Source organism: Chionomys nivalis, chromosome 7 (genome assembly GCF_950005125.1).
Source record: "Chionomys nivalis chromosome 7, mChiNiv1.1, whole genome shotgun sequence".
Lineage (NCBI taxonomy): Eukaryota > Metazoa > Chordata > Mammalia > Rodentia > Cricetidae > Chionomys > Chionomys nivalis.
In genome coordinates, this window is record NC_080092.1 from 75259757 (window position 1) to 75369715 (window position 109959).

The 109959-nt window shown below is 46.3% G+C and overlaps 2 protein-coding genes across 3 annotated transcripts; one reads left to right on the plus strand and one right to left on the minus strand.

Annotated features, from left to right (window-relative positions):
* The first annotated feature begins 34186 nt into the window (after positions 1-34186).
* On the plus strand, positions 34187-41527 carry Tac4 (tachykinin precursor 4). Its single transcript, XM_057776655.1, has 5 exons — positions 34187-34301; positions 37459-37539; positions 38994-39026; positions 40016-40075; positions 41333-41527. Exons 1-5 carry the CDS (start codon positions 34187-34189, stop codon positions 41488-41490), a joined length of 447 nt encoding a protein of 148 aa, XP_057632638.1. The 3' UTR covers positions 41491-41527.
* A 6992-nt stretch (positions 41528-48519) lies between these two features.
* On the minus strand, positions 48520-85790 carry Kat7 (lysine acetyltransferase 7). 2 transcript variants are annotated; one of them, XM_057774438.1, is made up of 15 exons: positions 85610-85790; positions 80762-80909; positions 78131-78307; positions 74765-75004; positions 69990-70072; positions 66922-67011; positions 64898-64996; positions 64141-64251; positions 62088-62279; positions 59071-59160; positions 58729-58869; positions 56193-56286; positions 52555-52701; positions 51776-51882; positions 48520-51029 (listed from the first exon to the last, which is right to left on the minus strand). In XM_057774438.1, the coding sequence occupies exons 1-15, from the start codon at positions 85622-85624 to the stop codon at positions 50928-50930; spliced, it is 1836 nt and encodes a 611-aa protein (XP_057630421.1). In that variant the 5' UTR covers positions 85625-85790; the 3' UTR covers positions 48520-50927. The 2 variants fall into 2 exon arrangements, with proteins under 2 accessions (XP_057630421.1, XP_057630422.1); XM_057774439.1 differs by lacking the exon at positions 66922-67011 and having other exon boundaries at positions 48522-51029.
* Between the last annotated feature and the right edge of the window lie 24169 nt (positions 85791-109959).

A 109959-nucleotide genomic window follows, 5' to 3' on the forward strand; every position in this document is an offset into this window, starting at 1 on the left:
GTTGGGAATGGGAGGAGGGTGGGGCAAGAGAAGGCCCAGAGAGGCACAGCTCTATCCTGTAACGAATATGGCTTGTCAGGATTGAGGGTTAAGGGGTGTGTGTGTGTGTGTGTATGTGTGTGTGTTCAATCAGCTTCAGAAACGGGACAGATGTAAGTCAGGCCCCCTTCTCCCAGCCTAAGGGGGAAGATGTCTTTCTCGTGAGTAGGCAGACTTCAAAGTTAGAAATTAAGAAGGACTTCCCTGATGGACAAATTCATCATTCCCACACAGCACCGCTGTGGGACACTGCGCTACCTCCCTTGTGGATCTTTGTTACTTCTCAGGGCCCTAAGAAAAAGCCTGGCCTCTAGGACTACCTGTATAGGAAAAGAGAACCAGGGAAGACCATTCACTCCCCGAACTGGCCCACTTGTCTTCTGAGAACTTCCATTGTTTCCTGGCCCCTTCCCCTGAACAGGTACTTCCCCACCCCCCACTTCCTCCCCAGGCCACAGCAGAAACCTGGCCATGGAATGGGGGGTTGTAGTGGACCATCCACATCCCTCAGGCTACTTCAGCTCCACCAGGGTCCTCTCCAGGAACCAGCTGAGTCCTTCCCAGGCAGAGAAAAGACCAGATAAGCTCCCACTGAAGGGATGGAGTTAGAATTTTCCAAACACAGGCATGGGACCCCACTACTTTAGACAGGGAACAGCTCCCCAGGAACCTGCGTGTTCCCTGTATTCTGTACCAGTACCCCCTGGTAGATATCTACCGCCAAGTTCAGCACACTTCTAAGATATGTAGGAAGCTCTTTGTGGCACCAGGCCATTGAGCTGCTAGCCTGGTGGGTTGGGGACCTTAGATACTATTTCCCAAGGCCAGCTATCTAGCCCCATGGGCAGATAGGCAGAGACCTTTGCAAGCTTTGACTGTAGTTACACTGTGAGAAGGGGGAAAAGTCCCCCTGAAGTTACTGAGTGTGAAGACCCTTCCGTTTGTTAAAAAAAAAAAAAAAAACTATTTGTTTATTTTTGAGACAGGGTTTCTCTGTGTAATAGTCCTGGCTGTTCTAGAACTCTCTTTGTAGAGAGACTGACCTGGAACTCAAGGGATCTGCCTGCCTCTGCCTCCCAAGTACTGGGATTAAAAAGCCTGCACCGCCACCACCACCCAGCAAAAGCAAGTGTTCTTGAGCACTGAGACATTTCTCCAGTCCCCTTGGGTGTGCTTCTAACAGTGACTTTCCTCAGGCTACCCTCCCAGAGCCAGTGTGTCCGCCTCAAGACCACCACATAGTGCAGCCTGCGTTCAGACCGTCTCCACTCCGAGGACATGGACAGTGGTCAAGGGCAAAGAGCAGGAGCAAAACTATAGCCACTCAGAGGAGGGGGATGGGCATTGTGCTGAAGCTCTGGGCTCAATGGGTTTTAACAGAGTAGAGCCCCAACCCTATGAACTGGGTAAACTCCAAAGGGTTAATGTTGACCCCGCCCCCATCCTTAGTCCCAAGCACCTTGGTATCCTGAGCTACTTGGTGAGTGTAGAGACAGACAGATGTATAGGCAGTGACATCCCTAACCTGAAGCCTCACACTGGGGCAGGTGGTAGAACCAGCCAGTGACAAAGGCCACTAAGGAGGGAGGGGACAGCTGGGTTCTTTCTCAAGCTCTGCCTGTCCTCCCTCAGGCATTGGCAGAAGTTGCTGTCCCCTCAAACCTGAGAGAAATCTGTGTATAAATCTGGCAAGTGCTTTACAATGCCCAGTCCTGGCTGAGAGGACTTGGTATTCCTCACAAACACTGGGACCTGGGAAGCAGGAAGCATCCCTAGTTCCAAAACCCAGAACTCTCAGAAAATAAGCCAGTACTCATTTTCCTGAGTTTCCTGGGTCCTTTCCGGAACTTTCTCCCCTTTCTGTAAGAATTGTCCTCTAAGTAGAGGACTGATCCTCTATTCCCAGCATATACCCTACCAATCTGCAAGGACAGAGGATCTATCCCAGACCTCAGCCAGCAATCACCCCAAAGACGAGGAACCAGATCTGGGGATCTGGGAAGACAATTGCTCAGCTTCCCTTCCATGGGATTTGGGTTAAACCAGAGAAAGAAATCTCGGATCTTCTTGTCCTGGAGCTGTATCTCTAAGGGAGAAGACAGTATCTATCTCCTCTGGAGGTTGTAAGGAATCTAATGTCCATTCTGCCGGCCCTGCTGTCCTGCCAGCCAGGCAGAGCATGCTCACACTAGTGTGAGGAAGCCAGCAGACTCTCTGTCCCAGTGGCTCAGATGCCCACTGATGAGAGAGGCCAAACTAGTCAGAATACAGCCACACAACAGCAGGCTCTGTGGCCCTGTGGGGGAGCTGGCATTGTGTGCACAGGCCCAGCTCTGGAGTTAGGAACAATTCGCCAAGATAAAAAATAGGTCTGTAAGTGTTTTTGTAATATTTAGAAAGATCTGAAAGGAAGCACAACTGTGAATTCCTTGGGCAGAGGCAGGACTCTGGGAATGTCTCGAGCCCTGCTGACTTCTGTTTGAAGCTTGTGATAGGCATGGAGCACCAGTGCGACTGTGCTCTCAGTGACAGAACAGCCCCTCCTCCCAAGCCCCCTCCTCAGGTCTCTAGACAAGCACTCACCACTGAGTCGTAGCCCTAGACTTTTCCACTTAATTTTAATTTTAAAAACACACATGAGTATCTGCCCGTTTGTATTTAAGTGTCCCACGTGTACGCAGTGCCCACAGAGGTCAGAAGAGGGCATCAGATCCCCTAGAATTTGAGTTCCAGATTGTTGTGAGTTGCCATATGGGTGCTGGGAACTGAACCTGGGTCCTCTGTAAGAGTATTAAGTGCTCTTAACCACTGAGTTATCTTTCCAACACTTTTTTTAAAAAAAGTTATTAATTAGCCGGATTGTGGTACATGTTTTTAATCCCAGCACTCAGGAGGTAGAGGCAGGCAGAACTGAGTCAGAGACCAGCCTGGTCTAGAGTGAGTTCCAGAACAGCCAGGTCTCCAAAAACAAAACAACAACAACAAAATTATTGATTAAAAACTTAGGTGTATGGGTGTTTTGTTCACAAGTATCTCTGTGTACTGTGTGCTTACAGTGTCCATAAAGGCCAAAAGGGGTGTTGATCCCCTTAACTGGCATAGAAGGTTGTAAGTCTCTATGTGAGTACTGGGAATTGAACCTAGGTCCTCTGGAAAAGCAGGCAGTGCTCTTAACCACTGTGCCATTTCTCCAACCCTTTTTTGAATATGTTGAAGCGGAATCTAGCCTACTAACTTGTCCAGGCTGACCCGGCACTCATTCTGAAGCCCAAGTAGGCCTTGAACTCATGATTCTTCCACCCCAGCCTCTGAGCAACTGAGCCACCAGCCCCAGTCCATAACTTCTTAAATGAAATCATCGCTTCGGTCTTCTCAGGCCCTGGGGAACTGAACTCAAAGCCTTCCACTGAGCTACACCCTATGTCCCAAAACATTTTGTTAAAACAAATATTATTTAGGGGTAGATGGGAGGAGCTGAGGCAGGTCAGGGGAGATCTTGCCTGATTCTTAAAGCAACAGGAAGGAAGGAATGACTTCTGGGACATTCTTCTTGCCTCATGGATAGGGGAGTGTGTGTGTGTGTGTGTGTGTGTGTGTGTGTGTACCCTTGCAGAGCTGTCCCCAACCGCTTATTGGTCATTGCTGCCTTCAATGGCAGCCCGACCTTATCCTCCTCCTCCTCCCGGTCTTTCTTCACTACCCCAAGAAAGGCTCTCTCTGCCCAGGACTCTCAGGGACAGGAAGAGGGCAGGGAACAGGGTCCTTCACCCAACCTTGCCTTAACTGCTCAGATACGCACGGTTTCCTTTTAGTATTTTTTTTTCCTAAGTGGGATTTCCTTGGATAGCCCTCCGAGGGGTAAATCTAACCGATTTGGGGAAAGAGCGGAGCAGGGCCTTGCCCAGGGTCACACAGCCTCTTTTCCTCCTCCTTGGGACCCCATACAAGCCAGAGTCGGCATCGGAGCCTCCCAGCTCTGAAGACTCAATTCTCTCTTTCTAAGAAGGCTCTCTCCCTCTTCTGCAGATCTGAGGCAGGCCACCTGGCCTCTATGTGCCTCATATCTTGGAGAGACGCTTATGACAGTCAGCACACTAACAACAAAAGGATCAAATGAGTTGTCTGTGAAAATACTTCGTAGGGGTGGCCGTTTCTCTTTTCTTAAGTGCGAGCAGCCGCTGCGGGGTGGCAGCACAGGAGGACCAGAAAAAGGTCGAGAGAAGGTGAGGACCCGCTGCGGCGGCGTCCGGGGGATGGGAGGGTCGGGGGACACAGACCGTGGATCAACCGCAGCCGTCGAGCGGCACCCAGAGGCCAGAGTGGAAACTGCATGCGGTCCGCCAGGGGGCGGGGCGACTCAGAGGGCAGGGCCGGGGTGGGGTGGGGCCTAGTCTTTACCTGCTTCTAGGCCTGGGACACCATAACTGGGCCCCTGCAGGACAAGGCAGCATGACCTGAGGTGCCAAGATTGGGCTAACTCCAGCCTTCAAGGGACAGAGGTGAAGTTCAGAGAACCATCCAACCAACCCAGAAGTTGAAGAGGCCACTTGGCCCAGGTCCCTGCCTCCCAGCTCCTTCTCATAGAAGGCATCATATTTGCTTTCTGTGAAAATCTACCTGGAGCACAGTGTCCAGCCTCACCCCTTCCTCACTTCCATCCCAAGGTCACTTTCCCAGGTCTAACCCTCTCCGAGGAGCACCCCCACTGCAGGCAGCCTCAAATGCCCCTCCCTCTGCTCAGCTGGGGGAGGGAAACCACTGCCTTAGTCACGCCAGATAATCACCTCTGGTCACTCACTGTCTGGCCTCTTCCTCCAAGTCACTCAGAGTATCTCTTAGACATTATCTCACCATGCAGGCTGGGTGGGTGGGTGGGTGGCAGGGAGGGAGGGAGGGGGAAGCAGAATGCAGAACCAGCGTTTAGCTGGGAGAAACTGAGGCCAGAAGGGAGCAACACACCCATCCACCTGCCCTGCTTCCTAATGTAAACCAAGAAGATGACGTTCGATCACGGTCACAAGTGAGGTGGAGGGCAGACAGCAGGAAGAACTTTCTAGAGGACTGTGAATGGCTGCAGGGGTCTTTGGAGGAACAACGAGGGCCCAGCGTTTATGTGCCAAGCATCGTGTGAGGGCCTAACAGGAACCCATCCTTAGGAAGGCGGACGCTACCATCATCCTTGTTCCACGGATGAGGAAACTGAAGACACAGTTGCCCAAGATCAGCCGGGGAGACGCTGGGACCCCAGCCTAGGATCCTAGCTCCTTGGGGCTGCCTTCTGGTGAAGCAGAGAAGCGATGAATCTGAGACAGGTGCATACCTATGTTGACCTCCTATATGATGACCCTTAAGAGCTGACTGGGTGGCCTTCAAGTGTCCCTTAAAGATACTGGTATAGTCCTCCCCAAGCCAAACAAGCCCCCTCTCATCCGCACAGAAGGGCCTCACTGTGAAGCTTTTCTCTACCCATGTCTTCTGCCGGTTATCTCAGGTAGCTCGGGATAGCCTTACACTCACTATGTAGCCAAGGATATCCCAGAATGCCTGCTCTTCCTGCCCCTACCTCATGGTGGGTGAGCACCACTACGGACAGCTTTTCCCAGGGTTTAATGTGACCTGTGAATTACGTCTTATACAGAAAACCCCTGCATACATACACTGTCATGTGCCACCCAGCAGGCCGACCCGGCAAAGTCTGCAGAAACGACTACACGAACACCCACCCAGCTGGAATCGAGGTCATGTCCAGCTGTGACCTGCCATGCTTCCTGTTTGTGGACCCAAATCCTTTCTCTGCCAGTGTAGCCCAAGATTTGGTAGCGTGAGAGAAGCTGCTACAGCCCGCACCTCTGGTAGCCGTGTGGAGGACAGCATAGTTGCTTTCACAGACGCACGGCTTGATGGGACACTGGATGCCATACCACACAGCTCTGCTCAGCCGGGATGGGAAAACAGATGTCCCGCGTCTGGAACGCCGTCATCACCCAGAGTTTGCCCTCACTACAGCTACCCGTGAGGAGATGTCCAAACTGTGTCTCAGTGTTGGGAGCCGGGCTTGCTCAGGTGGCTGGCCTGGGAAATCCTCCTCACTCGGCCCTCCTCCACTGCTGTCCTGATGATGTGGTTAGAACAGCACTTTTCAGTGTGTCTTCAAAGGGAGCCCCGGACTGCGTGTAGGAGGGAGGGTGAGGGGGTTAGTCTGAGTTGAGGTGGTGGGCAGGGACTCGGGGATCCCACAGCTTAGCCCTGAGGAGAGGGAGATGCACCAGGACCCAAGGGAATCCAAGAGCGTGAGTAACGTAGCTCTGTCCCAGGAACTAGAGGGATGGAGACTTCGTCCTCTATCCCAACACACACATAAATGCTGGGCCATGATGGTGGAGACTAACGTGCCCCCCACCCTCTTGGGACGTGGACATTAGGCTGTGAGCAGAGGACAACAGTCCTGCTGTCCCCTCTCCAACTCTGTCATCTTGTCTTGAACCCATAGCAATGCCAGAAAACTCTGCCACTAGCTACCCCTAGAACGTCCCGTCAGCTGTGGGTCTGGTGGGAAGTCTTATCTGGTGTCTGCCCTTGACCCTGCTTGCTGCAGTCACACCTTCTTGTGAAACCTTGCCTCTGGGCAGAGCTCTGTGGGAATTGTGTGCTGATTTTCCACCAGGCTCTCTGGTAGCTATTCTTTTGCACCCTTCCTGGGGGGACTCTACCGAGGACCCTCTCCCAACCCTGCTCCTATGGGGGCTTCTCAGCCTACCTGGTTATTCTGCCTGCAAATGGGGATTTGAACCAATCAAACAGCGGACTGAATGGCAGGCAAGGTATACAGGCCTGGTATCTCCGGGTCCCGCTCTCCATCCTGAGCGCCCTTCCTTCTTGAATCATGAGAGGTGACATAAAGGAGGGCTCCTGTGGGAATGACCAGCTTGTCAGGGTCACTCCTGGAGCAGACTGAAGATGCCCCTGGTGCAGACGCTTGGTCTAACAGCAACCCTGATGTCCACAGCATACTCTACGGCAAAGCATGACGGCGGGGGCCCAATACACGCACATCTGGTACGGTGGCGCGTGCCTGTAACTCCAGCACTCAGGAGGAGGCTCAGGAAAATGGCCACCAGAGGGTCATCGGGGCCCTGAAGATATGAAGGCAGTGAAGACAGGCAGTATGGAAGGTCACTTTAGGCATAGCAGTTGTAAATAACTCTCTTTATATTTAAAAAAAAGAGAAAACTTTTTTTTTTTGAGTCAGGGTCTCACATTGCCTAAGCTAGCCTCGATTTTCCTCTATAATTGAAATGACTTTGAACTCCTAATCTCTTGTGTCCACGTCCCGAGTGCTGGGGTTGCAGGCATGTTCCACTACACTCAGTTCACGCAGTGTGAGGGACAGAGCCCAGGGTTTGGTGCAGGCTAGCAGGCGCTCCACGGACTGGGTTCCATCCCCACCCTTAGTTCCCTGCTTTAACGTGTGTGTGCCAAACCATGATATCACAGACATTATGGCTCTGAAGTATCTATTTCCTTATCATATGTCACAAACATCCACGAAGCAGTTTCTATGCCTGGGTACCTTCTGGCCACTTTCCAAATCACGCTATGAGGCAAGTGCTATTAGCCCATTTCATAGGTGAGGAAACAGAGGCATGGGGACTTGGGGATGGGCCCAAGTCACACCTCTCATAAGTGGCAGAGCTTAGCTTTCAGTGTGGAATAATATCAAATCTGTTGGCACCAAGAAAGTCTCGGGAGCAAAAATGGTGATGGGTGTTCCCACGGATGGTTTGTGGGAGGCACAGAATTTAGGGGACATCCCTGGAACTTTCCATGGGTCTCTTTCCCTGGATTATTGTTAGTGAGGATTCACCTAAAGGGAAAAGAACATTTTCCATGTCCCTAGGAAGAGCTACTCCCTTGCCCTGGTCCAGTCTCTACCGACGTGAAAAGGCAAAGGTCCGTTGGTAAAATCACTTGTGAAGCCCCTCCTCCATGCCTTCTGAGGGCACCACCCATAGCCTCCACCGGGCTCCTCCCTGCCCCACCACTGTCTCTAAGAACTGTACCCTGACAGAAACCACAGGCCATCCGTCTTACGCCTAGATTGTGGGGTGAGAGTCACTCAGAGCCTCTGTGCCTGGGTACTGAGCTAGAACAAGAGCCAAAGGGAAGATACGCGGGTGGTGACACACACCTACAAGCTCATCACTCGGGAAGCTAAGGCGGCAGGATCGCTCAGGTACAAGGCCTGCCTGGGTTAGTGTAGCAGAACCCTGTCTCCAGGTGAACTGGCAGGGAGCAGGGAGATGGCTCAGAAGCCAAAGACACTTTCTGTCAAGTCTGGCAACCTGTGTCTGATCCCTAGGACCCGTATGGTGGATGGGGAGAACCAATTCCTGCAAGTGTCCTCTAACCTACACACACACACACACAATGCAGCACCACAAAGCCCCCTGCCCCAATAGGTAAATAGAAAGACAGACAGACAGATAGATAGACAGATGGACAGACAGACAGACAGACAGATGGACAGGCAGACAGACAGATAGATGGATAATAATAAAAATGGTAAGAGGGAGGGAGGGAGGGGAAAAGGGATGGCAAAGACTGCCAATTACTTTGCTCCAGTCAAGTCTCAACCTGTTGTCCCTTGACTCTCAGGCCTGGACTCCCCCTCTAGGTTAAAGGGACACAATCTTCTGCTCTTTGGGTTCAGTGCCCCTTGCTTCTGGCTGGCTCCAGGGCCCTTGCTGCTGATTCTCCGTGGGGTTGGAAAGTATTTGGAGCTCAGGTCAACTGTGTTGCACAGAGAGACCCCCAGCCTCTCCTAAGCAAGCAAGACTAGGGCTCTGGAGACAGATGTCTTTGTCCTCCACCTGGGCTAGGGCCGCTTCCTTGCTGTCTGCCAGGCCTTATCCCTCCCCTCATCTCCTGCCTTTAGGTCCTTGTCCCAGGCTGCCCCTCGCCAGCCCTCTCTCTTCTCGTCCTAGGCTGCCCGATGCTGCTGCCAGTCCCCAGGCTGCATCCTCATGCTGAGCATGAATCTCTCTGGCTGCATCCTCAGCCATACTCAGGCTCAAAAAAGCAAGAAGATGCAGTAGTCCACTGGGTCACATTGCTTCTTCCGGCTTTTCTATGTGGCCTCCTTTGGATGCATGTCCCTTCTGCTCAAGAGGCTTCTGTGCAAACTCTAGGAAGAGTGACAATCAGGAGGCAGAAGTGACCTTTGGGCAGCATGCAAGCAATGCAGGTCCCTGTGAGCTCAGGCCACAGGCTGTGTCCTTACTTAAGGCAGGGTCACTTGGTCCTCACGGAGGGAAGGGGAGAGTGGAGGCAGCCTGTATTCTAAACACCACACACTATTGCCACGCATCGCTAGTGTCTCGGGCTCACGAACTCTCTCCTCCAAGCAAACCTGGGAGAAGACACTATTTCTAGTCCCTTTGTACGGAGCGGAGAATGAGGCACAGAGAGGTTTAGTAACTTTCCTAAGATCACATAGTCAGATATTGATGGCAAGATTTAAACTTAGTCAGTCTGGCTCTTAGCTCCCTCTGTGTAATTTTTCTGCTTAGAAAGAAGCTCCACACCTGAGATCAAGCTGAGGCTTGCTCCTCCTCAGACATTCAAAGCCCTTCCCAGGCTGCCAGCTTCCCTCCAGCACTTTTATGCCTACTTCTTCTATGCCCTACTGGGCACCTGACTGTTTGGCTCTCGTCTCTGCTAGCCCTAGCAGAGAGACCTTGCGACCTTGGCTTAGTTATTCCACCTCCCTGAGTTTCAGCTCCTCATCCCCAAAACCGGGGGAATTACTGATGCCTGCTATTAAGTAGACTTAATGAGATCACCTGGATAAAGTGCCTACTACATATGCCTGGCACACAGTAAAGGTCAGTACACAGCAGAACAAGGGAAGGAGAGAGACTTCGGAGATGGCAAGTGGAAGTTTGGGTGGTTTAGTGGGCCAGGAAGGGGTCTCTTGCCAGGGACTAGAGTGCAGAGGAATGTGCTCCAGAGTGGCTGGCCCAGTGAGGAGTCATGTTGACACTTGAGTTCCTGGGGTGGCTGGAACTAGATCAAAGGGTTCCCACTTGCCATGGAGAGGCATCTCTGTCTGGGGCCAGCTCCCAGCATCCCCTAGAGTCAGGGTGCTGCCCACAAGTCACTGGGAGAAAAGGGTAGCTACCTGGTGGGACTTCCTACAGGGAACGCTGAGCCTGCAGAGGTCTGGGGCTGAGATCTGAGTCTGGTTCCTACTGTTCATTCTTCACTGGCCCCAGTCCCTTGGTCTGAAGCAGACACAGCTGTCCTGGGTGGGTCTGGGAGACCAAATCATCCTGGGAATTTGATGAAGAATAAAGGCACGGTGGTGAGGTGGGAGCTGGGTATAGGACCTGGGCTGAGGTGTGAAAAGCCATGCAGTCCTTACCCTGAGCCTCAAGGTTGCTACTCTGGTGTCGCTGGCTGCTGATCCATCTCAGTGCCTCACTGAGAAACTCCAAATGGCCATGGTGCCTGGTGTCTGTCTTTCAATACAAACTGAAAAGGATTCCAAAAACTCAAGCCGTCACCTGAGACACAATTGTGTCTGTCAGTTCCAAGCACAGTTTCCAGCGCCATGGCTCCGCAGAATGACAACAACCTCCCCCCACCCTCGAGGGGGGAAACCAGCCTGCTTTGGGCCCTGCAGCTCCTTGACCTTCCACCAAGGAGGGAACGGGGTGGGAATCTGTCACCAGGGTTTTTCTCTAGATCTGCCCATGCTTGGTCGCCCCATCATCTCCCCCCTCCTTGAAGCAGGAACCAAGCAATGCCTAGGCTGTGACCCTCTGAATAGAGGGAGTACCTGGAGTCTGTCTCCACCCACTGGCCTTATTTTAGAGGCTATAGGCAGCCTTGAGTGCACCCTGGGTGAGTCACTGAGACCCCAAGTTTCTGTCCTCTGAACCCTCCCACCATAGCAGCCCTCTAGTGCTGGACCAGGGACAACCCAGGAGTTCTTTCCACTGCATTTCACTCCTTCCCCACCCAGCCCTCTTATCCCCACCTCTGAGGAGGCTGGGGTGTGCCTATGATTTCTGAGGTCTAGGAAGGCGAACAGTGAATTGTCATTTGAATTGGAATCAGGAGACTGTTTAGGAAGAGGGGCTTTGCTGGGGAAAGGAGGTCACTGCAGGCAGACTTTGAGGGCCACACTCAGCTTCTGTTTGGCTTCTCTGTATCCTGATCCACCCCTGTGTCAACAGCCTCAGCCACACACTGCTGCTGCCAGGAGCGGCGCTCTGCCGCTCTGCCTGAGTCTTCTCTCCATTAAATGTCCCTGTCTGTCATTCTGTCACAGTGACACAAACGTAATTAACACAGGGCCCAGGGGGAGGAGGTGGGCCAAAATGGGGGCCCTAGCTGCCCCCCACCCTCTGTTCTGAGGACCATACCGGCTTTTCACAGGCCGAGTGACAGACATGCATGAATCCTGGGACTCAGGAGCAGGAGGGTCGTAAGTTCAAGGTTCTCCTCAGTTACCGAGGGAATCTGAGGACAGCCTGAGCAGCACAGTGATTTCCAAGTCAGCCAGAGGCAGTGTGAGACCCAGGCTCACACAATGAGATGAAGGCTTCAGGGAGAGCTCACCAGGAAAAGACACCTGCTTGCCAACTCAGGAGACTTGAGTTCCGTCCCACACGGTGGAAGAAGAAAACACACCGTCTAAGCTGCACATGTATGCTGTAGCATACATGTGCCACCCTCATGAAATAAATACATGTGAAAAAAAATAATTAGCTGGAGACATGGCTCGGCCTGGAAAACACTTGTGTGCATGCCTGGCAACCCGAGTTCAAGTCCTCCCACCCCAGTCGGAAGGAGACAACCGACTCCTCAAAGTTCTCCTCTGACAGTCATGCGTTCTCCATGACTTGTGTACCCACATCCGCACACACAATAATAAATAAATAAATACATTTAAAAATACAACAAAAGAAAGGGCTGAACGTTTTGGAGGAGCACCACGGATGTCCCTTTACGTGTTCCTTGAACTTCCAAATAGTAAGTCTCCCCAAAACATTAGTGGGACACCAAGGCAGAAAGCGAAAACTGGCAGGGAATGCGTTCACAGAGCCTGGGCTTCAGAGTCTGGAGAGACCCCTTGTCTGAAATAAGGACCAGAGGTCCACAAGCCTGGTTTTAGGGGGACAGATTGGGCTGTTCTTACGCTCTTCAGGCAGTGGCCCAGGTCTTGGCTCAAGACTGATCCTTCTCCTTCCCTCTTGTTAGTCTTTCTTCCTTTCACTTGTTCTCTTGTGGGAGAAGGCGGCAGGGGGCAGGGGGCTGTACTGAGACAGGGTCTTGTTGTTTGTCCAAGCTGGCCCTAAATTCACAATCCTCCTGCCTCCAACTCCTGAGTACTATAGAATGACAGGAGACCCAGCTCCGTACTCTGTCCTGTCCAGCTCAGAAGCACCTCTTTATCTTAAGGTGTATGTGCCTAGCTCTCCGGAAGACCAGGGTACCTAACCTCTCTCATCAGACTGAGGGGTTCAGTCCTCAGCTCAGAGTAGGGTTCTCCAGAGAAAGTGCTCTGTGTCCCCACAAGCCAGCCTCCCCCAAAGGATGGCAGCAGGAACAGGAGCTGGCCAGTGTCGGAGCCCATCCCACCCTCCAGCAGAGCTGTGCTTGGACAAGTCTGTCTGGAATGAGCAAGCCAACCTCAGCCCAAATCCCTGATTTCTAAAGGCAAAAAAACCTCCTTCACTCCTCCAGCCTCCTCCCCAGCCAAGAACCTCAGACCACAGGCCCCGCCACGCTGGCAGAGCCAGGGAAGCAAGCCAAAGTTGCTGAGGAGGGGAGAGGGTCCAGCGGGTCTTAGAAGGTAGACCGACCCTTGCAGGGAAGGCCCAGGACCCAGAGCAGCAGGAACTGCTGCGGGCCACAGGGAGGATGAGGACCTCAACCCACAGAGCGCTACTCAGGTCCAAATGACAGCTCTGGCCTGGGAGTGGTGTGGGGAAAGGAAGGCAGATGAAGCCCTTTCCTTCAACTCCTCTGCTTCCAGAGAGCCTGGAGGAACCCTGGGGCACTCCTGAGTCTACACTTGACCTGGGCTGGGGTGGGCTGGGGGGTGTCCCTCATTTCCTGGTAGTAAAGAGAACAAGAGTGGCTTCAGGAATGGGGAGGGGGGCTCACGGAACTTCATACATCAGGTGCAGAAAGGGAAGGAGAAGGAGAGAAAAGAAGGGAGAGGGAAAGAGTGCTGAGAGAACAGGAAAGCCTTGGGTGAGCACGCGTGCTCACGGAGCTCATGCTGAGAGGACGGGAAAGCCTTGGGTGAGCACGCGTGCTCACGGAGCTCATGCTGAGAGGACGGGAAAGCCTTGGGTGAGCACGCGTGCTCACGGAGCTCACTCTGAGAGGACGGGAAAGCCTTGGGTGAGCACGCGTGCTCACGGAGCTCACTCTGAGAGGACAGGAAAGCCTTGGGTGAGTACGTGTGTTCATGGAGCTCACGCTGAGAGGACGGGAAGGCCTTGGGTGAGCACGCGTGCTCACGGAGCTCACGCTGAGAGGACTGGAAAGCCTTGGGTGAGTACGTGTGTTCATGGAGCTCACACTGAGAGGACGGGAAGGCCTTGGGTGAGCACGCGTGCTCACGGAGCTCACGCTGAGAGGACGGGAAGGCCTTGGGTGAGTACGTGTGTTCATGGAGCTCACGCTGAGAGGACGGGAAGGCCTTGGGTGAGCACGTGTGCTCATGGAGCTCACGCTGAAACACCCCATGCACACAACATTCCACAGTCACCTCTACAGGGTCTTTTTTTTTTTTTTTTTTAAGATAAGGTGTCAAGATGAAGCTTAGCTGGCCTCAGATTTTCTATATAACCTTGAACTTCTGATCCCCCTGCCTCCATTTCCCAAATATGAGTGTGTACCAGCTTGCCAGGTTTTTTTTTCTTTCTGTTTTTCTTTCCTTTCTTTTCTTTTTGCTTTTTTTTTTGTTTGTTTGTTTGTTTCGAGACAGGATTTTTCTGTGTAACTGGCTGTCCTGGAACTTGCTTTGTAGACCAGGCTGGCCTTGAACACACTGAGATCCGCCTGCCTCTGCCTTCCAAGTGCTGAGATTAAAGGTGTGCGCAACCCCCCCACACAGCTGTTTGCCAGGTTTCTGTGACTCTGGGGTTTCAATTCAGGGCTTTGTCCGTGGTAGGTCTTCACTCTACAACTGAGTGGTTAGGTCCCCATCCCCATCCCAATCCTCTCACCGTTGGAGGCAGAATCCAGTCACACCCACAGGCAGGACTACTCAGGACTCGGCCATTGATACAGTTGCCTTCACTCACCCCCATCCACGCACACAACCGCCCTCCTGCATACATGTCTCACCATAAACCCTCTCTTCTGTATACACAGTACACATATATACATCCATGATACACGGCATACACGGTACACATGCAGAGCCTGCCCACGGTCATCTTGCTCATGGACACAGAGCCCACGTCCCTCATAATGCACTCATACACACACACTTATCTGTGGATGGCGGGTCTAGCCCTGTTTGCCCAGCTCTATCTAGCTTTTTGTCCAAAGCATCCCTGTACACCCCCAGCCAGGTCTTCTCTCGGAAGTCCCTTCTGTAGCTCCTCATCTTTTCAGTTCCCATCCACTCAGCAGATGTCCGCTATGCCACTTAGGACCTGCAAAAGCTACCTGGAACTGAGCGCCAGTGAATGAGGTCCTATCTTGAGTCTTGACTTCTGGGAGCCCTAAGTCCCCAGACCACCCAGCCTGCCCTCCCTATAGCGGAGGGGCCACGTGGAGCAGTGTGTGAGCCTGTTCCCAACCTCAGTGTATTCATCTGTAGCAAGGGCCAATCATATCACACTCATGATGCACACACCGAGGTTCCCCTGCGACCAAGAGGAACACTGCCACCTGGAAAACATGGTATCCAGCCTCCACCCTACCCTCAGTGTCCTGGGGAAACAGGAACTCAGGGTAGCCATCCAGAATTGGTCCCCGATCTAGACAGAGGACCAGGAACAGAGCCGGAAACAGAGAGGAGCCCGTGGGGGGAAAACAGAGCCCCAGAAGAGCAAAGGAAGGGGAGCACTGCTGGTGGAGGCCTGCTGAGCTCAGGGAAGCTCTAATTACAGCAGGCAGGCAGGCGGGCAGGGCAGCAGGGCTGGCAGCCTGTTTGAAGTCTGTGGCGAGAGAAGCATCAAAGAGCCAGGAGGCAGGGGAGATGAAGGAGGGACCACACCGTCTGCCTGCTAGCCAAGCCAGCCCTCTCCCACCCAGATGCTCACATAGTCAGAACCGAGCCACCTGGTCAGACACAGGGCCACGGGCTTCCAGGAGCGTGGCAAACTGTTGTTCGGACCATGTTGTTGCTCCTCTCACGGTCCCTGTAGCAACCGTCTCCCCACCTCCCAGGAAGTGTGTCCTTGGCATCTCTCAGCCCCATATTTGGGGTCCTCAGGTGGGCTCTGATCCACTCAGCTTTGACACCCTGGAACCTGTCCCCATGATTCTCTTTCCCTCAAATCCCAAACCTTCAAGCTTTGGGGATTTCCAAAGAATGCCCAGGTGAGAATGCCAGTACTCTGGGTGACAAAAGAACATCCCAAGATGGCTCCAAGCAGCCTCCTGCTACAGGTCAGCACGTTGGCCCCAGTGCATGAACGCAACAGATGGCTTTTCCAAGAATGTGGTCACTCCCTTCACTACACTGAGCCCCAGGGTTCCGCATCCCTCCAAGCCAGAAGGGGCTCCTAGGCGGCTCACCCCCAAATCATGCTGCTTCTGCTCAGCATGTCACTCTGGGGGGGTCTCCCACTTGGCACATTTCCTTGTTCCCAGGTCTTATCCTCTAGAGGTCTCCAGGACATCTTCCTGATACGTTCTTCCAGCTCCCCAGCAGGAGCTGAAAAAGAATGACTTCAGAAATGACAGGTGGCATGAAGCAGAAGTGTCAGGTGATACAGACAGAAATCCCAGCCTCCTGGTTTCTACATGAGGACCACCGCGCACACTTGTTAACTTTAGCTGCCGTCTTGTCCTCTTTCTCTACAGTTTTTCTTCCTCCTCCTCTTCTGTCTCCTCTTCCCCTTCTTCTCCTCCTCTTCTCTCTCTCTTCCTCTTCTTCCTCCTCTTCTTTCTCCCCATTCTTCCTCATCTTCTTCTTTTGAGATGGGGGTTCATGTAGTCCAGGTCATCTCAAATGCGCTTGTATGGAGAATGACCTTGAACTTCTGCTTTCTCCCAATCACTGGGACTACATACTATCCTCAGTCTGTGCAGTGCTGGAGAGCCCGCCAAGAGCCTCACGTATGCTAAGCAAGTCCACTACCTACCAACTGAGCTACGCCCGCAGCCCACATTCCTTAACTGCTTCGTCTGTGAGGCGGATAGGCACTCACTAGCTCTACTGCAAAAGGACACTGTGAAAGCTAAATATGGCCATATGCAGAAGGTGCCTGGCTTCCAGCAGGTTCTCAGGACATGATGGTGCATATACAGACAGAGGACCAACAGGCTGCCAAGGGAGCTATTTCCAGAAGAGAGCCGAAGAGACCCTTCCCTGTGGAGAGGCCCAGCACTCCAGCAGGGCAGACAAAGTGTTCACTTAGCACAAGGCAAGCCTCCTGCACCGGGTGCCACGCCCCATCTCCAGCCCCTCCATGCCTCGCCTCAGCTTCCATTGGCCTCCCCTTGTGAACACTCCCTGCTGTCAGGCCACTTTGCCGCTGTCTTGTCATTGTCCCCACCAATCAGCCGGCACTGGACCAGCCTCTTTCCCCTGGTCCACATGCTCGTGGGGCAATTCCTTCTCCCTGCTCTGGAACTGCACCTGTTCTGCCTGCACTTTCACCCTCTGAGGTCATGTGCTGTCCTCACAGGGAAGGAGGTGGGTCAGGACGAGGGGAGAGTGAGTCAGAGCAGAACCCCGAGCAAGCCAGTCCCACCTGGACAACTTCACACGCACGTGTTCAGACCCCCATAGCTCACAAGGGCGGGGACTAGGAGTGACCTTGGTTGCGATGGAACCAGCCGTCATATTTCCCACACCACAGTCTCTCCTCCACAGGCTAGATGATTGGGCGCCAACAAAAATCAAGGTTGTAAGTGAGGTATGGGGGCACCTGCCTGATATCCCAGGGGCTTGGAGGTGGTGGAAACAGGAGGTTCAGGAATTCCAGACCATCCTCAGCTACGTAGGTTGCTGGAAGTTAGAGATCGCCACGTGCTACTTGAGACAATGACTCAAAAGGCCAAAGCCAAACAACAAAACCAACAAAGGTCATGAAAAATTCATGCCCGGTGTGTTATATGGAGCCTACTGTCTGAAGGCTCTGCCCCGTCGGCTTGCTCTCTCACCCATCTGCGGTTTTCTTTTTTCTGTACATCTATCTGTCCATCCACCTAATGATCCATCCGTTCTTCCATTCACCCCTATATCCATGACTTAATGACCCAGCCAGACTTCAAACACCCTGCTCCCCTCCCACTCCGTCTTACATATCCATCCGCTGACCTACTTACCCACATGCCTAGCCTGAGCAGCCTCCCCCACACCCTACCCACTTCCATTTGCTCACCTACCCACTCATTCCTCTATGTCCACTTGCCTTTATTGAACACTTCGTACATCCCAGACACTGGACTGGATCCCCAACCTCTGGCCTCCCCCCATCATTGGGCTGTCCCAGCTTCCTTATTGATAGTAGCACATTGCCTGGGAGAAGGTAACCATTTCCTCCACAGCTCCATGGAAAACCAAACAGAAGGAGACAGAGTGCATCTGGGGCAGGGGCCAAACCTTACAGTAGCATTTAATAGAAGAGAAAGATATGAAGGGCCTTTTTTATTTAAATTTTTTTATTTGTTTATTTTGAATGTGTATAATTTGCCTGTATATATGTCTATACACCACGTGCCTACCTAGTGCCCTCAGAGGCCAGAAGAAGGCATTGGATCTCCTGGAACTAAAGTTGCAGATGGTTGTGAGCCATCATGTGGGTGCTGAGAATCAAACCTGGGTCCTCTGGAAGAGCACCAAGTACTCCTAACCACTTAGTCATCTCTCCAGTCCCTGGGGTTTGGTCTTAAGAAGGAAGGCAATCCCAGCCCACTAAGCAGGATGGAAGGTTTCCATGGATACTCCTAAAGTATGGGATGGACAATGAGAACTGTCCATGGAATGGCCCTTAGTTATTTAAAGACGAGGTGTGGCTCAGGGAGGGGCAGGCATCTCTCCCAGCTCCCCCTGGCTTGTCCCCATTCCAGCTTCATCCCAAGAATACAGGAGTGGAGGGAACAGGGCCTCAGGAGGTAAGGGCCAGGTGACATGGATTACGAGACATCTGAAGTGAGGTCCTGGGTCACAGGGTAGGTGTGGTTGCTCAGACTCTCAAGTCAGTTAAGACTTTGGTTAAATCTCTTAATGCTCAGAGTCTTGCTTTAAACATGTGTGAAACGGAAGCCTCTGCTGCAGAAATCGCACATATACATCTCTAGTTTTGCACAATACAAAGAAGGTTCTAAAACTTAAGGTCTAAAAAGTCATGGAGACTCTTACTTCAACCATCACCTTAGCGATGGAGGACAAACCACAGGGAGCACCCCAGAAAGATCAGATATAATGCCACCCCTAATGCCAATCCCAAAGAATACCCACTGTCACCCCAACGCTACCCCTAATATTGCTCCCAGTGCCAACCGATGCCATTTCCAATGTCATCTCCAATGCTCTCCCGAGCACCCCCTGGAGCTGCACCCCTCTAGAGAGTTCCCCTCTCACTGCTCACAGCCAATCCTGCCTACGCCCACAAAGACAAGAAAATGAGGGAGGGTTCTAAGCTGCCATGAACAGTAGGGAAGGGGCACCAGTGAGATCATGGGAGGCTTGAAACCATGGATATCTACTGAAGTGGCTGCGGAATGTAGCTCAGTTAGCTGAGTGCTTACTTAGCATGCAGAGCCCCAGTTGGGTTCCATCCCCAGTACCACATAAACTGGGTGTGAATATGCACCCTTGTAACCCCAGCACTGGGAGCTGAAAGCAGGACAATCAGAAATTCAAAAGCACTTTGGGATATACAAGTTTGAGGCCAGTCTGGACTACATGAGACCCTCCCTGTCTCAAGACAAAAAGCGCACGCTTGGGGTGGGCAGCAGATACCAAATGAGACCACCCCTAAACTGCCAAGCACCAAGGAGAAACTAAAGCGAGACCTAACCCAGGTCAGGCATCTCACAACAGCCTGCAAAACACACACAAATACACACACACATACACAGAGACACACACACAAATACACACTAATGTAGAAGCCGTGGCAAGGGCACCACCTCTGGGCTTGAGGTGTTGGTGCCAGCTGGGTGGGCTGGCATGAGATGGGGAGAGGGCGGCGCGGGGAGCTAATCCCCCCAGCGTCTCCCAGACGCCCACAGAGACCAGGGTGAGCTCTTTGTCTGCTAGGGGAGACGACAGAGGGCGGCGGGCAGGCGGGCAGGCAGCCGGCTCCTCTTTCTCTCCCAGCCTCCGCCCCAGGGCAGGTAGAAGCCTGCCTTGTGGAGGATGGGTTGGAGGGAGGTGGGGGGGGGGTGAAAGGATTAGAGGAAAGACAGAAGCTTCCAGCTAGTAGGGTTCCCTCTCACAGACCCACGGGTCTGTGGCTTTGGGGTGGGGGGCCCCGGAAGGGCAATGGGGCATGAACCTCAGTTGGGATCAGGCCTTGTGTGTAGTGGGAAGGTGTAGGTGGCTACTAGGACACTACAGACACATATCCAGTCATACTCAGAGTCAACACACCACACACCACACACACACACACACACACACTGACTCTAAACCAACCAGCATGTGTTTATAGTCTCACAGAGGCAAGGACTCATCTGGCCTCTGTCACCACACTCCCCAGGAACCCCTCAGAAACACACAGTGGAGTTACCACGTGGAGCAATGCCACAGTCACCTGTGGGTGTCACCTCACACCCAGCAACACAGACCTCCACAGCAACAGTGCTGCAGCCCGGAGCCCACATAGCTCCATGATGCCCAGGGGAGCAGAAAGGGTGTACAGGGAAACCCAGCACCTTCCAGAGTCAACATAGGCTGCACACTATGACCTCTTTCTGCTGTCTATATATGCCTACTCCCCACCCTCTCACCCTCTGCAAATGTGATCATCAAACATATCAGTGAGTCTCTTAAGGAAAAATTGAAAGGGGCTGGGATGTCGCTCAGGCAGCAGAGTGCTTGATACGGACTAAGCCTTGGGTTTGCCCCAGCACTGTGTAAACTGAGCACAGTGGCACACGCCTGCGACACTGACATGCGTGAAGGGGAGGCAGGAGGCCAACCTTGGCTATGTGAGAGTCAAAAATAATAAATAGGACTTGGAAAGATGCTTCTGTAAGAGTACTTCCTGCTCTTCCAAAAGACCTGTGTTTGTAGCTTGGCAGTGATGGTGCACACCTTTAATCTCAGCACTCAGGAGGCAGAGGCAAGTGGATCTCTGTGAGTTCGAGGCCAGCCTGGGCTACAGAGTGAGTTCCAAGCTCCAAAGCTACACAGAGAAACCCTGTTTTGAGAGAGAAAAAAAATCTTCATTTGATTCCCAGCACCCATGTTGGGCAGCTCCTAAATCCCTGTAGCTCCAGCTCCATAGGATCTGATGCTCTCTTCTGGTCTTCTTAGGCAGTGCACTCATATGTGCACATACAAACACACACACACACACATATGCACACACTTTAAAATAAAATAAAAAAATTAAAAATAAGTAAATCTTTTAAAAAGTCTTAAAAAAAAAAAAGAATAAAAAGGATACCCCTTCCTGCGTCCCAAGCTCTATTGTCTGCCTTCCCCTTCTGATGAAGGATGGATCCTGCTGCTTTGGCCAGGACTAAACACAGAGGATAAGGCTTCCCTAGGGAAGCACTAAGCCAGGTTGTACCTGGGCTGCAAGAACACGCAGCAGGGGCAGATGTTGCTCTAAGACTGTCGGTAGCCCTCAACCTTGGGACAGAGTCTCACCGTCGCAATCAACTTCAGTGGCCCCAGCTGACACCCACATCTGTCACCACCTCCTAGTGTCTCCCTGCCCTGAAGCCTGTCCGCCCTCCAGCCAGGAGCCCAGCTGTGGCAAGCAGAGTCCCACTGTGGCCGGCGTCTCCAAGGATGAAAGATCTCTGGCTCCTCAAGAAACCAGGGCTAAATATACCCCTTGCCTGCTTTCTGGAGCCTAACTGGAACCAGCTGGGCAAGACTCACCCTTCCTCCTACAGGACAGGCCTTGGGCCATCCCTGGACAGCCAAGCAGGCCACGCCATGCCTAATAGCCCCAGACCCAGGGACCTGAGTATGTAAATAGACCAGGAAGAAACCTATGTCTGGATGCCATTCCTCCAACCCCATCAAAGACAAGGATGAGAGAGTAAGCTGTGTGAAACCAAGCCCAGCCATGGCGATGAAATACTTGAGAACCTCGGTTTCCCTATCTATAAAATAAGGATAAAATAATCTTGACCTCAGAATGCGGTCAACAGTAAATTAATACAGGCAAAGGGCTAGGACAGCACCTAGCACATGGTAAGTGTTCAACAAACGCTGGTTGTAGGCGCTGGGAGAGGGGGCAGGGAATGAAGCGCTTGTGGCATGAACACGAGGGCCTGATCTCCAGCACCCACACAAAGCTGGGTGTGGCAGCATGCTCTTGTTTTCCCAACGCTGGGAGGCTGATACAGGAGAATCTCGGGGGCTGGTCTGAGCAATCGGTGAGTTAGGTAGACAGCTAGAGGATAGAAGTGTTAGCTTTGCAAGCTGAGACCTGAATTTGACCCCAAGAACCCACTGTGGAAAGAGAAAACTGACTCCAAAAGCTGTCCTGTGACCTGCACACACTGTGGCACAAATATACCTGCACCCGACATGTACATCACACACACACACACACAAAACAACAACAACAACAAAACCCATAGTAAGAATGAACTTAAAAATAAATTTTTTTTTTTTTGGTTTTTCGAGACAGGGTTTCTCTGTGGTTTTTGGAGCCGGTCCTGGAGCTGGCTCTTGTAGACCAGGCTGGTCTCGAACTCACAGAGATCCACCTGCCTCTGCCTCCCAAGTGCTGGGATTAAAGGCGTGCGCCACCACCGCCCGGCCTTAAAAATAATTTTTAAAGGACCAAATGGGCCAGGCATGGTCGTGCTCACCTTCGATTCCAGCCCTCAGAAGACATAGGCAGGTAGCTCTCTGTAAGTCTGAAGCCAGCCTGTCTACAGAATGACATCCACCCAGGGTTACATAGTGAGACTATGTGTTGCTGTTGTTTTCTTTAAAAAAATTTTTTCTTTCGAAAGGTGGGAATGAATAGAGGAAGAAGTTGACCTCTGACCTCCACATGGGCATACATCAACATGCACACATAAGAAACAATAATGGTTATTATGAATGGTTTGTCGTCTTCCTTGCAAGGCCACCGTCGCAAAGATAAAGGGTACCCAATCTTAGACTCAAAGACTGCCCAGGGTTAAATGTGCAGACCTGCAGGGGTGCAAGCAGAGGGATGGGCCATTATGGCGCAGATCAGCGAGGGGCTCCGTGAGCCAAGACACGCCTCCTCCCCCAGCCCTGCTCTGGCCACGTCTTGAGCTCCCTGGACCAGGACTCCGCCCACCTGTGGTCTGCACTGTGGCTGGAACTCCCACGCCTCAGCTTACTTTAGCGGCTCCAGGCCGCGGCCCCAGGACAGCCCACTCTCAAGCCTAGTCCAGAGGCCTGAAATAGGAAGGAAGAGGGACCTAAAAATAGTCTTAATTACAGAGGGACCCTGGATGGGGGATGGCGGCTACTCTCCGGCTCCTCCTGGGCACTGCCACAGCCTGTCCAGGATACAGTTCAGGCCCAGGGAAGGACTCCACCCTTGCCCTCTGGCCCCTGGCCCACAGCGGCCTCCCAGTGGGACAGAGAATGAGGGGTGAGGGTGGGGTGAGCAGGGAGCCCAGACTGACTGCAGGGCTGTGGCAGCCAAGCCTCCTGGGTCCCCATACCCCATACGTACAAGTGGACAGCTCCTGGCAGGGTGCTTCAGGGGATACTGCCCTCACCTGGCCACCTTCCTCTTGCACTGTCCTGATGCCTGCCTCCTCCAGGGAGCCTCCTACACATATTCCCCTAGCTCAGCTGTCAAACCAGCAGGGAGGCCTAAGCAGATTTGCCAGCACCAGCTACAGAGACGGACAGGGCCAGGAGAAACGCTGGAGGACACCCAGGTTTCTGAATCTGCAACAGCTAGTACAGGATGGTCACAGCCCATCTCGAGGCAGAGTTTTTTAAGTTTTAATAATTGATTTATTTTTATTCTACTGTACTGGTGCTTTGCCTGCATGCATGTCTGTGTGAGGGTGTCAGATCTTGGAGTTATAGACAGTTGTGAGCTGCCATGGGGTGTTGGGTATCGAACCTGGTTTCTCTGGAAGAGCAACCAGTGCTCTTGAACACTGAGCCATCTCTCCAGTCCCAGATTTGAAGAAAACCCAACAGTCAGAGGAAGGGTGCTGGCAGAGACTTGTGTATGAGAGAGAGAGTGGCCTGATCTGGGGACCCCCTGACACTCAGAAATCCCCAGCATTTTGGAACCCACAAAGCTTAGATTTAAGTCCCTTCCACGACACAGGTACTGCCCCATCGTCATCTCTCTGAGTTTTGGTTCTTTAGTAAATACCTGAGAAGGATGAGCTGTGGGGAATATGCACTCCGACCCCTTGGCAGGAATCATCTGAAGGAGTCTGGGAGTGGGGAGCTCCTGTCTTCAGTGGTGACCTGACCAGGTGTCTGAAGCTTCAAAGAGGCACTGGGCAGGGTGGGGGTGTGCTGAGGGGTTAAGAAAGGTGTGTACTCGAGGCCAGGCTGATCTACAGAGCGAGTTCCAGGGATGCACAGAGAAAATCTGTCTCAAAAAACAAAACAAACACACAAAAAAAGTATGTACTGCAACTTGATATACCGTGGCTGGGTGATATCCATGGGAGACACGCCCTTTTCTGAAGAGAAACAGAGGATATGAGGGGCTGGGAGGAGAAGAGGGAGTGGAAATGTTGTTTGGGGTGTAAAAACAAAACAAAAAGAATGTTGCTTATAGCCAGCGGTGGTGGCGCACGCCTTTAATCGCAGCACTCTAGAGGCAGAGGCAGGTGGATCGCTGAGTGCAAGGCCAGCCTGGTCTACAGAGCTAATTAGAGGACAGCCAAAGCTACACAGAGAAATCTTATCTTGGGGGCAGGCGTTGGGGGGGGGTGGCAGTATAGAGTGTTCTTCTGGGGTCAGGTGCTCAAGTGCCAACAATGAGAGAACACACCATGATATGCTGGTGCCATCTGGTGGCCAGAAATGGTAATAGCAGTCACCTAGACAGGGAGCGTGAGGGATCTGTAAAGTAGAAGCCCAGAAAAGCAGAAAGGAATCAGGAAAGGGAGATGACCCTGGGACCCGAAGGGAGAACAACAGTCCGTGCCATATTGCGGTGAACCAGGTAAGCTGGAGCAATAGGCCATGAATATTTTCCTACGATATGTCAGGGACTCCCAGAGGCCACAAGAGGCCCACAGCGTGCAGGTGCAGGCACATGCAGGCGAAATAAGCTATCGCTCCGTGGTGACCATCAGTCCAAGGTTGGGCTTCATGTATTTTCAGCTGTCGAGCCTTAACCTCTTCAGGAGCCCTGGTCATCTTCCAGTCCTCAGAAGATTGCCTGTGGACACTTCCATGGATATGTGAAATCAAAGGTTCACCCGCAGCAAGAGCCCAGTACGCACTGATACCCAGTACACAACAATGTGTCATGTCGGGGTACCCACAATAGGCACCTGGGTGGAGTGAGTGTCTTGGGGGAGCCCTCACTTCATTCCGTTCTCTGCTTCCTCACGGGGTGGGAGGTGGAAGGTGAAGTTGTTTACCACCTCTGCTCCGGGCAGTGGAGATGAGCTCAGACTGGCCCTGTGCCTTCCACGGGCAGGGCCAGGCCTGAGTCATGGGGGTCAGATGACTGCTGAGGCTAAATGGGTCCTGTCCTGCAGCCCCCGGGAGCCACTGCATTCCCCGCCCTTCCAAAGTAGTCAGGCACCTCTGGGTCAGAGAGAGAAAGAGAGGGTGGAGATGATACAAGGTTCCAGCCACCATTGGCTCCTCCTCTGGTCAGAAGACATCAGGGAAGTCCATACTGCTCCATCCTTCTCCAGCCAGGCTCGCTCCCCCGCGTGCCCTTCTTAGGAATGTTCTTAGCCTCCAGGGACAGCCTAGCTTAAGCCGATGCCCTTCTAGGACGCCACAAACTCCTGCAGTCACATGCCCCGTACTTCTGACAAACTTCTGGGCATGCAACTTCTCCTTGGGCCTTGGTCCGCTATACTGTAAACCAGGGAAAGGTTCAAGCCCTCCAGTTGATCTCTGCCCTTGACCTCCAGCTCCTGCTCCGGGGGTCACAGCAGAGGAAATCTGAGAAAAGTCCTTAGCTCTGCTCCTAGGAAGATACAGGGACCTCAGGGATCTCTGCTTCTCAGAGACCCAAGTCCTGGCTCACTTGGGACAGGCTGACTAACAAGGTCAGCCTCAGACACTTACCAAGGTCATATTCTCAACATGTTTTGTCCTTCAAAGTCTGTCTCGGCATCATGGAGCATTTGGTTTCCATTAAAAAACATCCTTCTGGGGCTGGAGAGATAGCTCAGTGGTGAAGACACTGTTGCTCTTCCAGAGAGGACCCAAGTTCAATTCCCAGCACCCACAGAAATCCTCATGCCTCAGGTTCCTGAGTGCTGGGATTAACACTCAGCTCTGAAAATAAGTTCTTTTTTTCTACATTATTTATTTTTATGTGCATTGGTGTTTTGCCCGTGTGTGTGTGTGTGTGTGTGTGTGTGTGAGGGTGTTAGATCCCCTGGAACTAGAGTTACAGTTGTGAGCTGTCATGTGGGTGCTAGGATTGAACCCATGCTCTTCACAAGAGCGCCCAGTGCTATTACCCACTGAGCCATCTCTCCAGCCCCTAAAAATAAATTGTTAAAGTGGTGTGGTGGCGCACGCCTTTGATCTCAGCACTCTAGAGGCAGAGGCAGACGGATCTCTATGAATTCGAGGCCAGCCTGGTCTACAGAGTAAGTTCCAGGACAACCAGGCCTACCTCAAAAAAAAATAAATTAAAAATAAATTCTTATTGGATAGAAAAGCTTCTCACTTTTTGCTGCTCTGTAAAAGCTGCAGATTCTGTGGGACCCCTTTCCCTAAGGCCCCAAATCACAGGGTCCACTCCCCTATTGGCCTAGAACATGTAGCCAGTGGTGTTTGTGGCCTTCTGTCTGCTTGTTTGGAAACATGTGGGCTTCATTGTTCCACAGCAGGGCTTTTGGCTCAGGGTCAGCATGGAGCCCTCATATGTCCCCTCCTTCCCACCATGCAACCCACAGGGTTTGCACATGTCCAAACACAGAGGCAGCTCCAGTCCAGGGCTTGCCACTAGACTCACAGGCAAGGCCACCCTCCCCACCCCTAGGCATGGCTGTCCTTTTCCATACAGAGTGCCCCAAAGGTCCTCTGATCCTAAAGCTCCAGGATACTACAATACAGAAACAGCAAAACTGTATATTTCATAAAACTGATAGCTGAAGACTTGGGAGACTAGGCCCAGGGTACCCATCCATGCCCTCTGCTCCCCAGCCCCAAGCTGGCACCAACTGCTTCCCACCACACACTTGGCAATACCCACTTCCTCTTGGCCTCCCCCGAGTTTTGCTTTTCCCCCATACTCCACCCCCGTCAGCCTCCTGCTTCAAGCCCTGACAATGCCTCTGCACCCCCATCCGCTCCTCTGATCTTCTACCCTGGCAGCCCCTCTACCCAGCTTGGCACAGCATCCTTCACCCTGCTGCCTGCCAAGACCGAGCATCACCCGCTCTCCATGCCCAGGCACTGGGACTTGGCTGTAGCCTCCCCAAATCTTCAAGCCTCAACACTGTTCTTACCCATCAGCCCCTAGGTGCTGGAGACTCAGTGACTCCTGCAGAATTCAGCATGGTCATCCCCTGCCTCTGGGTTAACTACCCCTCCAGCTGCACTGGCTAGTGAGGTCACGGAAACAAATCATCCTCTCCCCTCCCATTCCTGCTCATTGCTGGGGATTGAACCCACAGCCTCAGGCATGCCAGGCAAGCACTCCACTCCAGCCATGCTTGAAGCTCTCCTCCGTGATCCTCAGACTTCCACTGCAGCCTTCTTTTCCAGAATTTACTCATTGCATAAGGCACAGAAAAGTGTGCAAAACCAAAATCCCACTTCAGTTTAAAACACCAGAACATGGGCCGGTAAAATGACTCTGCTTGTTGCCAACTGTGATGTCCTGAGTTCAGTTTCTGGGACCCATATGATGGAGGGCGAGAACCAACTCCCGTAGTTGTCCTCCAACCACACACGCTGTGACATGGGCACACCTCCGTCCCATGAACACACATACAAATAATGAATGTAGAAATTAAAAGAAAATAGAAACCAACCCCTTTCAGAGAAAAACGAGGCGAGCCTGTGTCCCTTCCAGATCCCTTCTCCCTCCCGCTCTCCTTCCCATAGGTAAAGTGCTTCCTAGACTGGATTCTTTCATGGCATGTGTCCATTTACAAGTGGACATGTTTTCATGTTATTAAACAGATGCAATCACATGAGAGGCACCCTACCATGCCCCCTCTTCTTCTCAGCTTTACCTCACTGCTGTATGGACTCTAGTTGATCCATTTCGCTGATTTGTGGTATTTCACAGTCTTCATCTTCAGCCCATTCATTCGCTCCCATTTCTTTTGGGTATCCCCTGCCCCAGCCCAACCATGTCAGAGGACAGCCTCAGGGGTCAGCTCTCATCTTGCACCCCGACAGGACATGCTAGGCTATCTGCCCTTGAACTTCTCTAGTAATTCTCCGGCTCTGACTCCCATCTCACGAGGGACTGCAGATTCACGCCATCCTCTCTGGTTTGTGTGCGGGTTCTTGGTATTTGCACTCAGGTCCTCAAACTGAGCCACTCCCCCAGCCCTTCGGGGGGGATTTCTTGGTGCTCCCTAACAGCCTCGTGTACTGGCCTCACTTCACTCCACACCTTGCTCCCCCCGGAAGGTCCCAGGCATTTCAAACTGTCAAACTGTCCAGAATAGCACTCAAGCCTCCTATTGCCCCGAGACATTTACTTTCAGCATCCCAGTGCCTCCCATTTCCTTTCCTCCGACCTCAAACCCAGGACACCCACTGCTGTCACTGAGCTCAGCCCTCTCTTTTCTGGCTCAGGACTGACCTCACCAGCCCCACCCCAGGTCATCCCTGGGCTATTCCAGTGACCTGTCTCCACCCCACCTCGTATGCATGCACATACTCTGGACAGAATCCCACTACACCTGCTGAAGAGCCATGCATGGCCCAGGTGGACCGGAAGCCCCAGAGAGGCTCAGTCGGGCACAGTAGGACATGCCTATTATCCTAGCACTAAAGAGACAGAAACAGAAAGACTGAGTTCAAGACCAGCCTGGTCTACAGAGGTGAGACTGTCTCAAAAATCAACAGGAATCGGGAGAGATAGATGCCCTAGCAGTTAAGAGCATTGGTTGCTCTTCCAAAGGACAATGACTGCATTCCCGGCAGTCACATGGTGGCTCACAACCTTCTTTAACTCCAGTCCCAGGGCATCTGATGCCTGTTCCGGCTTCTATGTGCACCAAGCATACAAGTGCTGCTCAGACATATACATAGGCAAAACACCTATATGGGAAAAGTAAACTTAAAAATTAAAAAAAATAAGAAAAGAAATTTTGCACCGGGCAGTGGTGGCACATACCTTTAATCCCAATAGTCGGGAGGCAGAGGCAGGCCAGTGAGTTTGAGGCCAGTCTGTTCTACAGAGCGAGTTCCAGGACGGGAACCAAAGCTACACGGAGAAATCCTATCTAAAAAAAACAGAAACAAAAAAAAAAGAAAGAAAAGAAAGAAAAGGGGCTGGAGAGATGGCTCAAAGGTTAAGAGCACTGGCTGCTCTTCCAGAGGTCCTGAGTTCAGTTCCCAGCAACCACATGGTGGCTCACAACCACCTGTACTGAGATCTGGCGCCCTCCTCTGGCACGTGGGCATACATCAAGACAGAATGTTGCACACATAATAAATAAATTTTTTTAAAAAAAAAAGAAAGAAAAGAAAATTTTGAAGTCTCTAAGGGCTGAGTGGAGATGGGATGTGAACTGAGCCTTGGCTGTCTGCATCTGTAGAGTCGGAACTTCAGGAACAGGGATCAGGCCCACTAGGAGAGGCAGAGACTAGGTCCCAGCCCCAAGCCTAGCAGGCCCAGAAAACTGAGAGCATCCTGACTTTCATTTCCACGTCCACTTCTGTCATACAACAGGCCAGAAACGGCTTGGGATTCTCTCCCAACCCCCAGCTCTCCCCATCTATCCCAAGTTCACCTCAGACCATAGAAGGGTTGGGCAGACTCAGGAAGGGCCTAGGAGGGCATGGGAGGCCCCTCAGCTCCAGCTGCCTGCCCCCCACTTGTGGTGGCTTAGGTGTCTGGGTAGGGGTCTTGCAAGGACAGCCCCAGGTCCCCTTGAGTTCAGTCCTGCTCCCACTGTTTCCACTCCAGAGTCTTTTTAGTCGAGGACAACAGGCTGTTCTGCAGATGGTGGGAGCTGGAGGCTCCATTTGGTAGACCAGGGACAATGCATTATAAACATTTTCAATTCGTAGTTCACTCTCCTCCAGCACTCAGACCGGGCTCCAGGAAAGGGCGGATTTTAAACAGAGCAGCTCTCTCCTCACTAATGGGGTCAGAGGAGAGGGTTTCAGGCTTGCAGCCACCGGGAGAGATGAGCACTTTGGAGAGGTTAGGTTCCTCAGTTCTCCTTGAGGCAAGGGGCAGTGCTAGAACCCAGAACTCCTGACACCTGGCTCCACCAGCCTCCCTGGGCCCACCCTTTAAGAGCTAGGGTGCTGACTTCACCCAGGGAGACCCAGTCTGATGGCAGGCACCTAGTCGCCATCCTTAAGAAACAACGGGATGGTGAAACATCCGGGAATGCCCCGGTGACTTTCCTTAATCTGGGCTTTCCCAGGGAATGTAGATGGATGTTGTCGTTTAATTGCATTATTAACAGCGGTAATTGCTGCCATTTATTATATGCTGACAGCGAGCGAAACATGCTGCACAGTTCTTGTGTTATCTCTGTAGCCGCGTAACCCTCTCTCTCTCTCTCTCTCTCTCTCTCTCTCTGTCACAGGAAGGGAAGTTCAAAACAGTTGAGTATCTTATCTAAGGTCACCACCCATGGTTAAGTGACCAGGTCATAATTTGAACCTTAGCCCGCTACTCTGACTCCCCCACCCTGGTGTTCCGTATTCCTGACGGTGTCTCACTTTAGAGGGATGCACGTGAGGAGGCCTTGTAGAGGTGACAGTAAAGGGAAGGCGCCAAGAGAAGGCCCCAGGCTCCTGCACCCTTGAGCCTGTGTCTTTGATGGTGAAGGAAGGGCTGGTGAAAAGGGTGGTGGAGAACAGGGGTCCCCTTGTAATCATTCTCAAAATTCTGATCTGGGGGCTGGAGAGACGCTGATTGTTCTTCCAAAGGATCCTGGCTCCATTTCCAGAACTCACACTGTGGCTCACAGCGCCCTCCACAGGCAGGGAACACATGTAGTACAGAGACACATGGAGATAAAACACTCATACACACAAAAGGTTGAAAGAACTAAAAACAAAATAACAACAACAACAAAACTCTGATCTGCTAGCAGGAGACTTGGCAACACATGAGGCACTTTCTAGAACCTTCCAGAGATGGGGGGAGGCGGAGGTGGAGGCTGACAGGTCTAACAGAACTACAGATGCCAAGAGCAGGAGAGATTTAGGTTAAATTCCCCAAGTGTGGGCAGATATCTGCCCACCCCAATTCTGGGCACAAGGGCCAGGCATCTGCTCCATCTCCCAGTGTGGAGATGTTCTGGCCGGTGTGGCTGCTCTTCTGCAGATGCCCTGATATGTCAAGTGAATCCATCGTCAACGAAGGGGAGCAGTAAGGTAACAGAGTGAGGGAGAGAAGTGGGTCCAAGCTGTTGCAATGGAGGGGTACAAGCACAGGGTTTATATTTGATGTTCCCCAGGTCTGGACTCCGAGGTGACCTGAGCCACTTTCCTCCCCGCCAACGGAGGAAACCCCTTGTCTCTCTATGTAAACGACAGGTCGTTAGAGGCCAGCATGCAGCTCCTGACTCTCTGCACTCTAGGAGAGGCCGTGAGTCTGTCTGAAGCGTCCACGCGGAGGCGCTAGAAGGGCGTAGGAAGGACGGAAGCAGGGTCCTGTGGCGTCCCCAGATAGTTCCCAAACAGCACGCCTTCTCCGCAGCCGAGACCTCTCACCCGAGTCCCCAACCCCTCCATCCTCCATTCCGATTCCTTGGTCCAGGAGGTGAACGTTATAATTGAATGCAGATCCAGGTTCAAATCCCGACTCTGCCACCCATGGCGCCTGGCCTCCTGGAACAGCCTGTGCAACGGGCCCGCGACCCCCCCTCCTCTGGCCGAGTGGGCGCTTGGAAGCGTCGGCTTCCTACCCGCAGCTCGCCCGCGGAATCTAGTGTTTCCCTTTTCTTCCTCGTTTTTTTTTTTTTTTTTTTTTTTTTTTTTTTGCTTGCATCTTTTTCTTCTCGGCTCCGCAATCCTGGCCAAACCGCAGCCTTTAGCAATCCTTCGCGCCCACCCGGCGCCCAGCGAGCCTCACCGCTGCCGCAACCCGCCCCGCGGCCACAGCGCCGCCCCGGACCGGGCCGCCCACACGCGGTTGTTCTGGTCCTGAACTTGCCCGCATCGGTCGGTGAGCGCTGCTGCCGGCTTCAGTCGATAGGGGGCGCTGGCCAGCTCGCCCGGTCCTGGGCGCTGCCTAGCTCGGCCGGTGGAGGGCGCTGCCCGCCCGAGCATGCGGACCTCTGTGGGTGGTAGGGAGTCCCAACCTGCCGGAGCCCCGCCTACCCCAAACGGCCGGGGCCCCGCCCACACTGCGTTTTCCCCAGTCTCTAACCCTGCCATTCCCGCGTGCGTTTCTCCTCCGGTGGCCTTGTTCTGCTCCTGGCTTCAGCGCCCCAGCCCAGCCACCTCCCGGGACTCAACATTGCAGCGAAGGAGACTCATGGGCCACGGCTTCACCCGGGTGGCCGAGGACACCGGGCGGGGCTGCGAACCCGGTCGCCGGGCCTTTCAGCCCAGCCTGACCGCAAACCTAGGGCGACGCTGCAAATAGTCGCGGTTTCCAGCTGGTGCCCTGCCTCCCTCTCTGCCTTCCGGACCTTTGGGGTTTCCTCTCTCTTCTCTCCGCCCTCTCATCTGCCCGATGCCTCCCGCCTGGTCCACACAGTGCGCCCACCACATCCTGCCCCAGGCATGGTGGTTCCTTCGCCAGTGAGGTGGGGAGCCTCAAGACCAGTCAAGACCAGTGCTGAGGCCCGGGCTTCCTCTGTGCCTGCGAGCACTTTACCCACTCATTCATGAATTACTTGCCCCACCCTAAAAGGTTTGCAGACGGGGAAAGTGGGCTCAGAAACTCGTCCCGGGCTAAGGTCAATCTGTCTGTGCCTGCAGTGGGAAGGCCACCTCCCACATCCAGAGACCTGTGCTGAGATTTCTAGGACAGCCTGCAGGCCCTAATGGCACTGAAATCCAGGGTTCTCCTTTAGATCAAGCCTGACCTGCCTGTTTCCACGTCTGTAAAAGGAAGAGGGGGAAGTGGTACCTGTGAGGAAGAATTTGTTAAGGAAGATGGTGGAAAGGCCAAAACCAGAGGGTGGAGATGTTGGGAGTCTTGCCCATGGGAATGCTGAGTAAAAGATAAGAGATGGGGTCAGGCACAGTATCTTCATCATCTTCCCATCCAGTCTCAATAATAGTAATAATAATAGTTAGCCGGGCATAGTGGCACATGCCTTAAATCGCAGCACTTGGGAGGCACAGGCAGGTGGATCTCTGATTTCAAGACCAGCCAGTCTACAGAGAGAGTTCAAGGACAGCCAGGGCTACACAGAGAAATTCTTATCTCAAGGAAAAGTAACAATAACAGTAGTTAACGGACATTAAATATTGACTATTCCACACTGTGCTGAATGTTCCACATGCATTATCTCATTTATCCGCAGCCTAGTGTTACCCAGGAGGGTCCTAAGGTTTAGAGGGGTTACATAATAGCCAGAAGTCACAAAGCTCTTCAACTAAGATCCTACAAGTGGATCCTGGGTCTCTGACCACAGGCCCCTTGTTCTAGACTGAGAGATAACGGGTGGGTGGATGGATGGTCGGTCAAGCAGAGCGAGGAGTTTAACAGAGAGGGACTAAGCATATTCAGAAGCTTGGAGTTTGTGGAAAGAAAAGTGACAGGGAGGCACACAGGGGCTACAAGCAGAGCAGACAAGCGTGGTGCAGTGTTAGAAGGTCATTTTGGCAAGAGTGAGAAACCAGAGGCTCATTAGCTGACGTTTGGTGTCAGAGGCCATTTTCTGGCAAATCTCAGTTCCCACTTGCAAGTAGCCTTGCTTCTTTAACGTCTGGCATCTCCCAGGGCAAGCAGAGTGTTCTGCACACACATGGGGGTTGTGGGTGGGGAGAGTGCAGAGGGAGAAGAGATGGGGTGGAAGTGGTTGGTGCCAGTGACATCCTGGCACCATACACGCTTTCTTTCCATTCCCAACAATAGAGATACGCCCCTGGGCCCCTGGGGCCTGTCCCTGACAAACCATAATCTCCAGGCCCCACGTACTGTGCCATTGTGCACCTGTCGCAGGAGGGAACTCAGCCAACGGTAAGGCTGGTATTGCATCAGTGTTAAGCCTGGGGATCAAATGTTTGGGGGTGGCTATGGGGAGGTCTAGGATCTTGATGGTGTTGGCTCAATCAGCCAGGGAGAGAAGCTGTTAGTGAAGTGGCCCAAAGATGGGATTAGTCACAGGAAGGAAGCAGAGGAGCTGGAAGGCCTGGAGAACAAGGGAGGATTTCCCACCCACACTGGAGTGGCCCAGTGGGGATTGCTGAAGGAGGAGGCATCAGGCTGAGAGGGGCTCCTGGACTTCCTGGACAGAGCAGCACTGGCTCGCCATGTTGCCCCTCGTTGCCCTGTTTCTCCTGATCGGGCAGTCAGTGTGCACTACAACAGGGGACAGAGAGGATCTGACCCTCAGCACAGAAGCAGAGTCGTGGATGACCATGAACCTGAAGGTACCCAGGGTGGAGGGCTGGGAGATCCCTTCTGAGGCTGCCAGAATAGCTGAGTGTACCCCGAACCCTGAATGGTAGGCTAGTCAACTTCCCTGAGGGGGAAAAGTCAAGGCCACGAGCCCTGATCTGTCCAACATCAGAGACACATTCAGCTCAGAAATATGACAGCAATAATGTGTGCCGTGTGTATAGAAACATGTAGTTAACACCTGCTCTCTTCCTCATACTGTCCTGACTGTCTGTATCATGTTTCAACTTCATGGCCAGGCTACCATTGTTATTCCCATTTCACAGATGAGAAAACTAAGGTACAGAGGGCAAAGAGCTTGTCTAAGATGCACTGCTTCAAAAGTACTGATTCCGCCTTAGCTAGGTGCTGACCATATCTAAGCATCGAGAATTTCTTTTCACGGCACCAACTGGAGCAGGATCACTAGTTGGTCTCACACAAAGGGGCACTTTTGTCCCCTGAAAGCACTGGTGTTTGACTATGGTAGTGTCTACCAAACTGGTGAGCACTGTCACTGGAAAGAATCTAAAAGTTGGAGCCCCAGCCTGCTCTGAGATCCAGTACCGCCGACCTAGGTGAAGACCCTGTCCTGGGAGCTCCCGACCCCTGACCAAGGAACCAGGAGGGTAACTGGGGCCTGTCTCCCCGCAGTCCCAGGATGGAAAGGACACTCAGCTGAAGTTGGCTTATGCTGCTGGGCTATGTGAGGTTCCTGGACACTAATGGAATTGGGGATTAGGGATGTGGCTCAGGTAAAGGGCTTGTTTAGTATACATGAAACCGTGGGTTCAATCCTCTCGAGGCAGGAGGATCAGAAGTTCAGGGTCATTCTAGGCTCCATAGGGAGTTCAAGGGCAGCCTAGGGAGAAGAGGAAGCTTCAATAATGGGACCCCAGGAAAAACCATGCAGAGAGAGCCCTGCTGAGGGGTCCTCTCTAGTTTGACTAGGGAAATGTGGGCAGTGGGAGAGGACAGCAGGCCTGGAGACCTGGGTTCAAGTCCAGCTTCTCCACTGACTCCTGCTACCCTCAACCTCAGTTTCCTTGCCTGCGAGATGGAGGGAGAGAGAAAATAAAATAACCCCTAGTTCATCCTGGAGCTGTCATTTTTTTTTTTTTTTTTGAGTCTACGACAGACAGGCAATGTATGGAAAGTCCTGTTGGATCATAGAGAACACTGGGCACAGCCACATAGGGGTGTCATCATTTTCACACGGCATTGGAGCTTTGGTTTTCACCTGCAGTCAATTAGCTCATCCTGCAGAGGTGACTCTTGTCCCCTCCTCTCTCCTGTAGTACCTCTCTGCCTCCCAAGAAGAGGAGAGGCTAGGCTAGGCTAGACGACCAGAAATCTCGACAGACTGACCGCGGGTTGCTAAGTGTGACAACAAATGCGATGACCTTATAGCTCCCAGTTCTGAGCGTGCCCTGCCTGCAGTCACCGTGGGGCTTCCTGGGTAAAACAGAATGGGCCTCCCAATGCTTCCCCTCCCCTAGCAGAAACCTGGTGGATAGAAGGGTCTCTGCTCTGTTTATTTCACAAAAGCCCACTCTTTCCAGTCTGAGCTTGAAGCATGTCCTTTATTAAGGCAAAGTGGTTTTCGTGAGCTTTTCAAAGATGGGCCTAAATCTCCAAAGAGACTTTCCTCTGGTTTCTGGCTAGGCTGGGCGACTCCAGCTGGCGACAGCTGTCCCAGCCACTGACAGCTCAGGGAAGAGACAGATTGGAAGACTGAATTAGGCCAAGGTTTAGAAAACAATCTATCACAAAAACAGTGTGACACGCCCCAAACAGCTCGTGGGTCTTCTCTGACTCCCAACAGGATCCCTGGAGTCCTGAGATCTGCAGCAGCTCTGAGTCACTGAGCTGTTCCCAGGCCCCATCTCCCAGCCTAGGGCCTCGAGGCTGTGGCCTGTCTTCAGCCTTGTTGGACAAGGTGGTTCCCACCTGTCTCAGTTCAGAGATGGTCAGAGAAAAAGGTGCTCCCTCAAGAGATTCAAGGTCACAGAGGGAATGGGGCAGGGAGAGAACTCAGGGCTACAGCTGCTGGGAAGGATATTTGCCAATTGGGCTAGGCTAGGGGATTAAAATGTCTTTCTTTAGGGCAATAACTCCACCCAGACCCCATGGAGGACTCCTCCCAGGATGCCCGGCTCTGGGGAGGGTAAATCTGGGACAATGCAGGAGAGAACAGCTATTAGCCCTGGTTGCCCTGCTGTGTTAAGGGGCAGCCACTTCTGGTCCTTGTTGACATTTCTCAAGACTTTTGATCCTGCTTCAGCTTCTCCTGTTACCCTGATTAAGGTTACTAGAAACCTCAGTTTCCACGCATAAGTAAAATGGACCGGGGAAGTCACTTTTTTGTTTGTTTGAGTCAGGGTTTCTCTGTATAGAAGCCCTGGCTGTCCTCAAATTAGCTCTGTAGACCAGGCTGGCCTTCAACTCACAGAGATCCCCCTGTCTCTGCCTACTGAGTGCTGGGATGAAAGGCGTGGGCCACAACCCAGCTACGTGTTCTTTTGAGATAGTCTTACTATGTATTACTATGTATCCCTAGCTGACCTGGAACCACATGTGGATTAGTCTAACCTCTGATTTGTAGCACTCCTGCTTCTGCCTTTGTGTGTGTGGTGGTGGTAGTGTTTTGGCTATGTGGCTCAGATTGACCTTGTACTCATAATACTCCTGCCTCAGCCACTCAAGTGTGGGGTTTCCATGACATGCCACCATGCCCAGCTCCAGTCTTAATGGTAGTTTATTTATATTAAAATTTTGATCTGAGTGTTTGGGAGCCTGCCCTTTGAATCAGATGGCTTTGGTTCTGACTCTTCTCAATTATTTTTGGACATAGCATTTCATCTCTATGTACCTGGATGTCTTCATCTATAAAATGCTGACAGCAATAATATTGGGCTGTTTTCACGAGGTTTGGGTGAGAATTAGTGAGCTACCAAATGAAAGTACTTAGGACAGTACCAAGAACATAGCAGGTGAAATTTTGCATCATCCTTAATACAATGTTGGGGGTAAAATATGCAAAAGAGCCTGGTGTCGGGCTGTTGTTGAGCTGGTTATGGCCCCGTCTCCTCATCAGCTCCACACTCTAATGCTAACTCTCTGCTTCTCCAGGGACTCCCTGTTGCCAGCATTGAACTCCAGCTTCAGGAGTTGAAGAGAAGCAGAACTCGCCAGTTCTACGGTCTGATGGGGAAGCGGGTGGAAGGTGAGTGACAAAGGCAGAGGGCGTGGTTCTGAATGCCTTCTGCAACACCAGGTAGAGGATGCCCATGGGATGGTGAGGTACACTGTGCCTACCAGTCATCATCCCAGCAGGATGCTTTGGGGGGGTGCCAATGGCAACAGGTCCAGCACACGAGCAGTGGGGCTGACGCTTTACACCCAGGTTCTGTACCTGGGAGATGGGGCATGCTGGGAAATGAACAGCAGCATCTAGACGTGAGCTAGGCAGGTTTTCCAGCAGTTCAAGCCGTTATTGTGTACCTGAGGGTACTGGGAACAAGGAAGCTGTCCCGGGAGACAAGTCATCCTGGGCAAAGCTCAGTTTCTCTTGGTTTGCGGTCTTCAACACTGTCGTCCTGAGTAGTCACGCTCTGTGTTGGCATTTTTGCTGTCCGTTTGGAGACATCCATCAAAGTAGGAAAGGTGGGCACTTTTTTTCCCCCAGACAGTTTTTCTGTGTAGCTTTGGCTGTCCTGGAACTTACTCTGTAGACCAGGCTGGCCTCAAACTCATAGAGATCCGTCTGCCTCTGCCTCTGCCTCCTGAGTGCTGGGATCAAAGGCATGCACCACCAACATCTGGTGTACACTTTTGAGCAATAGTTTCACATCAGAAAACCTCAAGTTTGTATGAGAATGTCACATGAGCCGAGATGTATGCACTACAGGGTTCACTGCCAAGTTGTTCATAACAGCAAGGGTTTGCAAAACTTAAGACCACCAGTGGGGAAAAGGTCAGAATATGACCATAAATAGGACACAGTGGCATATGCCTGTAATCCCAGCACGCAGTGGGTAGACACAAGATGGTTAGAAGTTCAAGGTCATTTTTGGCTACATAGTGAGCAGCTTAGAGACTACATGAGACCCTGTCTCAAAAAACCAGGGTAGGGGGAGGGTCAGGGAGATGGCTCAGTCAGTAAAGTGCCTGCCACACAAGCATGAGAGCCTGAATTTAGCACTCAACACCCACAGAGAATCTAGACAGCACATCTGTAATCCTAGCACTGAGACAGTAAAGACAGGATGATATTTGGGACTTGCTGGCCAGCTAATCAAACCAAATTGGTTCAGTGGGAGGCCCTGCCTCAAAAAACATAATGGACATTGAATCAGGAAGACAAAGACTTTTTTTTTTTTTATTTTTTTGCCCTTGAGCACAGTGGAACCTCAACATGGCCAGGTCACTATGGCAACAATACCCCCTCATGCCCAGCAGGTGACTAAGGTTCTGATAGTACTTATCCCAAGGATGCCTCCCAGCTGGTGTCAAATCCCAGTGATGCTGATGTATGCAGGCTCTGCTGCCTCCGGTGGGCACAATCCCACTGTCACACAGGGACAATGGGGATGACCAGCGTTCCCGTGAAGAGCCCCTCACACCTCTCACCAAGCCACCAGGGAAGCAGTTCAGTCTTCAGCCCCTTTCTCCTTCCAGGAATACGTCCGATCCAGCCAAGGGAAGGAATGGGTGAGTGCTGCCCTGGTCTACCCTCAGCATGCTCCCTGGGGTGTGGCGGGGCACACAGTGTTAGCCATTAGCCACCCTGGAATAAGCAGTGAAGCTCTGGCTGGGGGCATGCCTGGTTGGCACTGCTGTCTCATCGGGGGGCTGCTGGGACTTGACCAGAAGATGGATTTTCTGGTTATTTTCCCAGAGTGTGGGATATGCACGCCCAGGGAGTGCCTGCAGAGGTAGGAGACAGGGCCAGAGCTTTAGAATGACCAGAGTTAAGAAAATGAATCAACCAGGAAGAGCTCAGAGATTCAACCCTTGCCCTTGTTAGAACTGCAAATCCAGGTTAAGCCCTTCCACAGAAAGGGGATCACAAGAGGCGTCAGATGTGGTGGCTCACACCTGTAATCCCAGCACTTGGGAGGCTGAGGCAGAGGGATGACAAGGTATAGGCCAGCCCGGACTATAAAGCAAGAACCCCTCTCAAATGCAACTAAGCAACACAGGTAACACCAACTTGTTCCCACAACTCCTGAATGCTGCGTGGATCAGGCACACCCGCTTCGTGCCCCTTGGGGTCGTTACTGGTTTCAGCTGCCCCATCCTTAACAGCTGATGCGGGACTGCCCCTCCTGAGCAGGGAGCTCGTCTCTACGGCCTGGGGATGGTGGACTCAGTGGCACACTGCACTGTGCAGTCCTGGTGTGTCACATGGCTGTTGTTTCCAGCCTGGAAATTCCCCACAGGAAGCCCCAGGGTTTCGGTCACTCCACACCCTTAATACTTAGCCTAGTCTCTATACGTGGAAATATCAGTAAAAGGACGAGCAAGAGGAGGGATTCGATGAGTAAAGCCATGGATGGAGGGATCCAGGGCATTTCTTTACCTGCCCTGAGTGAGGATGGCTGCCTTTGCAAACAAAGCCCAGCTCTGCCCTGCCTGTCCTTACCCCATGCCCTAGGCAACCTTCCTTTACTGCCCCTCCTTTCTCTACCTCTCACCAGGTTATCAGCTGGGACGAATAATGCAGGACCTCCTTGGCGCGAGAGGCTTCTCCATAGAAGGTAGGAGAGAGCATCTGAAGGGTGACAAGGGCATCATGGGAAAACAGCCAGGCGCTCTGCTGCCATCATATAGGACAGGCTCCCATACCATTCTATCCAGCAGAAGGGTCCAGAGAAGGCAGGAGCTGAGGTGCAAGGGATGGGAGAGGCTCCTGCTGGTCTTCTGAGTATTTGTGTCTGCCATATCATGTGTGTGGTCAGAGGTCAACCTGCAAGAGTTGGTTTTCTTCTTTCATCATGTACTGGAGACCCAACTCAGGTGGTCACACATGGTGATGGGTCCCTTCACAGGCTGAGCCATTTTGCCAGCCCTGATAATCTTGGAGTTGTCTTTCCCAGCCCATGTCCTCTAGGTTCCGTGGAGCCACAGAATACAATGTTCTGCAGACATTTCCTGCCTTTCCTGTCTGTAAAGTCCTAGTTGTTGATCCCTAGGCCAGGAATTTGGTCTTAAAGAGATTTTTTAAAAAAAATATTTATTTATTATTCTGTCTGTGTATAAGCCTACAGGCCAGAAGAGGGCACCAGACCCCATTACAGATGGTTGTGAGCCACCATGTGGTTGCTGGGGATTGAACTCAGGACCTCTAGGAAGAGAGGCAATGCTCTTAACCTCTGAACCATCTCTCCAGACCTTAAAGAGATTTCTTAGTCAACAACTGTTATTAAGTGAGCAGTCCTATGGAGGAGGGGGGACGACACCCTAAGCAGCTAACATTCTGCCCCCCACCCCGAGCAAGAGCTGTACCCTCAAATGGTCCCTGAAGCCAGGCATGAAGATAAACAATTCAGGCTGGGGGAGGAGCAGAGCCAGTGAGCCATTACAAAGCAGTGGATCCACAGTGATCAGATGCAGGTCACATGATGAACTCCATGCGGTGTTTCAGTGTTGTACCTGACTTCTGGCTCCTCCCTAGCTTTCCTTATAGAACACTGGCTATTGGGAAGGCCAGAATGAACTCTTTCCCCCTGAGATTTTTTTCAGGGGATGAGTCTTTCAGAGGGTCTTTGGAACTTGCCCTAGTATCAAGTTGAAATGAATGTTGTACATCATGGGGAGAGCTGGTTGCTTAGAGGCATCATTTTCCAGGGACAGAAAGTAATTTGTCCTTAGCCACAGTGAACTAGTAACAAAACCAGTTTTCCATGTCCCCAGGAAAATCTTTTGGGCTTTAGGATACCATTCCCCTTTCTGTGGAGGATGACCAAGGGCTGGCTGGAGATGTGGCAGATGAACCTGTAATTTCACTGCTCTAGGAGCCTGCAGACAGGAGACACACCACGAGAGTGCAGAGCCTGGAGCAGTGGCCAGGGAAGGCCTCCAGAGTCAAACAGGAAGACCAGACCCTCTCAATCACCAGCAACGTGTAGCACTCTCCCTGGACACGGAAGAGGATGACCAGGGTTTAGAGTGAGCCCCAAAGGACGCTTCCCAAATGATGCCATGCCCACCTCTCCCTGAACGTTACAGCTGAAGCGCCTCAGGCCAACAGTCCAGTGTCTTCTGTTCTTAACTTGGGCACTCATGCCAGGCCCGCATTGAGCCCTGCATTTCTTCTAGGCCTCTTGGCACCAGGTAGCAATGGCACACAAAGCAGTGCTGCCTCACAGGCTGCAGTGGCCCAGCTCTCCCTTGCACCCAGGCTTGTGGCGGCGCAAATGAATGCAGACAGATTATATAGATATATACAGCTTTAATAAGGAAATAAACTTACAGGACCACAGGTTCCCGCGGAGCATTGGAAAAGCGGAGCAAAAGAAAAGGGCTGCTGGGCTCACGCCCGGCAGATTTATCCGTAAACATTAGCCCGAGGCGAACACGCCCCCAATGGGTGGGGCTATGTCCCTACACAGGCTCTCGTGTCTGTGTATTACAGGGTAAGATTCACACCCTGTAACTCATGCCCAACAGTGGGGCTCCATAAAAGTGAGCAGTGCAGAAGAACGTAAATAAATTAATCCCACACTAACTCAGAATGAAGTATAATAAGGGGTTCTTTATTTAAGGGGGACTCACAGATCACAGTCCTCTGCACAAACGGGGAACAGGAACTGAATCCAGCATCCAGGCGAGAGGAGAGAGCTCAGGAGCACCTTTTTGGTACTCAAGTCCACGCCCAACCTGCCACGGCCTCTCCAAGGCCACAGCTGAAGGAGGTTCCTCAGCACCTCCCCTTTTTGTCTAAATAAGAGTTCCAAACCCAATACAAAACTATACATAACAGGCATCAAATATAAAAATTAGAATTACAACCAAAATAAACAATATTAAGCAAGAAACATATGTTTTAATAATTATTTTATCCTAAGAGTCTAAGTCTCGCGTTAGAAATGGTTTGGCTAAGTCATTAGAGGAAAGTAACTACGACCTCATCGAAGACCTGAGAAGGGAAATAAGATTACTTGAGTAAGCAGGAAGTAAAATCAAGCAGTTTCCAAAATGTGCAGTAAATGACAGAGACAACTGGCTACCTGGGCAATCACCCAAATCTCATTTGCAACGTTGGAGCAACCAACTTTGGCTAAGGCCTAGAGTAATTGACAGACCATTTTCAGAGGCAGGAAAATTTCCAAAACCATCTTACCCTGTCTTGGCAAGGTTTGGCTTTTTTTCTTGTATTTTGCTTGTCTGGTCTGGACACCGTGCATTTTGTCAGTGGTCGAGGCATGGGCAGTTCCTTGCCCAAAGGCCAGTTTTGCCAAGCAGAAAACAAGCTCCAAGTGGAGTATGTTCAGTGCTCAATGTTCTCTTGGGAATAGATTGGTGCTGCCAGGAGCAATCATGTCTTATGCCAACAGAACCCTAAGTTATTTAAATGCCATATTCTACAGTTCTGGGATAAAAGGTAGACTAGTATGAGCTTACTCACAGAGCAGTAACAAGTAGCTTTCTTGGCCAGGTAGGGCAGAGGGCAGGATGTCAGAAGAGCAGAGCAAAATTACACAGCCCAGGTCCACCCTCAGGTGGGAAAAGAACTTGGGGCCGGGCTAAGAACTGCAACAGAACCAAGAGAGTTCCTGATGGGGTGGGCATTGCATGCATTTGGGTATAAGAGGGAGTAGGGTCAGAGGCCTTCTTCTCCTTGGATTCCTGATATTCCTGGCTTGATGATATGACTGAGTGGGTTTAAGGCATTTCTTGCCAAGACCAGCAACTCGAATTCAATCCTCGGGACCCACAAGGTGGAAGAGTAAACGCTTCCAAGTAGTCCTTTGACTTCTACGTGTGTGAGATAGCATATGTGTACCAACACACAGACACAAAATAAAGCTAAAAAAGATTTAAAAAAACAAAAACAAAGTCACCCTCTTCAACTTAGTCCTGATTGCAGTTTGGTCGCAGGTCATCAATCTTTTTGTATAAGGTGGTCCTTCAACTGCTTGGCTTTTACAATTAGCTGTCCCCATTTGTATGCCAGGGTAGAGCTCAAGAAAAACAGAACAGCACCAACCTCAGAGCCCCAATCTAGTGGGGGAAACACTTTGCCTATGACAGAGGACCCTGAGATGTTTAATGACGTCAGAAGCTAGGTATAGTGGTATTTATCTGCAGTCTCAGCCCACAGGAGGCTGAGGCTTGAGCTCAGGAATTCAGCCTGAACAACATGCTGAGACTCTATCTGGGGAAAGAAAATGTCCCAGTGAGGTGACTCACTTATCTCAGTGAGTAGACCGCTTACTACCAAATCTGACGCAATCTCCAAAACCCACTTGATGAAGAGAAGTAACTCTCAAAACATATCCTCTGATCACTACATGTGATGTAGTAGTCACACATGTGTACACAGAAAATAGTTAATTTTTATTTTTCTTTTCTTTTGGCTTTTTGAGACATAGTTTCTCTGTGCAGTGTTGGCTGTCCAGGAACTCACGTTGTAGACCAGGCTGACCTTAAACTCAGAGATCCACCTGCTTTTGCCTCCCAAATGCTGGGATTAAAGGCTTGTGCCACCATACCCAGGTTAGCAAACTTAATTTTTTTTTTTAAAGATTTATTTATTTATTATGTATACAACATTCTGCCTCGATGTATGCCCACACGCCAGAGGAGGGCGCCAGATCTCAGCACAGATGGTTGTGAGCCACCATGTGGTCGCTGCGAATTGAACTCAGGACCTCTGGAAGAGCAGTCAGTGCTCTTAACCTCTGAGCCATCTCTCCAGCCCAGCAAACTTAATTTTTAAAAAGTCCCTTATAATGAAATCCAAGGGCAAACACTGAAAATAAGATTGATAAGGGATGGGGCCAGCTCAGCCAGCACAGTACTTTCCATGTAAGCATGAAGACCGCAGTTTGATCCCCAGAATAATAAAATAATAATAGTAGTAATAATAATAGCCAGATGATGGTGATGCATACCTTTAATCCCAGTATTCGGGAGGCAGGTGGATCTCTGTGAGCTCAAGGCCAGCCTGATCTACAGAGTAAGTTTCGGGACAACCAGAACTGTCTCAAAAAACCAACCAACCAAATATGACAAACAATAGGAAAAAGAAACAGAGCATGGTAGAGTGTTTTTTTGTTTTTGTTTTCAAGACAGGATTTCTCTGCGTAGCTTTGGAGCCTGTTCTGGCACTCACTCTGTAGACCAAGCTGGCCTCGAACTCAGAGATCACCTGCCTCTGCCTCCCGAGTGCTGGAATTAAAGGCATGTGCCACTGCCCAGCACTTTGAGAAAGTGGGAGCTCTGTGGGGTCCCTGAGCTGCTTTCCCACCCCTCCATGTGCTGACAAAAAAAAAGAAGAAGAAAAGAGAAAAAAATCATTATAATCATGGTGCTGGGGACAGAGGACAGAGATAGGTGAGCTCTATGCAAATGAGAGATCTGGTCTCAAAAACACAAGTGTTTAGCACCTGAGAAACAATACCCTCTCATGTTGTGCATACACATGCAAGTACGTAAGTACACACAGGAACATACATGATAGGGCTGAACTAGAAATATATTGGAATTACATGGGCAGGGTTAACAGCAAAGGAAGCTCATTCACTTACTGAACCACAAAAATATGTTCATCTTGTGTCCCTCATTCCAAGAGGAAATGGTTATCTTTCCGGGGGCACTTGTTCCCCTCCATGTGTGACGTTGAGTGGCAGCAAGGTACACTGAACAGGAAGGGAAATTAAGCATTTGAATGTCTGGGCGGTGACAGCAGACGACACTGGAGAGGTGATCAAATTAATTAAGACTACCACTAAGGAAGTCTTCACTTTTTTTTTTTCTCATTTTTTTTTCCTAAAACAGGGCAGCTAGGATGGCCTTTAATCTGCAATCCTCCCAAGTTCAGCCACCCCAGGCTAGGATTACAGCTCGGTACACTGTGCCCAGCCAGCCTGCTTTCACTAGACCTATAGTAAATCTGTTCTAAAACTTCCTGTTTACCGTTAAGACTCAAGCCAGCTCCACATGGAGATGAATATCGAGTGGGGGACAGTATGGACTTCTTCCCTGGAGTCTGTCCTTACAGCGGAATTTTCCGGTAGATATACTTCATCTGCTCACTTCCCAATCTAAGCATCCCAGGTGCCTTGGAAGACTCGATGGCTTTTGGGAAAGAGCTGAGATGTCCCCACTCTGAAAGCCCACTTCTGTGCATGTTACCCCAAGCTCCTGATCTCTACAAACAACACTGTCTCCATTCAAGTAATTTCTAGTGAGTAGCCAAGCCAATTGCTCTGTAAAGGTTTCTAATTGGGAACCATCATTTGGCTGTCTCAGTGTCCTCTTCTTCCCATTCCCACTGTTAAGTGGTGAGATAATGTTGGTGCTCTAAGTACTGAGCTCGTCTCTCAGTAAGGTGGGATTTCTCAAAGTACAGGATCTAATGCCAGCTCAATGGCAGTACTGGTAAGTGTTTGGAGAGTATCTGAAAGGATTAACATCCCCTGCTTCTAACAGGCTTGTCTCCAGGGAGCTACACAGTACAGGTAACAGAAATAGTGGTCATCCCAAGAAGAAAGTTAGAGTTCTGAAAGTCATATCTCAAGTGAGTGTGGCCCAGCATTCCAAGCTGGAGGCAGGAAGATTAGGAATTCAAAGCCAGACTCTGAATTCCTGAGTTAGGTTGGGAGTGACATCTTCAACCCCACATTTGAGTTTTTGGTGCTGTCAGCAGGAGTACCCCAGTTCTGTCTAGTCTCTTCATACACTGCAGGTCAACTTCTGCTTCTGGTCTACAATCACCAAACCATCATCCCAAAATCCCAAATCTGACACACACTCAAGGGAAGTGAACCACTCACAAGGCCCCCATGCACACAGGGATGAAGCAGCATCTAGCACGCTCTAGACTGAGATAAGAGAACAAGTCTCGGCCGGGCAGTGGTGGCGCACGCCTTTAATCCCAGCACTTGGGAGGCAGAGGTAGGCGGATCTCTGTGAGTTCGAGACCAGCCTGGTCTACAAGAGCTAGTTCCAGGACAGGCTCCAAAGCCACAGAGAAACCCTATCTCGAAAAACCAAAAAAAAAAAAAAAAAAAAAAAAAAAAGAGAACAAGTCTCCAACAACTTGTGACAGAGTTAAGTCCAAGGTAAGCTGTTTGCAGAAACAACCCCTACTGGAACGTGACTTGTAGAGAATAGAGATGCTTATCACTCACAAGGAACACTTGGGAGGCGACACCATGGAGCCAAAGTGGTCAACAGTCCAGGTTATTTTCTCTATTCTCAGGCTCAAGTAAACAAAGCCAGGTGTCTGAACATGTACCTGAAGGCACACACTGAACAGGAGGGGAGGGGCAAACTGATGCTTCACCCGGGGGGGCATTTTCCTCACTGCTGAACCTTGTTTCTGGTTTAGTGACATTCATTGGCATTGCTTAAGATAACCACAAAGGAAGTGAGCAATTTACACTGCCCCCCTCAGTCTGCGAGAGGCAGTCATTTGCAAGCTTGTGGCCAAAAGTCCTGAGTAAAAGCAGCTGAGATCCCATTCCTAGCACATCACATCCTATTATTTAGCAAAGGTGTTCTCATCTTCTATTCTCAAGACACACACCCTGTGAGTCCAGCAGCCAGTAAACCAGTCCTTCCTCTATACTTCACCACTCACCAGAATCGGTTCTTTGCATTCAAGCACATCCCGAGAACGAGTTCAGAGTCCTGAGTAAGAGTTGAGCAGCCAGAATGTTTCCTGCTAAACCACGAAGATTCTCAAATCAGGCTTCACTAACCCCGTGTCTGGGAAGGGACTTGAAAGGCAATTTCCTCAACTGTAAATAAATGTGTGCATTTCTGCATAAGTGTACACATACACACATGCACACACGCACCCCTAATGTATTTATCAACTTCCCAAAGGCCATAAACAAACAGAAGATCATGGCTTGGAGCCCTCCTGCTTGACCCTGCTGTAAGAACAGTCACTCTAACTAATCATTTGTCTTGGCAACTGCTCTTCCTCTTAAGAGCAGGAAGGTCTAGGGCTACTCTTGTAAGGCAACCAAATGATCATTCCCACTGGTTTCTTGTTCCAGAAGCAATGGGTGCTGCAAGCAAACTGTGATCAATTTTTATCTATAACTAGATCTAGACCTAACTGTGGGTCATGACTCTTTTGGGGGTCAAATGACCCTTTTACCAGGGTTGCATATTAGATATTCTGCATATCAGATACTGACATTACAATTCATAACAGTATCAAAATCAGTTATGAAGTAGCAACAAAAATAGTTTTATGGTTGGGGGTCACAATATGAGGAACTGTATTAAAGGATTGCAACATTAGGAAAGTTGAGAACCACTGATCTAGACCAATCAGCCTGACGGACAACTACATTTCAGCATACCTAATCCCAGCCAAGGCCAAGTAGGAAGCACCATTATGCTCTACAAAGCATATACTACACTGCTAAAAATGTCTTTGCAGGACCCAATAATCCCAGGAGAAATGGGAAAATAGGCATCAGGTGACCAGACCTCATCACGGCATGCCTTTTGGAGGCAAGAGATACAAGGCTCTCATTCAATATCTGAAAGTTCTCAGCAAATTAATGAGTATCCTTTCAATGAAGCCTCTAGAAAAATGGCTGTTTCTTTTTTCTTTTCCTTGTGGTTTTTCAAGACAGGGTTTCTCTGTAGCTTTGGAGCCTGTCCTGGAACTCACTCTTGTAGACCAGGCTAGCCTCGAACTCACAGAGATCTGCCTGCCTCTGCCTCCCAAGTGCTGGGAATAAAGGTGTGTGCCATCACTGCCCCGCAACATGGCTGTTTCTAATAAGTGTATCTACCTAGCAGTAGATACCTAGAAAGAGAGGATGATTACACACTAGGGAACTGAAGCTGAAGAAGGCAATGGTAGAGGCAGTACAGATTCTCACCTGGGACAGAGCACAGTGAACATTCTGGCTTCCTGGCTCCAGACTTCCTCCTGTACAACCAGTGTGAGCAAGCAGCATGCAGCTAATGCAAGGACCTGGGAAATAAGCACACAGGATGCTGCCCCAAATAGTCATCCGCTGTGTCAGACCCAGAAACAACTAACTGTAGACAATTCTCCAGATTTCTTCTACAGGTTGGAAAGCCAAGTGGGTTGTAAATGGGTAGTGTCAAACTTTAGTGGTGATGACTAGTCTAGAAACAGGATCAGGACCACACAACCTTTCTCTCTTAGTACTCATTTCTCATGGTCCACATTAACAATCTTCAAAGTGTGAAAGAACAAAATTTCCCTCTGCTGTGAATGTTTATAACTCAAAGACTTGAACAAACCTTTTCTAAGATGAATAGAAGGGGAAGCTATTTTTCTCCATTGCATTTCCCAACTGCAGTAGGAGGGCCTGCCAGTGAGCAAAACCACCCCAGCAAACATAGCTCCTCTTCTACCATACAGATAGATGGCAGTGCCCAACCTCCCTATTCCTGACCAAGCAAACACAAGCAAAATGCAACTATTCCCAGAAGCACAGTCTGAGTTGGGCAATGATTAGAGAGACATGGTTTACGTGGCTCACTGCTCACTTGGAGAGAAAGGAACACACTTGTTTCTGCCTCCTATAAGCATGTATGGTACCTCCACCTACCTTAACTCCCCACTTGTTCCACCCCCCAAACCAGAGGCAGAAGAATCAAAGAATGTTATACTAGCTAGTCACTGTTGTGCATAACTAGTTCCTGGAGCCAAAGGGAGGCAGATTCAATTTGTCCTACCAATTAATGAGTTCAGAGTCAACACTCTGTCAACAATCTGTTTCACATGGGGAAATCAATCCAGTTACAAACCCCACTCCTAACCCTTCACGGAGCCATTAACCACGGATCAATCATACCATTTCCACACATAAACAAGCCTCAGATTACTCAGACATGAGCAGAGAACATGCTTTATTGAGTAGATAAAGAAGAGCACATTCTACCACATGTGGGGAAGGGTCAGCATCTGTAAAAGGCCTTTATCCCTTAAGAAAAATCCCCAGTGAACAGCATTTGGATAAATGTTAACAGTGACACTGAAACTGGAGGGGAGCCGCCACTGAACATGCTTAAGATCAGCTCCCTCCAACCCACAGTGGATATTAGTAGTGTACAGAGATGACAAGAGAAAGGCACAAATGACCAGAGTTAGGATTGTGGTGAGGGTGCCACGTGAAGACAGCAGTGCTGCAGGAGACCAAGTTGGGAAGGGTGGCATGTCAGACATCAAAAGCTGCCCCCAAGATAGCAGGTTATATAATGGGACAGGGAGAAATTAGAGGGAACATTTCTTCCTTCACTTAACACCACCAAAAATAGGAAACCAGAGAACAGGATGATGGTGGCAAGTTCTAAAAGGGCAACGAAGTTCTTGGAGGGACAGAAGCACTTCAGCCTGTTGCAGGGGGAGGCACTGTTGAAGGGAAGCAAACCGTAGCAGTGTGGCCACTCTGTCTTGCTGAGTCATGGGCTGAGAAACAGAACTCATTTTCAACCACTTTCCACTTCTCCCAGGAAGCTCTGGACAAAATCAGTGCAACTTACGTGGAAGTATATCTGCCCTACACCAGACTGGCAAAGGCAGGTGGAAATATCTGCAGTGTGATTAATCAACTACCATGTGGCATGAAAGAAAACTGTTAAAATACTAGGCAACTGCCAACATAAAAGAGGGCAGAAAATAAAGAGGGGGTACTTTCTGCTGTGAAAAAAGAATTACCCATTTCCTTCCAGTAAGATACTGCCCCAGTGCCCGTGAGTGAACACAAAGAAAAATATGGAATCACCGCCTCTTCCTCTTCACCTGTCTCATTCAGATGGACCAGCTGCTGTGATCCCCTGGGAAACGTTTTAGGAATACCTAGCTCAGGCCAGTCTGATCCTGACCAAAGGCAAGTCATTTGACAAAAATGGAAAAATAAGTAACAGTGAGATGAAATCCAGGATGAATGGACCCCTCCCAGGAGATAGACATATACTCATAAGTGCTGCCTCTTCCCCGCCCCTTCACAAAGAATGTGTAAGGAATAACTGGAAAGGGCCCTTCGGTTGCAACCATGTTTGGAGGTCTGGTAACCAGGCAGGAAAAAGCACTAGCACAAAGTTTAGGACACAACAAACCTCACGGGGCTAACGAATATGAGGGAACCAGTGACTGGACAGGTACAGTACCATAACACAACTCCTGGGTCAGTGCTATGAGGATCTGTACTTGAGCCTAATACAGATCCGTCCAGGCAACCTCACTGAGGCCGAAACAACAGTTCCTCAGAACCAGTGTCTGCAGTGTACACGAAGGTCGGAGCCAGGACAGTCCTGAGGGGGTGGCCTTCCCAAAGGATACTGTACTTGCCAATCACAAGAGCAACAGAAATGACAGACAGATCCCTAGGGTACGGATTCCTACTGCTGGGGCTCGCTGGCTCAGAATGACAGGTCACTTTAAGTGCCCTTGGGAGGGGTCCATTTTAAGCAGCTTGGATCCATGGTTTTATTGGAGTTGGACCTTTTGGCCTCTTTGGCTATCCATTCATCTATCAGGTCCTATGAAGAAAAAAGGAGCAATTATCACATATATGGAACTAACACACTTTAAAAGATTCCAAAATGGCCAGCAACAGATTCTCCCAGGTTCCAATAATCTATAAAAGGTAAAACATAATATTATCTTTGGATTTGCAAACTGCTTTCCTCCCTAATCTATTTCTTCCTATTCTGCCTTCAATGAGAGCTGAAAACCATTCATTTATGCTTATTACATGTAAGTAACTAAAAATGCAAAATGGGGCCGGGCGGTGGTGGCGCACGCCTTTAATCCCAGCACTCGGGAGGCAGAGGCAGGCGGATCTCTGTGTGTTCGAGGCCAGCCTGGTCTACAAAGGGAGTTCCAGGACAGGCTCCAAAGCTACAGAGAAACCCTGTCTCAAAAAACCCAAAAAAAAAAAAAAAAAAAAAAAAGGGATGAGCTGAGGTGGCATTTAACAAAATAATCCCAAACCACTTATGAGAATCTTAGAACTCATGAGAACGCTCATGGATGGGCAGAAATGTTATGCCACTCAAAGCTGCTTAACTTGTCAGCCAGATCTCACAGAGCTTACCAAAAGCTCTGATAAGGACAAGGGAGGAGATAAGCTTAGAAACAAAGGCCACGTGGACCTCGCTGCCAGCTGGAACAAGGCTAGAAGCTTCCAGTCACACCCTTTAAGGGAAGTCAACTGTGGGTAGTGCAACCCCACCGAGCTCTGCTAAGTTCTAAGGACACCACCCGCAGCTGAGGGAACTCTCACCTGTCTCTTCAAAACTAGGTGCTTGCCTTTCCAGTACTTGAGCATCTGAAGGGCTTGAAGAGTGCTGACGATGTCCACGGGATTCACAGCTGTTTCCTGGCTGATTTCTGTACAGAGCAGCTACTGAGATCCCAGCTGAAGCATAGAACCCACACCCATGCCTCCCAAGGCCCCCTTTCATTTTCATGGAGTTTCCAGAGCACAAATCTGAGGTACTTAGGCTACCTGATCAGAATGTTTGACCAGCCAAAGTTAACTACCAAAAACAGATTTAATGGTAAGACACTACTCTGAGATCCTCAGAAATCAAACTGGAATCCTAAATTCTTCCTGCATAAGAGCCAGATGTCTTTCCTAAAATTCCAATGTTTCAAAATACTTGAAGTCTTTCTTCTTGATTTTTAAAAGAAATGACATATATTCACAGGTGTATGAATATATTTTATGTATATGGGCATTTGGCCTGAGTGTACGTCTGTGTATGTGTGTGCTAAAACTGGAGTTACATATAGTTGTGGGCTGCAATATGGGTACTAAGAATTGAACCCGATTCCTCCAGAAGAGCAGCCAGTGCCCTTAACTGATAAGCCATCTCTCCAGGTCCTCTTCTTGGTTTTTACGTGAACTGAATGTTAATAACTCCAGATGGGAGAAACCACTTTACAACCATTCCAGGACCCAACATTCTGGAAGCTTCAGCCCTGTAGTGAGGGTCTCTGCAATGCTCTCTAATCATAGATTAAACAGAACGGGGACCACTGTCACCAAGCGTGACCTACCTTTGATGGAAATCTCCTTGCCCTGAAAGTTGTGCAGGTACCGGAGCAGTACTTCCTTCCAGTAGCTTCGGTAGCTTATGAGCCCCAGGTCCGACAGGGGGCGCTCTGGAGAGCCGACTTTCTCTTCCACTTTGGAAAGTAAGTAACCTGCCAAACACAGACTTGGTTTTCATTCCTTTTATTTAGGGAGGGGGACTTAAAAAATTATGTCTACTTATTTTGTGTGCATGCTGATGTGGAAATCAAAGAACAACTTGCAGGAATCAGTTCTCGCCTTCTACTGTGTAGGTATTGTGAACTGAACTCAGATCCTTAAGCTTGGCAGTAAATGCCATTACTCACTGAGCTGTCTCACCAGTCCTTGGGTGAGGCAGCTTTTTTGAGACAAGGTCTCAATATGATGCTGATTGGCCTGTGACATACTATATATAGACCAGGCTGGCCTTGAACCTGCAGTGAAATCTTCCCCATTGTTTCTGCCTCCACAGTCTTGGGAAGCCCAGTCAGATTTTTTCACGTAACACTAAACCTTGTCCTAACAGCAAAAAACTGCAAACACAGAAAACTTTGCAGTACCAGAGAGCCAGCTATTCAGCAGAGATGTTCTGTGTGGCTGGTGAAGACATACTGGCTTTGTATAAACAAGAGTGGAGGAAATGTGTACTTACAGTCTAACTAAATGTCTTATAACTGGCACTTATAGAGACAACCCTGGAAGCCATCACAAGGAGCTTTAATAGCAATGGTTCTGTAGGTGTTTGCTAAGAACAGAGATGGAAGTCGCTTCATTACAAAACACAACAATCATTTCTTTTTAAAGTTAAACCAGGCTGACAGTATGATAATCCTCAGGAGTGTTAGCATTATGTGTACAATCCACCATGTCTAGTCTAAAATATTTTCCTTGGGGCTGGAGAAATGGCTTTACGGTTAAGAGCGCTGACTGCTCTTCTAGACTACTCAGATTGAATTCCCAGAACCCACATGGCAGCTCACAACTGTCTGTGACTCTACTTCCAGGGCACTGGAAGCCCTCACACAGATATATATGCAGGCAAAACACCAATGTACCTAAAATATGGCCAGGTGGTGGTGGCATACGCCTTTAATCACAGCACCCAGGAGGCAGAGGCAGGCAGATCTTGTTAGTTCAAGGGCATCCTAGTCTACAGAGTGAGTTCCAGGACAGCCAGAACTGTCACACATAGAAACCCTTCCTCAAAATAATCAAACTAACTAAATATTAATTTAAAAAAAATTTTAGCCAGGCGGGTGGTGGCGCATGCTTTTAATCCCAGCACTCGGGAGGTAGAGGTAAGGGATCTCTGTGAGTTCAAGGCCAGTCTGGTCTACAAGAGCTAGTTCCAGGACAGACTCCAAAAGCTACAGAGAAACCGTCTTGAAAAAACAAAACCAAAAACAAACAAAAAAACAAAAAAATATTTAGGGACTAGGAAAATGGCTCAGCAGATAAAGTACTTTTTTTTTTTTTAATTTTAAAGAGTTATTTATTTTGTTTACAGTGTTCTGTCTGCATGTGTGCCCTCAGGCCAGAAGAGGGCACCAGATCTCATTACAGATGGCTGTGAGCCACCATGTGGTTGCTGGGAATTGAACTCAGGGCCTCTGGAAGAGCAGCCAGGGCTCTTAACCTCTGAGCCATCTTTCCTGCCCCGATAAAGTACTTTCCATGTAAGCATAAAAACAAGAGTCTGAGCCGGGTGGTGGTGGCGCATGCCTTTAATCCCAGCACTCGGGAGGCAGAGGCAGGAGGATCTCTGTGAGTTCGAGACCAGCCTGGTCTACAAGAGCTAGTTCCAGGACAGGCTCCAAAACCACAGAGAAACCCTGTCTCGAAAAACAAAAACAAAAAAACCCAAGAGTCTGGATCCAAAGAACTCTCAAAAAAGTAGGCAAGACATGGTGGCTGCCAGTAACCTCAGCTTTCTGGAGGCATAGATGGGCATGCCGGCGATCTAGACTAGTCAAAGTAAACTGAGTTCTCAGTTTAGTGACAGATGTTCTGTCAATAAATAAATCAAAAATGGAGGAGACACTATACTATCAACTTCTGATTGTCAATATGAACATACACACAGGCATATCAGATAATACTCATGACCAAAAATAGACTTAAAAACATTTCTTTTTATTTTATGTGTATGGTGTCTGCCTACATGTATGAATTTATGTATGTACACAATGTGTGGAGGCCAGAAGAGGGCATCTGATCCCCTGAAACTAGAATTACAGTTGGCTCTGAGTGCCATGTGGGTTCTAGAAACTGAACCTGGGCTCTCTGCAAGAGCAGTCAGTGCTCTTACCCACTCACTGAGCCATTTCTCCAGCCAAGCCTCCACTCTTCCTGTGACTAAAATTCAATACATGGATGCTGATAGTACACAGCTGATTCTCGTTGGCACAGTGGTTATGCAGACTTAGAAATACTGAATCACTGCTCACAGGAGTGAAGTTTGTTTCTTGAGCGCCTCTGGCCAGAGCCATCAAATTTTTTTTTTTTTTTTTTGTGGTTTTTCGAGACAGGGTTTCTCTGTGGTTTTGGAGCCTGTCCTGGAACTAGCTCTTGTAGACCAGGCTGGTCTCGAACTCACAGAGATCCGCCTACCTCTGCCTCCCAAGTGCTGGGATTAAAGGCGTGCGCCACCACCGCCCGGCAGCCATCAAATTTTTTATGTCCAATGTTCTTTTCTTCTTTAAAACATATATTTTTAAAAAAAATCTATTTTTAGTTTATGTACACTGGTGTGCATGTATGTCTGTGTGAGGATGTCAGATCCTGGAGTTACAGACAGTTGTGAGCCGCCATGTGGGTGCTTGGAGCTGAACTCGGGTCCTCTAGGAGAACAGCCAGTTCTCTTAACCACTGAGCCATTTCTCCAGCCCCCTGTTTAAAAACATCTTACAACACATTCTGTTGATTCAAAGGCTCAACCCATAGTACTATAATTCATGTCTGTAGAGAGCGTGTCTAACACATGCATTTATCAGTCTTCCTGGGCTAAAGACCATCACTTCAGCACAATGCTTACAGCCATTTTAAATTGACAGTTTAATGGAGGCACTTTGTCATCAAGCTGACTGATCTTAGTTCAAACCCAGGACCCACATGGAGGAAGAAGACTCTTGCAAGTTGTCCTCTGATCTCCACATGTACCCTCCAAACCAACAAATGTAATAAAATCCCTACCCCCCCCCCATTAACATTAGTGGGTTAGACAAATTCAAAAAAAACCCGATACCCATGATTAATGAAGAGTGTATAAAACCCAAAGCCTGAATCAGTACATGGATTACTTCCACAAGTGCTTACATAAGTGAAATCCCTAGCATCAAAGGACAACTTTAAGCCTTAGGCATGCATATGTGCTGTTTCAGTCTCAAATGCGATAATCCTGCAGAGTTTACTTTATTATTCTCTGCATCTCCTACTGAGTCAGTAGCAACTTCAGGTTCTGTATTCATTGGCAAATGTTCGTATTCCCCCAATCTGTCCATTCATTAACTAGCTGTCAGGACACTTCTACTACATGGGGGGAATTATCAAGAGCACATATCAAAGTGCCCGACGACCCCAGGGTCCCAGCCGTGAAGAGCTGATGTTCAGCAGCATCACTTACTGAAATCAATGAGCATTTTGCCATAGCCCTGTCTCATATACTGAGGCATGGTGAGGATACAGGACACATTGTAGTTGAGAAATGAATTCTTCTCCTAAAATCAAAAACAGACAAGCAGATCATGAGACATTGAGACCAAAAGTTTCACTACAATCATCCCCATCCTAGATTAAGAAATAAGACTATAAGGCCTTGTAAATCAAAATACTGTTAGTCTGAGGATGTGACAGCTGTTACCACACCATGATGCCAAAGCTATCAACCTAAGGATCTCTCAAGCTCAGACCTCCAGCGCCAATTTAAGGAGATAACTCCAAGAGCACACCAAAGCCAAGAGTGCTGGGATGGCATACTAGGAGCCCTCTCTAAGAAGCACTGTTTCAGAAGACAGCTTGCCCGTCAGAAAGACAGGAAACCAAACCAAATTCTCCTGGAAGGTAAAAAGACAACCAAATCACACAATACCTGATTCTGTTTTTAAATGTCCAGAATAAGTCAATTTGTAGGAGAAGTGCCAGGACGGGGAAAGAGGAAATAGGGACAGAAACAATGGAAACTATGATGACTACATCAGTCACAACTTGTCATTATACTAGAAGCCATTGCCCTGAACAGTTTAAGGGATGAATTGTACGGTGCATTGTGTTTTAATTGTCACAGTACATTAAAATCCATAACCACAGCTGCGGTAACCTTTAATACCAGCACCACGGAGGCAAAAGCAAGTAAATCTATGCTGAGTTCTATGCCAGTCAGGACTACACAGGGAGACCTCAACAAAACGAAAGAAAACCGTAAGCTGGATCTGAGCCTGCATCTTTTCTTGTGTTTGTTTGTTTGTTTTTTAATATGTAGTGACTATGGTAGTCAGTTTATTACACAGATTAATCATTCTTGAATGTACAAGCTCCAGAGGAGCAACTGGGTCTTTAACTACACACAAGTATTTCCATCAAATGAATTTTCAGCCTTACATTGAAACAGGCCTATATCAGTGTTTTTAAGAAAAATAAATGCTATCAGCTATGTACTAACTGAGAAACCACATACAAACCAAAGATTATGGAGAGGGGCTAAAAAAAGAGGAAGGCTGAAAGAGCAGGGAGAGGTGAGTATTGGGAATAAAGCCCATTGCATTTTATGTGCTAACTGCTCCAGTCCATTTAAATGTTGACCAGTCAAACTAGAGCTTAAAATATAGCATGTAGGTAGTCTAATCTGTTTGGTCATAACATCCACCTAGCTTGTAAGTCCTTCAGGGTGAAATGAATACAAAAGCAGCTTCCGGTTCTTCACCTTGCTTTTTATGACTGAGATTAGATGGATTCCACTTAAGAACAATCTCCTACGGGTCACTGGAGTCTTTTTCCTTCCATCCAAGCCCGCACTGTGTGCCCACTACCCCTCATGTCTTACCATTATCCAAATGTAGGTTAACAAGGAAAGCTTTTAGTCTCACACCTAGGATATGCCTGAAGAAATGGCTTCTCACACACACACTTCTCTGCTAGGAGACAATGTGGGTACAGAAGTACAGTATTTCTAGTTTGTTGTTCAATGTACAGCACACAGCACTGTTATGTCAGATAAACATGTGTACAGGAGAAATGAGGCTCATAGAAAGCAGCCAAATGGAAATCAAAAGGACTGTCTTTTTCAGAGTTCCCTAGCTTTATCTATAGAGGCTATCCAATAATTTCTTTAATTACATCACATACTTCTGAATCCATTCCAGAGCTAGCTATTCTGCTGTACTTTTTTCTATCTCTCTGTTTTGTAGATCCGAGCAACCTCGGGTACTAAAGGATCATCTGGATTGAAATCACACAACAGAGAACAAGTAGACAAAAATACTTTTGAAATAGTCAGTTTGGAGACCACTGTGCTAACCGTCCATCTTTTTGTTTGTTTGGAGACAGGGTTTCTCTGTGTAACAGCCCTGATTGTCCTGGAACTTGCTTTGTAGACCAGGATGGCCTTGAAATCACAGAGATCCGCCTGCCTCTGCCTCCCAAGTGCTGGGATTAAAGGTGTGCACCACCACTGCCCAGTTTATGTTCCTGGTTTTAACCTAACAACAAAGAGGGAAGCAAAGCCAGAAGAGGTGCTTCAGCTACTGGATGTGTTTTAAGTTTACAGGGAGGGTTCAGGCCAGTAATTAATAGCTCCAATCCACAAGCATAAAAACGAATAAACTAGAACCTTCTAATAACAGCACTAGCCAGGTGTCTTGGCATACATCTGTAATCCCAGCCCTTTGGAGGTTGAGGCAGGAAGACTGTCCTGGGCCTGAGTTTGAAGCCAGCTTAGGCTGCACAACAATTCCTGGCCAGCCTGGGTGACAAAGGCAGAGCCTGAACAGGATACTTGCACGAAGCCATCTGTAATACATGAGTAATGCTTGCCTTTCTTCTTTAGTTTACAAAAAGCCTATCACCACTGTCTGCTTCCCCATCAGAGATCTGAGTTCTCTAACGCCAATACCCATAATGCTGCTGTGGTTGTTAAGCTTCTAAATCCCCAGGATCCTGCTGACCTTAGAAAAATATCCAATCAGGTGACAGCCAGTATTGTCTGCTTCTGTCATAACGTAGAACAGGAAAGGTTCTACATCATAGTATAACGTCTTATGGTCCAGAAAAAGCTTCGCCAAAAGGCACAAGTTTTGGCAGTAGATCTGGAAACAGAGAAAGAGTCAATGATCAGAAGAATTGAGAAAACACCCAAAGCAAAGCCTAAAACAATGACTGTACCAGCACTACTTTGAAACAGAACTAATCCCTAGTCCTACACAAATGTTTGGTGAAGATCAAACAATCCTTTGGAACCCCATCAATGCTTGCCACTAGCATCTTTCTCTCAAGTCACCACTTTTTACCTTGTTTTTCTTGCCATCTACTTCAAACACAGAGATGGAGCCTTTGCGGTATATCTCATCACCAGGGGGGTGTTTCCACACACATTTGGCCTACAAGAAAATGTAGTTCACATGAAGCAATCAGATTTTCCTACAACTCTGTTCCTCAAGTGGGAAAAGGAACTGGCTGAGTTAATGGACAGTTGAACACACTTGAGGACAGTGAAATCAATCATTTTCAGAAAAGTTAAAGCCTTCTTAAGCTGTTGCAACATATCAATGGCATTACTTTGGCTGTTTGGTTCAAGTTTTCTGGATTATTTTTGGCATTATCTCAGTCCAAGATATTAAATCACCGACAATGTAAAAGCCAGATTAATAAGAATATCCTTGCTTACAATAAAATGTCTCATGCTAACAGGAAATTCTTAAGCAGCTTATTCTGGCAGCTTAGTGTTGCTAAGTATGCTATGCTCACCTTTACCAGTCCCTTCCCAGTACCATCCTACCTTCATCTTCTGTCCTCAGCCTGAAAAATAGATCTGCAATCATGAGTCACTATCTCACTATCTGCCCACCTCCTGCCATATGCTAGAAAAAGAAATCCCTTCTATGGCTTATTTTAACAGGTAGAAGGCCTAGCAAAGAAACAGGAAGGTGGAAGGCACTTGGCTCCAAGTAACCCCATTTTCTTATTCTCAAAATGTTCAATTCATGGTGCTGGGGCTAGTACCCAGCATCTTAGGAGCAAGTCAAGTTCTCATACTCTGCCGGTGAAAAGTTCTAAGCAAGTACAGGTGTTTGCTGCCAAGCATGATGACTAAAATTCAATTCTGGGAACTTACATAGCAAGAGGGAACTGACTCCCACAAGTTGTTCTATCATCTTCACATGTACGCCATGGTATGTAGCCACGTGTGCACACATCCACATGCATACACACACATACATATTCACACATATAGAAAAACTCTTATTAAACAATTTACTACATCTTTTTGGCAACTTAAGAATAAAGATCCACTGGACAAAGTGGTTGGTACACACTGGTAATATAAGTACTCAAGAGACAGAGATAGGAAAACAGCTAGCTTGAGCTAAAGACCCTATCTGAAACAAACATTATATACACACCTTAAAAGAATTATGTTCCAGGTTTGGGACTGTAGCTCAATGGTACAGTATATTGTACAGTACTTACCCAGTAAGCATGAGGTTGCACTCCCTCCCTAGCACAGAGACAGGCGCTCAAGCCTGTGTGTGTGTCTGTTTAAGGCATACACAACATGTTCTAATTTTCATAGGTAACTCAAAAATTCATTTATTTGCTTGTTTGTTTTTCTTTTTCTTCTTTTTTTTTTTTTTGGTTTTTCGAGACAGGGTTTCTCTTTGGTTTTGGAGCCTGTCCTGGAACTAACTCTTGTATACCAGGCTGGTCTCGAACTCACAGAGATCCGCCTGCCTCTGCCTCCCAAGTGCTGGGATTAAAGGCGTGCGCCACCATCGCCCGGCTGTTTGTTTTTCTTTTTTTTTTTTTTTTAATATTTATTTATTTATTATGTATACAATATTCTGTCTGTGTGTATGCCTGCAGGCCAGAAGAGGGCACCAGACCCCATTACAGATGGTTGTGAGCCACCATGTGGTTGCTGGGAATTGAACTCAGGACCTTTGGAAGAGCAGGCAATGCTCTTAACCTCTGAGCCATCTCTCCAGCCCCGTTTGTTTGTTTTTCAAGACAGGGTTTCTCTGTGTAACAGTTCTGGTTGTCCTGGAACTCGCTTTGTAGACCAGGCTGGCCTTGAACTCACAGAGATCTGCCTGCCTCTGTCTCCCAAATGCTGGGATTAAAGGTGTGCGTCACCAATGCCCAACTCAAAAATTTATTACCTGGGATTGTTTCAAAGTTCCATCTATGTTCCTATCTCCTCCCCTTATTGCTAAGAAATAGAATATATGTTTAACTATGTAAAGATGTGGTACTTTTGTTTTACCTTGCCTGCCTAAGACACCTGATTGCTCTAATAAAAAGCTGACAGGCCAATAGCTAGGCAGTCGAGAATAGGCGGGGCGGGCAGGCAGGCAGAGAGAATAAGCAGGAAGAGGAATCCAGGCTTGAGGAAAGCAAGAGGGAGAAAAAGAGGAGACACTAGGGACTAGCCAGCGAGGCTGCCACCAGTCAGCCAGACATGAAGGAAGCAAGAAAGAAGAACATACAGAATAAAGAAAGGTAAAAAGCCCCAAGGAAAAACAGAGAGGAAGAGAAACAAGTTAAAGTAAGTTATAAGAGATAGTGGGACAAGCCTAAACTAAGGCTGAGCATTCATAACTAATAGTAAGTCTCCATATTCTGATTTGGGAGTTGGAGGTCCAAGAAAGCCGGCTACACTTACTCCTGCTGGTTTTTTCCAGGATAACTAAACCAATGCAATAGTTATTTGTTGAAAACATTAGCCAGCTAAAGAGGCCATTTCAGTGATTACAAGTGATTACACCTGACACAATGGGAATGCAAACAAGCTTGTATTTCCTGAAATCAGACTTTTATACTCATATAATTCACTAGACCAAGGTGTGCAATCCTTTCCTATTTTAATACAAACAACATTCAGAAACAAACTATCAACCAATTCTGTTACTTTCATTATCCCTTCCAAGTGGATCTCCCTTGTATATACATTCATTCAACACACATTCCACAGATACCCTCCACCTAAAATATGAGTTACACTGTCTGTCTTATCTAATGAAATATATGTATTTTCTTGGAATTTGGGGCAAACACATACTATAGGGAAAGGTCATTCATATTCTGAGGAAGAAAACAAAAGATTAGAAAGAGAAAAAACATGTTTGTAGACAGGACGTAATTAAGGTGCCTTGCAGCAGTGGCCCCCCTGAAATGTAACTTCCAATTTCTTAAGTCTCCACTCGATTGCTACGACTTGGGAGATGTCATCTCTAGGACATAACTGGGAACTCCTATAACATCACCCTCATGTCCATGGACACAGTAGTAGAACTCAAAAAAAACATACCATGTGTCGGCGGAGTATTGTTTGGCTCTTCATGTATTTTAAACAGAATTCACACATGTAGAGACGTCCCAGCCGTGCATATTCTTCAGGATAGGGAGAATGGTACCAAGTATCCAGCTCATAGCGCCCAAAAGCAATTGTTTTAATCATGTTGCTCCCCTCTGTTATTTGGCCTTGAAGCCGTAACTTCTCCTATTGCCAAAAGACACCAAAACAATAAGGAATTATCCAAAACAAATAAGAATTAGGATTCCTTAGCTTTGATTTTAAAATTAGATTTTTTTTGGGGGGGGGGGTTTCGAGACAGGGTTTCTCTGTGGTTTTGGAGCCTGTCCTGGAACTAGCTCTTGTAGACCAGGCTGGTCTCGAACTCACAGAGATCCGCCTGCCTCTGCCTCCCGAGTGCTGGGATTAAAGGCGTGCGCCTCCACCGCCCGGCAGATTTTTTTTATCTATATAATGTGTATGGATGTTGTTTGCATACACATATGTGCACTACACGCGTGCCTAGTGTCTGCAGAGATCAGAAAAAAGGGCATCAGATGCCTGAAATTGGGAGTTACAGGTAACTATAGTCATCAGGTGGGTGCTAGGAACTGAACATAGCTCTCTGCAAAAATAGCAAGTGTTCTTAGCCACTGAGCCATCTAGAGCTCCTATTATCCTTGTTCTTAAAAGACTCTGCTAGGCCAGTGGCTAAGCTATAAAATAATCAGCTAGACTGGCCTCTCTCCATGAGACAGCCACTAATGAGAGTTACCTGAACAGGGAAAATCAGGCGGTTCACACAGAAAACTTGCCAGCTATACTAATTGTAAAATAAAAAAGTCTCTTGTGGGGCTGGAGAGATGGCTCAGAGGTTAAGAGCATTGCTCTTCCAAAGGTCCTGAGTTCAATTCCCGGCAACCACATGGTAGCTCACAACCATCTGTAATGAGGTCCGGTGCCCTCTTCTGGCCTGCAGACATACACACAGACAGAATATTGTATACATAATAAATATTTTTTTAAAAAAAAGTCTCTTTTATTTTAGCTCTTCTGCCTTCATTTGCAGATGTTGCAATTAAAGGTGTGCACCATCACACTGAGTTGCGTGGTGCTGGAGAGAAAACCCAGGGTTCTTGGATCTTGAATCTTAGCCCATTCCTGGTTCTATTTGTTTTAAATTTTTTAAATTAATTTCTAATTTATTGTGTGTATGTAAATGCAAATAGAGGTCAGAGGAAGCCACCAAAGCCTGCCTCCTACAAATGCTATAATAAAAGGAAGGAATGGAGATGAAATTAACACTACAAACTAATTTCCCCGAGCACATTTAATTTGTTTTATCACAGTTGTAAGTAAAATCACAGTTGATAAAAATTCTGTCTAGGTGACAGACATAGTTGAATATGCCTGAAATCTTAGCAGTAGAAACAGTGGCCAGTATTAGTGAATTCTAAGCCAGTCACAAGTATATGAAAAAAAAAATCTAACAAAAGCAAACAAAAAAGGGCATTTTAGCAAGGATATGGAGTGCAGCTATAATCAGTGGGAGCATGGCATGAGCCCAGAAGTTTGAAACTTGTTTAGACAACAAGATGAGATTCCCCTCCTTATCAAAAATCAATGAATTCAATAAACTATCTGACTGTAGTCTTCCTCGCCACTTTCCTTCACTGTTATTTTTATGCTTCTAGGGTAAATGTATTGAAATGAAAAGAAACCCTACAAAAGGCTGCAGCCCTTCAAGTCCCGAGGTTCTCAGAATTGTTAATTTTATCCAACCAAGACAAAAGAGCACCCAGAGTTTTAACTAGCCTTACTACCTCAAGCCAAATTGAATCTTCCAGTTGAGGGAGATAAGAGAAAAAATTTAAGAAACGGGATAAGAAAAAGGTGACGTGTTTTCCATGGAAATGGGAAGACTATCTCTAAAGACAGGCTGTGATGGGCAGAGATGAAGCAGTGGAATACCCAACTCCCATCAGACTGGCTGCTAATCACCTTTCTTGGCAGTTCTAAGGGCTTTGCATAAGGGTCCTCCCCTCACTTTGGGGTTCTTGATACTCACCAAATCCTCAGAAGCCCGGGCTTGTGCTCTTCGGAAAAGATCTAAGTCATATTCACTTGTCAGATTTTCCAAGAGAGGCTCCCGAGTGTTCCCATATGTCTGTCTGTGTTCCTAGGAAAAATAACCAGGGTGATACTATCTGTAGAACTTGGTTCATTTCATTTCCATAGATGCCAAGCTGAACTAGAAACGATTTATGAAGGACTTAAACACTGGGTGTGGGGAACTGAGCTCAGGCAACTGGTAACAGGTCAGTGTCAGAGGCTGCCCCTACTCACCCTATGGATCTCAATAACACAAAGGACAGCAGTCCCCAGGAGGCACCAGAGATGTTGGAATCTTAGAGCTGGTGATAATCCCTGATGAGTAAGCAGATCCTCTAAAACTTAGTCCTTGAAGATGCTGCCTGGAAGGAAACCTTGCAGCAAGGAGGGCAGCTGGACTAGCAGTCCTTAGAAAACTCCTCCTGACACTACCTCATTGACTACAAACATGTAAGGCTCCCATGTTACAGCCCTAGCCTAAGTGCACAGCTAGAATCTCTAACAATGTCTTGCTAAACATCAAGAAAAATTAAAAATAATTTCAAATCTGACCAAGCTGGTCACTACAAGTATTCTTGCCCTGAAAGGATGGTGGAGAAGGAAGACTTCTCTTTTATTTATTATTATTTTTTTTAATAATATGAAAGGCAGACACTTAGGCTCAAGTGTGAGGGGTGGGTTCAGGTTAAGGAAAGACTGGATTTTCTCCTCACCATATATTTCTCCTTCTGCTCTTTGCTCAGTCCAGAATTCCTTTTCTTCCTGAGTTCAGCCACCTTTTCCTTATATCGCAGCTGTCTTTCTGTTGGTGCCTAAAAGAAAAACAGAATAGAGAAGCTAGCTAGAAAACTCATTATGAAGATAAGTTTCAAAACATCAAAATTTCTTTTTTTTTTTTTTTTTTTTTTTTTTTTTTTTTTTTTTTAGGATTTCATGAAACTCAAGGACGCCTTCAAACCTGGAACCTCTGTTCTTGCTTCTATCTCCCAAGTGCTGGAATTACAAATCCAATCTACCATGTCAGGTTTTTTTTTTTTTTTTTGGTTTTTCGAGACAGGGTTTCTCTGTGGTTTTGGAGCCTGTCCTGGAACTAGCTCTGTAGACCAGGCTGGTCTCGAACTCACAGAGATCCGCCTGCCTCTGCCTCCCAAGTGCTGGGATTAAAGGCGTGCGCCACCACCGCCCAGCAGGTTTTTTGTTTTTTTAAAAGAGAAAAAAAGGGTCTTTTCTACATAGCCCTGGCAGCCAATCCTTCTTTCTCTTTCTCAGTCTCTAGTGTGCTGGGATTAGAGACATGGACCACCAACAATACTGAGCTTTTCTTTAAAAAAGGAAAAAAATAATTTCTAAAGAAAAAAAAAACAAAACAACTGCCAGGAACAGTACCACCACACAGTTAATAATATGTTAATTTTATAATCCTAAATTGGTAGATTCTTTTACCATTTAAACCAATGTTCTTACTGCCCTTTCGGGAATGCAAATTTATTTTAATTAATATGAATGAAGAATGAAGTCACGAAGGAAGAGGCAGGAGCATCATGATTCATGTTTATATTCCCAGCAGAAGCAGAACGATTGCTGTAAGTTCCAGGCCAGTTCCAGGCCTATCAGGGCTATATATCAAAATTCCTATCAAAAAACTAAAATAAGATGGAAATCTCTACCAAAATAAAAATAAAGATAATTTTAACTGTACAAATACTGATTTTAAGTACTATTACTTAATGTTCCATCAATAATGGCATTAAAAAAAACACAGCAAAAATAAAACCTATGACAGAATCAAAAAGGATGAGTTACAGACTGCTTTTGCCTGCCAAGCACTGAGGTCAGATATCACACACGTTAGATGACTACCCTGACAGGTGGGCACTATTCATGAAGTTTCGTAGCTGGCCTGCCCAGGACAACACAGCTAATGAGAGAATCAGAGTCTTTCTTTCCACTGTGACTCCTCTGCTAGTCATTTACAATCCAGCTGCAGAAACAGATAGTTAGATGACAGCTATGACTAACACTTTACAAAGACTGACATTTGGAAGAAAGTATGAGAAGATACAGAGAAAGAGTTACTAATTGCAGAGGAAGGTCTTAGAAGAATTCTTACAAGAGCTAAGACTTGCTTGAAGCCTTGAAGGATATATATGTAATCTCTTCGTGGTAATGATACAGAGTTCTCAGAAAGATCAAAGTCCTTTAGGAAGAAGCAAGGAATTAAGCACAGTCTATGCAGCCTGAATGTTCAGATTGGGAGATTAGGACAAAACAAGGATGCTTTCTGAAAATCACAGAAAAACAGAAGTAAAACTAGCACAATTGACAAGTGTCAAATACTGAGGAAATGCCACTGGTGATGTTGAAAATATGCCAGCAAAGTCAAAGGTGTTTGGAAGCCAACCACAATGGTTTAAAATAAGGATGCGAAATAAGGAAATGGAAATGCAATGTAACCTTTCAAATAACCACAAATTTTTATACTATTACTACTGTTACTATTATTATAAATAGCTTGAGTCCTCCATTTATGAGAAAAACGTTATATGCTTTATGAAAAATTACTAGTTGAAAGCCAAACATGATTTCAAGTTGATGTCTGAAAGACCAGTGATTTTGATGTGCCATGGGAAACAAGAGGCATGAATTTGCCTAGAAAGACAGTTAGTTATGGGGCAAAGGAGATCCAAAAAGACAGACCTCAAACTGTGGCTGGCCAGAGCTTTCACAAGGCCCATACCTGGTGCCTGGTTGCATGCCTGTTGTTGTCATCTTGCCTGTGGGACAGCATCCTTTCTTCTATCTGCTTATCCCGGCTCTGTGCTCTCACCTGCAACCATCAACAATGTCAATAAATTCACCTGCTTCTAAGACTACATATACTTAAAGCATAAGAATTTGTGATAATCCCTTGTATTTGCACTACTCTTTTAAAGTAAAGTACTCTTACTATTGATTATTTCTATTTCTATCAGAAAGATGTGAGACAAGGCTCACACAGTGCTTTCTCAGCCACTAGATATCAAAGAAGAGAAATGATCAAAGCTAAATGTTGTAAAGATGAGACTTTCAGTAGGAATGATGGCTCTGGCCTGAAATTCTTCCACTATAGGAAACTGTAAAGTACAAGGGAGTGAGCAAGTATGAAGAAAACATCAGAAAAATCTGGGTTCAGGATGGGCACAGTGACATTTGCCCATAGTCTTAGTTAGCTAACAGGCTGAGACAGCTTAGAGGACTTTAAGACCAGCCTATGCAGCATAAGGAGACTAGATCCTGCCTCGAGGACTAAGAAAGGATTGGGGGTGGGGGATCTTGAAGGAAAGGAAAGGGGAAAACCTGAATTCAAGTCTACAGGCAAACACAACTCTGTAGACAGCAGACCCCAGGGAAATCCTGTTAGCTCTCATTAATTTCAGTTTCACCCTTTGGGAACTGACACCTCATATCTACCTGCCTACTGGGTTAATCACTTAGCAGCCTCAAAGAAGACTACCAACATTTCTCACATCTGCTCCATTCCACGGCTCTCCAATATCAACAAATGGTACCACCTCAACAACTGATTCAAAACTTGGATGCAATCCTTCATTTCTTTTTCTCCTATCTCTACTAAGCCCAACTCCTACTAGCTTGCTCCCCTTCAAAACACATCCTGATTCCAATCTGTTCTTAGAATTTTACACAACAGTCCAAGCTACCACTTACTGCAAGAACTTCTAAGATAGCTTCCAATCTATCTATCCTGTCTCACCTCTTTCTTCTCCAGCCTTTCTCCACAATGGTTGTTTCAATGACTACCTCTTCTCTGCAGAACCCTCCAAATGTTTCTACTGTCACCAGAATAAAAATGTAATCCTTGTGCTAAGGCCTACAGGCCTTATGATCTCAATCCTGCTTCTTCATTTCCTATCATGCTCCAGTTACACTACCTACTTTCAAGCCCAACAGTCTATCTCCAGCTCATATTCCTTCTTAGCTATCTCCACTCCTCTGACACCAACCATGTTCTAAAATGCATACCAATCTCAGAGAGGGCTTCCTTGACCTCCTCTAGTAAAAACAGTACGCTACTCCCACCTTGGTGTTTTTCATGGTGTTTACCATGGCATAAACTTATATTTACTTATTAATTCACAATTCCCCCCATGAGAATGCAAACTCCTTGATCACAAGTGTTTTGATTTTTTTATTTTATCTTACTGAACTGAATCCTTTGTTATCCATAAAAAGTTATATGCAGCCACACAAAAAAGACAATAAAAAAGGTTTGCTGGAAAATCCAAGAGCAATCATGTATGTGCAGGCTGTTTAAAATTTAAGAGCTTTCATCAGGGAAGTGGCTCAATAACGGCGCATCTGACGAGCATGTACAAAGGCTCTGACTCTAGTGCCCTCCTCCAAGCACACAGTCCAGCAGTAAAAAGATGATGCCCGTAGTATCTCCCTGTACAGGACACACAGGAAAAATTTACAACAGAAACCTTTTCCTTTATTTAGGATTTTCTTCCCTGGTCTAAAATTTTCCTCAAATTTCTAAAATAAACTGCTTAAGGTACTTGGTAAATATTGCTGCATGCCATGTTCTTCAAAGTTATGCTTCAGGTAAACTGATGTAAAACAAAGCACTATCAGATTGCAGTATTAAAGATAAGCAGTAGAGGAGCATCACGAAAACACCATCGCAGTTATTTTCAGAGAAAGAAGTGTTTGGTCAGCACCTGAGTTGGGTGCTGACACCATGCTTGCTCTCAGCCAGCTGAAGGAAGACAGTGGGAAGATAAGCAAAGCTAACACAGAAGCTGTCTCATACAGACAGATTTGGAATGAAAATAAAGAGCAGGGTCTTTGACAACATGAAAAATACATGTAAGCATTTCAAGTTTTACTTGGTGAAAATTTAAACATGTGAAGAAACGCTTTCCCAACTCCACCCCAAGACCTTGTAAATATGAACAAGTTCCTGAAGCAAAAAGAACAGGAAATTGAATTCTTTTCCAAATGAGACCTGTTCACACAAGTATAAACCTGTGACCCAGGCCTTGTGAGCAAAGGAACAACAACAAAACAGCAACTAACACTTCAGTGTAGTCAAAGTACTTAGCTTAGATAACTTGTCCAAAGACTACCTGAGCCCTCTATTTAATTACTATTTGCAATTCTTGCTTCCCCATAATTAGCATGATCCATCCTGGTAGCAGAAACCCACGCCGGAATGAACAAAAGAGGAACCTTAGGCTGGAGTCTCAAACACATCAACCCCAAGTCCCAAAGGTTATTTAGGAACTGTGTTTTTGAAGAATGTAAAAGAACTAGCCAAGAATAGATTGTGACTGATAGGAACAGATAGGAATAGTATTCTGAAGAATTAACAGAAGAATAAACCTTTGAAAATGGCTGAAAAAGCAAAACAACTTCACGGATTTGTTAAAGCCTGAGGTGGAACAATGGGATCAACTAGCTATGCAAATTCCGCTTGAGTAGAAAAGATTTGTCCCTGGCAGATTATGAAGTCAGTTACCAAGGAAATGAATGTGCTAGAGGTGAAATTCCCAATATTCTAAAGATAAATCTCTCTATTAATTCTTCCCTAACACTCATTACACATGATATTCTTTTATTTGTTCATGTAGCTAGTTTTTGTTCTAAAAAAAAAAACCAAAAAACTTTTTTTCATTGCTTCCTCCACTGACATGTAAGAACAAGACCTTGTCCCCTTGTTACTGCTGTACCCCGAGTGCTTAGCAAAGTGTGGGTCAAGTAGCAAGCATTCTAGAGCACGCCCTGAAGAAAGGAGCACACAGTTACCTTGCATTCGTCAGCTGAGAGGTTATGATAGAGCGGGCATCCTGAGATGGAGAAATGTCTCTCGTGTTTTCCTGTAAGATGTCCTGTTAAAGGAGGGAAAACTTAATTTCCAGGAAGAAACATGCACACTTAAGGAAGAGATTTTTCTTAACAATAATCTGTTATTTTACTGTCCTGTTTTAACAAATAAATGTTACCAGGAAGTGCTGTGAAGATCTTGACTTGTACCTGGTGGTACACACCTTTAATCCCAGCATTCAGGAGGAAGAGGCAGTTCAGATCTGAGTTTGGGGCCAGCCTGGTCTACAGAGTGAGTTCTAGGACAGCCAGGGACAGAGAAACCTGTCTCAAAAAACAAACAAAAAAAAAACAAATAAAACAAATGAACAAACTTTCTTAAATTAATCCAGTCTAATGAACTTAAAAGAAGTATACTAATTCTACTATGCAAAACTAACCTACTCTACATTTAACTCCTTTAAATAATCAAAAGAAAATGGCCACTTTTACAATATGAAAACATACTCTGATAATCTTGAATAAGATTCAATATACTTTTTTTGAAGAATGAATATTTAAAGATTTGAATTTCTATAACCAAACTCTAAGTTAATAGGGCAATTTGCATAAGGCCTTCTTGGGGAAAACAGGGATGACAAAGGAAGTTTGTTCTAACTACGGGCAGTCTTCCTGTCTTCCTTCTTTCTTTCTTTCTTTCTTAACACTGATGAATGAGAATGGGACCCAGGGTGTAAGCCATGCTAGACCAGCACTCTATCACAGAGTCATATTTCTACTCAGGTTTCTATTTTCAGATAGGTTTTCATTTTGTTCTTGTTTTTTTTTGAGACAGGATTTCACTGTGTACCCTTGGCTGTCCTGAAACTCTTTCCACAGACTAGGCTGGCCACGATCCCACAGAGATCCCCCTGCCTCTGCCTCCTGAGTGCTGGAAGCAAAGATAGTGTATCACTACCATCTAGCTACACAGGTGCTATTATTATTGTTGTTATTATTAATGTGTGTGTTGAAAAGAACAACTTTTGGAAATTGGTTCTTACCTTCCACCTTTTTTGCTTTGCTTATAATTTATTAAAACTTAATATTATAGGGGGCTGGAGAGATGGCTCAGAGGTTAAGAGCATTGCCTGCTCTTCCAAAGGTCCTGAGTTCAATTCCCAGCAACCACATGGTGGCTCACAACCATCTGTAATGAGGTCTGGTGCCCTCTTCTGACCTGCAGTCATACACACAGACAGAATATTGTATAATAAATAAATAAATAAATATTTTTAAAAAAAAAACTTAATATTATAAAGAGCCTGCATACAAAAAAATCATACAAGGAATAACCAATGGATTTCTGTACAGTTAGGATAGCCAATCTGAAGCTGTGGAGTTTCACAACGGATTTCACACTTTCACTATTAAATATATGCACTTCTCTTCGACCAACAAACCAAAAACAACCCATGAGAGTTAAAACTGGAAAATTAGCTTCATATCCTCTTTCATGACTTAAGTGTCCATTACTTGCACTCAGTCCTTCACTTAATATGTACCCTTTCTTGTTCTCCATGTTATTCTGTGCCCATATGTACATTTGTTTAAATGTGTTAAAAGTGGTATTTGTCTCTACATTCCACCTTGTTGAGGCAGGATCTTTCTTGTTTTGGGTGCTGTGTATCAGTACTCCTGGCTCTCCAGCTTCCACCAATGATTCTACATCTGCCTCCTATCTCAGGGTAGTAGGGGTGCTGGGCTTAACAGATTCACTTTATGAGGATTCCATTGTCGGGCTTGCTTGTACAGCAAGCACTTTTACCTACAGAGTCATCTTCCTGGGTCCCCTTAGGCAATTTCTGTCTGTGTGTCTGTCTCTGTCTCTCTTTGTTTTTAGACAGGTCTAACTATGTAACTCTGCCTGCCCTCAATCTCTGGACCCCACAAAAAGGTGAAGAAGAAAACAGCCTTCAAAAATATGATCTCTGTCCTCCACACCCATGCTATGACAAGTGTACCCTACATACATAAATAATAAACTGTAAAAATACAGAAAACTGAGCATTATTTCTTTGCTATACATCTCTTCTAAGAGGATTATAAAACACCAATGATTCAAAGAGCAGAGAGACAATGCTAATAAGATAAAAGATTAACTAGTCAAGCTAAATGCAAGCCTACAAAACTCTTCACCCTTTTAAGAACATCCAATATACTCATCTAGCTGCCACAGGTGTGTATCTGGCTCATGTATCTGCACACACACTGCACAATTTTCTTTCAAAAAGCTCACCATTCTTTCAAAGTAAAAAACTGTAATTTTGGGGCTGGAGAGATGGCTCAGTGGTTAAGAGCATTGCCTGCTCTTCCAAAGGTCCGGAGTTCAATTCCCAGCAACCACATGGTGGCCCACAACCATCTGTAAAGAGGTCTGGCGCCCTCTTCTGGCCTTCAGGCATACAGACAGAATATTGTATACATAATAAATAAATAAATATTAAAAAAAAAAACTGTAATTTTGGGCTTAAGGAGACATTGGGATTTTAAAAATTATACAGCAGGGAGGTAGGGTTGAATATGGGAGGAGTTGGGGAAAAAGATATAAACAAAATATACAGCATGAAATTCTTAATAAATAAATAAAAAACAAGACCAAAAAAACCATAGCATAATCCATAGAGTAAGTTTTGAAAGGTGATAATAACCCAACTACAAAGGAATGGTATTTATGACACTCAGGCTGTCAGTTCGCTGGGACTGTACTTTACCAAGACACGGTGGAACATACCTGTAATGCTATCACTTGGAAGGCTGAAACAATTTCTCTAGGGGCTGGAGAGATACCTCAGAAATTTTGAGTACTTGTTGCTCTTCCAGAGGACCCAGGTTTTAATCCAATGACCCACAATCACCTTTAACTCCAGTCTGGATCCCATAACCTTTTTTGACTGCTTCAGGTACCAGACACAAATGTGGTATACATATGTACACGCAGGCAAAACATTCATACACATAAAATAAATCTCAAAACAACAAAAAAATCTTTAAAAAAATTTTTAAAAGAGGATTTCTATAAATTTGAGGTCAACGTAGGCTACACAGTAACTATCAGGCCAAACAGGGCTACATACCAAGAACCTATCTCAAAAGAATGAAGATGAGAGGAAAAGATTATAACTTTAGAGAGACACCCACTGTCTAATGTTTCAGTAAGCAATGGACCTCTAAGAACAAAAATAACAGACCACACAAATAAGGGTTCCATCATATTACAGTGGGATTGAAAAGTTCCTATCAGTTCATGATTTTGCAGTTGCTGCAATGTGTAAAGTGGGATGCACAACTCATGTACTTGTGGGCACACTAATATAAACAAACTTATTAAGCTGATCATAGCACATACAACTAATTCTATGTAGCATATAATGACTGACAATATAAGCAACTAGGTTGTTGGTTTAGGGCATTATACTTTTCATCATTTTCTTATTTATTTAGAAATAGTCTCATTAGACAGCCTAGACCAGCCTTGAACTCAGCCACCTTCTACCTTGGTCTTCTGAGTGCTGAGATTAAGGCACCTGCCGCCATACCCCGCTCATCCTTATTTTAGTGCAGTCCTGTTAAATAAAAGTTCCTGGTAAAGCAGCATTTAAGTTCCACTAGCAACCATCACATACATTTTGAGTTTACTGAGTCTCTAAACTGCACCATGTTCTCATGTTTGACTTACCGCAAGTTGCTTTGTTCACTGGGATATAGAAATAATAGGCTGTGCTATATACAAATACACACACACACACACACACACACACCCAACAGTCTAATTGTACAGTAGGCTATATCATCTAAGTTTGTCAAAGTATATGCTCTCAAAACATATCCTTGCCATTAAGCAACATGAAGCCATTTCTTAGACAGAAAAAAACTATTCTCTAATCAAACACAGCATGTAAAGTGCAGCGCCACTACTTCGAAAGCCTGTTTTCAGAGACTGAACTTGTTAAACAGTTCAGTTTAACAAGTCTACTGACACCAATTTCCCAACTGCTTTTAATCAGTAGTATCGTCAAAGCATGTCTAAAAAGTATCTACCTTTAAAAAACACACAACACTGCTGGCACCCTTCATGACCACAGTATAAGCATAAAGATAAATCCATGCTAAAAGTTGCTTTATCTATCAACCAGCGCCTTCCAACTTCAGGCAAAGGCTCACTCACAACAGCTATATCTCAGCTCACTCAAGCAGCATAAATAAGCTTCAAATCGCTGCAAGAATCCCAAAAGTGATTCCCTAAAGTTAAAAGTTTTGAAAAAACAAGACACTTATCAGAGAAGTTTCTCCCATCTAGACTAGCTGAATACACAAAGCTTAGAAATTAAAAACTCTTGGTCATAAAGGTCAGGTCTCATGCATATGTTCTCATCGTTTCTGTATCGGCTGTGGCCATGCATCCATTATTAGGCACTATCTTATACTGCATCAGACCTCAGAAGCATAAACCATGTGCTGCATGATGAGGCGTTTCAAGAGAACTTGTTTTCCATTTTTGTTTCTGCTGAGGAGAGGAGGGACTTTTTCAATGGGAAAAGCATGCAGTGAACAGTTCATCATAGTCATATTTCCCTACATCTGATATTATGCACGGACAATAGGCCAAGAACAGTTTTCATTTATGACTGCTCTAAGTACACAACCACTGAAGGGTCTGAAAAGCTAGATCACAATGGAATCCTTGTATCACAGTCACGAAGCTGGGGCACACTCACCTAGAGAGTTGCAGCCTGGTGTAGGACATTTCATATTGAAATTGTAGCTTTCGTGAAATCGACGGCGCTTGGGACGGTGAGAGAGATCACTGCCGGAGTCCTTCAGGGACATGTCCTTGGCAATGCTCTCATCATGAGACACATTGGGGCTAGAGATGTCGATGTCAGACTCAGAAGAAGGTGCATTTCCAGTTGGAGTTCTAGGAGGTGACTCATCATGATCAGCTGTGTTTTTAGTTTCTAAAGAAAAAGCAATTGGTAGAACTGGTGAATGGGTCTATTTACTTGAAGAGTCATTAGGTTGAAGAGTTTATAGACTTTGCAGCTCTCTTTCTACAGCTTTTTAAAAAGACATGGTGTCAAGTAGCCCAAACTCTATAGGTAGCATCCTCCTGCCTCTAGTTCTCTAGTTCTGAGCTTATAGGCATGTACCAGCACACCTAGTTTTATGCAGTGGTACGCCCAGCAGGGCCTCATACATGTTATGCCAGCAGTCTACAAATGAGCTACGTCTATATAACCCTCCAAGATCTTAACCAGTAATTTTTATCTACTTATCTGCTATAAGACACTGAAACCATCACTTTGATGTAACTGTAAATTCTGGCTGAATGTAAATTTGGGGTTTTCCTACTACATGTTACTTTATGTTTCTCCTAAGCTTTTAATCCAGGGTAATCAAAAACTGAATATAAATAAAGTCTTCAAAAGCACCCAAATATCACCAAACTGTGTTTTCACCATCCCAAGTGTTGTTTAGCCGTAAAACTTAAAATTTTTTACTGTCATTTTAAAAATTCACCAAAAAGTATTATGTTCTTTACTGGAAAAAATAGTTACTAAATAATCAACCCATTTCCCTTCCTAGAAATACACAAGACAGAAAATAAATAAGCTGGGTGTGGTAGTACATTCCTTTAATACCAATACTCAGAAGGCAAAAGCAGGCATTTTCCGTGATGAGTTCAAGGCCAGCCTGGACTACACAGCAAGGAAGGCTACTTAGAAAGACCCTGTCTCAAACCCTAACCCCCCCCAAAAAAGAATGAAATTGACTTAAATTTTTTCATATTTATTTTATGTGTATGAATATTTTGTCTGCATGTATGTGTGCATACTCAACGTGCCTGAAGTTACTGGGGTCTCATAATCTTGGAATTCACACATTTTCTTTCTTTTTTTCTTAAAAACAAACAGATTTTATTTATCCCTGGTTGGTCTGGAACTTTCTAAGTACGGCAGGTGGCTTTAAACACATAGAGATCTACCTGTCTCTACCTCCCAAACACTTAGATGAAAGATACTATACACTTTAAAGATCTCATTTTTAATTATGTATATGTGGACAAAAATGTAGATACTGGCAGAGGCCAGAACAGGGCATCAGATCTCCTAGAGTTGGAGTTACAGGTAGTTGTGAGCCACCAGACATATGTGCTGGGAACCTAACTCAGGTCCTCTCTCTACAAGAGCAGTGTCCTGTGTGGTGGTTCATGCTTTTAATTCCAGCACTCGGGAGCTCTCTGTGAGCTTGAGGCCAGCCTGGTCTATGCAATGCCATCCCAGAACAGCCAAGGATATGTAGAATCCTGCCTCCCACCATGCAAAAAAAGAGCAGTACAGCACATGCTCTTAACCACTGAGCCATCTGTCCGGCCACAGAAACTGCACACTCTTGTTTATTGAGATAGGGTTTCTCTGTGTAACAGCCGTAGTTGTCCTGGAACTAGCTCTATAGAGGTTATAGACCAGGCTGGCCTTGAACTCAGAAATCCATCTGCCTCTGCCTCCCGAGTACTTGAATTAAAGGGGTACACCAACACACCTAGCCAAATGAACACTCTCAAATAAAGGATTACAAGTCAGATACCTACAGGGCTGGACATGGTCAAATAATCTCATTGTCTCCAAAGGTGACAGCTACTATTCAGCTCCAGCTAATAATTACTGTGGATAAATGGCCACCAGTATTTCCAAGTCTTTCCTGTTTTAAAAATTAACTATTGATCTGTGAGTTCAAAGCCAGGCTGACCTAGATAGTAAGTTCCAGGATAGCCAGCTCTACATAGAGATCCTGTCTCAAACCAAACAAAACAAAAGTAATTAGACAACCAAAAAATAAAGTATTGGGGCTGGAGAGATGACTCATTGGTTAAAGAGCACTAGCTGTTCTCCCAGAGGACCTGGGTTTCATTACAGCACCCACACAGGAGTTCACAGTTTTAACTCTCATCCCAGGAAATCTTATGCCCTCTTCTGGCTCCTTGGGTACTAGGCACAAACATGGTTCAAAAACTTATATGCAGACCAAACACATAAATTTTTTTTTTTCGAGACAGGGTTTCTCTGTGGCTTTGAAGCCTATCCTGGAACTAGCTCTGTAGACCAGGCTGGTCTCGAACTCACAGAGATCCGCCTGCCTCTGCCTCCCGAATGCTGGAATTAAAGGCGTGCGCCACCATCGCCCAGCAACATAAAATATTAATAAAAATTTAAAAATAAGTACAAATTTTTATATGAAAATCTTTGTACTTCCAAGTATTACCAAATTTGTGCAAACCATTTGAATTTGTGCAAACCAACCAACCATATTGCCTAGTTGAAGAATCTCAGTAGCCTGTAAGATCTACTCTAATACCTCTCCCTAAGGCTCTTGAGTCACTGGGTCACAACTAAATAACTTACTGCTATCTATCACCAAAGATCTCTTCGAGTCAACAGTCTGGAGGAAAATGGACTAGTAATCACAGAGCTAGTAAAATCTGGGCCATGCCTTCTTCATGTTGAGACTCAGAAGGCCCCACCTCCTTTTCCCCCATTACACATCCAATCTAATACACTCTAGCTGTTTGGACATTAACACTCTAGCAATCAAAACAGACTGTGTAAGACAGTAAGAAATTAAATAAATTGAGCATGGTGGCATACATCTGCAGCTCCAGCACTCTGGAGGTTGAGGCAGGAGGATCACAATTTTGAGGCTATCTACTACTGTGAACCCCATTTCATAAACCACAAACAAAGTTGCAAACCCCAAACAAACAAACAAACTCAGGTAAATAAGTGTTTGCTTACCTAAACTCTGACAGTATCTCTCTGCAGCGTCAAAGCCTTAAGAGAGCCGGGCGGTGGTGGCGCACGCCTTTAATCCCAGCACTTGGGAGGCAGAGGCAGGCGGATCTCTGTGAGTTCGAGACCAGCCTGGTCTACAAGAGCTAGTTCCAGGACAGGCTCCAAAACCACAGAGAAACCCTGTCTCGAAAAACCAAAAAAAAAAAAAACAAAAAAAAAAACAAAAAAAAAAAAGCCTTAAGAGAAAACTGACCAGATCCTTTGTATACCAACAAGTCATATACATCCACTTACCTCTATCTGAAAAATCAACCACCTGTTCCGTTTCAGAGCCAGATGAGCGAGTCTGCCGAAGAGGGTACTTTTTTGGAGTCACTGGGGTGGGCTGCTGCTGACTACGGGTCACTCTTCTGGTAGAATATGCGGGCTCCTCAGCACCAAAAGATGGCAAATTTCGAACAGGGCTAGAATCTGATCCCGGTTTTAAAAGGTCATAAAATAAAGAAAAAGAGAAGAACCATTTTATTCCCATCCACACAATTAATAAGAATGCAGTTCCTTTTCTTCCTTATTTCACAAACCCAACAAGTCCTTAGACTATATTGATCTCACTAAATGACACATGACAGCAATTTAGTTCAGGTGTAATAATTTCATAAGAGCAGAACATGAAAATTTAGACTCTGTAGTGAAGACTGAACTCTATTCGGATTCCACTCCACACAGTAACCATGTGTAGCATCTTGGGCAAGTTAATGTCTCTTCTTTATCCATGAAAAAGAAAAATACTTACCTTAGTTGGGGGGGAGGACACACTAGCTGCACATTCCTCAATATTATGAGAGAATTCTTTACCAGTATTAACTGCTGTTTCCTTCCTTGCTACAGCCCATCATAATACAGATGCCCTAAAGCTAACAGAATAATACATACAGAATAATACATACTGTATTGGGGGTTTACTTAGTCTTTCTAATTGTCCTTACATTTTTATGTGAAATTATAATGTATTCGAAAAGTACAAAAATTTTACCCAGTGACGTAAGTATTGTACTTGGAAGTCTGAGGCAGAATGATAGTAACTTACAGGCCAGCCTGGGCTACCTAAGGATAAACTGGCTCAAAACAAACAAATTAAATTTATCTTTTTTAAGTTTTGGATTTTTAAAAAACTGTTTGTTTGTTTGTTTGTTTGTTTGTTTATTTATTGGTTTTTCAAGATAGGGTTTCTCTGTGTAACAGCTCAAGCTGTCCTGGAACTAGCTCTTGTAGACCAGACTGGCCTCAAACTCACGAAGATCAGCCTGTCTCTGCCTCCCAAAGTGCTGGGACTAAAGGCGTGTATCACCACCACCTGGTGCTTTATTTTTATGTGTATGAGTATTGAATTCCCTGGATATACTTGGCACCACTATGTGGGTGCTGGGAGCTAAACCTAGGTACTCTGAAAAAGCAACTAAGTGCTCTTAACTGCTGAGCCCTCACTTCAGCCCCTTAAGTTATTCCCATAGAGAAACCTATTCTAAAGCCTTTATAGACCTTCACATCTCCAATAAGAAAAGAGACTCACAGTTGAAACTATAGAATGTTATAAACAAACACATACTATAACAATGTGTGAAATGTAAGTTGAGTTTCTCAAGCTGTCCAGAGAGATGTTTGTACACAGGCCCCAAATTCATATACTTTTCGGGGCTCTTTTCACAAGGCTGTCTATATTTCACATTAGGGAGGGCAGTCTTACCCTGTGCTGATGCTCAAGAGTTGTATAGTTCCATGGCCAGGAAATTAAATAACAGCAGAGAACCCCCCCCCCCAAGCTGTTTTGAGTATCCACTGCTTTTAGAACATAGTTAATTACAGTTTCTAAGAACCCTTAGGATTTTCTGCATATATGGTTCTCCCTCTGCCTAAAACATTTTTCTCATTTTTCAATCTGTAAACTCCTATTAGACTGCTACCAGATAACAATGTGGTTGCCCCACCTCTGGGCTTCCACAGGATTCTTTAACAAATCACATTTATTTGTGTGTGCACAAACACACACATAAACATCCATGTAACTGTATCTATCTACCTATCGATTACTGTATTGATCTATCTTATATAGATAATACATACATAAATATACTTTTTGCTTTTTTTTTTTGGTGGGGGAGAGGGTGATCCAGAGTCTCAGTATATAGCTCTGGTTAGTCTTGAACTATATAGACCAGAATGGCTTTGAATTCAGAGCTCTGCAAGCATGCCTCTGCTTCCCAAGTATTGGGGGTCAAGGCATGTGCTACCATACCCACCCCCATATTATAATTTTTTCGTTTACTCTATCATCACAGACTGATAGTCACCTTCGTGTTTTAGCTAAACCTCTCTTCCACACTGAACAAATTTGGTGGGGCAAAGGCTACCCACCAAACAGGCAGCTAAGTAGACTAAAGAGCCTTCCAACTACCTTCCAAACACAAGACTTTTGTTCTTTTATTACCAAAGCAAAATTCTGGGTATTTATTCACACACTGTTGTATCTATCAAATGTGACTCTACATTCTATAATTAAACATTCTTTTAGAAGCAATAAGCCTCACTAACACATGAAATATGCATCTTAAGGCCCTAAGCCATTTTACAAAGAGCTAAAATAACATTCCCATTTTACCATTTTATGACTGATAATACCATAAAGTCTTTAAAAAATGACTCAAGACACCTGTGTCTCATATTTATGCAAGCCACAGCCTATACACAGGACATGGTATCTGTCAGAAACATTTTGATGATCTAGTATCTCTGAATTTGCCTTACACTTTGACACAGTCTATCTACACCAAGCCAAAGGACCAGTATCCCTATGAACTAGCACAATAAAATGATACCAATCTGTCCAGTGTGAGGAACAGTGAGGAAAAAAAAAATAATGACTTTTACCTTGAGAACTCTGGCTTAGCCTGGCTGAAGAGCGAGTGACTCTGGCAGAACGTCGCGATGTACCATCACTCTCTGAACTGTCTGTGTGCTCGAGATCTGTAGAAAAATCGGAATCTTCGGTTCCATCTGAACTACTGCCTGCATTTCTCTGTAATACCATAGATCCAGACATTAGCATGGAAGCATTTACTGCAGGATTCTATTAGCACTGGAAGCAAAATGAACCGTGAAGCTGAAATACCAAGTTCCAATGTAAGAAAGGACTCCATCACAATTTCCTCTTCCTGCTCAGAGGAAGTGACCTTCATTTCAGACATTTTAGTGGAACAACCTACAAATAAGTAAGACACTTGTGCTAAACAAACTTGGAAAAAGAAGTAATTCTTATTGTATTATCACTAATTCTGAAACAATTCGGACTGAATCATTAGAACTCTCATAAGAGATCAACAAATTGGAAATAAAAGCACCTAATCTAACAACAAAACACCAAAATCAAATGGTCTGGCTAGCATAACCATGTCAGAAAAGAAAAAGCAGAGACGAACCAGTAGCTAAGAGCGTATACAGCTCAGACTGTATACACCAGAGTTCAATTCCCAGCAGCTACACAGTGGCTCACAAACTGCCTGTAACTCCAGCTCCAGGGAAACCAATGCCTCTGGCCTCTCGCCTCCAGGGGCATACATACATACATACACATAGTTAGAGCAATATAACTAAATCATTTTTTTAAAAAAGTCCAAGACAATGAATAAAATGTTAATGCTAGGCCCCATTTAACTTCAGGGTAAATTTTGTTCAAACTCTCCATCAAGAAAAATCACACATTAGCTGGGCAAAGTGGTGCAAACCTTTAATCCCAGTAAAAGTAGGAAAATCTATGTGAGTTCCAGGCCAGCCTGATCTATCTATATAAGTGAGTTCCAGAACATCTAGAGTGACATACAGAAAGACCCTGACCCCAAAACAAAACAACACATTAAAAAATACATCATTTTAAAATATGGTTTTGGGGTAGGAAAAATGGTTCACTGTTTAAGAACATATGCTTTTTTGTAGAGGACCTGGGTTTGATTCCCAACACCCACATAGTGACTCACAACTGCCTGTAACTCCAGTTATAGGAGTTTCAACAAGTTCATTTGGCTTCTACAGGTACCTACCTACATATATGTTAAATCTATATACATCCAAGTATATATACACACATACATTATACACAAAAAAACTAAAAAAAAAAAAACATCAAACAAACATGGTCTATAACTCTAATCTCAAAAAAAAATTAAGAAAAAAGACACAAATTATTTTGAGTCACCTATCCTTGAAGTTTCTATACATGGGTGTTATAAGTGCTGAAAAGGAATTTATACTAAAGACTCATAGGTAGTCAAAACCAGGTTTTAAAAAGAAACTACTTTTTTTAAAAGATTTATTTATTATGTATACAGTATTCTGTCTACATGTATGCCTGCCTGCACGCCAGAAGAGGACACCAAATCTCATTACAGATGGTTGTGAGTCACCATGTGGGTGTTGGGAATTGAACTCAGGACCTCTGGAAGAACAGCCAGTGCTCTTAACTGCTGAGCCATCTCTCCAGCCCCCATTTATTTTATTCTATATGTATGACAGCTTTGTCTGCATGTCTGTGTATCACATGCATGCTCTTAGAGGTCAAGGGACGTTGTCAAACCTCCTGAAACTGGAGTCATAAATGGCTATGAGCAACAGAACCCAGGCCCTCTGTAAAAACAACAAAAGCTCTGGACCACTGAGCCCTCTCTCCAGTCCCACATGTCAGGTTTTTAAAAACTCACCTCACATCCTAGTCATAATCGTCAGTTAGCCTCTAGCGGAGTGATTAGCCACAAAGATTACTTTTACCATTTAAGCACTTACACTATGCCCTTTTCTAAGCCAGAAATAGAAGAAAATTTGCTGAAATCACTTCAACACCTCAAACTTAAGACCTAATATTTTTGGCAGGGCAAGGAGTAAGATGCACTGGGACTAAACTTGGGGCTTCAAGGCACTAATCATGTATCACTGAGCTCACCCTAGCTCTAGGTAAGCTGCCAAGTATGTTTGGAGCTAAAAATTCTTTAGATTTTTGGGGGTGGGAGGGTTTTGAGACAGGGTTTCTCTGAGTAACAGCCCTAGCTGTCCTGAAACTAGCTCTGTAGACCAGGCTACACACAGAGATCCACCTGGTATAACAACACTACTCGGTAAGTCTTTAGATTTTTATTTTTTATTTATTTATTTTTTTTTGGTTTTTCGAGACAGGGTTTCTCTGTGGCTTTTGGAGCCTGTCCTGGAACTAGCTCTTGTAGACCAGGCTGGTCTCGAACTCACAGAGATCCGCCTGCCTCTGCCTCCCGAGTGCTGGGATTAAAGGCGTGCGCCACCACCGCCCGGCTCAAGTCTTTAGATTTTTTTAGAAAGAACACATACGTCGGGCTGGAGAGATGGCTCAGTGGTTAAGAGCATTACCTGCTCTTCCAAAGGTCCTGAGTTCAATTTCCAGCAACCACATGGTGGCTCACAACCATCTGTAATGAGGTCTGTTGCCCTCTTCTGGCCTACAGGCATACATGTACACAGGATAGTATATACATAATAAATAAATAAATATTAAAAAAAGAACACATATGTCCTGCAAAAAAACCCTCATTAAACAAATTAATATTTTAATGCAAATAGAACTGTAGTACTACACTGAATGAGATATATATAAAAAATTAAGTAGCCTAAGGATAATTTAGGATAGATATGCCATCAGACAAGATACTAACATATTTACATTTGGGACTTTGTTGTTGTTGAGATAGGATCTTGCTATATTGCTTAGGCTAGCCTCAACCTTCAGAATACTAGGACTATAGGTGTGTACCACTACACCAGCAAGAGCTTACATTTTTTTGGTTTTTCGAGACAGGGTTTCTCTGTGGTTTTGGAGCCTGTCCTGGAACTAGCTCTTGTAGACCAGGCTGGTCTTGAACTCACAGAGATCCGCCTGCCTCTGCCTCCCGAGTGCTGGGATTAAAGGCGTGCGCCACCACCGCCCGGCGAGCTTACATTTTCTTGTGTGTGTGTGTGTGTGTGTGTGTGTGAGAGAGAGAGAGAGAGAGGATCTCTCTTAGCGTGCAAGGTGTACCTCAAATTACAGAGATCCACCTCCCAAGTGCTGAGATTAAAGGTTTGTGCCATAATACCCAGTAAGAATTTACATTTTCCAGGACTATAGTTATTTGGAAAATGCTAAAAGGAGACCGGACCTCTTCCAATGTACCAATATGTATGTCTCTTGTATTTGGTCATAAACACAACTTGTCAACTCAGTCATTTTAAAAGACATTAATGTAAATATTCAACTTGGAAAGCCTCCATGAAGAGTGATTTCTGCAGAAAAAGGAATACCAACCATCTATCCATCCATGTATTTCATTCATAATCTGGCTCCAGAGTCACAGAGTAGCACTAAAATAAGAGGCAATCCTCATCCAACGAACCAGATGGGAATCCACAACCTTCTACCAATTCTTCAGGGCTTCACCTTGACAGCCAGCTCTTCGCCATTTATTTGAGTTAACTGCTTCCTCACAGCATAATTTCCAGCTGAGCCTGTACTGCAGCCTTCTGTGGTTACCTCTTTGCGTTCTCCACACAGCTGTGATACCCGTAAACCAGGGATCACCCCTACTTTCTGAATTCCTAGTGACTAGCATGTGGCAAGAGGTCAGCGAACATGTGCGGAACTGCATTACATTTGTTCTGCAGTTCCGGCTTGCCTGTGCTTGACAAGTGGCCTGGATGCAGGTCAGCTGTCCTTCCTACATTCAGTTGTAGAATGCAATGAGCAGGGTCGGGGCTGGAGAGCCGGCTTTAGATGTCAGCATAAAAGCCTCAGTACAAATTCCCCAGCATGCATGAGCCTAGAACACTAGCACTGGGGAGACAAGACAGGTGGGTCTTGAGAGCCTGCTGCAAGCCAGAAAACCTAGCTTCTGGCTCAGTAAGCAAGCCATAGAGGAAGATGTCCTGCTCAGGCATACACCGTCAGTCGCCCGCATACTAAAGAGCACGCATCACACACATTCATATATTTCCTGTATGATTTCAAAATTCAAAAAAACCCTTCTAACTCTATCAAGTCTTGCGTTGCTATTTTTCCAAAATGTACTCTCCAGGCAATGTCAAACTGAGTCAGGGGAAGACGGCGTCTGCGATGCAACAGGCCTGCGAGGGGCCCCTTGGGAGTGGGCGCTGGTTTTGCCACCACCCATTCCTCTGTTTTTGTTGTGCTCCCCACCTGGAGGGGAAAGTGAGCTCTCCAAAACGCGTCTTTGCGCCTATCGCCATCTCTATCCGGAAGGACGGAGCCTCGGGCGACCCAATCCGGGCCTTGCTAAACCGCACCCGCCACAGGAACAGACTGCGACGCTGGGCCAATGAGGGAAAGGGCGAGCATCCGCCACAGCCAGTCGCAGAGCACCGGGGCCAGACCCAGACGCCGCCCACGCACGCGGGGAGGTGACCGTTGAGCCCAAATAGGCGGCGTCACCATCCAATCAATATCCTTCCAGACGCTTCGGCGACCAATTAACAAGAAGAACGCCTCCGACCCAGGCAAGCAGAGGGCGGGAATAGCTACAAGCATAGGCCGAGGCCAGGGTCGGGCCCACATTTTTCTCTCTGGTACCGAGAGGCGACAGGGTGCTTAGGCCGGGTTCGGGGGAGCGGGAAGTTGGGAGCCGACCACGGCGAGGCGTGGCCAGCTGCGTCACGTTACTCAACCGCCTCGCCTTAGAAACCCGCCATCCCTCCTCTGCCATTTCTCACCTTCCTTCGCGGCATTGCCGGCGGCTGCAGCCCGACGGTTCCGATTCGGGCGGCGGCAGCAGCAGCAGCAGGAACGGTGGCTCCGGCGGGCTCCGTGGCGGCCTCTGTAGCAGTCCCAAACCCTGCGGACGATCCCAAGTGCCTCCTGCCTCTCAGCGTCTGGAGCCTTCTGCGCAGGCGCCGCGGGCTGAAGCGCTTTTTCCTTCACTTCCGGCTGAGGCTCGCGTCACCTGACGATTAAGCCAGAGAGGACACTGGGAAAGTTTGCAACTTGTAGAGAGGCCAGTGAGCGCCATTTTGGAGTTGGGCAGGAAAGCACGCCGATAGTGAAACCTTGGGCCAGCCATTTTTAGTTAGGTGTGTGGCAACCTTTGTGGGATTAGGTAGCCATGATTGTTTGGGGCGGACGTCTGACAGTTGAAGTTAACCGTTTTCATCTTTACCTTGGGCGAAATCTCCCTTCCTGGTCGTTTAATTTCTGCCGTGGAGGAAGGAAAACCCCAGAATCCATCAGGTTGTCGAGCTTTAACCCTTTTGTCTCCTAGTCGATCAAAGATCGTTTCCGTTTATCATGTAAGCTCGGAGTTGGGAAGAACTGTTTTGTCTAAGGAACTGTTCTGAGACCTGTGTTCCTGAGTAGGGTCAATGAGGGCTTGAATAAAGGATTGGCAGGGTTCTGTCGGCCACCGAGTTTCCTGTCTGGTAGAGGAGACATTGTCCTTGCATTAAGAAAACGGCAAGTAAGTTACGTTCACGTTCCAGGATGATGCAGAGCTCTTCTCCGAACGCCGTGGCGCCAAAGAATTCCCAGTTTAGGTCTGCGGTGAAACGCCCCCGACTTAGCAGTATTCTGCTATGGTTTGCGAGCTTTGGGTGGCTGGAGAGGGGCCGAGGAGGTGATGTGAACACGAGGGTGCTGGGTGCTGTACCAAAGTCGGAGAAGCCTTGAACGCCATTCAGCCCGTGTGACCTCTGTAGCCCAAAAGCAGGAGCCAAGACTTGGGAATGGGAAGTAGAGAAAGAAGTATTTTTAAAGACACTGGAGCCCCTCGAAAGGAGTGGGTATTTAAAAATAATAAAAGGACATAGAAAAGAAGTTGATTAAGGCTGCAAGAAGAGCCAAAAGGAAAGCCTGGAACCGGGCGTGTTTGAGGCAGGCAGATCTCTGAGTTCGAGGCTAGCCTTAGGCTACGCAGGCCAGACCCTGTCTCAAAAAAGAAAAGGCAGGAAAGTGGTTAATAGGCCTTGAAGTTTTAACCTCAGGGAACCAAGGCGAGGAGTGGGATCAAAGCAAGCTCAGTTACTGACTTAGGATTCTGGTTTCAAATGTGTTTAGAGTGTGTGTGTACAGGCCTGACTCTGTGTGTGTGTGTGTGTGTGTGTGTGTGTGTGTGTGTGTGTATACAGGCCTGACTGAGTGAATGCTGTGTTTGAGTGCGTGTGTGTGTGTGTGTGTGTGTGTGTGTGTGTGTACAGGCCTGACTAAGTGCTCAGAGAACAACTTCCGTTGAGTAGGTTCTCTTTCCACCTTTATGGGGTCTCAGGGTCAAACTCAGGCCACCAGGCTTGTTGCAAGTGCCTTTATCCAGCGAACCCTTTCACAGGCCCCTATCAGAATTTCAATCTGAGACCAGCTAAACTCTAGAGAAAGCCTTAAAGAACAGAATACAAACACCTGATTGATATGCTAAACAGAGAACTCTCTAGAGTTAAAAGTTCCAGACCCTTAGCCCACAAGCCTTGGGGATAGTTTGAGCCATTGTTGACACAGGCGGCATTTAGTATTTCATTTTTAGTACTTAGCATAAATACCTTTGAATAATCCATGTGAATTGAACTGCACATAAAAACCTACTTAAAAATGGCTCACATTTCTCCCTCTGTAGGATTTTAGCGCTCATGCCTTTAGTTCCGTGGCATTACTGTTTTTTTACACTTACAGATGTTTTCTTGGGGTTACTCTGGAATGTTCTAACTCCCTAACTATATTTAAGTGATATAATTTTTAAGATGGCTGTAGTGACACACATCTGTAATCCCAGTACCTGGAGGAGGAGGCATGAGATTCAGTTTAAGGTTATCAGCTACATGGTTGTAGCATGATTATAGCCTAGGTTATAGGAGACACTATCAAAAAGCAACACTCCCTCCTGCCAAAAAAGAAAAGAAATTTATGTATTATTTTATTTTGTATTTCAGTTTTTCTATACCAACCTTTCCAGAGTACCCGGTCCATGTTCAATCCACAGTGAACATTGCTACTCAATCAGATTATTCTTAGCATTTACATCATTACAGGTTTTCAATGTTTTTGTTAGTGTACAGTCTTGTTTAGATATGGTTCTTATCTTTTGAAAATGTACTCGAGCTGGGCGGTGATGACACACGCCTTTAATCCCAGCACTCGGGAGGCAGAGGCAGACAGATCTATATGAGTTCGAGGCCAACCTGGTCTACAGAGTGAATTTCAGGACAGGCTCTGTAGCTACATAGAGAAAGTCTGTCTGTCTCAAAAAAAAAAAAGAAAAGAAAAGAAAAGAAAACATAAGAAAATAAGAATGGAAAAGATGAAAAATTAACAGTACTAGGATAGAAATATGATCATATAACAAAAGTAATGTGTTCTTGAGATGAGAGTGGGATGTTTAGGGAAAGTAGAATTTTAAAGGCATTTTCTCTTGCATTTGTTCTCATTCTCTCTCTTCTCCTTCTCTCTCCCCTTCTCCCTTTCTCACTGTCTTTGCCTCTACCTCTCTCCCCAATTATTTTTTTCCTGATTTTCTTAATCATATTATTTTTTTCCACTCTCTCCAATTGTACTCTTTACTCTGAGAGTTATTTTCATTATGATACAAACAGGAACTGTTGGTTTCAAATCCTTCACCCAGATTTCTCTGCTTCTCCTCATCTGGCAGGCTACCTAAGCACTCACCACTGTTTTGCCTGTCAGTGTTCCTTAGATTCAGTTTTCCTACCTGGATGAATCTTCCAACCACCCCCTAGAATTGCTTTCATTTCTTCAGAAAGTCTTCCCTGACTTGCTGTTCGTAAGGTGGTAGAGCACAGTGACCCACTTAGCAGTGACTACTGTCTATTCTCTTCAAGTTCAGTGGATACTCTGCTCCCCACTCCATTTCACAGCCTAGAGGAACATGGTTCCCATCCTTTCCTTCATCGTCTTTACTAGCATGGAGTACTAGGCTTGAATCAGCTCAGTCACTTTTTTTTTCTCTCTGTGTTGCTCTTGGACAAGTTTTTAAGTTGATCTGACTTTTCTCATCTTGAAGTGTCTGTGCTAATGACCATAAGTGTTTGTAATTAATAAAAGAAATGAGTGTTTTGAAATACTCAGCAAGGGCTGGAAAGATGGCTCAGAGGTTAAGAGCACTGACTGCTCTTCCAGAGGTCCTGAGTTCAATTCCCAGCAACCACATGGTGTCTCACAACCATCTGTAATGAGATCTGGTGCCCTCTTCTGGTTTGCAGCATATATGTAGGGAAAACGCTGTATACATAATTAATAAATAAATCTTTTAAAAAAAAAAAAAGAAAAAAGAAATACTCAGTTCCTTACCTGGAGTAAGGGCTCAATACATGGCTTCTGTGTTTATAGTCTCCTTAATCATGACTATAACATCCTAATGTTTAGTAATTTTACATGGTATTAGTGATTGCATTTATCTATTTAACCTCTCGTCATCTTTAGAAACCCAACAATTAACACAGACATCGAGTCACACCAAGATGAAGTAAACACCGTCTCCCTCAGTGGAGCTAGGAGTCTAGTGCGGGAAACTGGCCAGTAAGCTCATAGCGCTAAAGTGCTAGGAGGATGAAAAACAAACAGGAGAGGGAAGGTCCCCTGGCTACAGAGCAGGGCTGGAGTGTTTCATCTGAGAAGTTTAGGAGAAGATTCTTAAGAGAGTGGATGAAAAATGGAATTTAATAGGGGCTTTCCATGCAAAGAGTGCAGCATGTTCAGAAGTAGAGGTGTGAAGCAAGCATCGTGTCTGGGGTAACTTACTTGGCAAGAGAGAGTGAAACGGTTGCCAAAATGGTGCTCGGGACCGGTTTATGCAGAGCCTTCTATGCCTTGGTGAGGAGACTGGATTGGAGGTGGTGGCCGGTGCTTGCTCAGAGAAGTCCCATGATGAGACTTGCATTTAGAGCTTTATTTCTGGCAGCTTAGAGTGGCAGGGAAGCCCAGAGTAAATTAGTTAAAAGCTGCTGCAGTCTCCTTAGCCAAGGACGAGGGGTAGCTGAAGTGGACAGGGATAGTGTGGACAATCGTGTGTGTGTCTTTTATATTGTTTTTACTTGTGTCTTGTCTCCTCAGTTAGCATTTCTGAGTGCCCTAAAAAGTTCCTCCATTTTAGCTGGGCGGAAAAAAAGTTCCTCCATTTCCTTTCAAACCCACCAAGAAAGGGTAATTAATATAAGGTGATGAGGAAGGACAGAGTGCAGACAAAAGGAATCATGAAAGGGAGTATAAGACTAATTTTTTTCCTAGTTTCAACTCTGTCATAGTTTTTCTTTTTTCTTTTTCAGTGCATAGGTGAGTAAAAATGTATCCCACAGTGAAAGTGTAAAATTCTGAGCCAAGTTCCTGTGCACCAGAATAGCCATTCTAACTGGAAGTTTACTGATCTTGGGATACAGTTTGGGACTCAACAAGCATTTGAGCAGCTCCCTTAATGTGAGTTCATTACAATAAAGTGATTTTATTAAAAGAAATTCAAAGAGTTAAGAAAAAATAGTCCTTTGCCAGTAAAATGCTATGTGCCATATTTCAAATACAATATGATTGCTCATTGGCTGCTTCAGGAACCTTAGAGTTCATGAAAACTGGGGACTTCGTCTGGCTTATCACAGTTTCCAGCTTCACCCCCCCTTTTTTAGTGTGTTTTTGTTTTTAAGTTTTCAAGAAAGGTTTCTCTGTGTAACAGTCCTGGCTGTGCTGGAACTTGCTCTGTAGACCAGGTTGGCCTTGAACTCACACAGATCCGCCTGCCTCCATCTCCCAAGTGCCAGGATTAAAGGTGCGTGCCACCACTGCCCAGCTCCTGCTTCACTCCTGCTGCTTGCCATCTAAAGGACTCAGTAAATGGAATGGTACCAAATTCAGTTTTCCTGACTCCAGTGCCAAGTGATGACTGGCTGGAAAGACTTGCAAAGAACCAGTCATCCTCTCTTCTCTGACAGGTGTATATCCTGGCAGGATTAGGAAGAAGACATTCCCTCTGTGTGCAGATACTGTCGTGGAAAGTGAGAGAAGCCTGCCTTTTCAAGACAATACTGTTGTAACTAGACCCATCTCATCTCTAACGTCTAGCTAAAAGTGCTGATCTATCCTCTGTCCCTTTGGGAGAATCTCAGAGGTTGCTGATGTCACCATACTTCATATTAAAGCCATTTTTCCTTATATCTGCCTTAAGAATAGAGTCAGTCTGGCATGATAGAACACACCTCTAATGGCAGCAATCTCAAAGCAAAAGCAAGTTCAGATCACTGCAAATTCAAGACCAGCCTGATCTACATAGTAAGCTCCAGATTTGCCAGAATTACTTAGCAAGACACAGTTGAAAAGGTGTGTGTTGGTGGGGGATGATGGTCACTAGTTTAATATCAGCACCGGGAGTCAGATGTAAGCAGTTGAAGGCCAGCTTTCTCTATACAGAGTTCCAGGTCATCAAGAGCTACACAGACCCTTTCTTAACAAAAAAAAAAAAAAAAAAAAAAATAGAGTCAGAGGTGGGCTTTTCTTTCTTTCCCCTGCTGGATATGGCCTGGAGCATCTCGTAATGTTCTGGCCACTGGCTTAGTTGGTTCTTGTGTGTCCTTAGCCCCCACCCTCAGCCCACCCTAGGGGAAGTTATTGGATAGATCCCAGCAGGCGCCAGCACAGCTTCCCGCCTCTGCAGCTGGGGTTATAAATAACCACCAAAGCTAAACAGTCAAATAACCACATTTTGAAAATTGCTTTAAAAAAAAATCATTGTGCTGCTTTAGTAGCAAGTCCTTCTCTCCTGACCTTCATCCTGCTTTTTCTTCCCCCTTAATTTATCTCCCTTCCCTGATCCAAGCCCTCCAGGGAAGTCTGTCTGAGCACAAAGCTGTCTTATGATGAAGACATCCTTTTCCATATTTGATGGGGCCACGGCCCTCCAGGGCTGTAGTTATAGTTACATGATGTTGTTATGGCAGCCGAGGCCTCAGGGCAACATATGTTCCTCAGTGTAATTGGGTTTTCTCTAACAGACTGTCTCTCCTTGGGTTCTCCGTGCCCAAATTCACTTATCAAGAAGACCGGGGAATTGCCATAATGGATGGCCCTTCATTTTTTCTTTTTCTTTTTCTTTTTTTTTTTTTTTGATTCCAAGAAAACCAAATTCTTTTTTATACTTCAAGGTGGAATGGACATAGTAAGCTTGAATTGAGACTTCAGATTGCAGGCATTTTTATTTTTTTATCAATCAGATATTAAGCATCTGATATATGGTGGGCATTGGGCTGGGAGCTGAGTGAACACAGCGAATAAGTTGTCAACTTGGAACAACTGCTGTGGGGTTGTGCTGAGGGGGCTGTGGAGCATGACTTTCACCTGCTGCAGTCCCCTCTGCCTTTCAAAAGTTATTAACCCACTATAACAACACAAGACGAGCTGATGAGGAAAGGGAGACCTAAAATGTACTGCTACTTTAAAGCCCCCCCCAACAGACAGAAGATTTTATGTGTATAAATACTTTGCTTACATGTATGTTTGTGCACTATGACCCCTCAGAGGTCAGAAGGCATTGGGTCCTTTGGAACTGAGTTACAGATCATTGTGTGCCACTATGTAGATGCAAGGAATTGGACCCAGGTCCTCTGTGAGAGCAGTCAGTGAGTGCTCTTAACTACTGAGCCATCTTTCCAGCCCTCTCAAGGGGCATGATTGATGTGGGAGGGCCCAACCCAAAGTTAGTGGTGTCCTCCATGGGCAGATAGTCCTAGGCTGTGTGAAGAAGGTAGCCAGGGAGCTCGGCTTCAATTCCTGCCTTGGCCTCCCTAGAACTATAACCTGTAAGCTGGATGAACCTCTTCCTTCCCCAAACTGGGTTTGATCCTGGAGTTTAGCACAGCAACTAAGAAGCATCCTGAACACTCATCATCTTCTGTGTTTCTCTGTGCTCTTCATAACTGGAGTTGTAGCCACCATGTGACATCACACTATGGTTCTGATGTGTAATGTGTTCTCATTTCCCTAGTATTAAGGGTCTTTTATGTCAGAACATGGCAGCGCCTGCTTGCACCTTTGCTCCCTCCTGCTTTTATATCACCCTCAAATGTGTTCTTATTTCTTCCCTCAGAGTTGTGCATAGTCACTAGTGCATGAGTGCCAACCTAAGATAGTTCCAGAATTAAAATTTTAAACTATAGCTCAAAAACTATTTGTTTTTTTTTTAAATTTGTTTAATGAAGTAGGGCCTCATGTAGCTCAGGCCAGTCTCAAATTCATTTACTTTCCAAAGTGATGGAATTACAGGCATGTGCCACCACACCTATTTTTATACTGTACTAGGAATTGAACCCAGCACTTTGTGTATGCTAGGCAAGTACTTTTTACCAACTGAGTCACATCCTCAGTCCCTCATATGTTCTTCTGATTTTGTTTCTTAGGAGGATGATATTCTAGTCGTGTGTGTGTGTGTGTGGTTTCTGTGAAATTTTGATCATTTCCAGCTTCTCTAATGGACTCTTGATTTTTAAGTTTGAATAAGAAATAGAAAAAAAAAATGAAATAGAGATTGGAGTGGCATGGTCTTTATCTGAGCCATATTCAATTACAAGGAATTGTTATTAAGAAGACAGAATCTTTGCTTCATAACGATTTCTCTAGTATTGTCTCACTCTGTTTCTCTTTGGCTTCCCACTCCCACCACTGCTGAGTTCTGTCAAGGCACATGGTAATAACCCAGACTGAAACTGAACAGAACACACATACGAAGTACATGAAGCAGCGAGGCAGGTTCATTCTCACCCCACACAGCATTGATGGCTCACCATAAACACAGTCATATCTCAGTGACAGAGTGTTTGTCTGTTATCTGTGAGGTGATGTCCCTAGGACTGAAGAAAAAAAAGGCTAAACTCTTCCTACCCATTGCCAGAACCATCAAAGTGTTTCTGTGGACACCATTTTCTTGGTAACCGAAAGAACCTTAAAAAAAAAGATTCTCAAACCGGTCAACCTTAAGGAGATTAAAAAAAAAGAAAGAAAAAAAAAAAAGACTGGATGGGCTTGGTGGCACAGGCCTTTAATTCCAGCACTTGGGAGGCAGAGGTAGGTGGAGCTCTGAATTGGAGGCCAGCCAGGTCTACAAAGAGAGTTCCGGGACAATAAGTTGCATAGAGACCTTGCTTCAATAAATATAAATAAATTCATTAATTAAAAATAGAAAAAAAAGCTGGGTGGTGACTGCCTTCTCCTATTTTTAAAATATGAGTCTTTTTATTTGTGAAAATAAACTTTCTCAGAAATGAGGACTAGCCGGGCGGTGGTGGCGCACACCTTTAATCCCAGCACTTGGGAGGCAGAGGCAGGTGGATCCCTGTAAGTTCGAGACCAGCCTGGTCTATAAGAGCTAGTTCCAGGACAGGCTCCAAAACCACAAAGAAACCCTGTCTCGAAAAACCAAAAAAAAAAAAAAAAAAGAAATGAGGACTAGGCATGGGTCCTCCTGAGTCATTTGCACATGTTTACCCAAACTTCCTCAGTGACTAACTGTACCTAAATGAGAATCAACTGGCCAACATGAGAGTTGTGAGCTACCACTAGAAAAGGCATTTTCATCACTTAGCACAAACTAGCTTATGGTTTAAACCTAACCTTTAGACTTCTCTGCCTTTTAAAATTGTATTTTAAGATGTTGTTTTGTTCCTTTACTTTCTTCTTTTCTCTACTTATTTTTTAAAATTTTATTTTTTGTAAGTACTGTATGAGTATGTGTCTATGAAAGTACATGTCACTTGTTTGTGGGGACATGCGGAGGCCAGAGGAGGACGTCAGATCTCAAAACTGGACTTACAGCAGGTTGTGAACTGCTCACCATAGGTGCTGGGAACTGAACGGAGGTCCTACAGAAGAGTGGCAAGTATTCTTAACAGCTAAGCCATCTCTCCACCCTGATCTTTCAGATTTGGACCAACTAACTGGCTCCAGTCCAATCTCAGATGTGTGGTACTGGGGATTGAACACAGGGCCTCACAAATGTTAGGCAAGTACTATACTAAATATAAGCAATATATAGCCTTATCCCTTCCACTTTTTTTTTTTTTTTTTTTAAGACAAGGCCTTACTAAATTGCCATGGCAGCCTTGAATTTACTCTATAGCTCAGGCAGGCCTTTGAACTTGCTCTCCTGCCTCTCCCTGTGAGTAGCTGGGATCCCAGGCATATAACACCAGGTCTACTATGATGACATACTTATTACTCTGGAAACTACGTGAAGACGAATGGGCATCTGGTCATTGTATTACCTGCCCAGCCTTGCCAGCAGATGTCACTACACCAAGCGGCATGCTCCTAAGATAAGTCTAGGATGGAAGGAAGGGCTTCCGAAGGCCCTCTTTCCTCACTCATGTCCTCCATAGTCCCTCTGGGAAACGATGAGGGATACACATAAACACACTTCCCAGCAAAACTGTGGCCTAAGCTCCTCAGAACAAGACTCCTGCAGCTGGGCAGAGTCAGAATTCTTATCCAGATACCTTTCCCTGTTGGGTGGGGGAGCAAAGCTGGGCAAGGAGGCAGGGCAGGTGGAGCATTCTAGTGGGGGTGGGAGGGCACGGGTGATAGAGTTATCTGGGAACAAGGACTATAGTCTTGGGACTGTTCCAAACGTCACTGTAGAGCTGATACCTCAGGCAAAGCACCCCACCCACCCTCCGCCCTACTCTCCTGTCCACATTGACAGAGGCAGACCCAATAGTTAGGGGCATCTTCTGCCACCCAGGCATAGCCACATTATGCCAGGACACTGGGAAAGTTATTAATGGTACAAACTATCATTATTGCTGCTAAGGGAGGAAAAAAGAAAGCAGCAATAATCTGAGAAAGGGAGCCACTTTTGGGTCTTTTGTACGAACCTCCATTCCATGTGCCTTTCCCCATCAGGAAAGGCCTGCAGCATGCGCATGGTCAGCCCTCTGGCTGACTTTCCATAGCCTTCCCATACAACCCTCTGAGCGTGCTCTTGCTACAGCATCATGGGCTTTCCTGCAGTTCTTTTTTTTTTTTTTTTTTTTGGTTTTTTTGAGACAGGGTTTCTCGGTGGTTTTGGAGCCTGTCCTGGAACTAGCTCTTGTAGACCAGGCTGGTCTCGAACTCACAGAGATCCGCCTGCCTCTGCCTCCCTAGTGCTGGGATTAAAGCCACCACCGCCCGGCTTTCCTGCAGTTCTTGAGGTACACTGCTTCCCCTTCTCACAGGACTGTAGTGCGAATAATAAAAACCCAAAGACAGGCCAGGCGGTGGTGGCGCACGCCTTTAATCCCAGCACTCGGAAGGCAGAGGCCGGCAGATCTCTGTGAGTTCTACAAGAGCTAGTTCCAGGTCAGGCTCCAAAGCTACAGAGAAAAAAACCCAGAGACAGATATTGGGGTTCTACCTGAAGATCAGAAAAGCAAAGCAGCCAAGCCACTAGAGAGCTCTTACCTCTAAGAAATCCTCAGACTAAAAGAGATGAGTTCCTGTCTCGTCCTGGCTTATATTCCTCTCTAGTGCTAGAATTAAAGGTGTGAGCCACCACCTACTGGATCTGTTTCTGCATTGATCTTGTGTAGCCCAGGGTGGTCTTGAATTCACAGAGATCCATCTGTCTCTGTCTCCCAAATCCTGAGATTAAAGGTATGTGACACCACTGCCTGGTCTCTAGTGGCTTAATGTTACCTTCTGGTTTTCAGGAAAGCTCTATAAACATAATTAAAAGCATCAACGAAACATCACTGTATAGGACCTTTGTGTGTGCCCTTTACTTTGCCTGGAACATTTCCCCCATACTCTGCTTCATCTATTTCCACTAATCTTTCAGATCTCAGCTCAAATGTCATTTCTTCAAGCGACCCTTCTCTAAGCCTTCTAGACTATACCGCAATACCACGGTTACACCCACAGCACCCTTTACTTTCTTCATAACGTTTGTCTGTTCATAGTTACATATTTATTTGTGTGATATTTGGAGTCTTTGCTTTCTGTTTCTCAAACACATACCCAGATGGTGGCTTCCATGAGGGCGGTGTATACTCACTTAGTAGAATGTATGAACCCAGAGGCATTCAATAACTACTGGTATATAAACGAATATCAAGTGGATAAAGGAAGTTAATTAGCTTAGTCATGTACACATTCATATAGTATTTGTATTTAAAGGATAGTGCCTAATTCTGGTGATTCTGTCTGCCAAGGAAGACATATTAGAGTACAGAGGAATCATCCAAACTGATGAAAGTGGAGGTTATCATATGAGGCCAAATTGAAAGACTGCAAGAAGGGAGCATGGCCCAGCTGTTAAGAGCATTTGTTGCTCTTGTGGAGGACTCGGGTTTTGTTCCCAGCACCTACACTGTGTAATTCCAGTTCCATAGGATCCTTTTCTGGCCTCTGTGGGCACTTGCACAAATGTTGTGCACATAAATTCATGCAATCATATACACATACACATAAATAAAAGTTTTTAAAAGGATTACAGGAAGATGGAGGGCTGTTTGTAATCCATGTGTATGGAATATAAAGAGATAGATGCAGATTTGCTTACTGTAGTCCAAAGGCCATTGGGAAATACTTTGAAAACTAGGGTTCAAACTCCCCCTAAAGATGACCATGTATTATTCAACTATATGTCCCCCAACCTAGCATAATGCCTGATACCCAGTAGGAGTTCAAGAAATCTGTATTGAACGATTTTTATTGAAAAGAAATAGACTTTGCTCTAGAATAAAGTAGTATGTAATTTTTCACTTGGGAAACCCTGGGGGCCAAAAAGAAAAGTATGAATAGGGTCAAGAAGAGTTCCTTTACGTGTGTAGACAATAGCTACACAACGGACTGTTTCAGGAACATTAGGGCTATTCAAGACCCATCCCTGACCTTTTGAGATCATCCTTGTGAAGGGCAATTACCATGCAGTCAGTGCTCACAAAATGCATCTTCTTTCCACCAGCAGGACCCACATCCTTAACTACATAAATCACCCTACCCTGGGCTCTCCTGTGATCTCCTTTCCAGCCTGTATACTTTGGGTACAGGCCCTGTTGATCCTTTGGGTATCTGCTGTTCTATTTCCCACCATAGAAGGGGAAACCCCAGAAGGTGGTGTCCTTCGGTTAGAAGTAAAAATGACTGCATCTCTCTGGGCAACCAGTGCCTGGGCCTGGTATTCCTGAGTCCACAGCAGGGATGCCATTAGCCTTGCTCCCAAGATCCATGCAACCAGCATCCTTGGCATTTAGCCTACCATCCCTGGCACTTAACCCCATGGCCCCATAAGAAGGGACATTTCAAATAGTTTTTCTTGGAGTCGTGGAGGGTTCAAAAGAATTCTTTCATGTTAAAAAAAGAAATAAATCCTACAAAACTAGCATTACTGAGCTGCTCACTTTGCTTATTCCAAGGTCAAGGGTTGGCACAGAATCCATTAGTCTTACTCCAGCCTGCTCCACTGGTCTTTTTCAACACAGCCAGGGGCTTGGGCCCCAGGGAAAGTGAAGGCTATACCCTGTCCCAAAGTTGGTCTGAAGTCACCGACATTGAGAAGATGAGTACCTTGACTCTTGTCAGTAGTCTGGAGGCTTCTCAGCTCTCCCACCTAGGCCCTTCTAGGGCTCATAAATCACTGGGTTTTAAATACCGTCTGGAGGGTTCTACTCTACAACCCCTACTCGGAAGCTTCCTGCCAGGCAGAGACTGCACACTAAGCAGGGAGTAAAGAGAGAAAGGCAACAAACAGAGGTACCCTTCACTTATCAACCAGAGTGGTGGCCAGTCACTATGCCTGGCAGCATTTTGGCAGGCTGGGCAGGCATTGCAGCCAGGGTTTTCAGGACCTGGAGAGAATACAGTCCAATCAGGCGTGAGTTCCCCTTAGTTTGCTGTCCAAGATAGGGAGACAGAACGAAGGGGCAGATTCTTTTCTCTTCTGATTTATAGTGGTTTCAGAATTAGAACACACTTTCATCCCCAAATAGATTCTTTCTGTTTTGTTTTTTGAAACAGTTTGAAACGGTCTCTCTAACATAGCCCTGGCTGTCCTGGAACTCCTTATGTAGACCAGACTGGTCTCAAACTCACAGAGATCCACCTGCCTCTGCCTCCTGAGTCTGGATACAATCTTCTCTTTGCCCCTACTCTTTTCGTCCAAGTCTTTCCCTGGGCTTCCCCTAACAGCGTTTCTATTGACCCCACAATGAGCTCCCACTTGCCCTGCACACTGTCTATGCTTCTTACAGAGTTCTGGCAGCCCTTACAGAGTAGTACCACCCTCCCATCTCCCTTGGTCTTTTTCTGGGTTCTTGTTGGTATGGCCTCCCAATCCCCATTCTTCTCTTTTTCTCCAAGGTAGGAAACTCAGAGAAAAATGGATTTGACCCTAACCTAGCCACCAAAACACACAAATGACAATATTTTCATGGAGAAATTAAACTATGCAGGGGGCAGCTAGATTCTATCAGACTCACCTCCATAATTTCTGAGTAGCATGAACAAAATCAGAGTTTCAGAGTTTAGGTGTGTGGGAGACAGGGCGAGTTGTATTATGTCGTGACTAGTGTCGCCTGTATGGCCTAATGTTGACCCTTAGCTCTAGGTCAGGAGTACGTCTGTGGGTATGGGTGCCTCTAACCCAGTACACTGCCTCCCGGTGACTATGCAACAGTCTTTGAAAACAGGTGGAGCTGTCACTTCCTGTGTCACTTCGTATGTCACTTGTCGGTATGTTGGGGGTAACAGTGCCTGCTATATAGAATAATATAATATATTATATTATTTATAATATATAATATAATAATATAATATAATTATATAGAATAATCATGATGTAAATGGAGACTGCACTTTCGGGGCCCAGCCGCCCATGAAGACAGCAGGATAATTAAATATGATAATGCGCAAGAAGTTTCCTGTCTTCTGTTCTGTAAGGTAGGGGCACATAGCCCATGGCATTATGGTGACATTGCATCCAGAGCCCCCATGTCCTTAGAGGTAAAGTTGCTCCCTGAACTTTCACAGATGCCCTCACTGATTCAGGAAGAATAGGATTTCCAATGTGTTTGGGAAAATTCAAAATTGGGTGCTTAGAGCCATGAAATCAACAGGAGTTGGTATTTGTACTCTGACTCAACAACATTCTGGGTCAACTCAGGAGGCCAGAGAATTGGACAGAACATTTGGGTGGGACCTCCAGGAAAGGTGCCAGCTTGTGTGATATTATCAAAGTGGCATGGGAAAAGCAAGGCTGAGCTGCTTCCTCCCCAAACAGAATACAAGCAGCTCCATAAGCTATGAGGCTTTTGCCAAAGGTGAACGGAAGCAGGTCCTCTCGGGGACCACTGGTGGAATAGACCCCTACGATCTTCTGTGTGCAGCAAGAGAAACCACCTGCTCTGAAAACAGCATTGTCCTAAGTGTCACCAGGTAACCTAAGTAGCAGGAGTGGTAACCCAGCACATCGGGATTTTTCATTAGCGAGAGACTTGGCTGTCAAGGCCATTTAGTTGCGCCAGAGCCGTTTTGTGGAATAAATGTGTTGGGTACAGGAAATCCACAGGAAAAGCCAGGAATAGGCACTGAATTCAGTCTGATCTGAAGAGTTGGCTGGGATGTAAGCAGTCTTTATTTCTTCAGCTAGAACAGATTTACCGAGACGCTAATGAAACAGTGTCAAAGGTCCCTTCCAAGGCTCTCCTCCGAATTCTACATTTATAGCTTTAAAAAAAAAATTAAGAGGAACACCAAAATGATTATTTAAAAAAAAGAAGAAGAAGAATTGGGCTCGGCGGGTTGGTGCATGCCTTTAATTCCAGCACTTAGGAGGCAGAGGCAGGCCTATCTCTAGGAGTTCGAGACCAGCCTGGTCCTAGTTCCAGGACAGCCAAACCTACACAGAGAAACAAAGCCACAATAGCTGGGATTAGGAGTGGGGAGATGGCTCCATGCATGAGAATGCTTCCTGGGAACCTGAGTTCAAATCCCCAGCACTCATGTAAAAAGCTGGGCATAAGGGCTAGAGAGTTGGTTCAGTAGTTAAGAGCACTGGCTGGTCTTCCAGAGGACCTGGGTCCAATTCCCAGCACCCACACGGCAGCTGACGACTGTCTGTAACTACAGTTCCAGTGGATCCAACACCCTCACACAGACATATATGCAGACAAAACACTAATTCACATAAAATAAAAATACATAAATCGTTAAAGAAAAATGCCCCACCAACTATGTTCCAGTAGACTAATTCAAAAGAAAAAGAGCCGGGCATAGCTGAGTGACTGTTACTCCATCACTGTAGGGGTGTGGAGACAGGAGAATGACTGGGGCTTGCTATCTGACAGCCTAGCTCCAGGTTCGCTAAGAAGGGAATGAGGTCGAAACTGATAGAGCAGGACACCTGGCAACTTCCTATTGACCCCAAAAATCCATGGGCACATACATCCACAAACACACATGTACACACATGTACATAAAACATACACACACATGCTTTTTCTTTTTTTCTCTTTTTTCTTTTTTTTTTTTTTTTTTTTTTGATTTTTGAGACAGGGTTTCTCCGTAGCTTTTTGGTTCCTGTCCTGGAACTACCTCTTCTAGACCAGGCTGGCCTCGAACTCACAGAGATCCACCTGCCTTGAGTGCTGGGATTAAAGGCGTGCGCCACCACCGCCCGGCACACATGCTTTTTCTTAAGGCCTGGCACTGTCACTTAGTGATAGAGCGCGCATCTAGTCACACAAAAGAAAAAGGAGGAGAGAAGAGAAAAAGAATCAACAGTAGCATTAGGCCTCACAAAACCTGAAACCTTCCCTGCTTTTGGTCTGTATGGCTTTTAGTACAGACTTTTCAATAGTGACCAGAAATGTTAACGAGATAGACACTTATCTGTCACCACCTCAGCCTTGTTGGAAGCAGTGGCTTGCACTTGTTGCTGATAAGATAGCAGAAGTCCCATTACTCAGAGCGGGAGAGAAAGAACAAACACACACATACACGTATGTGTGGAAGGAATAGTGTAGGTGCCTAGGAGTTAGTAGGAAAGGAGCTAGCAGGCTATGCAGCCCCCTAGTTCTGAGAGGATAGTTGGTATCTTACAGGGTCAGCCGGGGCACATGCAGAGACTATGAAATAGAGGTGGAAGTGGGAACAAATAATCATGAAGAAGACAGAGTTACAGGACATGGGAAAGTCTCACTGACACTTGGGAGGCAGAGGCAGGCGGAGCTCTTCATAAAGCCAGCCTGGTCTGCATATGTTCCAGGCCAGCTAAGGCTACATAGTGAAACCCTGTCTCAAAAATACACAAATTAGCTGGGGGCTGGTGGGGCACACCTTTAATCTCAGCACTCAGGAGGCAGAGGCAGGTGGATCTCTGTGAATTCGAGGCCAGCATGGTCTACAAGAGCTAGTTCCAGGATAGGCTCTAAAACTACAGCAAAACCGTGTCTTGAAAAACAAAAACCAAACCAAAACAAGAAATAAATAAATTAATTAATATATAGTTGCACTCTACAGTTATTTTTTATTTTATTTTATTTTATTTTATTTTGGTTTTTCGAGACAGGGTTTCTCTGTAGCTTTGGTGCCTGTCCTGGAACTAGCTCTTGTAGACCAGGCTGGCCTCGAACTCCCAGAGATCCGCCTGCCTCTGCCTCCCGAGTGCTGGGATTAAAGGCGTGCGCCACCACCGCCCGGCTCTACAGTTATTTCTTACAAAAATCTTTAAATTTTATTTATTTAAGAGCAAGGTCTCATCGTGTAGCCCTGGCTAGCCTATAACTTGCTGTGTAGACCAGGGTGTTCTCAGAGTCACAGGAATCCACCTGCCTCCACCTCTCAAGTGCTGGGATTAAAGATAAGCACCACACTACTAACTACTAAAGCCTATGTAAGAAATACTTTTGGCTCTGAAAGCAATCTCTGGAGCCTGAGCTCTGGGTATGAGGGAAATCAGACTAAAGACAAACTTTCAGGTCACCCCCTACCCCGTGTTACAACCACAGTGTCTGCGATGGGCTTTTGATGCCTGACTTGGCGAACGGGGTGAGGAAGATAGGGACTGCGTGTGAAATCAGATGGAGAATTTCAAAAGTGCTGTAGCATTTTGCCCCAGGGGCAATTACATTTTTGAGGCAGACATAAAGGCTATAAATGAGAGCAATGGTGGAGCACAGGGAAGTCTGAAGTAGGAATGAAGCAAGCATGTCTTCTTGCTTATACACAGCCCTTGAGAGTGTGCTGAACTAACATGTCCTCCCTAGAGACTTCCATCTTGGAGGTAGGAGTTAGGTGTGGGGTGCCAACTGCTTCCTCCAAGGTGCCGTGATGGACCCATAGTGATTTTTTTGTTTGTTTGTTTTGGTTTTTTGTGCACCCTTGGCTATCCTGGCTGACAGCCTATCCTGTCCAGGCTGACCTTGGACTCATAGAGATCCAACTGTTTCTGCCCCCCAAGTGCTGGGATTAAAGGCGTGAACCACCACACCCAGCTTTAAGTATATTTATAACAATGATTATTTTTTAGTTATGCATATGTATTTGAGGACGTGCATGAGATTGTGGGTGCCCACAGAGGTCAGAAGAAGGTATCAAATTCCCTGGAGTTGGAGTCACAGGAATTTGTGAGTCACCTGATGTGGGTGCTGGGAATTGAATTCAAATTCTCAGTAAGAACAAGCTCTCCTAACTATTGAACAATCTCTTCAGCCCCGAAAGTGTATTTTTATTTGTTTAGGCACACATGGAGGGGGGCGTAAGCAAGCCAAACCATACCTGTGAAGGGCTAAGGGCAACATTTGGTTCTCTTCTTCAACCATGTGGGTTCCAAGACTCGAACTTAGGTTTTTAAGCTTGGTCACAAGCATCTTTACCTGCTGAGCCATATCACCTGCCCTAAAGTATATTTGAAATTATTTTGCCGTGAATCACCATCTGCATGCTGGTCACAGCGCTAGGCTGAGAAATAATGAGTAAGACACACCTGTTTTCAGCTGGGCATGGTGGCCCTTAGGAGGTGAAGAAGAGGATCAGGAATTCAAGAGCAGCCCTTGCGATATAATGATTTGGAGGGCACTCTGGGCTACACGAGACCCCAGCTCAAAAGCAAAAGCAAGGCAATGGTGGTCCAGAGTGATCACTGCTCTAGCAGAGGACGTAGGTTCAGCGCACATGGTGGATCACGACTGTCCAGTGTCAGAGGATCCAACACCCTTTTCTGGTCTCCAAAGGCACCAGACACTCACGCAGTGCACATGCTTGCATGCATTAAAAACATTATACACTTCAAACAAAAGCAATGTAGCCTTAGTTTCCTTAGGAAGCTTATCTGTTCTCGAAAATGAGAAATGCAGGAGCTGGAGGGATGGCTCCACAGTTAAGGGCACTTGCTGCTCTTCCAGAGGACCTGTTGTGTTCCTAGCACCCACGTCACGTGAGTGGTCCACACCCTCCTGTAATTCCAGCTCTGGGGAATCTGATGCCTTTTAGCCTCTGCTGGCACCTATACACATGTACACACACACACACACACACACAAAGTAATACTTTAGAGAGAGACAGAGAGAGGCCATCCTAGGTATTCTGTGTTTGAAAGTTCGGGTTTTATATCTCTCAAAGTGACCAACTAATGCCAAGAGGGGCTTGCAGCAGTACCTGAAGGGAATACACTTTTAAAAGATGAGCCTGAACCAGGCTTGGCCTTTAATCCCAGCACTCTGTAGGCCGAGACCGGCAGTCTCTGTGAGCTCACCGTCAGCCTGATCTACAAAGCTAGTTCCAGGACAGCCAGGGCTACACAGAAAAACTCTGTCTCAAAATAAAAACAAAAACAAAAACAAGGGCTGGAGAGATGGCTCAGAGGTTAAGAGCATTGCCTGCTCTTCCAAAGGTCCTGAGTTCAATTCCCAGCAACCACATGGTGGCTCACAACCATCTGTAATGAGGTCTGGTGCCTTCTTCTGGCCTGCAGACATACACACAGAGAGAATATTGTATACATAATAAATAAATAAATATAAAAAAAAACAAACACCAACCAACCAAACCAAGCAGCAAAAAACAAATAATGGTTGTGGTTTAACAAGAAAAGTAATTTCTTGCTGAATGCAAAATAAGGGTTAGGGAGAGGGAAAGTGAAGAAGAACCAAGAAAAAGAAGACAGATGTGTGGGCCGCAGCAAGGGACAAAATGTATTAGAAAGAATATAGAAGGTCAAAATCCAGGCCAGCTGGTTATTGTGGGAGTAAGGGAAGGGATACAGAGAGAGAGAAACTACCAGAATGGGAAAAGTTGCTAAGGGATAGGACCCCGCCACCTTCTGTTCCCATAACCTCATTCATTTCCTTAACCCTCCTTTCCAATCCCTCTCAGGCTGCTCTGCTCCTTTAGCTCTGACCCCATTTCCTCAGGATTTAGTTCCCTGAGGAGCTGGGTCTGACATTTCAGACAGAGGCTGAGGAAAGGAGGTAGGTCAGAAAGAGACACTGTGTGCCTGCGTCATCTTTATATTCTGCTTTATTATTTTGGAACTATGAGGCCAAAGACGTACGTGCAGACGTTTACCAGGGAGCTCAGAGCTGGTCCCCTAGGGAAGAAAGGCTATTAAGACTTCTCTACTCTCTGTTGAACAATGAATTGCTACTGGTTGTCATATTTCGGAAGGTAGAAATGCCATATTTGTGGCATACATGGATGCCCAGGGCGGAACTTGAGCCTTCAGAATTGTGAAGTTCCCCTGGTTACTGTATCCTTTCTTAATCTAGTGACCGCTACTGTAAGGCCTCCCTGCTGACTCTGACCTATCAGTTTTCCCAGAGCCTTTTAATCCTAGGCAATCCCTTAGGGTCTTTTAAGGCCCCAGGGTTTTATAGTGTCTGCCTGAGGAATGGCTGTTCTGACTCATGCCTGTAGGAAAAATAATTCCAGTTCCTTAAGTTCTTACCTGCAGCAGTTGTGGACATCCCAAGAGCAACCTGAGATCAAGGATCTTCTGGATTTGCTGTTAGGACCCCTTATACACCAGGTGTACCAGCACATGCCTTCAATCCCAGCACTTGGGTTAGCAAAGGCAGCATATCTCTATAGAGCTTCAAGCCAGCCAGGATTCTATAGTGAGATTGTCTCAAAAACAAACAAAAACCTTAAATAATTTAGTTTGCAATAGATGAGGATTGCTGTATGTAATCTTTTACCTCTGATTTTGAGCACCTGACTCTGGCCAAAGTTGGTGTTGTTTTTTCCTTTTTGTAACAGAGTCTTATATATCCTAGAATGGCCAAGGATGATCTTAAACTAATAAACTTCCTTCCTGATCCTCTGTGCAAAGCATGTTTCTATAACCATGCTCAGTTTGATGTGGTACTGGGAATGGAACCCAGGGAGACAAGCACTTTACTGACTGAACTACATCTGAAAGCAGAAACCAGGTCATGACCTCCTGTTGAAAAAGTGTCTAGCTCATACCATTCCTGTGTATAAGCTTCAAAGCCTTCTGGGCTGTGACCCTCAAGCTAGGAACCACTTCTTTTCATTTTAATTGTGTGTGCTTGTGTGTGTGTGTGTGTGTGTGTGTCCTGACATGCTTGTGGAGGTACAGATGACAACTGTGGAAGTCAGTCCTCTCCTTCCATTATGTGGGCTCCAGGGATCAAATTCAGGTGGTCAGGCTTGATGGTATTGCTGAGTCGTTCTCCTAGGAAGCCCATCTTGAACATTTCTGCTATTCCCTAAGCTTGGAGTAGGACACATAGTAGTCATCTCAACAAATCTGTGAAGAAATAATTGTGGGCAATGATGTTAATAAGGATGACAATGAAAACAGTAATAAGCAAGAAGGTGCTTTGTAATGGGAGGCATCTTCCCTGAGTATCACACAGCCTCCTCAGAGCCTTGACTGTGGACTCTTTCATTAGTAGAAGCGAACAAGGGCCAAGCTTCAGATGAGGTCCTTATCCTGCCATCATACCCATGCTAGGGGAAGCTATCAGGTATAGAAAAGCGAACAAGAGACAGCTGTTTGGGCATGATACCTAATAGAGGACAAGGATTATATTTATGCCTGCCTTCTATGCCTTGAGCTAGGGTCAACTTCAGTATCTTGTGCCAGCAACTTATCAGGAAAGACCATAGCTTTCTGTACTCAGAAGATCCGACTTTTCATTTGTGCCACTTTTAGTGATTCTTTTTCTACCATCTAGGTCCTCAATACTGCCACCTTGGCTATGGAAAAATGTTTAAATCTTGTTTCTTTGAACTGTCTATCTACCTTCTCTCTCCGAGACAAAATTACATTTTTACATATATAAAATAATGTGTCAATTTATTCTTAATGACAAGTCTGTACGGTTGATGGATTGGGGTGATTCTTGCACAGAGAGAGGAAGCCAACTGCCTAATATGTTTCAAAACCCCTCAGTCCAGGGCTTTGATCACTAACACACACTTAAAATACTCATCCAGCAAAAGCCACTCATCATGGCCTGAGACTATCTAAGGATCTATATACATGTGAGGAGTCCTAAAATAGTATACATTATCAGACAAACTTTCAAGAGACCACACAGTTCACCCTTTTCCTCTCAGGCAGTTCCAGCGGTCAGGAAGTTGAGTGTTAGTTGGGAAAGTATTTGAAGCTCGAGTCAAAACCTAGGCTGTAAGTCCCGCGACTGCCAAAAGATCTCGAGCAAGCATTCCAGCCGCTGAGACCTAACTAACCCCTTGTAGAGTGAAGACAATCCTATTTGCATGTCCTACATTCCAGACCTATTGTGAGAATTAAAGAAGACAATAATTGGGCCGGGCGGTGGTGGCGCACGCCTTTAATCCCAGCACTCGGGAGGCAGAGGCAGGCGGATCTCTGTGAATTCGAGACCAGCCTGGTCTACAGAGCTAGTTCCAGGACGGGCTCCAAAGCCACAGAGAAACCCTGTCTCGAAAAACCAAAAAAAAAAAAAAAAAAAAAAAAAAAAGGAGACAGTAATGTGAAAGCTGTAACGCACTAGACGGATGTCAACACACCAGCCAGATACGTATCGAGGGAGAATGAGCATAGAGATCAGGCAAGGCTCAGCTCTGTGGTCAGCCTGCAGGACAGCCAAGAGCTTGATGCTTCTTTCCAAAGACTCAGTAGAGCGGGTATAACACCAACCTCACCGCTGCAGTCATGGGCCCTAAATGAAATAATGTGCACAGTACTCGGTACGTGCCTGGCATGGGAAAGAACGCCATTGAATATTAGATGCTATTTGGTATTGATTTTATTAGTGAGGGTGTGAGGCACGGTAGAGGGCTGAGATAGGAATCAAAAGGATTCTTTGAGCCTCACTTTTTCTTCTTGTACCATGTAAGAATTTATGTTTTTCCTTTTCCAGATAGTCGTGAGGAATTTTTTTTGTTTTTTTTTTTTTCGAGACAGGGTTTCTCTGTAGCTTTGGAGCCTGTCCTGGAACTCCCTTTGTAGACCAGGCTGACCTCGAACTCACAGAGATCCACCTGCCTCTGCCTCCCAAGTGCTGGGATTAAAGGCGTGTGCCACCACTGCCCGGCCGTGAGGAATTTTTTTAAAAAAATATTTATTTATTATTTATACAGTATTCTGTCTGCTTGTATGCCTGCAGGCCAGAAGAGGGCACCAGACCTCATCATAGATGGTTGTGAGCCACCATGTGGTTGCTGGGAATTGAACTCAGGACCTTTGGAAGAGCAGGCAGTGCTCTTAACTGCTGAGCCATCTCTCCAGCCCTGTGAGGAATTTTTTTTAAGTGTATGAAATGTTGAAGTAACTGAAACTGAGCATACAAGCTGCTCTCATCTCCCCTCCCCCATGCCAGAAATCAAACCTACGACTTTGAGCAAGCCAAGCAAGTGCTGCCCTACTGACTTCCATTCCCAGCCATTAGATAGATATTCTTTAAGCTGCGCTAACTTGATAATGGCTGGATTTTAACTCAGATCATCAGGCATCAGGTTCTGTTCATTCCTATCTGCATTTGATAAGATTGTCCTCTTCTTGGAAAGGAGTTATTTTCTTCAGCTGTAAAGAATCTTTTTTTAAAGATTTGCTATTTATTTATTATGTATACAGTGTTGGTATCAGACCTCATTATAGATGGTTGTGAGCCACCATGTAGTTGCTGGGAATTGAACTCAGGACCTCTGAAAGAACATCCAGTGTTCTCAACCTCTGAGCCATCATCTCTCCAGCCCTAGCTGTAAAGAATCTATATGTCAGATCTCGAAGCAAGTCCTTCAAACAGGAAAGCATTGTCTTTGCAAAAAAAAAAAAAAAAAAAATCTTTCTACAGAGTGTTCTGTTGCCTCCGCTTGTTCTGCATTCATAGGCTGATTTTAATATCCAACCAACTCTTAAATTCCCACTTTGAGTACTATCTGCTTTCAGTATTTAATCCCACAGTGACCCTCATAGCACACTCCCAGTTTACTTCCTCTCCTCTGATTAGTAAGTGTGGCTCGAGGGGAATGCCTTTCTTTTAACACTAAACTCAGCAAAGACTGAAATAGAAAGACAAATCGGTAGCAAGGTCAAAATTAGAATTCATAACTAAATATAAATCTAGAGGGAATTATCCAATTACTTGGATAGTCCCTTCTCGCAGACAACTCAGGGTTGATTGACTTTGTGTCTTCCATATATAGAACAAAATGCCAAGGGTAATCTATTGTTCTTGTGAGAAGCAATACGTTTTAATAGTATCTTAAATGCTTCCCCCTCTCCTGCAAATGCCTTAGTATGTATATATATATATATATATATATATATATATATATATATATCATATAATTTTCACAACTGCAAGTATTCTCTTTGGAGACCATCTGGTCTTACTTTGACATGTAGGTCAGAGAGCACTGAGCTGGGAAGACAAAAATTTCCTAAGGGAGTCACTATCAAACTTGGGCAGATTTATCAGTCACTTTGTTTTGGTAGGTGGACTTACAATGGATGGCTCTGAAGGGAAATTCCCAGCTCCCCTTTAAAGTCTCAAGTTAATTTACAGGCTAACAGCTGTTTTTATTGTGATTGGACCAGCCTCAGGAGGGGACTGGGAAACTTAAAAGACAAATGTGTCACATGAGGCAAGGTAGCCATTAAACG

Excerpts from the sequence above, each read along its gene's own strand:
- Tac4 (XM_057776655.1), top strand. The coding sequence starts at position 34,187 with ATGTTGCCCCTCGTTGCCCTGTTTCTCCTGATCGGGCAGTCAGTGTGC. Across the intron at positions 34,302-37,458 it reads GTCGTGGATGACCATGAACC|CCAGCATTGAACTCCAGCTT; the intron begins TGAAGGTACCCA and ends GACTCCCTGTTG. Across the intron at positions 39,027-40,015 it reads CCAGCCAAGGGAAGGAATGG|GTTATCAGCTGGGACGAATA; the intron begins GTGAGTGCTGCC and ends ACCTCTCACCAG.
- Kat7 (XM_057774438.1), bottom strand. Across the intron at positions 70,073-74,764 it reads ACCAGGCTGCAACTCTCTAG|GACATCTTACAGGAAAACAC; the intron begins GTGAGTGTGCCC and ends CTCCTTTAACAG. Across the intron at positions 67,012-69,989 it reads TCTCAGCTGACGAATGCAAG|GTGAGAGCACAGAGCCGGGA; the intron begins GTAACTGTGTGC and ends TGATGGTTGCAG.